At 29.1% G+C, this 144179-nt stretch overlaps 1 protein-coding gene and 1 long non-coding RNA gene across 2 annotated transcripts; both read left to right on the top strand.

Moving 5' to 3' along the window:
* Positions 1 to 20641: 20641 nt before the first annotated feature.
* On the top strand, positions 20642 to 50123 carry LOC136977533 (uncharacterized). The gene is made up of 3 exons (XR_010881104.1): positions 20642 to 20701; positions 33291 to 33339; positions 49866 to 50123. It is a non-coding gene; the product is annotated as an uncharacterized lncRNA (long non-coding RNA).
* A 20878-nt stretch (positions 50124 to 71001) lies between these two features.
* Positions 71002 to 121232, top strand: LOC136977528 (GATA-binding factor 2-like). Its single transcript, XM_067273023.1, is given in 8 exon segments — positions 71002 to 71478; positions 71727 to 72194; positions 82387 to 82853; positions 82856 to 83057; positions 87216 to 87362; positions 88544 to 88689; positions 103252 to 103377; positions 119599 to 121232. Coding segments are annotated over 7 exon segments (1722 nt in total). The 5' UTR covers positions 71002 to 71478; positions 71727 to 71950; the 3' UTR covers positions 119989 to 121232.
* Positions 121233 to 144179: the final 22947 nt, after the last annotated feature.

Here is a 144179-nt window from a genome sequence, read left to right as displayed (position 1 = left end):
GTTTATGTCTTACCTTCGCTTTCGAATGTTTCTTTTTTTTCCTTTATAAAACACGTTCCCTCGCAATATAGATTAATATCTAACACGAAAATTTACGAAAATAACTGGAAGATATCGACTAACGAAGAATCGAGTTAAATATTAGGCTAAATACGAAAAGGAAGAAGTATTTCGAGTCGGGATCGAACGGTATCATGTCGTGATTTATCCCTCCCAAAATTAGCAAATCAACAAGTAGAGGAGGTCAGCGAACGGGTATACTAGATGTCGATAGCCCAATTGACTAATGTGGTTGCCATTATTACGTAGACACGAACCATCTTTCGTGATGTGTAAGCCACCTCCAAATCTGCACTGCAGGCCCCTTTAGGGGACATACATTGTTGCATATCAATTACTTCCGTGCATGTTTTTGGAGTAGAATATCGGGGTTGTTATATTCATCCATCATACATTTCTTTACCTGCCTTCTACAACGTCGACCTCATCTTTCACAGGCTATCAATTTAATAATATTCTCCTGTTATTATGATCTATTTACTGACTCGTTGCATCCGACAATTATTCAATAGGAGATGCCCGTTTCTTTCTCTTTTTTTTTTTTCTTATAAATTAGCAAGAACCGAGATGTTGCTCTTCTCGTTGTTAATGACAGAATTTACAACTGAATTAACGTTTAAAAAAATGGTTTTTAGCTTTAACAAAATAGCTAGCAATCATAATTATACGACTTACCGGACTACGCCTATAGGATTAAAGTACTAGACCTTAGTAAAAGTCTAGGAGGCTTAGATAAAGTTAGAGATTTATAAGTTGATTAGCCATTAAATCTTTAGGTGCCATTAAATTCCATCGTAGCCCGAAGGGATAGTTCGTTTTCGAAATACCATTCGACGCGTAGGTCCATATATTAATTAAGACGAGAAAAATTTTTGTAAGAACGTATCAATCTCGTCGAGTTAGAGTTGTCAAAGTACAAAAATTTATATAAAATAATTGCAAATAATAGGTTTTTCCCCGAAAGGATCACGACTCGTTTGACTTCAACATTTATTTAAATTAACCGGAACGACCTACACTATGTACCGTATAATAATGGTATAATAATACAATATACATATATATAAAATGTACATAACGCCTATAAATACATTCCTTTTTTTAATTTAACAAATGGTATTTGTTCCAATTTTGTGCTTCAATCGTGCGAAGTGTGAAGAATTCATAAATATTATGTTTGTAATCATGTAGAAAATCGTGCCTATAATAAAACAAGTCGAATCTCGTGTACTGTAAATCGACTCTGCAATGACACAAATCGTAGTTTATTCAAATGTGTCACGAAATGTTTAGTGAGAATTTCGTGATCACCCCAAGCATCCGAGTTAATCTCTTCGAAAAACTCTCGTTTTTTACTTTAGACTATTTGAATTTGAATTTAAAAAAAAAAATTCGTGCCATACTTTTACACGAATAAAGATATATTTTATACACGTGTGTTTATATTGTCTGTGTCTATACACACACACACACACATATTCAACAAATAATAAATATCGATTACATTTATATTTTTTAAAAAAATGCGACAAATTCCAGAGAGTGTCGAAAGCGTAAATAAGCTATCATTACTCTTAACCGGTGCAAGTATACAGGGGGATGGATGACCACGTTTATTAGGCACATCACGTGTGTTGGCATGGATACCAGCTTCGTTGCTTCTGCATATGTCCGTTCGGTGTCGCTACTGAAAGTATTCGGTTGACATTTCTCGATAGTAAACTATGGATACTTAAACCAACAATATTAGGTAGGTGTCGATAGTTCATTTTAATTATTTTACGTCACCTTCATTAGTCCCAATCAAATCTTACCTATTCGTAGAATTAGCCAATTAAAATTGTCAGCATCTCGACTATTCAAAGATAAACAAAGAAATTTTTCATTTCGAATTAATCGATTATTTATACTCTCTTCTATATATATAAACTATGAGAAATGATGTTTCTAAAGCATTTTTTGTATACTTTTAAACATTTTTACTCAATTTATACATTCTTAATAATTTCTAATGAAATTACAGAACGATTTTATAAGCTAGATAAATTGTATGAAACGTTTACTATAATTTATTACAATCATTCGAATTGTTAAATTACATTAGAAATCTATATTATTAATACATTTAGGCCTACCCGAAATTTATACAAATTGTTGTTAATACAGAGAAGAGCAAATATTTAACGATATTGTTTTCGATTTACCTGATAAAGTACATAAAAAAAAAATAAGTAAATTATTATTAATTACACAAGTATAGTATGTTTTTAATTACAGTTTGCTATTAGTCTTAGAAATTCACATTAAAAACTGATTAAAAACTAAGAAAATAACCTGTCATCAAAGAAAAATACAAAGAAAATGTTTATTTTGGGAATTTCTGCTTGACAAAATCTACCTATAAATTTGTTTTTACATTGAAATTATGTTACTATCTTCATTCTAATCCCATAGTTCTTCATATGTTAAATTAATTAGCCTATAATTTATTCGTTGAATCTTTGTGATCTTATAATTAATTCATTTTCAAAATTGCTGCTTAAAGAAAGAACATTTTTTTTTATTCTAGTCTTGAACTTATTCGTATAAGTTCAAATAAAAAGCGTCAAATAATGTTTAAAATGTAGCCAGTTGCGGAATTATGTATTCGTTATCTTATCTCGTCGTTTGTCTCATGCATACTTAATTCAAAAACGTATTAGGCTTTTATGATTGAAGCCGTAGAAATAACTATGGCTGTTATCGTAAAAAAAAAAAACAAAAAAACAAGCAACCATATTGTTCTACGGCATTAGTTCTTATTACATAAACAGTAAATCTGTGTTTAAAATATTTAAATCTGAGATTGATGTATTAGTATAAAAACAGATAAAATACGAAACGACTCCTAATTTTTAGACAGAAAACGTCAATGATATATCATTTTTATTTTAATTTTAGAAATTCGTACTGAAAAATATTACATTTCTAATATAATTTACAGCTGTATAAATGCCCATTAGTATAGTATAATCACAAAATAATGTTTCGAATTCATAAGACAAAGAAGAGAATAAAGACTTTTATCATCTAAAACTGGCTTTCGAGCTAGTCAAATCTTTAAAAGAAAAGGATTTTACACCTCATATTTTTTTTCTTTAGTTATATATATATATTTTATTTACTTTTTTCTGCAACTTTTAAATGTTTTTTAAGCTATTTTATCAAATAATATTTCACTAAAGTGGGTTATAAAGATAAACTGATCAACTGAAACTTACAAAGCCGAAAAGGCCTATGACTAAATTCGGGCGTAAAAAATATCATCGGATATATTTAAATATAGATCACGTGTACAAATTGTATATAGATGTTCTTGGAGTTATAATATATCGATTTCAATATTGTTTAAATAGTCAATTTGAATTTCTTAGAAGACATTTTCTGAGAATTTATCATCATGGAAATGTTCGGATTTTGCCAAAAAATTTTACAAGTTTTTAATAGAAGATATTAATAAATATTTAATGAACTTTTCAATAGGAAATTTCCCTTTGTTTATGAAAAAAAAATGACTCGGTAAATAGTCAGATATTCAATAGACTTAGGCTAGACTTTAAAAAACTATTCATGTATATAAAATAAAATAAAATAATCTGCTTTTATGAATATACAAATCTTAATTTCAGTCTTTATTATAGGAAATTTTAAATTGCCTACAGTATTTTACACGTATTTATTAAATAAAGCATTGACTTCATAAATTTACATTTTTTTATAATGAAAATAATTAAAATTTTATTATTAACTTTATATATTAATTTATAAAACAAAAAGTTTTAAATCAACATTTAATGTTTACACAAGAAATTATTCGGAATAAATATTAATTTAATTAGCAAATTGTGTGTATAAAACATTTCTATGCTTAATTACTTGAACCACGTACTCAATATAGACGAGTTAGTGGAAATATTTTAATAGTTTCAATAAAATGAGTCGTAGAATTTATAAATTTTTATTATTTATATTCATTTTTTTTAATATAAAGAAGAATTTATAACGAATTTATCTACACTTTAAGGAAGGAAAAGTATATAAAAATTACACGTGATGTAGCTTAATATGTTTTCAAATTGTTTAAAATTCAATATTTTTCAGAAAATTTTTAACAGATTCTAAAGATTTATAAAAGTATTTTTTAAAATTTAATCTTTTGATTATCTCAGGGAAAAAAAGGAAAGAGAGAAAACTCACTGAATAGGTTAAAATTTGATGTATAGCCTTTGCTAATACTCATACAATGTTGTTTGTATTGTATTTTATTGTCGAAGATATTAAATTATGGAGTTTGATTTTTATTTATTTATTAAATTTTGACTGAATGATTTCTTATTTTCCACTTTCTTTTGTTAAATTCTTAGAAATTTTCGCTTAAATGAATAATAAAAGGATTTCAGATTAAAATATGAATAAATTTAGAAAATACACAAAATGAAACACGAGTGAATAAATGGATGCTGATAAAAATAATAAAATTAATGTTATAATGGATGCGTAAAATTCATAATATAATATTTTTAATATTATAAAATCTGGGTCTAAGTTTATTTCATTACGTAGAATTCTCATTCTCCGTAATGAAACTAATTCTAGAAGCATAAAAGTGCATTTAAAATCATTATTTGAGACGTTCTTATAGGCCTACCTAGATTCGGTTTCTTTATATAAATTCATTCTTCCTTGTCAGCCTAATTGAACATATTTTATTGGCTCGAGGATTAAAGTTCTTTATTATTTAAGATGTTTTTAATAAGAAAATAACCGAAAAGCAGGGTAATTGTTAAAGTTTACAGCATTATACAGCCATAAAATATTGATATTATAAAAAGGTTTCAATCTTCTTACATTTTACAGTTTAAGAAATAAATATGAAATATAATTTTTCATTTAAAAGCGAAGTGAGAAAGATAATAAAAAAGTTATAGAATCGCTCAATAATACAGTTTTATTGAGAGATTAAGGAGAGAGCGAAGATTCGAAGTAATGACATCTCCATTGAAGTCGATTTAGAAAGTTTCTTAATGAAAGATGGACATTAGAATACCTAAGTTTGTACGCTTATCGATTTTCACATCTACAATTTGGGATAAACCAATTGAAGTTTCTGTCTAAATTACATTAGAAAGTGTTAGGGCCAAGCATTGGAAAGATGACAACTCAATCGTTGTGGTTACCTGCAAGCTTTATCTCTTCCTATTGTTAATGATGGTGGAATGAGAATCTCAAAACACTACGTGACAGCATAATTGCCGCCGTTATTAATATAAGCAGACAACATAATAGAGCGCCCATATGATGTTTCTATTATAGTGCAAGTTAGGGAAAGCTCCGTCGTTTATGCGGAACCCAGGACCAATTAAGTAGTACCAATGGTGCATATATATCTTCACTATAACAGGCTTATTAGATGACCCTGTCTCAGCCCTAATTTCGTGTGTATTTTGTAGCACGGTCAAAACCCCGTTTGCCATTATAGAGGTCCCAACCTTCAGTAAAATGGTGGAATTAGACGGGAAATCACACCCTGTCTCGTTTGACCTCATCACTACTCGTCAGCTAGCCGTGTATGCTCGTAAGTGGATCTAAATGCAATCATTAAGGTCTGCGCTGTTGGTTCTGAAGCCGGATATATGAGCAAAATAATTACATTAGATCAGTAGACCTATCTAAGAGCCTTAGATAATTACTCTTTCCTTTATTGCAATTTCGGTTATTAATCGAAGTTAAAATAACTCTATTTAAACTTGCTGAAATTTTCTCGAAATTACCATCTTGTACAAGATGGAAAATTTATAATATAAACACTGTTGACTTCATTTTCTTCTTTACCAGTGATGGATTGCCTTAAAATACGAGCTTATACAGTTTTCGTGTAATTAAATAAGCCGAATCATTTAGCTTAGTACAGTCTTTAATAAGAATTAAGAATAATCGTATACAAAGAGTAGAAATTAAGCGTCAAAAAAGTCCTTGATCTCACTCATTCCAACTACGTCAATTGAATATTACATGAGGCTATTAAGCTTTTAATGTCTATCACACGAATAGGCCTGCCCGGAATTCACTTTAAAACTCGAAAACGTTTAGAAATCTTGTTAACTTAACAGATTACACCCTCCTTACTTCTCTTCGACATTAAAATTAGATAGTTCGCGAGGAATTCCATTATTTAACTTAAAGGAAGCAATAAAGATCGTTAAGTTACGAAATTAAACGTTTCAATTGTAATCCACTATTAAACAAGATACAATTCGATTTAATTATTCCAGTCTTGGCTTAATAACGATTAAGGCAAAGCTTAAGATTACGATAAAATCCCGTTAGAAAGCATCTCTTCTTCTTTTTTATTTGCTTCCTACAGAATGCAAGCAAGACTCAAAGTAGATATAGGGCTTGGTGGTTGGTTTCGTCGATTTAGAATTCGAGGATCATTTCGGTGTTCGCCAATAACCGTAGCTGCACAATGCAAGTTGTTTCCTTTCACGTGATATTTTCGCCCGCGGCTATTGGTTATCATCCTTTTGTTAACTTCGATCTGGGAGATTACTGGAAACGAATTATTGATCGTTTCTGAAAAATGTCGACAGACCAATAACAGACACGCCCTCTATTGCTCGTTTTTGACGTCGACCATTTTTTTTTTATTTTCTCCGCCGTCCCAAAATGCAAGCTTATTCGTATTCATTCTTGTAAAAATATTCATATTTTAATTTTTAAAACGTAGTATTTTCGAAATTTCATATTAATAAACGAATAAAAGCGAGAAAATAATCGTTTCTACTAAAATAAAACTCATTTAAAAAGAACGATTCGTTAGACTTTTATGTATAAAAACCGTGTAAAGTTTACAAAACCTCCAAATTATGGTGTGGCTCCCTCATCAAGGGGCGGTGCGAGGTATCAAGAGGGCCTCAACTTCCCTCTATAAGCCTACTCTTAGAAGAGGTGAGATCAGAGGCCATCTAGGGGTATTATAGGTGATGGTTTTGGATAATTTATAGTGTCCACTGCCGGGACCCGGCTCCGGCAGCATTTTTATCCAGCTGCAAATAGCTGCGAACTAATATCGTACTAATCTTTATTCTAACTAAATAAAGAAATTTTACGGCTTTTATTTTGTTGGTTTTATATTAAACCTAAATAATATTTTACTACAGTAATAAAGAATTATATATAAAAATCGTTTTTTTAAAAAAAAAAATATAAAAACTATCAAGAAGAAAATGTATTGTGAAATTTCGGTTCACATTAAGTTTAATAAATCATATTTTAAAAGTTTTATAAACTTTCCATAATACACATATAAAATGCGAATAAACTATTAAATTTTAATAGATTCATTTATTTAATATAAAATCAGAAATATAATAATACAGTTTATAAAATTAATATTCATTTTCATTTCTCTTTTCTGTTCGTAGATGGCGCCACCGATCAAGGATTTTGGGCTTTGTCTCCATTTTCTTAATATATATATATTTTTTTCTTTTTTCTTTTTCGGAAAGATTTTTTTAGAAAAAATCTCACGAAAAAGTAACAATCGATTACTTATAACGGTAATTAAAAGAATCTAATTACATTTCGGATCAATTAATAAATGATAAAATTTATGCGCTATCTTATCGCCGCTTGATCTTTCTAAAGAGTTAATTCTCTTACAGTTTAACAATATGTAATAAATATTATTATTATATTTTTTACGAAGTGGTTTATAGATATTTTATTGTAGTTTTTACAGCTTTATGCCGTCATATTTTACTTATTTTCCTCCGACAACAATCGACTTAAACGAAAGATGACGTTATATCGGTTGAAAAATAATTGATAAACACCATTCTACAAGAAGTTTTTATATAAATAAGGAATTTCTACATTTTTTGAATTAAAACTCGGCTAATCATGTAATTTATTTTGTTTTTTTCGTATATAAAAGGCGCGCTATATTCTAGGAAACTTCGTTAGCCTATGTTAAACTATAGAAGTTATTTGTTATTGTAGTTTTCTAGATGCATCAATTAGCAAAGCGATTATAAAATGGTCCGAAGAGACGAATGGTCCGGAACCTTAATTTTCATTTGTTATATAAGAATATCTGTCTCGGATCTAAGATCGCGGTCTTATGATAATGTTTTACCAAGCGTATTAAATGTCGTGCTATATGTCCACTGCCAGAGATATACATCCGATGTCCGTTAAACAATAGACTAAGCTTTCGGAGTGTTTAAAACTGTTAATTGAGCTAGAATATACTTCCCGGATGTGATATTCAAATAAAGTAATGGTTACGTGAAATAAAAGTCGACGGGAAGTGGTCATCTGCGGCTCTATTTCGTCCGGCAATTGATTCCTAAAGTCTGATTTCGTGACACGGACATCTGCATTTTGCTTTAAATGTTTGTCCTGAGGATGTGAACAATCGTTTCCTGTTAGTTACTACTTTGTCTCTAGATCTTTTTGTTTACATTAGAACAGTTCGAACACGAAATCTTTGGTTCCATCTGAGCGGAAGTTACTATAGTAGAGACATTATTTACGGTTCGTGCGAGTAAAGCGTTAATAGAATATCTAAACTGTTTCGTTTAAATAGGATTTTCGACTTTTTCTCTCTCGTTTCTTACTATTTTAAAATGGATAGATTAAGATTCTAATATAACCATCTTGGAATATTTTGCTATTTGTTGCTATGGTAACAAATTCGATGGGCGTGTATGACAAAGGGGTTAGTCTGCGACACATGGACGCGAAACACTCGATATCAGATAAATTGACGGTTCCTTTTTCGATTTTTCACGGACGCTATTTCACTCTCTCACGATAGAAACCAGTTTGAATCTGGGTAGAATTTAAATAAAATTCTCTAGAAATATCGTGTGATAAACAGGCGGATGGAGGAAAGAGTACAGTGCGGTACAGTACAGCACGTACTACCAGTAAATTGCTGTAACTGAACAATAAAGGAAATTTCTGATAGTTTTAAAATGTGTTTAAATCTTATCAAAAACATTTCAAGTGTAATTAAAGACATCCTTCTATGGTCCTTTCCATCCTAAAATGCGCGACTGAGGGAAATGAATCTAGACACGAAGTCGCCTTACTGGCGACGTTGTCCAACTGAGTACATGTGTTTCTAATTTTCTGTCAACTTTGTACAGAGACTGAAAGACTGTCACCCGATATGGAAGCTCCTATTTATTACAAATTTGTCTGCCGACTAATTGTTTTAATTTCGTTCTTTGATGATTTCTCAAAATCCTCTCTTCGGGCATTATATTTTATTGGAAATTTAGGCTACCGAGTTGTTACTGCAAAATTTAATGAAATTGCAATTAATTTTCATTTTATCTCGTCTACTTATCATTATGATAGGCTTAATAGGATGTTAAATTCGTATTATTTCTTCAGTTTTAATCTACTGCAATAATTTAATCCTGACAAGTACAATAAACCAAATGACAATTTTATCTTGTTCGGGATAATTTTATCTTCGTAAGGGCAAGTATGATCTAAAAATTCCTTTCATATAAGCTTTTTATGACTAGCATCTGATCTGAATTTTAAAGATTTTTAATATATCACAAAGCAGATTAGTGTTATTTATTCGCTACGCTTACTGTTATTTTTGCGCCTATTTTTTGGATTATAATATAATAAACCAATGAAAATCTAACCTCTCATTTTAAATAATAAATTTAATAAATAAAAAATAAATCGAATTCATTTTTTTTTTTTTTTGCTAAAATATTACTGTATTGTTGCTAGATTTGTACCAAACACACGTTGCTGTTGATATTAAAAAAAGAAAAAATAGTGAATTTAAAAAAATATAAATATATTAAAATAGAACGAGAATATTTTTATTAGATTTTATTTTAAAAATCCTATTAATAATAATATATTTTATTCGGTTTAAACGGGAAATGTACAGGTGATAATTGTAAGTTAGGCTTTGCTAATGAAAATTTTTTTTTCTGTAGGAAAAACACGACATTTTTATCATTTCATTATGTTATCGATTTAGTTTATAATTTATAAAATATTAAGCATTATGATAACCAGTAATATTTAAATATATAACTCGATGTTAACGTGTCGAGTAGACTTAATACGAAGTTAACTGATGATACGAATGGGAAAGAATTATTCATAGGGAGGAAAATCTGAATAACTATTCAAATCTACGAATGAAATTGCATGTAAAATCTTATTCCAAGTTCTAAAAAAAAGTTCTAAATTCTTATTCTAAGATGTAAATTCTTTGATTTCCGTTTCTGTATAACGTGACCGATAAAGAATATTTTATTCTATGTAAATTTTAAAAATCTTAAAATCAAATTTTCTGATTTTGAAATGAAGTAAATGATATTATGAGAGTTTAATTTCAATTAATTTGCATATTTTAAGTGTTATTAAATTTTAAAATATGAAAAATTATTTACTGTTTTATTCATTATTTTTTTTTTTCAGTTTTGCATTCAATAATAATTCCGAACAAAATGAGGAAGTTTTAGTCATTTCGTATAAAAAGGTAAATATAAATTTTGAGAAATTTGTAAAGATTTAATGTCTCATAAAAGTTAAAGTATAAGAAATGCCGAAGAAGATAGGATATAATAAACGTATGGGCTAATAAAAATACTAAATATAACCTGCATTATGAATACAGTCGGCATTTATATTTAGAATAAGTACAGTACAATCTATTCAAATTGCAATCGATTATTTTACACTTAATTCCCATTTTTGAAACAAATTTAATTCTTTGAATAATAAATATCTAGCTAAAACAAACATATAAAATGTCCTATAAATGCATAAACTATTTTACGCTCGAATGACTTTTAAAAATAGTCCTACAAAGCATAGGCCTAAGCTTCAATTACAACAATAGATTTGTAATTTTCTTCATTACAGGAATGTATTTTTTTTAAACGTGATTTGCTTAGAATTAAAGAGGAAAAATAACTCTGAAATGCAGAAGACATTACTCTGCATTAAAATGATTTACCGTAAGTAATACGTGTTTCTGAATATTTTATATAAATATGCAGAAATATGAGTTAATCTAGGATACATGTTCTAACAAATAGTCATGTGAAGCATGAAAAGTGGAGTTATCGACTGTTCATCCTACGACTTTTCTTAAACTCTTTTTATAGTCTAATTATAGTGCAAAGACTATAGAACAGTTCAAGCATTTTTACGACGATTATATGCTTTATTAAATATGCATAAAGGTTAAGAAATAGACCTTATTATCGGTTCATAGCCTTTACGTTAAATAAGGTTATGAACTGATAGGAAATTAAGCAGTTAGAATTTACATATTGTATAACTAGTTTCTTTTTTTAAATGCAATTTGTAGCTTATTAAAACATTAATGTTAAATGTAGAATATTATGAGCTGCTGGAATTTCTACCAAAAAATTTGATTCTGTGAGGGGTAACATCTGCTTTCCTATCTAAATAATTCAGTTCTAAATAATTAATGAAAAGTGGTCGAGAGAAGCTAAGTTAACGATGAATTTACATATTTCAGAGTGATAGATTGTCATTATTATTTTATGAGAAAATTAAAGAATAATTTAAATATTTATTTTTCGTAATTTGTAAGACAATCCACTAGATTTTTTTTAAAAGATTAAAGCATATTTGATGTTATGGAAAGTATTTGGCGAATTTCTAAGACGTACTGTACAAATAGGCTATGTTAGATCAATACGTACGAATTTTAATAAAACTTCGAGAACATAATTAAAAATTTAGTTTGCTAAATATTAATTTATAAAAGATTGTGACTGAAGTAAATTTTATAGAAAATGAACTGTGAAATTTGTTAAAAACAAAGTAATAAATTTACGCCAGGCCAACGTAGAAGATGCGAAGACGGAGGATAATTTGAAGTTGTGTTGTCGATTGCCGATAATGAATCTCATTAAAATTCCTATTTGGCATTAGACTAATTATCTGGAGATATCAAAATAACATTTTAGAACAAATTTTCGAAAATTTTTACTCTGGCAGAATTTGACTTTTTTCTCGACGTTCAGTGTTTCTTAGGCCAATTAGTCAAAGTTATCGCGGAAACCGATCTAAGCGGTGAATACAGGGGACAACCCCTTTCACCATCCGATCACGTTTTTGGCGGGTGGGTCCGTCTGCGTATTTAGGCGAATGCAGCCTTATCGTGGTGAAGGAACGTGATAACTGCAACGTCAACAATGATTCATTAGTTGTCGACTATGAACGAGCCTGATTCAGATACCATCTCAGGCTGCGATTGACGGCAAGCAGGCCAGTCGATAACCACTAGGCCTACGTCAAATCACGACATCTCCGTTGAGATAAATGCCGACTGGATATCTCTGTGTTATCCTACTGGTAATAGTTCATCTTAAAGCACATTTAAGAGTCTTTGCTCTTTGGAAAGAGCCTATCCTGTTCAATTTAAAATACAAACATTTGATGTGGCCTCTCGACTGTTTGTTATTGCCTTGGGTAATTGCTGATAGGCTAATCTCTTTCGATATTTTTCATCGAGAAGAGATTCCGACGCTAATACAAATGAAAGACGAAAACTAAAAGCGTCGTTTTCTGAAAGTCAAAACTATCTCCGGATCGGGCGCCATCAAAATTTAACTTCGATTTATAGTTATTTCTCTCCTAAACTAATTAAACCTGTCAGAAAATTGCTCTCTCCGACAATTCCAGTCAATATGTAAGACTGTAAGCCTTAGTTTCAGGAAACCATTGGATAATTCAGTCGGGGATTAATAAGCGGCGGAATGTCACAATTTCCCGCTTAGTCTTTCCTCTAATTAACCGAATTAATTAATTTTATAGATTCGAATTCGTCGGCGTAATTACTTCTGTACGAAAAGGTAGGATAATAAAATTGCCGTTTTTCTCCGAAATTACATTTTTCGAACAAAAATGTATGGAGCTACGGGTGTAATTGTCATTTTTAGCTTTCCTTAAATTTTTTTTAAACACTTCACGCATTATTGATGAAGCCGCGTATTTTCCTGCCACTGTTTTCCAGAAATGGGGCTTTCTTCTTCGGTAGAAAACAGCCGTGAAATCTTAAAATCATCGGTAAGTAAATATATTACGAATGGTTACTAAATCTCATCCAATCTCGGATTCTCTAGCTGATTAATTTCAGTCTCTTTGCTCCAAAATCTATCAAGCTTTACATTTAAGGAATTATACAGAGTTTCAATGGCATTGATAAAATAACCTTAAAAGAATACGCATGGTTTACGATTTATGAAAAATATGGAATTGCTTTTAGAAAAATTTGAAAATTAAAATAAATTTATACGTTTATTTTTGCATGAAATGCATTTATAGATTAAAATTCCTTCAGATGGTCAAGATGTCCTAAAAAGGTTTAATATTGATCATTTTATAGTGTTAAAAGTATAACGTTATGATAGTTCATAAGGATTTTAAAGTCTTTTAACTCATTTCTTTCTTTAAAAAATATTTAAAAAATTCATATTTAGAAATTCCTGCAGGATTTTTTGTTTGATAAATATCTAAACTACACGTTGTTTATACAAGTTGTACTGTTGGAACAATTTGATTAAAAGGATGTGGTCGGAGAGGTGTCTTACTGGTTAATCCCCTATCTGGATTTATAAATAAAACATTTTTAATGTGGGGCCGTTTCTTCAAATGGAGACATCACTATCTTAAGAGCTGGCGTAATGTGTTTCGCATAAAGCGTCCCACGGACAGCTCCATCTATTAAATGGCAACTGGAGACAAGGGGTTGAGAATGCGGAGGAGAACTAAGAACCCCCGCAGTTTAACTGATGGAAGAGGCGGGGAAGACGGAACCAGAGCTGGTCTGGACTGCACAAAGAGCCACACTGTCCTAGGCCTAACAGCCAGTCCCTGTTTGACTGCCGGAGGTTGACGGGATACTGGCCGGCGACCAGTTAATGGGGTCGCAGGTCGTGTCGGCTTACTGTTGGTCGGGGGTGTGATGGGTGCCACAGGGTGACATGAGGTGGGTGCAGGACAGATAATGTCCTCCTTCCAAAGAGAAGCAGATGGGGAGATCGACCCCCGATAACGCTACCTAGCATGGAGTAAGCAAACGATGTGGCGGACAAAAGACCCCCAAAAGGGGCCAACAATAGACATGTCGCCAGTCCGGGCGACTCTGCCCCCTTCCATCACCGCTGGATGTCTGTCTCATGACTTGTTATAGGCTTAACTTACTGCTGTCGTTATAGTGGGTCTTGAATAGAAGACAGTCACGAGGACCTGCTGGTACTTCTCAGTAGGTATTATCCTACTTTGCAGTGTAGATACACAGCCCGAAGGTTTAGACCTCTCGTCTCCTTTTCCCGACGTCATCGGGCACGAGTGCTCACTCGAATTCAGTCGGCTTTGACCAAATGATCTCATTTGTACCTTTTTACCCCCTCCCCCTGTCTGGATAGACGGACAATTCGTCCGTCTATATTTTCATTTTTGGAAACAATTTCGTGCCAACTATTTTCTCATATTGTTTACTCTTAAAAATTATTCTAATCGTTTTCTAGGAAGAAATTCAGTTTTACAAATATTAGAATTTCTATTGACATATCTTTTACTATGAAGATTCCAGCCTTCTATCGATCTCATGGGTGCGGTTGAAGGGATGTCAATGCTTCTTCGCCATCGATTTGCCTTCAACCACAGTTGGAGAATTTCCTTTCGTTTCGAGTGTTGGTTTCCTTTAATGCTCGTTCCAAGAATGATAAAGGAAATCAACATACAGATTCGACTGTTGCTAATTTTGCTTTCAAACTTTAAAATTAAATATCAAAAGAAAATATAATAATAAAATAAGTTAATTATTAAACTAATCTTCCTCGAAAGATTAATCTATACTAAACTTTGAATTTAATAGTATAGGCCTGTAGTTCGAAGCAATATATTAAATAATGTTAATTTTAATTCGGTTTTAATAAAAATAATGATAATAAGATTACATTTAGATTTTTAAAAGTGTTTTTTTAAATCTAAATATAATTTTAATTCGAAAATTAAGTAAATTTGTAGATAGAATTTTAACAATACTTCGATTGACGAAAACACGAAGAAGCGAGTTTCGACCGTTTCGTGAACGTGCTAATTAATGTTATGAACAATTATTCTGTGAATGTGGTTAATTTAGCCGATGACTATAATCAGTAGCTGTGGTCAGTTTAGAACGAGCTGTTAAGTCTAACTAGTCTATCAATATTCAACTAGAAGTAAAGAAGCATTAAGTACTTGAATCGTGACGCAAGTACAAATCGTGAGAGACTGGGCGATATTTGGGCGGTTTATATTATAACAATCCCGATTCCGTACTTAAACTCACTTTCCACCGACTTCCTATAATGGACGTGGCTTCGGCCTTAGTCACGTCAGGCTGACACGTCTTATTGGTCATCCCGCTCGCTCGTTGTCAAATGGCAGCTGCGATAAAGCCGTGGTTAATAAATAAAACATAAGTTTGCCCATCCCTTTTTTGTTGGTTGCAATTTGATGTTTCAAGGTGTTTTAGATTGGCGGGCGTTTTAATGATGTCGAGTTGAAATTGCCATCCAAACATACAGTCAGGAATTTTCACTCCATCTAGTAAGATTCTTTTTCCTTTTAGTTTTATAATATATTTAATGAAGCGGAACTAATTTGCTTAGAATTAACAATAGGTTAATTTTAAAAAAAATAGTTATAACATATTAAATTTTTATAGTTTGGAGCTAAAATTATAACTTTTGTATTAATATAGGCCTATATAGCTTACAAAATATAATTCCGATTAACAATCCAACGATTACGATTTATATCAGGAATCTTATCTCTAATCAGATAGGATGTTAATAAGTATTGAATTTCCTTGTTCGTTTTAGCATTTTAAATGTTTTCTGTCAGTTAAACTAATAATATACTAAGAGGACATATCTATTGCAGATTATCTTATATTTCAGCTAGAGATATGTCTGCAATGAGTTTTATGTTGTTGATCAGTGTATTGTCACTTATAAATGTAATAAGAAGTAATCTGTTTTGCAGATAATTTTATTAATTTTTCAAAAATGATAAATGGATTGCGATAATAACAACATAATTAAAATAATTTTGTAAATTTATAAAGCCACGAACAGCTCGAAAAGTATAAATATCTACAAATTGCGTATCAAAATTAAAAATATCTTAATTATATTTAAAGCTAATCCAAATATTGACGTATTATTATATTCTGTGATATTGAAAAGAATTTTTTTTTTTTTTAAATTCAAATAAAATATTTTATTTTTATTCTTCTTATCACTTGTTTACAAATTTTGCGATATTGTATCACAGTTTTGTAAAGGGGAGTCTATCTGTTGCTTGCAATTTCCTGTAGTTCTAACACATGTGTGTAAAATTAGGCCTGAAGTAAATTGAATTCGTCTCGATAGGCTAATTTATCGAAATTTTAAAATAACTTTACAAGTTGTTTTAAATCTAAATGTCGCAATTAATTATAGTCTGTTCTATGTTCGATTATATAATTTAATTTATTCAAAATTTAAAGTTTGAATTGAAAAAGCTTGCATAAAATAATCTGTAAATTCATTATATTTATATTTAATGCATTAGTTAAAATGTTCATATATCGTGATATAAAATTAATCTAAAATTTTGATTTATTACAGAAAATAAAATGAAAGTTCAGTGCGCCCGATTAAAATAATTTTGAGATGTAACGATAAAATTTCAACAAAAATCAATTGAAAATATTAGGTCTTATTTACTGATTTCTCTGGAGAAAACCCTTTTTAGTATTGTTATATAGGGTTGATATCCAAGTTCATTATCAGCTTCTTAATTTTAAAAAAAAGTTCATATTATTTACAATGATATAAAGGGATAAAGGGACATGGGGTTATGAGAAGCCTGTCACATTATCTATTCTCAAGCCATTTTGCTAACTATCTTCTAGTTTAATAAAAACATTTAACTAATGATTTCCGTCGCAGAGCTTATCACAGCTCATTTGTATTTCGGACAAGTATTGATAGGCGAGATCTTAATCGACAACTCAGTTAAACTTGATTTATTACGATATTTTCAAGAGTTAATTCCCATATACACTGAAGCATATAGGCCTATTATATCTTAGAATGAAAATTTAAATATATTATTGTATTTGGAAATTTTAAAATAGAAAAACAGAATCTATTCCGTTTGCAGAAATGCGGCTTAGTTATTTTATAGTTTATTAACGTATTCTGTTATAATAAAAGTAAAACTAATGCAATAACTTCTATAAGGGTAGACAACATACAGAGAGCAATATACTATCAATAATAGAGCTTAAAAATTCATAGAAACCTGCAAAATATACTGCATTAAATTATTTTATTTAAGTCCGATAGACTTAAAATATATAAATTTTTAAAATATAACTTAGGATAAGTCAACAAATGAGAGAAGCTATAATTCAAATGATACTGGATAGACTAATTATACATGTGGTTAGTTTCATGTAGGTCTATAATTTGCATGAAAATGTTGCTTCTTAGTAGAACTTAGTATAAATAACTAAGTAAAATGAATGAATACATCATTTAACAAGTAAATATAAATTTAGTAACTTATATATATAATGCATAGTAATTCACAAAATTATATCGTAATTTTTAACAGTTACATTAATCAACAGTTTCAACCGGGGCTTTCCCTTAGTCATTTTAATTCGAATTATCGTTTTAAGAAAATTTTACGATATTTTCTATGACTTATTTATTATATAATTTTATTTGAGAAAATGGGTAAAGCTAAAATGCTAATTTTACCTTTATGCATTTTGCATGAATGCAAAGGAAAATGTTAATTTAACTAACCAAAATTGTTTATAGCCTATATTAATCAACGTAAACAAGATTTGGAAACATTAAACTTGAGTTGGGCTGCTTTAATGCATTTGATTATTTTTATTTAATGGATAATGAAATGTGATGTAAGGATGGAGTAAAGCAAATTTACATAGTTTAGCCTTTTTTTTCATTTCAAGTTAAGAAGACTTCATTAAATGAATATTATTAAAAAATTTACTTTGATCAGTTTACAGAATATGTTTTAATTCTCGAAGAATATTAATTACATCGTAAAAATATCTACTTAATTTTACTTCGAACATTAAAATTTTGATTAGAAATTTTAATTCCTATACATTAAAGCATAAATTAAAGGAAAAGTCGATCAATTTTCTAAAATTCGATTGAAATTTTCATATATCTTCAAAATCAATGTTGCTGGTTTAAGGCTCTTAAAAGGGTAACAGATCTTGACCTTAAAAATAGGCTAAATAATAATAAAAATTCAAAATGAATTTATTTAATATAAATAACGTTAATTGAAATGGCAAATTAATAGCAATGTATATATTAGGCCTGCAATTTAATCGAGCTTAATTTAATTAAGTTTGTTAATTATTCTAGAACATTTTCATTGATGTGTTGCATATACTGTATATTATGCATATACTGTATCCTAGCTATTAAGAAATTTATATTAAAAATAATAAATTGCATAATGGAAAAGCTATACGCAAGAGAGCGATATGTTACGTAGTTAAGCTAAAAAGTATCATCACATCATAAAATCATTTTAAATACAAGTAAAAAATAAAAAAGTCAACTTTTCATCCAGACCATTTATTGTTGACTAGTCAAGTGATGTGGAAACAAAGACTTAGTAAATTATAGCAATGCCTTTAAAAAATAAAGCATTCTTTCGTCGGTCACCCCCTTTCTACCCAAAAGGTACCCACTGACTATAAAAATCCAACATCGAGTCCATAAAAATCTCTTTCACGACTTCCAACCCTCCTTTGGTCGGGCGATCTTATCTTATCTGTACACTACCGTTAGATGAAGTCGGGATTCCAAATCTGACCAATCCCCGAACTTCTCGGATTCTTAGTTTTATCTTTATCATTCAACCTTGTGACCGCAAACCGCAAGTTTCGATATGCAGGAACTCAAATGGCAATGAAAACTCCTAACAATTACTCTGACATTGATGACCAAGAGCATTTAAAATGTTAATTTTATTGGTTATGAGCTATTTACTGGTTTGCATAGATTGAGTTTTTTTATTTTCTATTATTTTTTCATGTTCCAATTTAGTTGATTTGAATATTATCTGATGAACGTTGTCTTATATAAGACTAATTATTATTATCATCATCTAGTTTTTCAAATAAAATGTTTAAGTATTATTATTTTTAATTGATAAACTAGATATTGCAGAAATGTATACATATATTAAATTCAAAAAGTTTCTAAATAAGAGATTCTTATATAATCTAAAACTGTACTATTTTATTTTTAGAAACTTAGAAATTCTTTTATCCTATGTTTCTTTTGTTATACTTTTTATGTGTTAATTTTAGGGAAGTATTAAAAATTAACCTACTAGATATATAGGCCTAAATTTTGTTTATTCTTATCAAAAAGATGTTAGATCTTCATCTCGAAATATTAACTAATAAAACATTTAAACCTAACACGTGTTCAATTTGATAGCGCACTTATAATATAAAACACTACAAAACGAGAGCCAGTCCATACATAAGCCTTATAAATCTTGTCTAATTTGAAGTTTTCAGAGTTTAACATTATTTATATATTTTATAATTCTATTCGAATTACTAGTTTGTTTATTAATATGAATGCATTAAGTAGATGGAAGCATTAAGATTGTATAAAACTTGGAATTTATCATTCATCCAATGAAAAGTTAAACTATTTTATTCTACATTTCTCTCGTCAAATATTTTTATTTACAATTAATAGTTATATTCGTTTCAAACTTTTCGTTCAGATTATTTTATGTACGACATAACCTACAGGCCTTATATAACTTAAAGATGGTGCTATCGAATTTTAATGACCACTCGCAACAAAACATTTGAAAGATCTAAGCTCAACTGTAATTTATATAAAAAACCGGACTTGTTCATAGTAAATTATAATAATATAATAATAATATGATTAATAAAGCATAATAATACGGTTTTTTAAAGTTAGAATAAAAAAAAATTTAATATAATTTTCTTTCTTTTTTAATTTGATCTAAATGCATATTTATAAAATTAAGTATAAGTTTACTCTTATACTTAATTTTATACTTAAATTGCTGTTAAATAAACGGTGAAAAGATCATTTTAAGTCCCTTTTTTTTGGCTTATTCGAATATTTTCATTATTAGATTAAATTATGCCATTGATATTAATCATTGGAATAGTCGTTCGCAGTAAATGTGGCAATTAAATAATAAAATAGTTGTAGTTAATTATATCCTATTTTCTTACTAATTACGATCTTGAAAGATTTAATATCTGAAATTTAATTTATTTCATTAAAATTTTTGATAGGAAACTAATTATAGGTTTATCAAATAATGGAAATAATCGTTAATAAAAAAAATGTATATTTAAAAAATTATCTTTCAAATTACTCCAGGTTATTTGCTTTTATTAATTTAAAATTTTCTTATTTTTAGGTGACTCCCTCTAACGGAATTTCTCGGAATCTCCGTGGTGTTCGACTACCATTGACAGGTAGTGTGTAGTTTTGATTGATTAGAGTAGATGAGTGTGAAGCAACAGTATTAAAAAAAAAAATCTGATATTTTGCTCCCGGTTGAAGGGAAAAAACAGTATATATTATGAGCTTAATTGGCATTCGTTTGATGAACTGAAAATAGATCTATATCTAAACATTGCCTTTCGCGAATCTAGTATCTTCCGTTGTTAAAAAGTCACTGTGGGCGTAGATAATATATTCAGATAAGCAAGGGATCGATAATTTAAAATAAAATTGTATTGATAAATTGAATAACATTCAATTTAACACAATATAATCTGCATAACATTTGTGTTGTAAAATGTTTAGGCTTATTTGCTATATGTAAAGTTTTAATATTTAATCGTAATAAAGACGATAGATGATTTAACTTTGTATCTATCTTCGATTTTCTTTTCAAAATTAATAATTAATTTTTTTAAAATTTTTGAAAATAAATTGAAAATAACCTATCAAAAATTACAAAAAAGAGCTTTCTTTGTTCATCATGTTTAATTTTTTCCGTCAAGCATTTATCTTGGAGGCAACGTTTCCTTCAACTAATAAATTCTTTTCATTATGTATAAAGGAATACTTATTAAAAAGAAAAAAAATCATATTTTTATGTTTTTAATAATGATATGAATTTTGCACCAAGTTTATTTAGAAAGAAAAAAAAAGAGATATTTAACCTATTTAACAGAAAGTAAAGTCAATAGCCGGAGAAAGAATCAACTAAAATAATATTAAGCAATTAATACATCTAATTATAGTTATGCTATCTATTGTTTTAAGCACCTGGTGACAGGTCAATGTTTCGGTTTTTTCGTTCTTCTGTCTCTCCCTCTCTGTCTCCTGTCTTCTTTGACTGTCAGATAAATATTATCTAGTAAGTAGCTGCAGACTATCCCGCATTTAATAGCCTCGGGCCCTTTCACTTCGCACGGCAGGTGTCAGTAATTGTTTTGGCATTTAACAGATTCTAAAACAACTTTGTCTTTTCTGTATCCTTTCTAAATTTTAACGATAACATACTTTTATAATTTAAATTTTATGTAATTTGATTTTAAGAGGATATAGAACATCCTTATTCAACTTATTTGCTTTAATAAACGTAATTTCGGCTTATTGTTAATTAATTACACTAAATTCGTGTGTAATTATATTTATTACTTAATTTCTTAATCATGACTTTGTTTATCTTTAATCGAAACTTTTTCCTCTTAAATATATAGATATATGTCAGTATTAGTATCAGTACGTCTTCGGATTAATAATGATTTTCTTTTTCTTTTTTTTAAGTTTGTCCTGTCAAACAACTTAACATATATATTTCCTGTCCTTGGAAATTCCTTATTTGAAATATGCATATCGCTTTCAACTCATTCATACTGATATGTCATTCTCTAATCAGATTTTTATCTGGAATATAACAAAATAACATCAGTTGGACATCTCAATCTACATTATTCATAATAGAATATACTAAATAGAAAACTCAGCTGGTTACAACTAGTTTCTTTTAAGAGAACGTACAGTACAACGTAATTATTACATCAATTAACTTACCATGATGCCAATTAGAGTCCTCGACAAAATAAAAATAAATATTTAATTAAAATAAATCTTTTCGAGACATATAAATATAGATATTAATGAATTGAATTGAAAATTTAAAACGATTTTCTTAAATTCGATCGTCGGTAAGCATTTATGAATAGATCTAATTTTCAGTTAATAAACATCTAGATTCTAAAATATGAGTAGTAATTAATACTAGATATGCTTCGATACTCATCAATAATGGAAATTATTATTATCATCTGTTTATAATTAAGTATGGTTAACAATTCCAATCTATCTCGTTTACTTCTCCATAGTCAGTTTAACCTATTTTTTATATTTATTTTTTTAAACGATCGATTTATAAGTGCCGCCAAAGATGAAGATACGATTCAATATCCTAAAATAGATCACGGACTAGAATGATTCTGCATAACTAATAAATATACTCTGTAAATATTAAGTGAGATTATTTAGATATAAATTAGTTAACCAAATATTATCATGCGATAATAATAATTACATATGTTCAACTAATAAAAGAAAAGTTCGTGCTCATAAATTAATATTAATTAACATTAAAGCTTTTAAACCAGTTTCTGATAAGTTAATTAGCTTAGGAATCAATTTTTTCCTCTTATAAACTATTATTTTAGTTTACAAAAATATAAAACTTAAAATTCAGTGTTGAAGTTATCAGATTTATAATTTTATCTTACTTGTTGAGAATCATAAAAATTAATTTTTACAAACATTTAAACTAGTCCAACAGAATTTAATTAATTCACATTGAAAATTTATTTAAACTAATTTTAAAATTAGTTCAAATAAATCAATTTAAAATAGCCGGAATGATGAATATCCCAAATTTATTTTATCATAAATTGCTATTAAAACTATTTTTAATTAGTTTAATAGCATTTATAAATATGATAGTGTAGACCTATATTTTGGGTATACTAATTACTTACATTTCTTAATATATCGCAAATTATAGAAGCCATCGTTGCAACAATTTTACTCGATATAAAAGGTCATTGAACACATTTTGTCCCCGCTGTTTACATTAAACAAATTACCTCTTGTTAACCTATACTAGAATTTATTTTTAAGCATATTTCTTATCTAAGAAGACTTATCAAGAATATTTCAAATACATTAATTGTGGTTGACTGTGTATTCGCAAAATATCTATTCTGAAGGGATCAATTTATCACAGCAGCTAAAAGAATCCGCATTCCTTGGTTCTTGAGGAAAAAAAGAGATGAAAAAGATATGATAGCAATGACTGTTTTAAACGATTGAAATATCAAAGAAACTTACTGTGCAAATGCGGCTTGATATCATGAATACTTTTAAATACAGTTTGTTCAAAGATCATTTCAAATTTTAAATATAATTCTTATTCCTGAATCTTTAATATATCTGATAAAGATAGATTATGACCCTAAACTGTAAGTTTTCTTTGACTTTCTCTCGATAAACCGTAATTAGTGTTTTTCTGAAAAGTAATATGATGTAAAAGAATCTTACGTATCTATTTACCTCTAAATTTACATATTATGGTTACTTTTGGTTAATTTATAAGCCTTGGAAATCTATCTTCAGATTAAAACTAGTATGTGTTTACCTATATTTTTATTGATGTAGATTGAATATTTATTAGATCGTTGTTTATTTTATCCAATGAATTAGAGAAAAAACTGATTTATAATACGAAGGATGTTTTTAATAAGTTTAAATTCTGAATGATTATATTAAACTTATAAATTTTAAAAGTTAAAATATTAAATAGGCTATTTCCGAACAGAAATTTTCAAAATATTATTGGAAATATTTAATTATCACTGAATAAATGTACGGAAAATTCAATTTTATTACGGAATTATGGAAGTAAAATATTTTTTCTAAGATGTAACATTCTAAATTTTATAAAATTCGGATTGAAATATTCAAGCGATATTATTCATACGAGAATAAAATTTTCTTGATGGCCATTGAATGAATTGAATTAAATTATATTATTATTATCATTATTACAGTCAATCAAATTTTACTTTAATTTATCACAATTTACAAAAAAGCCAAATTAAAATATTGAATATAAGTAATAAAGAATTAAAACTTTGTATCAATTTATCATTTGAGATTTATATTCATAAAGTTGGCCATTTCTTTTATTAAATAATAAAATAATAAATGGTCGAACTGTGACATCTTTGATGTAACATTTCAAAGAAACTTTGAATAAAGTAATTCGCCATAAATTAATATAGACAGATGATTTATGAAAGCTCATCGCGCCAGCTCATTGAAAAGTCTTCAAATACGCAGCAAAGTGAAGAGAAATGTTAAAATATGTCTTTGAACGTGTCATTTTCTTTATTTCCATTTGTCTATTTTAAGACTTTCAATAAAGAAATTGAGCATGTTTAACATATTTAAGTCATTAGTAATAGGACCTGAATATTAATAGTTACATAATGGTGTCAAATTAGGTTAAAAACATCGAAGATTATAAAAATAAAAAATAAAACAAAATAATAGATAATAGACAAATGTAAGAGGGCGTAAATGTATTTAAAAAAATAGAGAAAAAAAGAACGAATCTCTTGGTATAACAGGGTCTTCGAACTCTAACATGCGATTGCCAAGCAATCGGGACAATAAAAACTTGTTTTCTGGAAGGTGCGTTGTATATAAATGTATAGGTGTCGACATTATCGGTAAGATGTAACACGCAATGTTTTTTTGGAAGAATAGAAATTGGGACGATGCTGGGCTAACTACTATAAAAATTTGACTCTCAAAATGAGGGTAATATGTCACTGATGTTTCGGCCCTTTTGTTTCTCTCAATTACTTGTCGACTTTTTTTGTTTCTAGGTAGAACGATTGATATAAGATTAATTTTAGTCCTACGATTGATAACTTATAGAGATTGATACAAAATACTGTTATTGATGTGAAGATGCTCTATAATAATGCATAAATAGCGGGACACATATAATTATGTTAAAAGACCTGCAGAAAAAGTTTCTTCATTCTTTTTGTTAGGCTAATACATACTCTACAGTATCATTCAAATTATTTGTAAAGTACAATTAATTTAGGATGCAGAGATTTGTATTTTTCAACCGAAAATATTCTTTACATTAATGTACTGTACAGTACTGTGTAATCATTACATTGTATTGCAAAACCTATTGAAGATAATTTATTGTACAGTACAGTACATACAGTACTTATTAAATGCTTTATGATATTTGTATTTGTTGAAAACTTCTTAGTCTATTTACGTCGATATCAACTAATAATTTATCAATCGATTCATAATAAAGGGATTTTAATAACAAGATACGTTATTTCAAACATGATAAATTCAAAATTATTTGTTAATATTTGACGTTGACAAGTTTAGAATATTAAAAATTTCTTATTTCGATAAATAAATAGACATGCTATGTTACGATTAGCAATATATTTATATTCATTACTTATTTTCTCTATTATAAAATCTAAGCATTTATTATTAATAATTCACATTGAATCCTGAAATAAGACCATATATTATCATATAATTTATTTACAAACAATACTATTTATATACGAACAATAGTTCGTGCAGATTATACTATATGTTATTGACAAGTGAAATTATCATAGGCAGGTATGTTTTGTGTTTAGTGTCATTTAAATGTTCAAAACATAAAATCTTGCATAGTGATTTGCTTAAAACTGAATAATACTTTTTATAATTCAAACAACAAAATAAGTACGAATTCATATTTTGTTTTGCTTACCCAGATTTAATTTAAAATTTAACATTTTTCTGTAAAGGAGGAAATATGTTTATTTATCTATTCTAACCAATTAGTTTTTTTAAGTTCTTATTTTCTAGTTTTTTAAGTTTATTTATTGGAAAGAAAACCTATGAAATATAATGTCTACTTCATAAATTTCTTTTTTTTTCTGTAGAAATACGATAATAAAACATAACGATTAACTTATATCGGTAATAATTTCATACATACATGTATAAAAAATTTTTAGAACTCGCTTGAATTGAAATAAAAAAAAAATAACGTGGATGTAGATAAAGGATTTTTATATCAGTCAATCGGTATTTAAAAATAAAATTTTATATTGTAGATTTAAATATATTCAACGTTTATAAAATATATAATTTATAATATTTCGTTTCGTGACGGAATCCATTAACAAAACTAAAAAAATAGAAAAGAGTATACCATCAAAATGAAATCTCGTGACTCTTTTATCTAAGAAAAATATACTTAGGCCTAACCAACAAACGTGACTTCAATACTGAATATTCTAGTAAGGTAATACGTAAAATGTTTTTGTAAATGATTTATCTAAACAGTGTCTTATACATGTTTAGAAGGTTTATTTTAATTTGAAAATTCAAAAATCTTTATTATACTGAAAGACTGTTGTGTAGAAACGGGCACGCATTTCAAAAACTGCAAACAGTTATTATTTGAAAGACTTTAAACAAGATTAACTTTATACAATAGAAAATTTTATTTAAAAATAAAATTATAATAGACTAATAGAATCCTTTATTCATAAAAATGTAGGCTTAATTTTAAAAATTACTTATATTTTTAAAGCGATTTACATCCTCCACTAAGGAAAACTAAGTAAAATTTTCTTTTATCTGTTCTATAAACAGAATATTTAATGTATAAATATAAAAAATATATATATTTTAAAATGTTTAATGTAAATAAAATCTTACTTTTTATAATTATATTAAACAAAAAAATCTGCCTAAGTAAAATTATAAAATATTGGGAAGAAATGGAATTATATTTTATTATTTCGTAAATTTGAAATCTTCATTTGATTTTTTCTTACCCAGACTTGACTTAAAATCCGAAAGTTGATAGAATGCATATATGAAGATTGTTAAATCGATCTAAATTGAGCCTACGTAGCGATAAAACCGGCATTAACAAGTGAAGTCATAAGAACATTGTTGATCTAACATTCGAGCTCAATTTGACATTGAGTAACATTTTATACTCCACTGAGTTGAATTATCAAGTGAGTTAAATGAACTGAACTTTCTTCGAAAGAATGAGCCGAAAACATCTAAGAAATGAACGTAATAAATTGAAAGAACTAAGACAATTTGATGACAGTTATTTGAAAATAAGTATAAAAAATAAAAAAACAGATAAAATATAAACAATGCATAAAATAAAGAATATAAAAATAATGAATTGATTATATTAAAATTCCTGCTTTCAGAAGAAATGAAAACAATATTGTTTATTTTTAGAAAGGGTGTGGTAAACAACAAACTCATCAGATAGAGTAAATTAACATAATCAATCGTGAATAAGCGTTTAATTAAAATTTTTTTTAAATAGTTACAAATTTAATCCACGAAACTCTTAAATTTTAAACTAAATTTAGTATATTTAATTTAAATTTAAAGATATGAAAATATTATTTCGGTATTTTTAACTATAGATTCGTTTCATCTTCAATAACGTCCAGGGTTGTGAAATTTTAACATAGATCCAATACTTTTTTATTATTATTATTTTAGAAAAAGAAACCCTAAACTTTATATTTATAGAGTTGATATTCTTCAAACTTTTGACTAGACAGACCATAAAAAGTAGTTTATAATTTATAACCATACCACGTCTTCCAAAAATTAGTTTCCGGTAAGTTTAAATCCAAAACAGGCATCATTACGAGCTATTTTAGCAGAAAAGGTTGTTCTAAGTTTTAGTTTCTACTTTCCTGTTATTAAACGCATCGATATAAGTAATAAATAAGCGGTAAAAATTAAATTCAAGAGAAAACCTTGAAACTGTAAAGATTGTCTCACGATGACATTGTTTCCAAAGCGATAATAGCAAAATAAAAAAAAGGTTGAAATGGTTAAATCATTGGTAGAAGGATAAATAAAATGTTTTCGAAGAATAAATTAAAACTATATAATTACTTAGATTTTAAAAAATTGATTCTGTGTGTTTAAGTTAGATTTCTAACAATAGTTAAAGTGACTTATAGACATATAGGCCTATCAATAAACGATTAACTTTGAAATAACGGTTAATTTAAAACAAACAATGGCGTAATTTGTCATTTACAGTACGTACAGTAAGTAGCCTATTTTAGGCTATATAGGAACAAAGAAGAATTACTTAAATGTATTAAATAAAAGTATTCTGTAATTTAATTACATAAATCTATATAAAGTTTATTTCAAATTTTATTTTTAATAATGGGTTACTATTTAAATAAAGTAGCAATCAAGTTATTCATTGTTTTTGGTCAAATCTATTGCAAATAGCGCAATTATTTAAATAAAATATAAAATAAATAAATATATATATATGTATAGGCCTACATAATAAAATAGTAAAGTTATATAAACGTTATAATATAAAATTTTACTTAAAAATAAAGAATTGTTAACTCAAAAATAAATATAATTTTAGTCCGTTGTAAAATAATTATTAGTATTTTTGCAGTTGTCAATGAAATTTTATTTAACGTAAACGTAAAAAATATAAATGAATAATAAAACAAACAATCTTTAATAAAATTTCATTTAGATTATAACGTGATTACCTGAATTGCTAATTGTTATTGATAAAAACAATTACGTTAACACGGGATTTAGCCAAGAAATAAAAAATAAACAAAAAGATAATCCCACAGGCTAAAATATTATTGTCGAAAAAAAAAATATTATGTAGAATCAAATATGTTCTTGTCAGATTAAACTTAGAAGCTTCCTCTAGGCCTATTGCGTATAATTTTTTTTATTAATCTATTTAATTAGTAGTTTTTACATTCATTCTTTGGTGTATAAACTTAAATGCACAGATACATTCTTTTTAGTTATTTCTTTGAAATATGCAAGTATTAATTTCGCATCAAATACAAAATCTTACTTATTTACACAGTTAAGCTTTATTGTTTGAAAATATACGTTTGAATGTCACAGAAACTGTTTTTAAGCCGATCTCTCCATCAGATTAAACCGAAAGATTTTTGATCAATCTGGACGATAAAAAACTTTATTAGCAATTATAAAAAATGTGTTAAATGTTAACACTGACCGTTATTGTCCATATACGTTCGATGATTATCTCGGAAGCCATTTGAGAAGATTTATTTTAATTTAATTTTGCTCAACGTCTATATATATATTTTTAGTGGTATAATAATACCTTGTATAACTAATTACATTAAAATACAATAAAACAAGCCCATTTTCACGTTATTTAAAAGCCTATTCTGTTCATGAAGTATACAAAATTTTATAGTTAGGCCCAGATTCTTACAGAAAACCCTGAAAAAAATCTAATTTTATTCCGTAAATTTTAATTATTGTAATTCTAAACAATTTTTATACATTAATAATAATAATTTAACTTGATTTTTCATTTGTTTTTTTCATATTGGGCGATATTGAAATTGTTTTCGGGCAATTAACAACTTTATAATGGCACTATAGTGTGAATGCTGACACGTCTCACCACAATCTCAAGACAAAGATTTATTTAGTTTTTCCTGAAAATTATAACAAAAAAGACACATTTAAATTAGCTTTAATTTATCTATCTCCAACCAATAAGTTACTTTTCAAATGAATTGTATTGGTTAGTTTGACTTTAATTAAAATAAACTCAAAAATTTCAGTGCGTAAATATTATAAGAAAATGTATATAAAAGGAAAGATTTAACCAGGCCTATAGTAAATATAATATAGTCGAAAAGGTATATATAATTTATGATCAGGATAGAACAAATAGGTAAAATGAGAACGCGCTTTGTCTTTTATTATAAGGACATTGAACGTGTTACAACTAAAAATGCAGTATTGAGACAAATCTACGTAAAATATTCTTTCGTATTACTGAACAAATAAAATTCATGGATATCAAATCTAATATTAGAAAACATTTACTTGCAATATTGGTCAATTGATAGAAATAGCTTATTCGACTAGATGCGAATAGATGTTTCATCTTGCATCTGACTGTTAAAATACGATGAGACAATTTAAGTTAATATTATTTTTTAAAGTTTTATTTGTTTTATATTCTGTTAAAAGATCATTGGTTTCGTTTATAGCAGTTAGCATTTTAGATTTTGAACTCGTTTACATTAATTTCTTCAAAGACTGATCAGAATAAAAATTAATGTTTCGTGTTGCTTGTATTTTGTAACATGATCTCATCTTATCTATTTTCTGGGTGTGTCTTTTACCTCCCGGTATATTTTTAATTGCATTAAATTATATTTTTTTTTAAATAAAAATTTCTTAAATTCGTGTTAATCTATCACCACACGTAGAAATATAAAATTTTTGTTTATCCAATAAAATGTGTACTAAATTATAATCAGTTTATTATTAGTATTTCGTCTTTAAAGATATGAAATTTGAACGTTAGGAATTGTTAATTATAAGTCCTATAAGGAATTTAATAGTCAACGTTATCGAATTCATTAAAATTCCAGGAAAATGCATATTTTTCCTGAATTATTTAGATATGAAATTATAAGATTTGCTTTTAAGGAAAATATAAGTTATATAAGTCTCATATGCTTTAGAGTTTCTGTAGATCTATCTGAACTGCTGATAGGTCTAAATATTTTTTAAATAACTATAAATCTGCATAAGATATAAATTAAACTCGTAACTTTAAATGCATTTAAAAAGACGAATTGCAATAAAATCGTTATAAATTTAAATTCTCATTACGTATTTTAATACTATATTTTGTAAGCCTAGATCTAAATATTCGTTACTTAAAAAAGTCGCTAATGATCTCATTATTTTATTATTGTTTAACATAGAAAATTTGATAATTGTAATAATTATAATAATAATTATTATTATTATTGATCAATTAAATATAAAAATTTACTTTTGTGGTTTAAATAGCCTATATATTGCGACTGATTAAATATTAATGTAAGATATCCTTCTAAATAATAGATAAAATGAATTTACATATGTTTAAAAGGAATAAAGTGGCAATAAAAAAATTTCAGTTTATTTTAAAATATTTAAATTAGATAAGTTTTTGGAGCTATTTTGATGGAATAGATATAATGAAAATGTCCTTAGAAGTTCAGCACCCCAGTTTTCAAATGTAAACACGATAACAACGTACTGTACAGTTTTTTTTTCTTATTAAAAACAGTATTATTACAGCTCAATTAAAAGTATAACCACAGTAATTACTTATTATAATCAAAGTAAAGCGGCATATTTATTTCTAAAATTAGTTTATGTTAAATTTATTAACGTAATTTAATATATTCAAAAATATATATATCTAAATAGAAATAAACTGTTCATATTAAACTTATGGTGTTAATTTTATACAGTTTATTTTTTTTAAATTATCGATAATTAGGCATGAAAATATAAATAGATTTTAATAATTCTGAAAACTTACTCATAGACTGATCGAATCAGATAAATATTTTAATTTCAATTGTTTCTTTTAAGAAATAATCTCTTAAATGTTTCTCAGTAATACATTTTCCTCGAAAAATAATTTTCCTCGAGAAGTTATTATGTAAATCGCAGTTTATTAATCACCGATCCACAAAGTAATTTAACGGTCTGCGAAAATTTTCAATCTGAAGAAATTTCTTGAGGAAATCGTAAGAAAATTTTAACAAAAATTAATGTTTTAGGATAAATAATTATTTTTTTTAGAATAAAATCTGTTAGCCTCTAGTCCCGCTCTACCTCTTGTAGCCACTTCTTCATTACTTCAATTATTTATTTGTTTTACAGTATATACATTTGTTTGTTTTGATATTAAATGACAATTTTTTAACTTTATTTTCTTAATTAAATAATTATATACAAAAGAGTATATATAATTTTATCGGTTCTGGTATAAAATGTGATAAGCCAATTCGGACTGCACCGCTGATATAATAATCGTTTTTTAATTATAAAAATCGCAATAATTGAAATAAATTTCACAAATATCTTATAATAATGCTTATAAATTGTTATATTTTTAAAATGCACTTAATGTTTAATAAAAAGAATTCATTCAATTCGTTAGTTATTTATAGCTTTTTAAAATACTAAAATACTCAAAACTTTAACGGTTTATGATTGAATATGTAATGAATTTTATTTATAAAACTCTATTAAGGCAAATACTTTCGTATATTTAAAATTTAATATTCAATCTTGTATAAAATAGTGTTTTGGTCTTCAGTAAGGTCTCTTAATGTACGAAACACCCAGCATCGACTATAAATGTTATATATTTAATAAATCTATTTATATATTCTTAATAATTTTTTTCGTGTCGTATTTTAATAGCCTACAGGAAAATTTTAAACAATAAATATTCATCAACAATAATTAATTATTGTTTTTGCAATGTTTCCTCTTTAAAATATAATATAAGTCTATTCAAAATCATAAAATTAATTAGAATACGTCGCAAAGATTACTTCAGAACAGAAAATTGTTCTTCAGCAAAGTGAATTGTCGCATCCCCTCTCGAATGCTAGTTGCAAAGAAGCATTGTCTGCTCACATCAGCACATCGCCAATCAGACATCAACAACTTCGGAACGTGCGAGCAACAATAGAGGGCACAACCAAAGAGGCAGGACTGTCACCATGACAACAATGGTTGCTATGCAACGCATCCACTCAAAAGCGAACTGGAAGGATAGAGAGACGGGATGGGGGAGAAAATTTAGAATGCTTACTGAGCACCTTCTTCGATTTTAACAGAACATTGTTTGATTCTGATGTCATAAGTCGGGATAATCACGTAAAATTAGAATAAAAAATCTATGTATATCTTCAATTCTATCAATTCATCAAACAAACATTATAAATCAAAACTTATCTGATTTATAAATTATGATACATCTGATAACTTTTAAACATTTATTTATTATATTTTTTAAAGAAAATTATTCAGATCATTTCATTTATTAAAGCTAATTTTCTGTTTATTTTGTACGTTTTTCAGACGACATTTAAGTTTGATTGAGTATTTGAAAATAAGAAATCGGTTTAAGGTAAGTTTATTTACAATAAATTGTTTAAAATAAATAAATAAATAAATAAAGTTTTCATATAATATAATTAATAGGCATCTTTCAAATTAATAAAGTATTCAAAAATAAAAGTCTTATAATATTAAGTTTTATAAATTTATTAAATCGGTTTTTATTCACATTCTGAGCATTTATAGTTAAAAATTTAATAATTATGCACATCAATTTTAATAAAAATGAATGACGATCAATCAAAGAAGTGATCGATCATTCGCGAAAAATCTGTAAAGATCAAGACGATATAATTCACATAACTATAATTCCTTCGACCAATTCAGTTTCTTCTTTTTTTTTCTTAAATTATACTTCAAAATAATTAAAGGAATTGTTTAATACTGTATTGACGTGTTTAACGGATTGATATTTTTCTTTTTTGAAATATCGAATTAAACAAAGAAAAAGCTTTTAAACTTATTTAAACAAATATTAAGATTACATTTGATTATTTAAAATGTAACATATTGCTTCCGGCTATAGTTCTTGATGTATAAGAGGCGTTGCCGCATTCTACAAATCTGACTTTTTTCTTTTCTGTGTGAGACGATTCTTTGCTTTTTCTTGACAACCTAGTCCATTAGCAATATTGCCCGCAGCAAGGCTGTAGACGAGAAGGTCATTGTGTACGGATCATCCCTAGGAAATCTATAGCATTCCCTTTCTTCGCACGTAATTTTTTGCTAAACGACACTTTAATATAATTTAGTGTTGAGATCCCGTTAAAATATGTACACTTCACTTTTGTACTTCTTGTGAAGAAATTTCTCCGTGCTCTAATGGGGAATTTTAAAAATTTTGACAAGGTTAGTTCTTACCGTCGGCCTTTTTTTCCGATAATGTAACTAAATTTTCTTATAATTAACTACGAATATTGCTTAAGTTTATAATGTATGTCCTTGCTAAGTAATAAATTAAAATAAATATAAAAAAGTAATCTGTGAAGGAATTTAAATCATTTTCAATTGTCTACTTAATGTTTAAAAAAAAAAGAAATGGTTATCTTATACATTATACAAATGAGCTTAAAATTAAATTTTTCATTTAAAAAAAAAATCCAGTTTTCGAGATTTACAATGTAAATTAAATAGTCGATTATATTATTTAATTATCAATGATAATAAAACATTTACATTTTAAATTGTTAATATTAAAAAATATATATCAAAATATTTTATTTTAATTGTAAAATTCATTAAATATATTTATAATAACACATAAACAATTAGAAGTTTATTTATTAACTTATAAGCATTTATCGAGTGTTATAATCTTAATCGTAACTTTTAGTAAGCGTGCAAAGTTTTAAAAAAAAGTAAAAATTTAGGAGTATGCGAGTGCCATGCGAAGTTGTTTTTGAAAGAAGATTAATGTAAAGAAAGCTATTCTCGAAGGGGGAACCGAACAAAAAAAAAAAAAAAAAAAAAAGTCTTCGTTTAATTAGCCTAGATAAGTTATTGTTGTGTTTATCCATTATAGGCTTCTTAGCTTGTTTAATTTGGCCCAAGTACCGATGAAAAATTCAAACCAATTAACTTACTTTATATGGAAAGTAGAAAGAATGGGTAAAAGAAAATGGAAGATAATTGCATCGAAAGCAGAAAATATTTCGATAGAAGTAAACCTTCTTTAATTAACCAAAGATTTCGAATTTAATTTTTATTTATTATTATTTTTTTTAATTTAATATAAATTTTAATTTAAAAAGCTTATCAGCTATCATTATTTCTTTATAAACTTTAAATAGATGACTACAATGAGTCAATACATCTTATAATTCAATTTTATTTTCTGTGGTTTGAAATAATGATGAAAAAAAATATTTTTATCGTAATAAATATAAATTTTAAACATTACATTTATAACCTGCTGTAATTAATTTTTTTTTTTAATTTTTGGAACATTTTTTACTTTTAAAAGAAAAACGAAATTTACAATATTTTATCTCAAAAAATAAATTTACCCAATATCTAAAAAATCTTTTAACGAACAATGATTCCGTATTGTGATTAAATCTAATCTTATTGGGTAATCTTTTCTTAAAGAAATATATCATTATAACGATATTAACATAATAAACAACGCGTAGATTTCATACAACAATTAAATATACAGTATAAATATTTTCGTTTTATGGTCATAAAACTTAATTTCAATGGAATACTAAACGATGAAAATTTTTCATATTAGTTAAGATAAATTGTAATATACCTATTTTAAATTTAATGTAATGTACTATTAAAAATAATTCTAAAATGATCGAATAAATAAATAAATTTTACACAATGTTAGTGTTTTAAAAGCCATTTCTAAACTTTGAGAAATAATCTATTTAGTAATGATTAATGATTAAACCAGTTTCAACCATCGATGATTTATGTTAGTGTTTCAATCACAAGATGGAGACACTAGTTCTTTTACAAACATTCCTATTATTTTCTTTTTAACAAAACTAATATATAAACTTTTATATTTTTTTAATACGTTTCGTCGTTTTACGCAAAAACATCATTCTACGGAGATTAATAAAGAATAAAAAAAAATATCATCCTTGCCTGTAGGAGAAAGTTCAATCTGTGCAAAACAAAAAACACCAATAATAAAACCTATTTTAAGGGAAAGAGTTATTGTTTCATCCAAAATTTTTAGATTTTTGACAAAAATTTCACCGATAATTAGTATAGAAATCAAATTAAACACGATTGGAATGATAATTAGAATCTTTATAACACCTTTATAATTACAAAAGTCACTTGAGTAGTGTTCTTGGGTGTGTCTCAGATACAATATAAAGACTTTCCATTCTTCATCCAGTTTCAGTCTATTCAACATATTATTTGTTATATTTTCCAAGGTTAATACATTTGTTCCTTTTGTCGCGTATACCCTACGTTCATTTCAACTGTTTGTTGGTTTATAATCCTGGTGAAACACTTCTACTGAGGTGAGTAAATAAATAATTATATGATTAAAAAAGCCCATCAGGAATCTCTTCTAAGAATAATTATTTTTTATAAAAAATTTTTTACAATTAATTTAATGTTTATCTAATCAACAAATATATTTTCTGTTGTTTTTTCTTGGTTATAATTTTTAAATTTATTTTTCCTTTTCTTTAATTATAAGTTTTTATAAAGAAACGAATCCGGAAAATTTTAGTGAAGGCAAAACTTCTTTTCGAGTAATCAGAGAAATATGTACTGTACGCCTAATTAGCATTTAATATAATTGCTATATATCGAAGGGGAAAATATTCAGTTATTTGCAATGTCTTCGAACTTCATCGGATTACTGCCCAGTATAAATCAATATAAAGTGTAAGTTTATATAAAAAATAAATGGAATAGTCTATATCGGGTATACGATAGAAAAAAGTGTGCAAACGACGACCTCTTTCTTGATGAAATGTGATGCATTTAAACGCAATTTCCAATCACGTGTGGTAAAAATTAAAGAGGTAAAACAAGAGATCCACATGCATCACGTCATAGTCCATTGGACCCTGTTGGCCGCTGTATACCTGAAACAGCACGCAAAGCTTATCCGGCTGCTGTACTCCACTGAATTAAATAGAATTTTTTGTCGGCTTATTCGGCATATCAGTTATTTTTTTTATATTTTTATTGGCTCATAAGAAAAACAGTTCTCGCTAATTAAACGCAGCAAAACGTCAAGCATCTGAGAAGCATTTTGAATTCGCATCACACACCGATCTTGTTTTGATCATTTTTAACTTAAATTTCTGAACTTCGAAACTAGAATTTTAATAATTTATTCATTCGGCTTCTAACAATCGTAAATTTAACTTGAAATTTTCTTTTCGTTTAAAAATAATTGTCATTTGTATAATTATATATAGGCTTTAACTCGTATTGAATAATATAAATGTGAATAACATAATTCACAGTGGCTATTAAATAAAATTAATATTTGGGATTAAAATTTCGGATTAAAAATTTAGCTCGGAACGAAAAAAATCTCATATTTAATTGCAGTTTCCGAAGAAAATTTATCTATTGTTATCTCTTAGACCCCTTTCAAGAGCTATAATTATGTGAATATAATTACCAATTGTTAATGATAATTCATCACGCAAAATACTTTTTTACCTGTAGATTTGAAAGAACGAGAGGTAAATTTTCCTTGTTGTATATGGTAAATACGTGCAATTCTGGTGTTATAATCTTAAAATTACGATTAGATTACAAGATATTTTTAAACGAGGCCGTTAAAACCAAAATTTATAAGAAATTTTGAAAACGTTCGTCGAAAAAGAAATTTATTGAAATTATGAGAATTTATGTCAAATAAAAATTTAATACATTTTCATAATATGATATCACTTGATTACGGTCGCATATAATAAATCAACGTAGGATTGATAAAGCAATTAATTTGCATTTCTATCAATGGAAACGTCTTTACTAAATATGCCACCTGTTTGATAGCCGATAGATATTCTTACATAGAAAATAAGGAAGATATACAAGCGAAGAAATTATAGGGTGTAAAAGAGTTTTGACAGAAAATTACAACGCTCCAATGTAACATCTGTTCGGATAATGTGACGTCATAATCTCTTTAGGACATTTGGCACTCGTTTCATTTTTATATTGACCTTTCGCAGGCAAGTAAATCAAACGACTCGTTTGACTAGTTTCTATAAAAAACGGTACTTAGTATATCGCCGATCTTATTTAAAAATATCAAGTTATTAAATTAATAATCAGGAAGGCTAATGTTTCATGATTAATGACGAAAAATCATGCTCGGTTTCAAAATATTTTTTATACTAATTTTCATTCGTAACAAATTTTTGGAAAGAAATTATAGGCAGATGTTTGTTCTTATAATCTCTCAATGTAATAGTCAAATATTTAACGCAAGATATTATGTCTTAATTTGTATATATTTCACCTAATTCAAACTTTGACATTTCCGTAATACGAAAATTTTATATCATTACGTAAATTAGCATTATTGAAAAAAATAATAATAACATAGAGGTAATGTATGGGGAAGAAGAGGAAATTGGTCATCACACTATCGAGTTAGGTTAAGGAACGCCTATACTGTCATTCTGTTACCTATCTCGGGTACAAAATATACGCGTTGAAAGGAAGTTTCTCGTATTTTACCTTCGAGTTAATTACCTCCTTGCGGCACGAAGGAAACACTCCGCCAATTACGTGTGAGAGACAGAGCCGAGGAATGGGTAGGGCCGGTGTGAACCGTCAATATAGCGTGTTGGTGGGATACCAAGGTCAGGTGTTGTATATACGCAGCATCCTAGCTGCTGCTGTTGCTTGTACAACTTTAATTAGAGTTGGTTGTATTTAAGTATTCTCATCACGTATCTTACACGACACAACGGATACCAGTGACATTAGCCTTGAAGCAGACTATGATAGAGGAATAGGCTTTTTTTTTTACCCCGTATATCTTGCTTCCATGCAATTTGGACAGTCGCCATTCGACGTCGGATTCCCACACCAGAAGAAAAAAATAAATAAACTAGAGAAAAGATACATAAAGTAGCATTATACAACTGTAGGATGGAATAATAAATATAAGTATGTATAGCTTAATCGGACCGATGCGAAATACTAAAGAAGATTTATATTACTTAATATGGAATACAATGCAGTAACCGTATAGCATTTAATGGATCATTAACTCTTTCGGCATACCTTGAATTATAACGAGGAATCCTTGTTTAAATGTTCTAATTTTTAATCTTTAATTCTTTTGGTGTTTTAAGATCGAAGAGATCAAACATTCGAAATGTAATTGATCTAGACGATTTTAAAATGGCCTACATTGTACTTGTCAATTTTTATAATTGTTGTGGAGAAAAGAGAAGAGGTTATCTTTAAAGTATATCGTTGATGTATGAACTATTTTATTTTATAATCATGATATAAATATCAATAAGTCATTAATAAAGATATCCGGATGAAAATGTTTTTCGTTAATATTATGCAGTCCGCATCCGAATACTTTTAAACATAGACTACTTTTTTAAATATTAGTTTAGTAAATAATGACCGGAGTTTGCTACAGGCTATTATGTTTATACGAGTTGATGAAATCTTAATTAGTTATACTAGTCTGCCACAGATCTTACTGCTAACAATTCCTGATAACCGTTAGTTCCTAATAATCTGTCAACAAGATCAAGTCAAGTACAAATACATAAGTTACTTTAATTCCCCTCTACTTTTTTCTATACCGTAACTTGAATCGAATGCAGGTTTGTTATTAAGTTAACTTGATATAAAGTATTATGAAATTACCATAAATTAAATTACATAATAAAATTTTAATGCTATTTAATGAAGTTTATGTTTTTCTCATTTCTTATTTATTTAAAAATAGGTTATTAGAATGAAATTACTAAATATGAGATTACGATGATTCACAATTTATTAAAGAAACACGTCTTTATACATGTTTTATTCAATATAATTATTTTTCACATAAAAATAGAATTAAAATCTATCCAGGTGTTACTATAGTTTTCTAACATCTGCCCATAAAAAGGTTGTGATTTATCATCATCTGCCAATCGTCTAGTATTGACCTCAAATAGTCCAAGAAGGCCGATTAAGCCCTCCAGTCTTGAAACGTAATTAACTGGAAGATACGAACAAGTGTTTGGTTAAGTTAAAAGTTGTTTAAATCGATGACAGCTCTAAAATTGATCGGACTCTACAACTATAGTTTATGTATGAATTTTCAAAATTATATAGACCTTTAAAGTTACACAAATCTAAGATAAAAGATAATCTTTTGTTTAGAAAAAATTAGAGTTTAGACTATACGATATATACAATAAATTCACTTAAAATTATATAATTAACTTAATAATTTTATAGACTATTAACTCTAGTTAACACACTAGTTAAAACAGTATGATAGTACGAATTGTATACATTGTTGTATAGTTGTAAAACTATAAGCTATAAAATGATTAATTACACTAATTACTTTTTAAAGGATTAAATTTATGTTTCAAATATGACTTCTGATTTAAAAAAAAAAAATTAAGCGTGTTCTAAAAGTTTTTATACAAATGACTAATTATATTCTATTGACTTAAGGAAACATCAAACTTTCTATAAAGTTTCCTTAATTCAGATATGCTTAATACTTTCTTCCTCTTTTTCTACGTGAAGTTTATTTTAAATTAGTATAATGAATATTTAGATTATAATATCATTGAATTGATGAATGCTTCATATATAAACTATTTTCTAGTTAGAAAAGTGAAAAGAAGATTTATATAATAGTTGTAAAATCACAGTAAGTACAATAAAAGCTTTAGTTTTTAGATTTGATACGTGGCGCAATGCCAAACGTTATTGAGAAATAAAAGACTTATGTAAATGTGATCACGAATATTCTATAATATTGTATTATTGGTTCTTTTCCTCTATGATATAGGCTATATACGTGGTATATAGGCCTATAAGTTATACGTAGCTCTACTATTAATTTCAGAATATAAATTTCAAACAGTTCAAACAGATTCAAAAATTATTTTTATAAGTCTTAATTTCATTATTTAAAGGACAATAAGGCAACAAGAAAACTAAAATTAGGCGTATGGTCATTAGCATTAATGAAATACGTTCTTCAAATTTATGGCTTCGGCTGATTGCTCAACAATTCAATATGAGATAGAACAAATAAAATGTTTATTGATATTGTTTATATTGTTGGAAGATATTTTTTTGAAAAACTTCTTAAATTAATGATATTGAAGTAGGCCTAATTATATAATAGTTATTCGATATCGATTCTCAGTATTCAATAATTAGAAATTGTCCTTCTTTGATGCGAGAAGCTGTCGTACTATACTTATAATAATAGACTCTATTTTATTTATATTTTTACTAAACAAATATGTCTCTCTCGGTATTGGATCTTTGAAATTGCTGCTAAAAGCAATACAAATAGTCTACTCAATACCTGAACTTTTGTCAATGAAATTTTACGCACGATCTGAAGATTTTCGTGATCAATGTAGAATAAAATAAAATTTATTCAGTTACTTAAATTTATAAAATTTTAAAATATAGATTTATAATTTAGGTCTAGGACCTAATTTAGGAACTAAATAGGCCTAATGCTTGGAAATATTTTCGTAATTAATAATCTTATCAATAATTAAAATAATAGCTCATAATAAAGATAAGATTTTGAATTTCAAATTTAAAAAAATGTATAAATAAACTCTAATTAAGTGTAAAAATAATGAATTCAAATTTAGGTCTAAACTGTTTATGAATTTTATTTACCAGTATTTGATATGTGCCGATTATATTTTTATATTTCTTTAATATTTACAGTTCGACAGCCTAGAAATATATCTTCAGGTTAGTTTGATTGCTCTTTTAATCATTCACGAAACAGTTATCAAATAATAAACCTAATTTTAAACTAGAAAAAATCTCTCTCTCTATCTTAACTATATTAATAACTATTTTCTTATTGGATTATGTTAATAAATTGGTAATATTTAAAATTAAAAAGTTTACAGATTAGTTTTATCATATATATAGGCTATATATAGGTCAAAGATTTAGATGCAATCTTATCTTAATAATCTTTGTTAAATTATGTCAAGTTTTAAATTTTATAAAAGCCAGAAAGCTAATAAAAGACTATTTTTCATTACATTAAAAAATTAAAATATCTTTTGTATTAAATGAGTGTTATTTAATTAATTCTATCACGAATTGTATAAGTTGAAAATCGAAATAAATCTCTATAAATTAGACGATAGTTAACAAATTTATTGAAATATGTTAACTATTTAATTTAAATAGTTTTTTTTAACAGTTTTGTAACAGGAAAGATTTTTTTAATCGAAAAATAATAATATCCATAATTGCTCGATGACTTAATGTTAATAAGATAAGAAGCAGAAGAAAAATGCTTAGAATCTATTATGCAATTAAGTTAGATAAAATTTATTCAATAGACTGTCTAATATCTGTTAAATAACCAACATAATATCATTATTTACTGTTATAGAATGAATTAAATATGCTTGAAATGTTTAACAAATGTAAAAACTAGAAAAATACTTAGGCTATCTATAACACCTCTAGTGTTTGTAGAATGATTACAAAATACCTAACAATACTAATCTTCTAGACGACAATAGCTTGTTTTTCAAGTTAGTTATGATAATTATTTATAAATATTATATACAAAAACAAAGATAAGGGCACATATTGATGGATTTGTTTGTACAACTATAAATACTCTGTATTTTATGTTATACAAAATTAATCTTAAAAGCTTCCCACGACTCTTCTATTAAGAATCGTGGAAATGCCTCTAAGATACTAAAGAAATTTAAAATCGTGTTTAATTATTTACGGGTTAAAAGCATTTTAAAATAAATAAGTTTAGTTATACCAATCGTTATTCCGCAGCAGTAAACCTATCTTAACAACTATAACCCGCAGCGATAAGTTGACAAATAGGTCCACTTTATAAAGTTGTTGATCTATGACGTTATATTAGCTTCCAGTTTAAAGAAAATATTAGAACGTATTTCTAATATTAGAGTATTGAAAAAAATCGAAGGCTGTTACAAATACAATGTAAATGAGATTTATTCTGTAGACCTACTTTCGACGCCAACTATAGTCCGATAGCGCAAGGTTAATTTCTATCCAACGTGACATTGCAGTTCTATTGGTATGCTGGTAGAATAACTGTGCAGTTTTTTGGTCTATTACTTCCGGTTAAATTAACATTTCCGGTAGAAGTCCGCGCTTCCGCTTTTCAAAAATATCACCAATTAGAAAAAAATAATAATCTTAACGCTTTAAATATCGGATTCGAAACTTATTTTTTTGAATTGAAAGTCGAGATTTATTGTACCGTATTGTACTGTACATTTATAATAATTAATTTTTCTGGTCGTTTTAACTAATTCGTTTTTATTAAGTTTTTAAATCTTTTATTTATTTGCCGTAAAATCTGCATTATAAATAAGTATTGTACGATCCAAGATAGAAGCGGAAACTGTTACGGATGCACATCAGCTAATAATAAGATTCAAAATACTTTGCACATACATCTTGGGATAGGTATCTGAGCTTATCTATAACCAATAAATGAGCTGAATATGATAAATAATCAATTTTATGTCATGTTAAAATGAAAAATAGAAGAAGAAAAAAAAAACAAGTTTTATGGGTTTTTTCCGATAAGAATACGAATGTTAAAACGTCTTGAGGCTGTCTAAATAACAAGGAATAGGACCTATCAAACAAAGTTTCTTCTACTCACTCAAACTATAAGCTTTTATGTGGTTTCTGTTTTCTAAACACGTGCGTCTGACCTCTCTCGTTCCTGATTGGTCTGACCCGATATATATGGATGTGTTTAGCGCGGAATTTTAATTAGTTTTAAATATCGATCAAGAATAAATTGACCAGTTGCCTTATATGAAATACTAGATTGCATGTCATTAATAGCGAGGAAGAGATACGGGATTAGATTTTCAGCTTCCAACATACGCAGCATGTTACCAGAATTAAACAATGTAAGTGAAAATAACTCAATTATTCATTTTTCCTAAATCGAACAAAATTCCATATTCTTTAAAATGTCTTTATGGAAACTAAATGTATTTTTTAAAAATATTTTTCTCCCCCTCTCTTATTTTATTTTTCTCTTTTTATAAAATTCCTAGAAATGGGTGGCTTTTATTTTAGCTTCAATAGAATAATTTATGGATCGAGGAATAACACGTTACTTACTTATATTTTTCGAGGAAATTGCATGAATATTTAAATTCGTTATAAAGAAATGTCTAAATTTTTCTTGTAAAGAAAATTGATCGAAAGTTTTAACTATAATTTATTAACGTTTTATAGACTCGTTATAAATCTTTATAGGTAAAACTCTTATTCGTTTAACAGATTATAATTTGCGCATGTTCATTTTTACTTCTCTTTATCATTTTTCTGCTATTAAAATGGGATTTGTTTAACAAGAATATAGATTATCACTTTGCCATAATACCTAAATATAATAAAACCAATTGCAGAATCAAGAACGATCAGGAACTCAAACATAGACTAAAAGGTGAGCGGATGTAATTTTTTTTATTATGATTTCTAATTCTGTTGGCCTACAATATATACTGGTATCTTGTAAAAAAAAAGTGGAAAATCTTATTATTTTAATCCCACTCGGGTACATTTATTATAGGCGTAACGTCTTGATTAATTAATGGATCGATAACAAAACTTTAAAATCGTATGTACTGTATTAAAAAATAGAATGTTGGAAAATTATCTAGTGATATAAATTAAACTTGAAATAGAAAAATAACATTTGGAACATTTCGCGAAGAAAACAAATAGTTTACCACTATAATAAGATGTCTATTAGTGGGCAGTAAAACTTTTAAAGTTGCATACTAAGCGAATACTTAGGCTAAGTACCCATGCACTTAAATCTCATTAACTTACTAATAGAAAATTGTCTGCTAATTTTTTTTTCTAATTAACGAAAAAATAAAAAATTAAAATTAAAAATATTTATCAAGGTAAAATAAGAATAATAAGCGGATCTTAAATAATTTACTTTTTAAAGAGAGAAATTGATTAAGATAATATTATGAGAGTACATTATCGTGATAATTAAATTTTACAAACCTTAATTACACTGGGGCTACCAAAAATTTCTCTTTTGTTCGAGAATTTTTCGCGTAACTTTCTAAAGAGATAATCGTTAAATTACTGATTGAAATCTATTTTGAATTTATTATCCGGAACAAAAAACAAATTGATTAAAAAAGTTATTTGATTTTTGTTAAACCAACGTTATATAAATCATTTCTTGATGATAAAAATAACGTTATAATTAATATAATATATTTAATCTCCGAATATGATACAATATTTAAACTTTAATTAAATGAAGGTTAATGTGTTGAGCATTGAGAAAGATGAAAATCTAGTTTACGAGATCGAAAACCAAAATATTGATTAAGCTTATCGCTATTGGATCATCGTATATTCTATAACCTCGACTACCTTTGATGATCGAATATTAATCAATACACCATCCTACAAGTATATAAAATAAAATTTATTAAGTGATAATATAAGGGGTTTGTTTATCTACGAAATAATTAAATTAAAATAAAGATTTCGAAATTTTTAATTTATTATCATCACCTAATATTAGTAATTATTATAATAAACATTTTAATTCAATTGTGTGTTTTAAAAGAGTTTCGAAATGTTTAAATAAGTTAAAGACTAACAAGAAAAACTAATTAGTCACTATGTGAAAATCTATTTATTATATAGTATTTAGAGAAGGCAAAGATGTAAAATATATATATATATATATATATAAAGTTAATTGTTTCTTCTATGGCTATTAATAATTTTTACTAATTCGCAATCAAACTAAGTTATAGCAGGATTGGAATAAAATGACAAATTGGTATCGCTAAAGGAAATAGAAATGTTTAAGATAAGATCGCTTATTGTTAAAACAAGTTAAGGCGAATTAAATATGATGGATTCGGATCCATCTCGACACAAGAGACTCGGATGATTGAATGAAAACATTGGCTTCAAATGATGTCATAATTGTATTGGCTTAGCTATAATTTTATTTCATATGATGTAATGAAATTCGATGGAATTTCATCAATAAATTGAGACTTTAATCAATTTTTCTAAATAGCTTGATAAAAATAAATAAAATGTTTTACTTTATTAATTTTTAAGTAAAAATACGAGAGTAAAATGTTTATATAAATTATTTTATTGAGAGTTTTATAATATACATTTTTTTTTATTAAAATAAATTATAAATGTAATGAATTTATAAGATTTTTATAATAAACTCTGCGTATTATTTTTATTATTATTATTTTTTAAATTGCAAAATAATTAATACTATATTAGTTTAATGCCACTTGATATATCAGTTCTGATTGCAATCTAACCATTTAAATATATACATGTAAGTGTTATTATACAATAATATTTACTAAAATATACTACGATCTACTTATTAATTTCTATTAAATCAGAGGTTATTTTTTAAAAAAATTCTTAATGATAAACATTAAGCTGAATTAATGAAAATATACAGAACATATAACGACTTTATCGGTTAATTTTATCATCAAAACAGAAAAAGTTGGACCTAAATAAGAATCGTGTTATTTAAATCAAACTTTTTTTCGTTTTATTCGTTATTTTGCTTTAGTTAATAGTTTAAATTTAACCTTATCATTCGTAAATAACTATAATAGGTCTTCTATATTACTTTATTTTTTTTTATTAACATAAAAATAAATATATCATAGCCTATATATGCGATTAATATCTCATATAAACTATACAAACAATATAAGTAGGATATAACTTATAGTATACCTATAGGGCTATACTTTATTAAGTTGATTATGTTTTATTTTTGTTTTCAATTGGCACTTCAACTGATTGAAGTAGATTACATATAAAATACTGTAAATATTATCATGTATTCCTCATATAGTTATATTTTCGATGAAATATTACCAAAATGCCATGCTATTTATTTAATAATTTTAATATAACTAAGTTATTTTAATAACTTTAGCTTAACGTAAGATATTAAAGATCAAGTGTAGGGCCTATACTTTTGATAATTTAAGTTAATTTAACAGTTTATTCCAAATCGTTAACGTATGAACAAGCATTAAAAGAAATATTTATTATAATTTAAATTATTAAAAGCGTTGCTTCTTTAGTCAATTCGAAGATTTGCAATTTAATTATTAATCAGTTTTCGAATTAGAGAAATTACATTTCGCATCGTTTATTGACAAGCGTATACATACTTATATATATTTTCTTAAATAAAATTAGATTATAGGCCTATTATTTATTAATTTTAACTATTATAGATAATGTTGCTTAATGTTGCTTTAATATTATATTTTCTTGTTTAAGAATAAATTGTTTCTTGAAAAATTTGATTATTTTAAATATTTTTAATGATACAATGTAGAGAATTTCTCCTTATAAAAGGTAATATATAGGCTATATATATATATATATTCTACATTTAATTAATAAATTTCGGCTTTATTAGAATTCTTTAAATCATTCGGAAAATGATAATTTTCATGTATATAAAAATATATTAAAAAATATTAAATTACTGAATGAATTTTTAACTCGATATTTATCTCTTAAAAATCATTGATAATTTATATTTTTAAAAGAATTTTTTTTTCGTTTATTTTTATTTTTTCTTTGCTAAGAAACGACTATGCAAAGTTGTTTTTGTTTGTGCATCAATTATTCATTTATTTCTTATTCGGTTAGCGAAATAACTTTTTTACATTGATTGAAATCGCTACTTCATTCAGAATTGATGGGAATCTTTCAACAATTATTTATCTTGTATACAGGTCCAGTCTACTGCTTTTATTATTAAAAATTTAGGCCTAATCTAAAAAGTATTTTCCTCAATTTAACCTTTCTTTTTCACAATTTTAATTATTTTCTGATGCAAATGTTATATAGGCCTATTTTTAAATTAGCTTAGAAGAATTTTTATTTTTTATTTTATAATAATTTATTTAATATAAATAAAGATTATAATAGATAACTACGTTTTTATATATTCGAAAATATTTTAAATCATGTTTTAAATTGGTGTAAGAAAATTAATGCTCTAGTTTTCATTTACATTATTCTACCTGGCTTAGGGCCTAATATATATGGACATTTAGAGTAAATTTATTTTATATTTATAGTGGGATTACATTCCAATGAACTTATTTATTTATTAGTAAAACGCAAGAGTCGACGGCCCACGTGTAATTCTGGTAGTTTTTATCCATTTTTAGTAAAAGCATAAGACTGAAGTAAATATAGGATCGAAAGTTAGGAATAGAAGAACTTATATAAATATGTCCCTGAAGGATTGCGTGCACGTCATCCACAACAAAATTTATTTGTCAAGTTTTTGTGACAATTTCTCAAATAACGATGTTTAACATGACACTCGCCAGCGAAGTATTTAAAAGTCGATGGTGTAAATCGGAGAGTAACCCTACGATGGATGCATGTTAATTCCTTACTGACTATTGCCTTGTTGCTAATTATTCTACATGCAGGTATCAAGGACGTTGATCGGGACAACGCCCTGAGTAAGCCTGCAGAAAGAGACGCAGGAACGAGTGGGGGTCGGAGAAGGAAGAAGGGGCTAAATCACAGCAAAGCGAATAACCTGTTCCTGAACCAAACAAATCGAACAAAAGAAGTATATATTGGATATTCGACCGGGGAGGGTCGTCCTTGGTGCCCGTTAGCCCCCACCCCTCGGTACGATAGTTTTTACACGCGTTCATTAGTGCGTTTCGAACCTTTGTCAGTCCATCCCACCTCCTTCTTTTCAATGTCTAGCTAGGAAGTTACCTTCTAAGCTACAGGGCTGACATCTCTATTGTCCCAACTAGTCGTTGCGGTCTCGTGATTTGTTCTAACTCTTGTGGAAACCAGTGCTTTTAATTAAGTCCAAGTTTTTATTCTTTTTTTCTCTTCTCTGTTGGGCCAATTAATATCTGGTAACCTTCTTTCTCAAAAGAGTGTCTAGTTCTTGCTCGCTCGAAGAATAATACTTCCCGTACTTTCGAGTTTTTTCATTACTAGGAAGACATAGTTCTAGTGAATTTGTTGATTTATTTTATCCGTTAGACTAAATGATTTTAATTTTATTAGAAAGTTTTTAATTCCGTATTTCATGCAAATATTAATTTAATAAATTTTACTTTTGACTGTATATATTCACTAATTTCGATTATATTTTAAAAGAAAAGTTAAAATAGTTCTCGAAATTAAAAATATCCTTAAAAAAATGGGAATTTCCCTCCAGGTTTCACATTATATTAATGTCAAATGTTGTTAAATAGAAAACTTAATACTTGTTGATGTGACATTTCCTTTTTTTAATGATATTTTCATTCAAGTAAACCATTCAAACAGTGTTAAACTTGATCAACTTGGCGAGAATTTACGTATTTGATTGACTATCACCCGAGGGTCTTATTGACCTTATGATAACTTATCACTGACAAAGCTATAGAAAAGTTAAATGATTGTTTGAATAATATTTAATTTTATATCCTTTAAACGAATTTAATTATAATAAAAACCATACATTATAGTTATGTAATACAAAATAAAAATTATTTTAATACAATACTTTAAATTATTGAATAAATAACAAAATTACGTGGCTTAAAACTATAGGCTTTATCCGAGTATGCAATTGTGATAAAGTAAAAATAATTTTTATAATTATTATTCATTCGAATATTAAAATTACGTTTCAAATATAAGCGTATAATAAAGTATATTTTATATTAAAATTTATGTGTCTATTTTTATATTCAAAGCAAGTATAAACTGTCAATCACATCAATCGTCTTTTCATTTTAGAAGGCAAACTATTAAATCGTTGAGCAGCGTTAAGAATTATAATTGACTTTCTGAAGAGTCTGTCACATTCTATTAACTGAAGATATAATTTAAGACGAGAAGAAAAACCTTCTTCCATTTGTCAACAAGACTACATACATCAAGCAAAACTGTCGTTGGGTGCACTTGGGTCACTTCCTATGTTCAACCTCCCCACGATGCAACATTTGTCACATTCTGTATTTTGTACCCATAAATCAACCTTGTACTTTTCAACTACTCTATTTTTTATTTATTCCTTCGTTTCGTTTTAGTTTTTTTTTTCAGTTATTTTACAATTTTTATTTATTTATTTTTTGTTTGTGAGCATAAATTTTAGTTTACACATACATAAGTATACCTTGTATATATATTTATTTACAATAAATATACATATATATTTTACCAAATAAATAACTCACATTTCATAACTTTTCAGCTACTATTAAACTAAATTTAGTTTCTGTTTGCTTTAAAAATATTTTAAGGGCATTATCTGTCGATTCAAATAAGTGATTGGTGACAAGTTTCGTGCAAACGTGACTCTTTGATTTAGTCTACATGCTTCATTAGAGAACATTTAATTAAGATGTATTTAACTTGATAAATGATATTCCGAAATAATGAGTTAATTTCTTTGATATTGATATATTTTATGTTAAAACTTTCTTATTCGATGTTAAGTAAATTCATTTAGAGTTTTGTTATATAAAAATATTTATAGAATTTTTTTTTAGATACAGCACGACTTTTAAGCAAAAATTATAGAGTCTATTGGCTCAAATTAAAAGATAATTTTCTTTTAAATAATCTATTGTTTTGAATACTATTTAAAAAATTATTATAACAAAAAATAATTAGGCCTACGTTTTTCAACTGTTTGTTAGTGCTTATTAAATATCATTCAAACTTAATTAAAATAATGAAAAGATCTTAATGAAGTGAAATCTATATAAGCCTATTATATAAATTTTTAAATGTTTTAATTAATTTTAGCAATAGACTTAGTTCTGATTTTATTAAATACGAAATTATGAATATTACATGTAATATATTTTGCTTAATAGAAAAACATACTGTACGTAATATCAAATATAAACCTATTCCTATCTAAATTTATTTATAAAATTATCAATAATTATAAAATTTGTTTGTGACTAAATTTTGATTAATTTTCACTAAATGAAAGTAAAAATCGGAAGAAACGTAACAAAGGTTGTGAACTTAATAAATTTAAATCTGTTATAACATTTGAGGGCATAGTTACTTCCTGTAGGTCTATATATATTATGCGTAAATACGCGTATTATATCTATTATAACTCAAACTATTTTAAATTTATAACTTTATTTTCTGAATCAATTTAAAAAGTTTATTATTGGATACAAATTTAATTTATTTTGTTATTATTATTATTATTATTTAGTATTATAAATATATGTTTTTTTTTAATAATGAAAAGTTATATAAGCATTCGAATACCCCTAATATAGACATATAGATCATATTCTATTTATATAACTTATGTAGGTTGCAGTATTGTATATGTTACATGTTAGAAATGTCTCATAAAAATTAATAAACATCAGAGAAACATTAGAAATATACAAAAATATTTTAAAAATTTTAAAGTAATGTAGAATATACTTTTTATTTAAATATCTTTACGGATTCATCATTAAAATCATTACTTGGTTATTAATATAATGTTAATAGCGTTTTTATAATGAATTTAATTATATTCATTTCATAAACTTGTACGAAATTATTTTTTGAATTAACTACTAAATTTGTTTAATAATTATTTTTAATAATTTCCATTTATATTTTAGGAAAAAAATGTTAAAAAGTTTTTTTTTAATAAGAAATAGTATTTTCAATATAGACTATCTAATTCCTGTGTATTGTATCATTAAAATAATAATAACCATGTACCCTGAGTTCTTTATTGTTGTAATCGCGTTTAGATCTGATAAAAACTCATTGAACTTCATAAGAATGCAAAAAAACCCAACCTCTTGCAGAAACAATGGTGGATCGCATTGTGCAGTGTTAAGGACAACACGACACCTAACAATAGAATTTTTTTTTTAATCGCCTGCACATAATGGTGACTTGATTATAAAATTGTATTGTACAGATAATTGGTGTATTTATTTATTTACATATCGCCACTACTAGGCCTATGCTCTTATCTTTTGAATTGATTGGATAAACATTAAGTTGATTGATATAATCCATAACTTAAACCTGCCACTTGGTTTCTTTGCATTGCAATCAACCGATAGCTATGAAAATAAATACTATCACCGAATAATTCTTAATGAGTTATTTAATTTGGTGCAAATTTCCCATTTTTTCGGGATTACTTAGACGGTGATTATAAAATTGAATAATTTAACCGATTAAATAATGCTGGTAGACATAGTAAGCCTTTTGACAATTATTACCTTAATTCTCTTAGACAAGCCCCTTTATTCTATTGAATGCGATACAGCAGTAGGTCTATTGTTGAAACTAAAATCCCAATCAATCATCTCCCTACTTCCTTTACCGAGGCCACCCATTTTCTAAGCCGGTATTTTTATTCCGAGATGACGGAAGTAAAGTTCCAGTACCCAATGGTGGCTAATTTTACTTCACTCGCACTATTTACCTGATTTTCTGTGACCTGATCTAGCAGGTGTTTTTACCTATCACTTCGTAAGGACCTACCCGACCAATGAAAGCGATACTCTATCCTGTCAGCTTTCATCCAAATTATTGTTTATCTACATCTTCTCTCAACTTCATCGTGCAACTAGTTTAAATTATATTTTTAAACAATAAAAGGAAAACGATGATACGTAATCTTGACCTTAAACTTAGCTATTATATTATGATAATAATTTAAATGCGTATAAGACATCGATATTTTAACATTGAATTAATATTTTAGTATGAACCTCCTTAACGTTTCTTAAATGATGAATTTGTTAAACAAATTTATGCACGATGAATAAATTTCAAATAGACCTACATCGATAATATCAAAAAATTTCGTAGGGAAAAAATGTGAACTGGATAATTAAATCAAACTTTTTTAAAAGTGCTCTCGAATAAAAACTATAAATAATTTTGATTGAAAATGGCATAAAACCAAAATACGGTTTAAACAGGGTTAAAGTTTTTAAATGTTTCGGCTAGTTTATCAGTTTGATCTCTTAATTGTCATTAAGTAGAGTTTATAATTTTGAAGTTAGAAACAATCAATCGTTCATCAGAACAAGTCTTCTCAACCAGTTATTGCCAGTGTCGACTAAACCAGTTAGCGAGAGCTCTAAAAGAGGAGGCACGCCAAAACTGTTGAAGATTTCAATTTTCTCTTGCGCTCCACCCAGTTTGCACTCGGTCATTTCTTATGGTCATGTCCGAACCTAGACAGGAAGAATATGAGACGGGGCACGAATCAGGATCCGGGTACTTTCTATATATTTTTCATACTTCCGCTATCGCTCTAAATTTTCTATTAGATAATGTCACTGACCTATCGGTGGAAGTTGCAGGCCTACATTAGTATTAACGTTAAGTATGAAATAAGGCGGCAATTTTTATACGTGAAACGAATAGACTAATATTCTACGGGGATACTTCGAACGTTAGATAAAACACGTTGTTTTAATCGCCTTAAAGCGTTACTTTCATCAGTGTCATCTTTTAAAACATACTTGTCGTTTAATAATTATTATGATCCGAATTGTTAAATGAAGTAGCTATTTAACTCTACCGTAGAGATATATATACAGAAATTATTTTCTAAGAATCGTTCACACGTGCATGCGACCCAATCAAGCCCGCAGGACACTCTTGCCAGAATCAACCTCAGAACAGGCTTTGAAAAAAACAAGCCACCAACCAACTGGGTTCTCAACTACGAAAGAGTGTCAGTTTTTCCATCTGCGCTTTCGTACTTCCTTCTGTCAATTCGTTGACGACAGTTCTAACGTTGCTAGCAAATGTACGTTGGGTAAAATGGGGGAGGCAGTAAAAGTGATCTGTTTGATACTCAAGGACATTCGAGATCGGAGTACATATCTACACGACTTTCGTTTCGTTTCAGGTAAGACGAATTCAATCATTATGAATATCGAAGGAGAATTTAAACATTAACAGTTGAAAACGTTGTATTTTATTTTATACCGTCACTAAGTTTAAATTATTTTAAAAGAGAAAACTAGTTATTACGTTATAAAACATCACCTACGCTACTAACTTTATTTCCATAGAAAGTATTTTAGATTTATCTCTTTCTGTTCTTCTAGATTTAACGAAAACGAACGACAATTCATATATGGCTTAAAATTTAAATAGTTTTTGAATTAAGTTTAAAATCGCGTTATTCGAACAAAATTAGCAGTTAGAAAATAGATCTTAGTCATATAGTTCAGTAATTTCCTTATTTAATTCAATGTTGTCATTATTTATACTTAAACAACGTTAACTTTTATACATTTAATTGAAAAAGCTACAAAACTAGTGAACAGACTAATAATTCCAAATTTTAAAGCATAATTTTTTTAATGATGATAACTTAGAACTTGTATTCTTATGACTAAATATTGATAACTTCATTCTTATCAAGATATAGAGTCGGATAGTACGTGAACGGGTTTATAAAGTACAAATGCTTGGAGGAATCTCCTTTCCGATATGTAATAATCTAATAAATTCTCTTACATTTTTTCCAGCACCCGAATGAAGCTTAGTCTAATTTCGAATAATAGATTGTAACTTCATTCATTTTTTTCATTCCTAAAAAAACTTAAGGAAAAACTATTTGTTTTGAACAAAAGAAAAGCTTTGATCGTAAGAATAGACTATCTGTTTCTTCTCAATTAAAAAAAACAACAACAAAATAGCACGCGCGTTAACCGGAACCGTCTCATTAATATTTCTACTTCCCGTTAGGTGCCCGCGATTGTTCTTCAATATCTTACTCATAAATTAGCAAAAGTCCATAGAAGAAGAATAAGAAACTTTGTTGTAGTTTTGTATTAACTATAGGGCAGAAAATTAGCGCATCACTGAAAATTCGGCAAGGGACGATGATAGAATGCCCGATGAAGTATTCCGATAAAAATGCCTTATTGATTGAAAGTAATAGAGGAAGTGCTCTACGGGAGAGAAATTATCTAATACGGTGACGTCGATTCTGCTACGGCAGGTGATTTTTACTGAAGAATTCATTTTTTTATCTTTATTTCGCGTTGTTATCTGATATCATTTGATAAGAATCGTTTTTTTTTTTTTTTACCTATCCTCGGAACTAGAAGGAAATACGATGTTTAGTAACATATTTATTTAAATGTAACTGTTAGAAGCGCTTTATTGATTTATTGTCTACTTCCTTGGATCTAAATCTTACTTTGTCGGGGAAAATGGTTTATTTTTAAAGATTTAAAACAATTAGGAATAAAATTAATTTTATATCTTACTAGGCCATTATTTTCTTAATGCATTATTAGTCTATACTTCAAAAATAAACCCCGATTCTATATTTTAATATATTTTAATGTAAAATTTTTCATATAGCATCGTCTTGTAAATGAAATAAGTAATTTAATTGATAATTGTAAGTATAGTCTACGTCTGTTAGAGATGGTTATTATTATTATTAATTTTTAAAATAACAATAATTACTTTTTTTAAAAAGGTATATCATCGATAATTTATATTTAATTGACCTCTAATCAATGTATTAGTATTGTTTGTAGTCGGTTTTGATGTCAGTTATATTTTTATTTGATTTCTTGCAATCATAATTAGTCTCCTGTATCTCCTGTGTGTCTTCTTCACAATAAGAGTTTCGTTATTGTGTGTCTACAATTTATGCAAAGTAGTTTAAAAATGTCCATTTGATAGCTGTTAATTTTCTTTTTCGTCTGTAAAATTATTAATATTTCTATGTAATAAATTTCTTTCTCTATTTAGATAAATTAGAATTGGAAAACGTTATAACTTACAAGCTATAGGCTATTTACGTGTATATTACCTGACATTTTTTTTTATTTATTTAATATTTCAAGTTGTTTTTATAAATATAACTTAAGTATTCAGTAAATGTTCTTAGAGAATCAGATATGAAATAATAGTAGCTATGCTTTTAGAATATAAATGAATTTCGTAGGGTCTTGATACAAAACAGTAGTCCTTCCGTAAAAAAATCCATGTTACAAACATGCAATGATTAAAACGATATAAAGTCAAAAATAATAATCAACAACCAACTTTTCTAGTTTTTTTCTTTAGCAGATGGCTTACGGATAATAAGATATTGGCAGTGGTAATAATAATTAGGCCTTGTACGTCTTCTTATTAAAGAGGTTAAGAGGACAGTGTTTGGCATCAATGTGGTTCCTGGTCTAAAACATTAATTTTTAATTATTTAATTTTTTATATTAATTTCGTTCATCGTACGATGTTTATGTTTCAAAATTCCTTTAAACATTAGAATTATTTACGTATTAAAATTGCGGATTATTTTTATAAAGAAAGAAATGGTAAAGGTACCGTAATGTAATGTAATTTTAATCATTTTCAAGCAGAAAATGCTTAAAATTTATTCAAAAATATCTACATAAGCCCACATATATTAAATCCATAGCTATATAAGGTGTATATGATATTTTTTTTATATAGTTATAAATAAAACTAGGTTAAATATATTTATCGTTGGCTTTATATGTTATTTATTTTAAGTGAAATGATTTTAATATAGTTAGCTTAATAAGCAATATTTATACAAAGTTTTATATATTTTACGACTATTAATTCTGCAATAAAATTTTTAAAAATTTAAATATTGTATTCCTGTTAAAGAAAATCGGAAATAATTAGGCAAAAGTAAATATTTTAACCATAATTATGCAGCCTATATGTAACACAGTTTCCTATTAGTGTTTTTAAATCACAATTTTTAAAGTTTTTAAAAAGTTTACAAGCTTTATTCCATATTCTAATATGTGATACAATATAGATAAATAAAAAATGCATATGCAAATTAACATTATTCTATATTTTTAAAATAATTATTTTAAATTTAAATATTTTATTATATATTTATTCAGTAAGATATAAACCTTATTTCTTAATAGATTTAAGATTTTATCTCCGTTTATAGACCTATTTTCAGATTTATTATTATTATTTTTTTTCTACTGTTGTATATTAATTCATGTTAATGGCCAATTTGTAATCTTTAGAAAATATTATATATCATATAAAAAAATAACCTTAAATATACTCTTTTGCATTCTAATTACGTCATTATTATTTTAAGAGATTTTTGATTATCTTGAGTGTAATGTTTAAATAAAGTATTATATTTTTTTAATTAGTTCCTTTAACTACAATATAAAATACTGCATAGACTTCTCTAGATTTTACTGTATGTAGATTAGACCTACAGGCTCTTATATTAAAAGCCTGTAGGTCTAATCTAGATATAGTTTCTCAGTTTTAATTTTTCATTTAGAATTGATTTATTTTTCTATTGTTATTTTCAATATTTGTTTCATTTTTCCTTAATTTTAATTAATCGAAATCTTCACTTTAGAAAAAGAAAAAGAAAAAAAAAATAGACCTATATAATTGGTTATAGACCTAAAGAAATGGGAATTTCCTTTAATGTTTACATTCTTTAATTATTGTTTAATTTATAGGCCTATAGATTATATTCTAAAATTAAAACTTATGTAATTAAAATTGAAAGGCTACGGTCCAAATATTAATTTGTTTCCGGTTTTTATGTAAATTCCTCATACAAGGAAGACAGATTAAAATCAATGGAAATATAAAGATATGTTTAACATCATTTTTCCTATTTAAAGAAATGATAAGTAGTCAGTCAAAAAGAATAAAAACTTAGTAATTACGATATTTAAATATTTTATGTTTGCTTATAAAATAATATTAAATATAGTAAAATTTATAAAATAAATAAGTAAATAAATATGTTCGTTTAATTTAATATGGATTAAATTTAGGTCTAATTTAATTACTCGTAAAATTTCTAGATTTATTTCTAAAGATTCTAGTGCAAGATAATCTTTTTAAACAACCGAAAACGAATGAAGCGTTGAGATAGTTTATAGGTTTTTTTAGATTTTGTTGAAGATTAATAATTGATTTTTAAATAGAACTTACAATATTATTAGGCTAAATACTAATTTATTATTAAATAACTAATATTTGTAAAAATAACTTCGATTTTTTACCAGTTACAATGTTATTTTAAACATAGTTTTTATTAAAAGAATTAACTCTATACATTTTTATAAGCTTTGTTAAAGTAATGAATTTAATGTGGTCGAAAATAAATCAGTTAAATTCGTTTAAAGATGGCGGATCATCTTACGATTTTTTTCTAATAAGAAAAACCAGTTTTCGTTGTTAAAATACCCCAGGTAGAATAGAAGACACGTTTGGAAGTTAATCGTTCTTAAATACACGACAATATTTCCTCTAGGCTAAGAGCCTTCTCTCACCTGGTCACACCCGAGATGTGATAATTTTTCTCCATTTTTAATATCTCAGAATTTCCGTTTCTCGAATTTATTTTAACAGATTTTATAACAAATCCATAATTTATTTTAGGTCGAATTATTTATATAAATTCGAAAATTAATTTCGTTTTTCTGTTTCTTATAAGGAAAATATCATTTAACTCTTTTTCAGTTTATTTTTCCGATGTAATAAACCCTATCAATACTTTTCCATCAATTTTGATTCTCTTGATTCCTTTTCTAATCTATTTACTTCGACATTTTTAAAAATTACTTTTAACTGAATTCAATTTTAGATTTATATAAGGTTAATTTAATTAAACAATATAACTATTGTAAAAATTTTCATTGCTTTTAGCCATTTTAAAAACAAGGTTATTAATAAACAAAACGGACTATAAAAATTCTCATTACATTTACCGAATGAATATTAATAAGATTTTAAATTGCAGTTTAATGATAATTAATTCTAATGAGAAAATTAATATTAAATTAGCGATTTTAAACTGTTTTTTGAGTTAAAATTTGAAGGTTTTTTGATTATATATTGATGGTTCCTTCATAAAATTACGAATTGAAGTAGCCTAAATAACTATCTTCTGTACTTTTTTTCCAATCCAAGGTCTGTTTTAAAAGCTTTTAATAACTTTGTTTATCGTTGTATAGAAGGCCAAGGTCTAATTGATGTATCTTCAGGTTAAAAAATCAGAATAAATCTTCTTTTATCTTTATTATATCTATTTCGAAATGAAAATATTATAAAATCGTTTCATCAGAAATATATTGTCGCATAGTTAAGCGCATAACTCGATGTAAATAATCCCGTGCGGATAGGATAGGATATTCCATAAAAATACTTCCTGGACAGAGGCGGTTAAACTAGGCCATTTAGCTCGTATTACTCAAATATATAATCAAATAGAAAATTGCATTAATTACAAGTATTTTGGAATTGTGGAGAATCTGCCGGTTACAACTGAAATACAATTCTTTTCAATAAACTCGACACGGTCACTGGCATAGTTACTAACCTCATTAAATACGTTGAATTTGTAGCTGAAGGGTTGGGAGGGGTTCACTCGAAAACATTAAGGACGTGTAAAAACTTCAATTTTTTATATCCTATATTTAAATGGTTTAGGTTATATGATATATTCAATATCAGTTTTAAATTTTTGGGATAATGCCCTTGTTTGTGATATACTAATGAGACTCTATAGGAGGAATCCTCATTAGATATAACTTTAATTGACCTTCACCAATAATCCATCTACACATTCCTTCCGTACACTTTCAAATTCATATTATTCGTAAATATTATATCTTATTTTAGTAAAATATTTCTTCTAAGATAATTTTCAAAATTATTCAAAATTGTTATAGTTCTAAATAAATAGATACTTTCCATTCAAAATGAATTATAATTTAGTATGTTTGGTATTCATTTAAGTTTTAAAGTAATTATTTATAATTAATATTTGAAGCTTTTACTATTTTTTTAACATAAAATATTTAAACTTTGTAAATAATAGAAAGCTTAATTGACTAATTAAGTCTTTATGAAACATTTCGAATCAGTCTCATAAGAAGATTTTAATTCTTATATGAGCTATGATTTGTTAGTTTATGTGTCAGTATTTAATGAAGTAAGTTACGATTGGACTATATATATAACTTATAACTTATATTAAATTAAGAATTTTTCTTTCTTGTATGAAAAAATTATGAAGTTTTTCATAACACTCGAGACTTGCATAAATATTTTATTCGAGATTTGAATATAAAGTAGTGATTTGTGATAAGTTTAATTGCGTAACATAAATTTATTTCGTTTGTTTTATTTTATTATTTAACATTTTATTAAAAAAAAATAATAATGTATAATTAAATGTGTGAAGATTTAGATTTTATACATAGATTAAATATTGTGTATAGGTTTTTGCATTTATTTGTGTTTTGAGCAAAATATTACAATGTTGTGATTTAATTCCGTAACATTAACCTATATTAAAATTTTAATAAAAAGCAACTACAGTTTAATAGAATCTAATGGGAATATGTTGACCAGATAGAATATAGGTAAGATAAATTAGAAAAGGAAAAGGGAAGAGCGAATGCTTCATAAATTTTAACGGCGAATTATTAAGCCTAAACAAGTAACAAACAGAAACAATATTACCAATCGAGAAATATTTATTAACAACGAAAGAAAACGTTGGACGCAATGCATCCTGGGTGGCAAAAATTCCGACCCACGTTATTAAGATGGACTCTCTAATCTCGCATGACCACAACTTCCCAGAGAAGTCTTTATAATCCCGGAGGCCAGAAGAGGTACCACAATATTTACAGCATCGTAAACTGCCTTAGCCCTGTTTCTCCGAGAGATTTATAGTGGAATCGTTTTTGGTCCCGTACAGCAACTGTTAGACTAATGATGATAAACGTAAGGGTTTCATCGGTAGACGATGTGATAATCTAAAGAAGATCGTTTCCAAGCTCTTCTAAGATAACATCTGGTGTAAGAAAAAGTTTTCCATCGCAGTGTTTTACTTAAGACCCAATATAATTGCTTATTTTTTTGAAAATTGGCAATTATATTAACCAAGTAAATTAAAGTAATTATACAATTTAACCTTATCAAAATTTATTGTATGTTAATTAAGACTAATTTACTTTTTATTGATTTAAAATAGCTAATGTCTGTGGCGCCATCTGTCGATATCGTTATAAGTTAAGAGAACAAAGATTCTGTCTGATACGTACTGCACAGTGTATATATATATATATATAGACAAACAGACGTTACACATAAAAAATGTACGGAAATGTATATTCATAAATTCAACTAGCCGTATTAAAAAAAGAAGACAGGCCTAAAATAAAACGAAAATTGTTAATGCTTGTTAAATAGTAAACAGTGCTCTCATTCATTAAGTATAGTCAATTCATATCTCTTTATTTGCTTAGAAGAAGCGGCAAAATTAATTATGCCCAAAGGTGAAGAGGTCTTCGATGCTCTATATCATCGTACGAACAGGTTAGATCTATTATCAATTGTTCAAGAAATAGAAATGTCAAACTCGAAGGTTAACTGTATCGCTTACTCAATAACTTCACGCTCGTTTTTTAATTATTTTGTTTCTTCCTTTTCATAAGAATTTTTCTTTGAGATTTCGACACTCTTTCTTGGATAAAAATATAACCTTCGTTACAAAACATACTTTGTACTTAGCTAGAGATCGTGTGCGGATCAACATATCCTTTCAGATGAATAGTCTACAGTTTTAAGCAAATGCAATTCACTTAGTGCTCAATGAGCGGAAAAACTTTTAAACAAACAAACCGGGCCTATTTACATAGAAAATATTTTACAAGGTTTTTTTTTTAATTCCTTACAAAAGTAAACGATACTGTATGTAGACATTCATAAGTATAATAAATTACCAAATAAATGTTTATAAAATTTTGAACCTAAACTTTTATTCGATTGTCCTTTCCTTACTCGATTAAAACACAGAATAATATGACTGAATTTACTCAATTTGTATATTTGTAGAGGAACTAAATTTCTTAATAAACGTATAACTATTTTTATCTTATGGTAACGTTTTAGATTTGTGGAATGTATTGTTTGTAAAATGATCTGAACGCATGCGCCTATAATGCTCACACGAACGAGTTTTGCTAGTCCAACTGATAAGGAAGAACGAGGAAATGTAGGATTATGATTAAAGAAACGAAAAGAAAAAAAAGGGATACGATTAATGGAAAGAGAAGGAAAAGGAGAGGCACGCGCGGAAAATATTTACGAAGCGCGCGCGCTGAAACGAAAACGAGGTCACATAACACGGCACACGTTCTGGTCATGTGGTACGAGCGCGAGTGCTTCTGGGAAGCAGTCACCATGATAAAAATCTAAGAATTACTAACGAGGAATCTGTTGCCATCGAAGATCGCGACATTTCTCGGAGGTCAAAGTTTGACTCGCGAGTACTACATATGACGTAATAGATCTATATCGTTAAATTGTAAATGTTAAAAAAGTCTCCCTCATTACGTCGTATCCGGTCTCCCAATGATAGTAGTATTATCTGATGTTAATGCATTTTTTGTAATGGACACTCATTCATGTTTTCATATAACACGCACTCCATAAGATATTTAATTCGTTAACGCATTAGTTTCTTGAATTTGTAATTTATAAATCAATAGGAATCAATTTTTAGATTTTTCTTATTACAAGAATTTTTGGAGTATTTTTATAAATATATGTCAAGGAATTTTCTTTGATCTTTAATATCTGAGAGAATCGATTTTTTTGCTGGTTTTTTTACAGGTTTTGAATGTATTGTCATGACTTTTTTAAGCGTAATTAACTTGCTGGAATCTGATTAGAAGGATAAAAAGCTTAAAGAGTGTGCGTGAAATTGTTCGAGAAGGGATTTTAACAGGTATTTTGCCGATCAGAACTGTAATGATGGAGTGTGATTTTTAAATTTAGATAGGATTTAAAAGGGGAAAAAGAGAGTGACATTCAAGCAACGACATTGTAAGTCCGAGGAACGTGATTTGATTGTTCAATTATATATTTTTCAACAATCTGACTATTAGATTGCACGCGAAGGTTAATTGTGGCACCTACAGCCCATCTGGTTTATTCCAGCTTGCCAAGGTCAGCTAAGAGGTTCTCTACACTTTCTAACTCTAAATCAATACATAAATAGAGCCAAAGTACTTTGCAATGATACAATGATCCTATAGATTTATTTTCATCTGTAAGTATCTTTTGAATTCAGATATATGTAGTAGTTTATAATATTTGAGTTTTAATACTGTAGTATAATATATTCGTACAATTCCCGCTAACAGACTATTGAATAGTCATACATATGAAGAATAATCGATTAAACCTGACGTTAAAACACAGGCTCACTAATAAATTATTGAAAACTATCTGTAATTCTTGTAAGTATAACTTAATTTATGATAAAGTAGCTTCTGCTGCTGCCAATTTCTTCGTGTAGTATACAGTAATTGCAATATTTATGTCTGTTTGTAAATGGTAGTCTCATAATTTTAAATCAAAGAGAAAAATATGGATATAACTAATTTTATTTAATCTATAACGTTTTTATTGTAAAGTGTTTTTGATTATCAATTAAATATAAATGTTTAAAGTTGAATAACTCAATAGGGAATGAGATAAATTCGGAAACTCCGGAAGAATCTGATGAACTCGGAAACGTAGAAAATACCCTTTAATGGTTATTTTGGCTTTTCTATAAAAAGACTTTTTCAGAATATCGAAGTAAAGATTAAATGTTTTTTTAACAAAAAATGTCGATCGAATCTGCGAGTTTAATTCGGTTGATCTGATACTGTTTATTAAATACATCTAAAAACGTTCAGGAAAAAGCGAAGGGAAATTATTTGATTGAAAAGTAGGACGACAGATAGGCTGCTGTGATGTCGCTAAAGTCCAACCAAGCGAAAAAATTTTGGACGCAAAAATTTCCCTTTTCGCTTTTCTTCCGTGCGTGTCCACGGAGATAGACGCCCTAAAATAGGCCTAGACTACTGACTTCCTTTTTAGAACACTTTCATTCAAAATATGTTTCCACGGAAAGCATCAGTCATTAGTAACGGTGGAAATACAGTATAACGGGAAATCTCGGGCAAAAATAATAATGTTTACGGATGTTTAAAACAAAAATTAGTAAACTGGAAATGTCTCTTAGATCTTTTAAGAAGATTACTACTTTTACAATAAGTCAATCAGAATTTATAGATTTAGACACGAAAAAGTAAAACTCTTCCTTTCTAAAATATTTAATAATTTCCTTTCCAAAAATATTTACGACATTACACTTAATAAATGCTTTTGTAAGATGTTTGCATTATAAAAATAAAAGCACCGTAGAAAATATTTTATATGAGATTATAATTTACTCTTATAAAGGAGGATAAAAGTTTCATTATTAAAAAACAAAATATTCGAATTTAAATATTAAATTTTAATAGTTGTAAATTTGTTTAATCAGTAAAATTATTCCATATTATTATTATTAATAGAATTTATTAAAATATTAATTAGCTCAATTTGAATATACATTTTTAACAAAAAAAAACAATGCTAATGCAAAATTTAGCTTTTTCTATAACTTAAAAAAATATATAAAGGTTTTATATTAAATATTTTTATTTTAAAAACTGTTTTATTTTAAAAACTGTAGATTTAACTTTTAACCCCTAATGAGAAAATCTTACTTTATTAATTCATATTAATGGACTAAAGCTTTTATTAGTAAACTATATTAACAGGCAGATTCAAATATATCTTCTAGAAACTCTTTTATATTGCTTGATGATATGATAATATAATTCTTAAATTTAATTTTACTTCCCAAAGTCTTATATTTAATCCTTAGCCAACATTGACTACATAGCAAGGATATTCTATATACTACATCGACTAATAGATTAATATTTTAATGAATGGTGTTGTTCAAAAATATAATAAAATTTCCTAAGATGTTTCATATTATATTTTAGTATTTAAAATTGAAAAAAATTCAATATTTAACTGGAATTATTCCATACAAATTACGATACAGGTACTAAACAAATTGAATAAAGTGCAGTTTTAAAACAGGCCTGAACATATCCTGGACCATACAACTTTCTTATATTGTCGACAATTCCATCGTCGGCTGGTTGTTGGCAGGAAAAATCTGCAACGTTACGCATCACGTTGTCATATTGACATGCATGGTAACGTTCATTCAACCAGGAGGTTTACTACCACAAAAGCATCACTAAATCATTTCCCATTCACATGTTGTTTTAAAATACTGTCAAAAATAAACAATTTGAAAGTTTAAATGACAATTGTAATTTATTCTTTTCTTCTTATTCATAAATTATGATTGCTTCTCGATTTAGTAGTTTACAAATGATTTTTCTTGTTAAAACAATGGCTATTTCAAGGTTTCAAATGTAGATATGTAAAACGTAAACGATTAATATTTCTTTGGAGGAATCCGAACAATTTTATTAGTGTGATTAGTTTTTTCTTAAGTACTAATATTTTTAAATTTTAGCAAAATATTAATCCGAAAAATGCAACAAAATTCAGTCTCAAAATTAATACAAGTGAAACCAGCAATAACTTAAATTTATAAATAATATCATAAATTAGATGCCATTTTATTCTTTCGATTCTTCAAATATTGAAATTTTAAATTTCATGCGATTATAAGACCTGTTAACTGTTATTTCGTCTATCATTGATGTGTTTAACAGAAGGTTGCTATTTAAGTAATAGTTCTCTCAGTTTCTCCACTTGTAATTATATAAATATACGAGTCATTAAGCAAATTTACAGAAATGTCTCCACCGAAATTATAATGAATAAAAACTTTGTGTTTTCGAATGTTATAACACGCATATTTATTGCTTAAACAGCGTTTATTAAATGTATCAAAAAATATAGGTATATTTCAATTAAAAGTAATTAAAGTACTTTTATGAGTAACAACTGTAAAGGATTTGTTTGATAAAGTAACTTCTCCTGAGAGTATTATAAATTATTTTGAAGAGAAAAGCGATTTGTATTATTGGCATGAACAGGCAAAATAGCCCCAGTTATATATAAAAATATTGAATAGATAGCCTAGTGGTTCCAATCGCACACAAATCCGCATCTATTTTATGATTATTCAATCATGCAGGAAGAAATAGAGCTAGGAGACACTTCCTGTTCTGCAAATAGATCCCGTTTAACAGGCTTATCTAAACAAATCGCTATGTTTAATTGATCGTAAGGGGCTGCCGTTACGGCCTCTATGCAATATTACATCTCTAACTTCTTTCCCGTCTTTCCATTGCTTCTCTAATTGCCATCCTACTCTGTATGCAAAACAAGATATACATTAAGTAGACTGACGACTTCGCTACGTGTAATGACGTCGATCGGTAGCCCTCTGCCGGACGTCGATCGAGTTACGTCAACGTGATTCGAGTTTCAAATATATTAGATTGCATTGGGACAAAAACAAATGCATGCAAATTAAACGATGTTACGAAATTTTTCCTATCCACACTTGTTAACTACGTTGCCAAAATATTGATTGAGATGTTACTTATTCTTAATGTCATCTAACGACGTTTGTTTTAACTGTTTTAAGCATTGTTTGCCCACTTTTGTTTGGCGAATGTGATATGAAAGCAATCAAAAGAGCTTCTAAGCATTTTTATCCCATTAAATATTTTATGTATTAAAATTAAATTTAAATTAAAATATTTCAAAAATTCAATATTTATATTTGAATCAACGACGTAGAGTGCTGTAAATGTTACCACAGATATTTAACGAAACGAAAATTTTACTCTTGATATTTAATCGAAATTCTTATTTGAGTGCTGAATTGTGTTTAGTATAAACATAAACCGAAGATTTATGTCTTCGTTGAGAATCATCCACTCAAAATTTAACAATCATTACCTTAGACTGCTTTTATTTTATGACAATGACATGACTATAAATTCTAACCGGTTTTTGATATTTACTGAAGAACATAGACCTATAATTTGCGAAAACAAACAAAAGAAAAAATAAAAAGAAACTTAAAATATAAAGTAGAACTAGAAAATTTTTCATGTAAGCTTTTTATTTCTATTTATTAGGCCTATAGGTCAAAATAGAAAAATAATTAAAATTATTAATAAAAATTAAAACACAAAATAATTTGATTTATATAAAATAAGATTCATATAGTTTAACAGTGAATAGCGTATTGATAATTATTTAAAACTCTTAGAAATTATTCATAATGAAAATGATCTCTCCTCTAAGAATTGATGATAAACTGTACTGTACTTTTGTTTTATGCACTAAAATTAATTTGTTTAGTATTTTTTGAATTATTAAAAAATAAATTGATTTGCTTTTAATAATTCAATTATAGAAAATAAAATTAAATTAAATATTTAGGAGTTATTTTTATAAAAATAGCAATCTTATAATCACAATACATTTTAGATCAATTTTCAATCTATTCGATTATCTTTGAATTTACTATAAATAGATTAAATAGTAATAATAATAAATTATAAAGTGAGCTTAAATTATAGGATTTAAACAATTTGTATATTGAAATTAGCAATGAGTAGGCCTACTTTAATTTATTTTTATGTTTTTTTTTTTTGTAAATTTACAACAGGTAATGTAATTCTGTAATGTGACACATTCTGAAGCGATTTTGATGAGAACAAATTCTATTATAGATCATATTAATTAATATAAAAGTCTACTTATTTTATTCTTTCCATTAATTATATATCGGCTACTAATGATTAAAATATTTTTATTATCAAATAATAACGAAATTTATTTGGAAATGATTGTATTATAGGCCTCCGAGCTTCAAGTTGTCTAGTAATTTGAATGGGTTACAGTTTTGCACGTTTTTGTTAATAAAAATTAATATTATCAGATGAATAATATATAAAATTGCATTTCTGTAAATAAAAATGAATTAATTTTGATTAATTTATTTATATTTTTGTATCATATAAATTACCGCATTAAATAATCTGAATTAAAATTAATTAGTATTAGGTATACAAAAATGTCTTTCAACGAAGTAAGATTTTACGTCTATTTCTGTAGAATAAACTGATAGATTAATTAGTTCAATAATTTCATTTACTAAAACTACAATCTAGACAAATGCCACACAGATTCAGAATCATCTGCGAATAGTTGAAGCAGCCATCAGTTTTACCCGGCGGGAAGATTTCATTCGTTTAAGAGGGCAAACCACAATGACTTAAGGCTACAAGCACCTCTCTACTGTTCTCTCTTAAAATAAGATTTGTGACCGGAGCTGTGACATTCCAGATAACCAAGACACAAATCTTCTTTATTGTGTTGGACGCCATCTTGGCACCGCAGACACGTGACATTCGGCCATGTTTTTATTGATGTCATTGATTATGTTGATCATTACGTGTATTAACGACGAAATATCTAATGCATTGTAACATAAGATATAACATGCCGAATAACCGCTTCCTTGCTTCTCGCATCTCCGTACGCCATACCATCGACTAACATTTTCCTAGGTGAAGTTGAAGGGCGTTCAGTAAACTTTACTTTTATGGAGCCTATAAATTTGTGGCTACAAATATGACCAAAAAATTGAATGACAAGGGTATATATTATATAGGGAGAAGCGTCGATAAGATTTTATAAAATTTTTAAATTCATCAGTTCTTTGCAATGCGATAAAATATTAAGTTTGTTAAAAATGGAACATTTTTGTTGACGTGCTGTTTTACAGAAAGTATCACAAATATTGTTGGGTCAATACACTTGAGTACGAAACACTGTGACGTTACCATGACAACCCGATGCACCTTCATTTTCCTGAATTGTCGAAGAGTGAATCTCCAATGAATTGGTTAACCTTCAACACCGAAGACCGCATTCGTCCCAGTCTTCTGGCTATTGCATAATATTCTTACACTCATTTATTCTGATTTTTAATTATCTATATTGATTTTTACCCCGGGCCAATCTTGTCTGTTCGAGAATAAAAACGAATCTCATTCAGTTTTATATCCGTTTTTATTTAAGAAAATAAATTATATAGAGTTACTAATATAAATAAATAATTATTTAAAGAGCATATCATTGTTTTAATTTCGATGCAACATCATGCTAATAATTTATTAAGAGTGTAAAAGTTAAAGTTGGCATGACAAAACGTATGCTAAAGATGAATCTTAGAGATTACCTAAGCACGATAAAACTTTTACGATTGAAACTATTTTAAACTGTTAAAAGAGATATGGCCGAAAGATTAAAAATTTGATTTAATTATTAAAGAATTATTAGTTCAATATTTAAAAAATTTATACAATTTAAATGGTAACTGAATTTTAAATGATCAAAAATAACGCTTTCTAACTTTAGTCAAAATTGAATTTTCTTCAAACAATATGCTAAATTAAATATTTTAATTAGTTAAATTGAACTTAATTTTACTTAATATTAAATAATTTTTAACTGTAGAGAGATTTTTAGGATTTAAATATTTTTAAACATTTATCCGTATTAAAATTATCGAAATAATTTAATTTAATAATCGTTAAGATAACAAATGACTAACGAGAACATTCTGAAAAGACAAACTAAAACAGAGCGAGTCGAGACACAAATCAGTAACATTCCCAGTCAAACAAGGAGGGATAAAGAAATGGCCTGAAGGCTTACCAATTAAGCAGAGGCGTCGTTTGCGAGGCAATGTGGCGTTGTGGAAGTGAAGTAGACAAGTTAGACAGTTTGTCAAAGTTAAATACGTAAACGGTACAGTTTGAAGCCAGGTTTTCGAGAAAGCGAAAACAAATTATGAAGTTGGATGAATGTCTTTTAGGTTATAAAATTTATAAGTTATTAAAGATCGTGGGAATCATTTGATATTCTAAGACTGATAATGTCTTTATCATGGATTGATAAACACTATAACAATACTAAAGTATTTCTTTGTGGTGAGAGAGGAAATGAATAAATTCTAAAATATAAAATTTTGTTGTGATATAGGCTAATTCATCTTTAATATCAATGTTTGTTCAGAAATGTATGAATCTAAAATACTACATAAATTACATATTATTTCATAAAACAATTTGTTTTATTTTATAGCAAAGTTGGTAAAAGAAAACACTTTTAATTGATTCGTTTAAAACAAAATAGGCTCACTTTTTCAAATAATAATAATAATTCAAGAATATGCAATAGATATAATAAGACTATAACTAATTCTATTAATGCTAGTGTTTATTTTGAGAAAAAATAAATTTTGACAAGGCTAATCCCTTACGTGATACGGTATGTTAATTAAACTCAGCTAACATAAACAAAAACTGATTGGCAGCAGAAATCAATAGACTCGAATATTGTTATTATTTATTAGACTATTGCATTTATGCAAGTACTGAAAAGAAAGTCAAAGTTGACAGTGAAGCATGACAAAGCGTATTGTCAGCAAACAAAAGTGTTGCCAGCAGATAGATGGTTTTAATGCATCGTTGATTCAGATCAAAATTTTTGCTTGGAAAACTCGAGGGAGGAGGAGAATATTTTATTCTTCATCGAATTCTGCCCTAGATATTTAGACTATAAATAACAATAGAGGAAATTAAATTTCGGTTAATTATTTTAAAAAGTATAGATTTTGATTCGAATTTCAATCTCGACAATTAAAAAAACCTTGGAAAAAATTTAAAATTTTATGTAATTAATTTATAAAGATATTTGTATATTAATGAGAAAATTTAAAATGAAAAGAAGAATAAGAAATAAAGTTTAATCCATTCGGGCTTAGCGTTCGTTGTGTATACGTGGCTGCGTGTTTACTAAAGTCCGATCGCATCTTAAGCATCCAGCTGCTACTCTCGCCTCTGTTAGTTTTAACTGACAAAAGAAGACAGCTAGAAAGAACTGATGAATTAGGGGCGGAGATCTTCTGGTGTCGGTCACGGCAGCAAACTCCGCCTCTAGATCCAGTCCGCAGATGGAAGCGATAAAGCACTGTGACTGGGAACACCGACCCCGGCATGTCTAGTACAGACTCTGCCGTTGCATCGACTGCAACCGTCATCGAAACGAGCAGTGCGTCGAATCGAACACAACGTGGCTAGACCAATAGCGCCATACTAGCGTGACGTCACGCGGAAAGGACGTTTTCTATTGGAGATTGGTCGGGAGGGCTGGTACGGCAGTCTTTGTTCTGATGGACAGCGGAACGTGGTGAGCAGTTAAGGTGTAGGAACTGCTGGGATGAATATCTATCCCATTGGGGTCTGTCTATTTCGGACTGTCGTGTTATTTTTCAGTCTAGACCTCTAGAAGTGTCGTGACTTCACTTTATTAACTTTGTTTTGGAAGTATCTCGTTGAGATGAGGGAACTCAATCCGCCGGGGGCATGTGCACAATATATGATTTCGAAGCGAATGATCGATCGCTAGCATTCGATAAACAACGGTAAGATATGCATTTGGTTAATTTTTAATGCAAATGAATTTCTCGCTTTAAGATTAAATGCTAATGAAGATGAGGTTTAAAGATTTCTATTGTTTTGTTGCGTTGCCACTAGAGTTCGGTAGAATCTCGAATTAAATTTCTATTATTTTTTAATTTCTATTATTCTTTGGTTGGTGTATTGCTTTATTATTTTTATGTGGTGTAAATTGATTAATTCATTTTAAAGTTGTTGAAACTTTTCTTTCTAGTGCAAGACTGAGCAAACGATTGACTCCTAGACCGGAAAAATTGGACGATAGCCGGAGAGCCGACGTTGAAACTCGGCACAAGTTTTAGTCCTCTCCTTCAGCCGTCTTTGCCCGGCAGGATATCGTAGTCTCTCCACAGTCGATACTTTACCGATTGTGCATGTGGTTAGTGAACTGAGTTACGTCCAAGAGTGAGTGTATCGAGGAACTGGTAGACAGGGACTATGGATGTACACGTAACCACATCGGATCAAGGTCAGGGATCAGGTGGACATCCCGCTCATCGCTGGCCTTACGATGCTCCCCGAATGGGTTCTGGACTAGAAAGTTCTGGTAATCTTCTAGCACCGGACGATGTCGACGTATTTTTCCATTCTTTGGATAGTAATGGAAATCCAGTCAATCCAGCTACTTACTATGCCAGCCCAGCTGCAGCGAGAGCAATGCATAACTACAGAACTCCTCACGGTAAGTTCTTTTTAGTAGTTTTCGGTTTAGGTTTGCGTTTAGGATTGAAAATAGCCAAACACGCAAAATCGACAATAAACTTAAGTGTTTCTAGGCTTCAATCTCGGACAAATCTTTTTCCTTACACATTTTGACAGCCGAAACAATAACTTTAAAAGGCAATCTATACTTGCTGTGACATTTGCTGTTATACCGCGATTGAACAAGGAAAACAATAACAATATAGATTAAATTATTGAAAGAAGAGGATTGACACGCATCAAATTTTCTTTAATATATATGTTCTAGAACTTATAAACCCGAAAAGTCGGGAAAATTCGCCAGAAAATTTAATATCGCAAAATGTCGCGCTTCTTTAGCACTGACTTCCTATTTAGAAACATGGGCTAATAATCTTTATCGTCAAATATGTCAAAAATCTTTTGTTTCCGTCCACCAATAAAATAATATTGAACCTGAGTATAATATTTCCCGCAAGACTTTAAAAGTGATAGTTGACCCTGATACAGCGGTGAATGTTTAACGAAGTTCGTCAGGGTCGAAGAGGACGGATACAGGATTTCTTTTCACTACTATAATCACTTTGATTTTTCACTAAATTATTCCAGTTTTAAAAATATTATCTCATAATAAAAGATTGATTTTCTTTTTTATTTTAAATTATTCCTTTACGCAATAATTGCTTTAAAAGCCTACGTAAATATAAAGCTCGAATAAGTTACAAAAAATTATGTTTAATGGTCTAATAGTCATTGTTGTTTGTAAACAACATTAAAAAATTAAAATTTACATATTAGGCCTGTAAGCAAAATGGAATAAACTAATTTAATGATTACATTAATGCATATATAAATTTAACACGTCGCTTATCATTAATAGATCTGTAAACCTTATTTAAATTAAGTTCCTTAAAATCAAAGCCTAGCATTTCAATGCCGTTAGATCTTTCTATTATTCTGAAATATTTTTTACAAATAAACTACTTTTGAAAGGCCTATGTATCAAAATTGGGCCGATAAAGAATGAATGTTTTGAACAAAGCTGAAGTGTATCGCGATTAGTGAACGAGATACAATTGAAAGTGAAACGAACGAAAACACAGTCCGATAGACAGCAATTTTATAGATTTATCATCAATAATACTATGATGTGATTTCGACAATCGGAATCAAATATAAGCTATGGAGAGTTACAAAGCACATTGCACGAATTGCGTGTATAACACCCGTTTAGATGCCAAATTATGAGTACATAAACGCGAAAAAAGCATAAAACGCGTGACAATTATTATATTTGAATGAATAATTTAACAGCTAAAAAGTCAGCGACCAACAATGACAAATGCATCTTTTAATAGCAGATGATTAATCAAATGATAATCGAGAAGACCATTTCAGAAATGCTAATTTTACAACCGACGAAAGATTAATGTCAACCTCGTTTGGGTTTTCGTATTAAAGCCCAACTTCATCCGAGTTCATTAAATTAGAAGAAAAAATGAAAATTCTCTTTTAAATTAAAGATCCCCTTTAAATGCAACCCGTAGGAGGAAAAATGGACCCAAGGGATCAGCAGAACATTAAGTTAAACGATATGAGCCTATCGTGCCTCTCTACCGGATTTTGGCTCCGAGTATATTAAACAGATTATAGTGCATTGTATCTAGTTAAATAAGAAGCATATTTCGAAGAATAATAAAGCCTGGTATTATATTTTATAAAAATTGCAGTGTGGAAACAAAACGTATCGTCACGATTGAGACATTGCGTTGGGAAACTAAATCAAAATAAAAATATATTATTAAAACGGAAAAGAAACAACAATACTCACAGAAATCTTCGTTTTCTCGGTGAAGATTACTCTCAAAATAAAAGGATTGCATATTACAATCGAGACTTAAAACGTTTTTAATTTAGTGTTTATATCAGTGATTGAACACTTCTAACGCTCTTAAACACTTAACTATAGGCTTTTTTATATATAGAGGAAGTGATAGGCCCCCGAGCTGTAGTAAAAACTAAACTTAATCTATAGTTAAACACAATAAAAATGCGCAGTTTGGAGTGATAGGTGATTAAGAGTAAACTAGGTGTAAGTCCTCGGACGGTAGATAAGTAACATAAAAAAGCAGTGATAAAACAGACCTTGTAAATTGTATTTGATTTCCGATATCAGTTCTTCAGCGTCCATAGCCGTCTGATGAAACAAACCAGTATTAATTACGTAACACTTCGATGGCAACTGGTTTATTTCCGAACTGCCATTTCTCGTTAGGATAAAGGAAAAATGTTGTAAAACAGTTCCATTGTCTTTACTGAACACAGAAAAAACTGTTCGGGGAGTTCTCGTACGTTCAGTTAATAAGGAGACAAATCTTTTCAGAATGTCACGTTGACTACTGGCTTGCGATTTTAAATAACACGACTTTTTCCTAGACGAAAAATATATTTATTTGTAATCTCTTTCATTAAAACGTTATTAAAATTTAAAAGCGAAATTATGGAAATTCGTTCGAAACTATGCGCAATATTAATCCTCTTTCTTTCAACTGAATCCGGTTTGATAGTGCCACGTTTTGTAAACGTTGTCACGGATCATAGAGAAGCATTTGGATGTCAAAAGTGTCAAAACTATCAAAATGAGAGAGGTTTGCCCATAAAGACGTTTTGGAGTTTGCGCGTTACGCATGGTAAGTTTAACATCCGTAAGAGAACGAAGAGAATAATTGTCGACTTTATGACAATTTACGACTTTTAACTTTTTTTATATATCTTTTGCCTTCGGTTTTTAAATTGTTTATTAAACGAGTCGACGATCGCTCTCAATATTAAACATCGAAATCATTTTTGCAAATCAAAATATAAAAATTCTTTCTTTGTAACGATTATTTAATTCTAAATAAAGAATAAAACTGTTTTCGATTTTTATTATTTTGAAATGGAAGTGACTAAGTTAAAATGATATGACAAAGCAACATTCCTAATGTTGTTCTGAATAAGCTAGTCGCTTTGTGCAGCCATAACACTAAAATCTGTATTTTGTCCAAGTTAGTTAACTTTTAATAAGCAATTAACATAAGTGATTAACGGGAAGATTTTTTATCATGAGGAAATTTTTAAGTTTGACAATGGATTGTGAGTATATGTAGTTAAGCTAGCTATAAAAATAGACAACATTGTTGATCATGCTTAAAGATCTTTTGTTTGGCTTTTGGAGTAGTTCTAAAGATTTTTCTGAATAGGAAGCGAGTAGTAAAATGATTTATAAGACTTATGCTAATTTTTTTTGGCTAATGCTTTTAAACTATCTACTTCAGTCAGTATTAGTTAATTAATATATACATTTTTACGTATTAAACAGGATCATTTGACAGATTTCATTTAAGTTTTATAATTTTAACTCGTTTTAATCGTTAGACATATAAACACGTGCGTAATAAAACTATCCTATAAAGAGAAAGAATTAAAAAATATGATTTTAATTCAAAAAATGATAAGACAGATGCTTTAAAAATTTCGTATAAAAATAGATTATCGAATGGTATTAAAAATCCGATCAATTGCGGTCATTATTTAAACATTAAAAATGTGAAATTCGCGGAGAAGAAACCTGCCAGATTTCATCGCGAACATCTTTCCAAGCAGACTAGCCTCACAAATTTTAAAAATAAATGATAGGAATTAAGGTCGGCTACAAACTTGTGGGGACGTTTATGTAAGGGAATCCAATGTGAAGAGCACGGAATTGAAAGACGATGAAAAATGATAAAACCGTCCACCGAAGAAGAAGAAGAAGATGATTAATGCTGGAACGTCTGGACATCTTACAAATCAAAATAAGGTTACGCTCTCGAAAACACATCATCTCTCATTATAGCACTGCTTGGCCATTCACACGTCCGTGATGTTGCTAACAAAGCAAAGAGAGATGAGCTATGCTAAGCGCACGGACAATGTGTTATTAACGTGATTGTATTTGATCGTGCATTTATCATGAGAACGCCTATTGCTTAGGAGAGGCGGGCTGCTACGGAAAAAAATTGTAGATCGACAACCTATAATGAGTAAAAGTAAACATTCTCGGACACCTGCAGAGCGAAGAAACTCCAAACAAAAAGTGCCCCGTGAGCGTGATGGACTCGTGACTTCGTGACGTCTGGCTATTCTAAGTTGAATGAGTCGATTACGGTCCGTCTAATTGTCGACGCGTTCACCTTTCTCTTGCGTAATAACTGTCAACGCCGACGTTAATAATCGGTAAAGTTAATTTCTTTCACTACTATATTATTATTATAACTAGGCCGAACCATTAAATTATTTTCATCGATAATAGTGATAAATTATTTTAAAGCGATGTAAAAATGTTGTGAACGCAGAAGCTGGGATAAAATGCAAGGATTTTTGAATTTCTGTTTTCAAAAAAGCATTCGAGGTTTTTGCCATTACAATAATGTAGACGTAATCTTGATGACAAAAGAGAGAAAATACACTTAAGTAATTCTATTTTCGACAAAAGACATTTATTTCCCAGTTTAACAAACTCTAAAGAAAATTGGCTTGACTAATTCTGTTTTCTCATTTAAAGAACTATAATTTCGCGACCGAAAATAAACAGGCCTACTTTAAATTTATCCAACACTTTCTTTATCTTGCTTATAAAGTCAATCACGATATAAATAAGCCTATAAGCAATGCCCTCTGCCCCTCGGAATGTGCACTTATATGATTCATAAATTATAAATGTGAAACGTGTTTTTATATTAAATTCTATTTAAAATTATTTCAAGTATGCTAAAAATGTCTGTCTAAAATTTAGCTTACAAAATTTTTTAGTTTTTTCAATACGATACCATAGAAAGTCGTCAAAAAATATTTTCAATATACCTATAACTTAATTGGCTTAAAAAGATGGCGAGCAAAACGGTTAAGTATTTTGAACTAAAATGAATTAAAATAATGGTTAAGGATATTAAAAACAAGTATATTAAATTATCAAAATGTATCTAAAGTTTTTAATGGTAAAGAAAATATTATTTCATTCAAGCTCAGGCCTATTCAAAACTTAATTTTACAGCAAAACAAGTCTGCTTATCGTCTTAAATATATCAATTTTACTATAATATGTAGCTTATCTACTTAAAATAGAATTGAAAATCTTTTAAATTTATATTAATAAGGCCATCAGTTTAATATACTTAGTAATCTTTGCGTAGTATTTATATATCTAAAGTCTACCTACTTAGCTTATATTATGAAATGTACTTATGCTATTGATATTCCTAAATATAATTTTATTGTTATATATTATATAAATCAATTATCTAGACGTATAATCAAAGGAAAACTAGTGTTGTATTTATCAATAATTTATCGATTGAACTTTTAGGCCTTATCACGTAAAAAGCTTTGAATAAAAGGCTCCATATTGATTTATAAATGATTAAAATTCAGAATTACTTTTATAAGGTAATCAATGTATCCGTAAAAAGATACATTGATTACCTTGAAACTATAGATATTTAGCATTAAAGTTGATTATAGAGTCAACGTTTTTGTAAAAAATATTAATAAAATTAAAATCGTTACTCGTTCAGAACTAATGCACAGTAATCATATCCCTTAGAAGCTTGAATTATTCTAAGTCTAATGATAGCATATACAAATGTAGTGTCTGCAAAATTAATTACTGTTGTTACATTCTTGTTTACTTCACAGTTAATCAATTAGTCACAAGTCTCAAAAGTTTTATTTTTGAAATCTCAAATTATTTTTCTATAATTACATTGTTATAGCTTTTAGGAGGCCTAATATTTACTAACGTTATTTCTTCTAATAAATGCTTATTTCCTGCTTAAATCATTAGTTAAATATTATTTTCAATGATGTAACCTACATACTTTTATCAAGCCATTATACGATCTCTTCAGCTCAGTTTATTTTAAAAAATGCTTCCTCCGCAATAAAAGCAGCCTAGCCTAAATTTAAATAGGAACTAATTTGCAAATTACATAAATTAGATCTGGATGTCGAATTAAATTTAATTGGAAATAAATCAAAATTTAATGGTTAATAGGTCTACGTCAATAGGCTTTGATTCTATTAAATCGTATTTTTATCCGTCGAATTTACATATAAAAGTATACAATACCAAAATAACAGGATATGTTTTAGTAAATAAACTGTATTATTAATCAAAAATGTAGTTGACTTCTCTAAAATTGCAGAAATTTCTTGCTCGAACTAATATTTATGGTATAAAAGCCCTATTTAGCCTGCTTGATCTGAATTTATCGAAACCTTACATTAAATGAAGGTAAAATACTTAATAAAAACTTTTATTAAAATAAACAATGTATTTAAATTGTGTAAACAAATAATTTTTACTTAAAAATTAAGAATTATTCGCCAAGAAAAAAATATTTTGCGACGATACCGCAATAAAACATTATGCGCATTTAATTTATATATCTGGATGGTTTTTTGCTCAAAATTGATCACCCTAACAAGATACTTGATGTATTATCCGTTAAACGAGCAAATAATATTAAAATTTGCTAATTGCAGATATAGTCGTTCATCATATGCGTCGGATATAGTGAGCTACTGGCGCTGAACAGATGGTTACCGGCCGCCCGCTGTGTGCGCTAGAGGTGGCTGCATACAACTCAATAGTTACGCTCAGGGAGAGTCACAGAACATGCAAGATCGATGACAACACTTGCTGTAACAAAATCACACGCTTAATATCGTAACACTTAATATTTACCTATCATTGCAATAGGCCAAAAGTAATTTAATGGTGTTTTATGGAAGACGGTTTTTCGTCTTGTGGTATTTAGGCCTTGATATCTACTAGGTGTTGTCGTTTTAAGCGTTAACCGCTGGACTAACTTACCACTTTTATTTTATAGACTGTTAAGAGGAAAATGTTATCTGCACCAACCTATTACTCAATACGTATAACTTAACGGTTTATGATAACAGTAGTAGGAGTTTTGGAAGGAAGATTATTTTCAGATTCGAGTTAAGATTTCCAACACGTTATTTTTGAGTTCGAAATATTGCAAAACTTTAATATCGAAAATATAATTATGTTTTGAACTTTCTTCTAACGATGTTCTTTCCTATATAAAAAAATTACTCCGACAAATCCAAAGATGAAAAATTTCGAAAGTGCATAACTTTTAACGACTCTGAATCTGTGCTTTGTAAGTTTCAATTATTTTTATTTAGAACTATATTAATAAATATAACTTTGTGATTTAATTATTTAAGTTACTTGCTAATTTTAATCAATAAAACAATTTATATTGGGGAATTGGAGTAGGCGCTAGTTAAATTATGTTTATAGATCTCTAATACTTTACTATCAAGATCTAATGCAGGTTTGTCTGTATTTAATCTCGTATATATCGAGAAATCATTCATGTATTTAATCTACTTACTGTTTAAATAAACTAGGCGTATTAAATCATTACACTTGACGCTAAATAATTAATTATAAGCTTCATTTGAAGTAGAAGCAATAACTGTAGATATTTTGGTCATCATAATCATATGGGAACTGCTAAAGAATAACTTATAACGAAATTTAATTGTAAATTTATTTAGCGTTTATAGCTAGAATATTTCTAATTATAAAACCATTACTAAAATCTATTTTCTCTCGCACTGTAGGCCTAATGATTTAATAGGTTCTACGGAAATGAGGCAGACTTTAATTTGTCCATGTGTAACCTTTAAGTCTTTCAGACTAGTACACTAGACATTTTACAATATTTAACCGATAAATCAATATTAATATTTTATTATTAATGTTCTTTTCCATATATTTTTTAGTCTTTTCATTACAATATGATAGCTACTATATTTCTCTTCGAATTTTTGGTTTTGATATAGAAAAATGCCTTTTATACCTATTTTAAGTGCATTATTCTCTAAATTATTTATTATATAAAATGATTAATATTTTATTCATTTCGTTTGACATTTTAAATAATTTACTAAATAAAGATTCTATTAAAATATCATTCCAAAGTTTAGTAATTTTTAATACTTTATGCAGTCTTACGTAGGCTGTGTTTATATACCGCATATGCCTATACTTGTAATAAATCATGTGGCATATTTCGACAACTGGCATAACCTATTTTATATTTTTTTCAGGCATCACTTCATACTAATAATAGTAATTTTTAGGAAATATGAATCCCGAAATATTCAAAAATTTTACCGATATAGATTCCTCTCAAGATCCATTAATATAAAAAATCGAGAAGACAATTCCGTGCGAAAAAAATGAAATTAAATCGGGTCAAAATCTTCTTCACGTTTTCTTCTTTTCTCTTCCTTTTTTGCAGTCATGTGTTAAATTTGTTCTAATATCAAAGACCCAGTTTATATCATTATACTGGTCTTTAATATCTTCCTCTATTTAGATTCACAACTTGAAGAGATTTATTTTTCCTACATAATGTTATTGTTACACATATTTTAAAAAATTCATTAGTTTCTTACCGTTACGAGTCTTAATTTTCGACAAACGAGCTATTATATTCTTATTAAATAATATTAACGATTAAAGTGTGCATTATAATAATCGGTTATAATGCAAATTATTAGCTAATTTAAATTGGTAGGATTGAATAATAACAAAAACAACTTTTTGATAACAATTGATATATAGGCTTACGATATTGTTTTGATACAATAATGGTCTATTTTTTGTAATTTTGTACTTAATCTTGACATAGTTCCAAGTCAATACAGTCGTAATGATAATGTTTTGCCCTAAAGGCTCGATTTTAATTATTTAAGATATTTATCTTTATAGTTTTTTTTTTAAGTATTTAAATTAGCATCTGTTATATAAATAGTCTAAGCTTATTCTATTAAAATAAAGATAAATTTTGATTTTGAACTTTTTAGACAATATTAAACGGGTCAAAGTCATTCTACAAAGTCTATTATTGATCAATAGCTTATTAATAGTAGCTTTGCATTTTCTGTTCTTTCGCACCTTTACGTCTTAGACTATACGCTTAATATTCAAAATAAGCTCTTAAATGATATTTGAACGACAATTTTGAATACTCAAATTTAGTAATGAACAATTAAAACGTTTAGCATTGCACTACGCGAAGAAAAAATATTTGAATGTATATACTTCATAAGCGATGGGTGGAAAATGGCTCTCAGACGGTTGAACGGAAACTTTTTATATTGTGTTTCGGATTGTTTCCTGCGACTCGAAAAAAAAGAGATAATCTTCATCTTGTCACAGGAGAGGAACATTAAGAATGACATTGCTGGAATTGGCAGGTTTAGTGGTATTGGGTTTGTTGGTGACAGTTAAAGTCCATTGCTGTCAGGGACTTCGTGCTGACTATGCAGAACTAGCACGATAAATTATAGACATGTTGTCGGAAATGTTGCCATTCCACCTGAAGTTGGAATGCGATTTCTCTTGTATTTTAAGAATATTTATCGAGATAGTCACTGGATGCAGAGTTAGTATTATCAGAAATCTGTAATGCAATTGAACTTTTGCATATGGATTAGAATTTTTTCTTATAGTTTCGAATTCTTCGTTTAGAAAATATTTTTGCATTCACTGAAATTAAAAGACAATAAACGTGAAATATTTCACTTCTCGGATGATTAAATTTGTCTGTAAAAGTAAATATTCTCTTCTGGTGAATAAATTACGGTTATTTATATTTAACAAACAAGTCTAACACATCCAATTTATCCAACAAAAAATCCAACAGATTTTGTATATGTTTATTAACAATATTAAAGTTAGCATATGAGCTCTATTTATACCAATATTTTAACAGCGACGTAAAGATTGGTTTTCTGCAAAGATGGCAATAATTTTTCATACAACTATAAATTAGCCAATTTTTAGGTAACCATTGAACTTGTGTAAATTCAAATAAATATTCTCACTAATTGAAGGAAATATGTAGCTTATACTTTGAGTATTTTTAAAATAGCTATAAGATATATTAGGCCTAGGCCTGTGTAGTCCAAAAACTGCATTTACGATTATCAAATTACTATAATTAAGGATACATTAATATTGTTTGCTTTATTGGAGTTTTCCATTATTTGTTATTAACCTTTATGTATTCAATGTAGATATTTAATTATATTTACAAATTAAGAGTTAAACCATTTTCTTTTTTTAGCACGAATGTCTACGAGTCAAATGTGCAGACCTCATTTCCACTCTCCGCTTCATCCATGGATCTCGGACGCGAAACCAATGGTTCCTCATCCCGCACATGGAACTCCCTGGTGTTCACCTTTCACTAGTAAACCTCCACATCATCCGAGTCCTACAGGTGGTCACTTGGGTGTCCATCCAGCTCCACCACAAGTTCCCAGCTCTATCGCCAGTTCACTGCCTTCTCATTCCAGTCCTCATCTGTTCAGTTTTCCTCCCACACCACCTAAAGACGCCACGCCCGATAATGTTACCAACGGTGGAAGTTCAGCCGATTACGGTCCCAGTTCGGGGTCTCTGGTGTCCGTCGGAGACGACAAAGGTCCAACAGCCAGCATGATAACAACTCTCGGATCGGCCCTTACTAACTGCTCCAGTAACAAACCTCGTGAAGGTAGTAATGCCTTTGCATCTTCCCTTAGCCCTGTGCACATCAGACAGCCCATCCCATGCCACCCTATCATCCCCCTTACGTAACGGGCCCTCCTGCAGGTGGACCACCAAGCTCGGCCGATCTTTCAGCATCACCCTACTCTTTCCATTCGGCATCGTCTCTTCTAAGTGCAAAGAATTCTCTACAGTGTTCGTCGACATCACCAGGGAAGCAGAGAACCAAAGGGAGGTCCAGCGCCGGTAAGAAAGAAGAATGGAACGGAAAATTCATCGAAAAGTCTAACACTACTAATCCAGACCAAGCCAATTTATATCTTTCATCTGCTGAATTGTTCCCATCTTCTTCATTTAATTCTTCTCACGAAACAGTTGGTAATATTTAACATCGGCATAGGGCCCATTACCCCAAACCTAAGTCCCTTTCTTCTCCTCTCTCTTCCTAATTTTTCCCTTCATTTATTAATCATTAAATTATCTAATTCAAATATCAAGCAGATATTTAGTTGTTATAAAGTGATAAAACAAGAATTTTAAAAGTTTTTATACATTTACGATTGTTTAATGTAATCAATTATTGCATAATCTAAACTCCTACAGATATTATGTAGGCTAAGCGTATTAAATAATAAAAATATCTGCCTGATATGAATATTAATCATGTTTATCAAATAATTTATAATAAATAAACAGTTTTTAACTTTTTTATGAATAATATTACTAATAATAGTAACATTTTAATACATTATTTGAAAAATTGTATTGATTTTTTTTTAATTTAAAAATTATTTTAAGACATTTATTTTAAAGTAGAGATGCGAATGATAATTTAATAATAATTTTTGTAAGTCCTATTTTTCTAAGAGAAAAAAATTCATGTTAAAACCTCATTCATCCGAAATTTACACTTCAGTTATCGACATTTGAATAAGTAAATTAATGAAAACGTATAACGTTTCTAATGAAGTGTATACATATTATCTGAGCTTATTTATTATCGAATTATTAAGTGTAGTTCGATATCTGTAACTTATCATTATCGTACAGCTTTTTTTTAGAGTTACCTTTTTCTTCTTCGTCTGAAAATAATCGAGTTAAGGAGTAAAGTGTTTTCGGGAATATTAATTAAAGATTACTTATAGATACGCAAAAATATTTCGGGGGGAAAAAATTGTTATAAATAGGCCTACTCTTGATACGAAACCCAGACAAAGTAATTTGGATGTAAAGTAATTAGAAAAAAAAATCGAAAAACGTATAATATAAAATTTTGTTTAATCGAATTAAATAAATTTAATTATTATTTTTCTTTGGGTTTTTAACGATTATTCGACTCTTTCCTATCGAAATTTTCGAATTAATGAGGTTTTTACTATATTAATTTTTTACTTTATAGTCTGCTATGCGTATTTTACTGCATACAAATCCAACTTAAAAACACTCAAACTATATTATTTTGCGAATGATACTCTAAACTTTGCTATAAATTTTTGTTTTATGCTTTATCTTTAGATTTCTTTCTCCTCTAAAACTTCAGTTAATAATCGACTCGGGTAATACTGGTACACTGCAAGTTCTTTTTTTCTAACACTAGTCCTTTTCTTTTTGTTTTGATAAATTTGAATCCGATAAATCATTGTTATGATATGCGTATTTTTAACTGGCATACATACATTTCTTAATAGGTCTTTAAAATTTACTGCATTTCTCAGTCGAGAATTAGATCCAAAAAAATGGCAGAGGCAGGAAATAATCACTAAGGGCCTACATACCAGACTCGATTATCCACACTTCAGAATTTCTTCTTTTCCGTGGGAGAGTTCCGTCTTGTTGGCTAAGAAAAAGGCTAAAGATTGGTTAAATTCAAAACTACCGTCCAGCTGACGATGTCATTATATATCCAAGATGCGTATAGATGAATGTCAGGAATGAAATTTTTTTTCGTTTGAGTTTGACGCTTGTCTAATTACTCCGTAAACGTTCTCTTGACATTGATTTTTAACTAATCAAAAACCAGTTTCTTATAATCCATTTATTCGAAAGTTAACAGATAGGCCTGCGTTTTACGTATTAATAAAGAATTAAGAGGAAAGACAAATGAGCGGTAAATATATCGTGATTCCATTATCATTTTTAAACTGTAAGAGCCAAAGAACTTCAGTGTGTTGTATGTCTGCCAAAAGCTTATTAGCTTGTATTCTTCGGAAGAATATTTAACTTTGTAACAATATTTGTTATCTCGAATAAGACTATTTTACATTTAGCACATTAATCACGGTTAAAACATTAATCATTTTTGGTTAAACAATGAGTTAAATCACCTCGACTAAACCTGAACCGAGTCATGATATGACTAGATTTTTTTTTATTGCAATTTGTGTAATTAACACCATGCCCCGTAAATAATTTTTCTATATCCGTTTATGCTGAATTAATTTAAAATACTATGGACAGGTTGCGCCCAAAGTATCACTTCAGAGAAATTAAATATTTTTACATTTTCAATATACGAGATTTATAACATAAATGCAGCAAAAGAACTAGATCCAACAATTGTGGACTGATGAGAATGCATTATTAAACCGAATTATTTCTTAACAAAGCCTAAGTTAATACAGGATATTGCTATATTCTATTTTAATAAGCCTATTAATTTAGTTTGAGAGTCGCTATGTAAACTCGGTGTCTAATTATTAGTTTTAAAAAAGGGGTTGAGCGTAAATTCAACAATTTCTCGACTATCTCGAAATGTAAAATAATAGTACTAAGGGTTACATTTGAGAAATTGAGAATTTGCTACTATAGTGGTTTTAAAGAGGTGGGTGGGTAATCTAAACTGTGCTCAACAAAACATCAGGTGATCTATCATTAGATTTTTGTTCCACAACAAGCTACAGACGAGTCGGACGTGAGGCTGTCAGCGTCTTCTTGTATGCTAATAGCGATAACCACACCGATTAGAGCATACAGGAGGGTACAAGTGGGTGAGATGAGATATGATTGGACCAAACTGAAGAGAAGGTAATTGCTGGGTACCACAACTAAAGGACGCTACGTAATATTGATAGCTTTTCCCAACTACTTAAGATAACAATATCAGGAATTCCCATTAAAAACGTAGACTGTAAAACAACAAAGCCAGTCACGGCCGGAGAAGGTGTCCGCGATACCGGGTCACGGAGGTCAAGTGGGTCCGGACCACGTGATAGCGATCCCTGCTTTTATTCCTATTAGGAATCAACGCTTCGTCTCATGCCAATAATATCATTCCGTTCGATTTTTAATGCCAAAATTTATGAAGTCGATCGAGCTTATATTCTCTCTCACAAGTCGGTTAAAGGGTGTCGTACTTTCAAAAATCTCACTTCTCTCCGAATAATTCTACGCCGTTTGGGTGTATAATTACACTCGAAGCAGAGATAAATAGGGAGGGAGCTAAATACTTACTAGATGTCAAACACACCTCATTAATAGACCTTATCCATATTAAGTGTTTAATTCTGAATAAATTTAAATGTAATTATATCGCACGCTGTTTAAGACACGATAAATCGAATGAATTAAACGGTTTGCAATAAATTATTATTCAACGACTTAATAGAGGCTTATAATTTTTCAAACGTTAGCGAGGAGACGAAGCGAACAAAAAACTAATAGCAATCCATAATCAATTAAAATCAAAACATGCAACTATTTGCAGATGTTCACAAAAAATTTATCTCGTCCTATTTACAACTAGGACAATTCAAATATATTTATATAAACAATTTCTGTTCATTAATATACGAAAATTATTTGCAGATCATTCGAAGAAAATACCTCAAGATGCTTCATTGATTTTGGAATGCCTATGCAAATTTCGAATATTTATTTTACTTTCCATTACTTAAATAGCATCTGAAAACAAATATTTTAATATACAACAATTAAATAGAAATATGCTTACTTACGTTAAGGTCACACATAATTGAGGAAAGTTTCGTCTTTATTTTCGTAATGAAACTCGCAAAATCAACGTTAAGCAAATTAGATTCCGATTACATTAATGTGTTCGGCTAGTTTAAAGACTTAGCTCATTAGCCTACTACAATACATCTCTATTATGCGGTTAGTTTTTGAGTTCGTTCATCGTTTTGAGAAAGGAATTTTTCAAATATTTAATTTCGTAACGAAATTTTAAAAAATCCAATACTAGATGACGGCTTTAAGTTGCATATTCATTATAGAAAATAAATTTAATTATCACGAGAAGGCGCAGGAACTAAGAAAGCGACATGGACTTTTGCATAAACGTGTGCACAAGCTACACAATTTGAGAACCTTTATTGTTATAGCATAGTTATACTTATTAATAATTGATGATTTATTATGATATTCTGATGGGTTTGTTGTACGTTTAAGCCTGCCTCTCGGAACGGATGACCGACTCTATCCCGGCAAGATGGTGGTGCGGTTCTGGGGAGAAGCAAGGCTCAGCAACTAGCGGACTGTGGTGGGACATTGCCGGTGACAGAAGTGGGGAACACCGGCCGTCGCCCGTTTGTGCCGGTGAGGGGTTTTGTAATTTATATAATCATTGAGAAGGGGACGGGCATAGAGGCAGGCGCCCTTTAAAATATAAAAGCATGATACTAGTCATTTATCTCTGCATGAATGTTTTTATTGTATGATCTGCTGCATGCTCTAAGTTTACCTTAAGTTGGCTTAGTAAGACTTAAACTATATAGGATGCCATTTAGGCTAGTTTCTTCTTAATAGCAGAAATGTTATAAATAAAACTGGTTTTCGGTAAAGGTATGCCAACTCTACTATTTATCTGCCTGTAAAAGTTTGACCTCTCCGAATTTACGATTCATTGTGCGCAAACTCAGTCGTTTTGGTTGAAAGTTTTCCCAATGAAATTAGTCATTTTCGATTTGGTCGAGAATTCGCCAAGAAAACTCGATCTTCTAAATTTTTCAAAAGACTCATCGCAATTTTCTTAATGTTTCCATTAAAGTATATAAAATATTCGATCGTTTTCCACATTTAAATGTTATAAAAAGCTGAAATATGTGTTCGTTAATTTACACTTTATTCAAATTTTGATAGAAACTCATTATATTAGTCAGTTCTTTAATATTCTCCAAGCGTTTATCTTTTCGAAAATGAGCATCTGGTTTAGAAAAACCAGCTGTTTAAAACTTTCGCATCGGTTCATGCAAGACAATTTTCTCATTTTAGTTATAAAGCCTACAAAAACCGTTGAAAATGCTATTGTAAGCATGTCAGGTAGGCCCTATTTATAACAAAATTACATCATCGATTTTTTTTTGGTCAACTAGAAGTCATTTCCAACATTGATAAAAAAAAATTATTTTTCAAGAATTTTATAAGCATGTATAAACTTATATATTCACAATATAAATTGCGTAAGACTGCAAAATTCAATTAGCATTTAGCTTGATTTTGTTCACATTTATTTGCATTTACTTCAGAATTAGAGTTTGATAGAATAAGATTTAAAAAAATAGAATTTAAAAAAAATTTTTACAAATAGACAAAACATTATGAATAACTCTTTCACATTATTTCCGATATAATTTATTATTTTAGAGATTAATTTAATTTATAAAGAGTGAATGTAGTTTAGAATTTATAATATTTAGATTTTATTTTTTTTATTTGTTGATGTTTATAGCTATTAGTCAAGGAGGGTGACTAAACTGTTTATATTTGTACCTTTGCAGAGGGGCGTGAATGTGTGAACTGTGGTGCGACGTCGACCCCCCTGTGGCGAAGGGACGGTACTGGTCATTATTTGTGCAATGCTTGCGGACTTTACCACAAAATGAACGGTCAAAACAGACCACTCATCAAACCCAAGAGAAGATTGGTGAGTCTATTGATATTGTGTACGATACTTTTTTAGAATAAACTAGTGTATAATTGTTATATTAAAAAAAAGGACACCTTCATTTCATAAACGTAATAGAATTTAACCCTATCTAGAGTTTTTATATAGTCGAAATATAGGTTTGTAGACGTGTTCCGTGCTCGAGAGAACGACACTAAACTAATCGGAGATAAGGAATAAAAGTAACGTCGAGGAAATTGCCAGTAAACAAAAATTTGTTTTATTGTGCAATTTAACAAAATGACAATGGAGAGATGGTGTTCGGAGTCCAGACTAGATGACGACCAAAAACTGACCCCCTCTGAATTCCAGACGCCAATGACAGTTCGGGAGATTTGGGAGTAAACACGTCTGGTATTTGGCGATTCTGCGATGTACAGTCTATTTCGTTTTCCCCTCCCGAATGTCCTAAGGGAAATGGACCGATCTCTTCCACTCTCCCAGTGCGACACTTTCTAAGAAGGTGTGGCGTCACGGTGTCGCGAGCATCGCCACGAAACAATTATAAATTAATATAAATGATTTGGCTCTTGTAATGGATCCAGATAAATACAATTTCGCCAAAGTTTGGCACCGATAAAATGACGTTAAACCGGGTTTAATGAAGTTTGGAAAGTTTTCCAATTGGAGACTGTAATTTTTTCCTTTATGGAATCTCCTAACATCATTCGAAAAATACGGAATTACAAGAAATGTCGAGTTTTTCTAACCATCTCGTGTTTCAATATCTATCTTCTGATTTATGTTGGTAACGAGTGAACAGACGTGGCTATAACGATAGGAGGATACATTAATCTACTAACATAGAGTAAACTGTTGTTAACGGAAAAGCTATAGATTAGAGTGTTTTCGATTCGAACGTGATAGACTCGCATATGTGAGATTACAAAATTGAACGAGATTAGTCATCGCGCTTTCAAAATTGACGTTTCTCGATTACTTCAGCTTAAGTGCAGCTTCAATGCGCGCCTGAAATAAACAAACTTAAAATCGATAATAAACTCTATAGGATCTCTTAGTTGTAAATGGATGGATGTTCTTAGGTAGTCTTGTATCGGTGAAGTAAACCATATACACCTACAGGACGTATTGGCCCCAAATCCTCTAAGCTTTCCTAAGGCTATTATTTCTTTCTTGACACCACAAATGTGGGTTCGGTGCAAAATGTCTTGATTTTCTAACACTTTTTAAAATGAACCCATAGTTTTCGTGTTGGGGCGAACGAAAGACGAACACCAAAATACATTGATATTTTATAACTATAATTAGAGATTTTAAATAATTTATTACGTATATATATATTTTTAATTAACAAATACGAAAATAAATAAGATATATGATTGAAATTATCTTTGAATTATTTATTTCCCTCTTGTATTTTCCCTTTTATAATAAAGGGATTTCGATTATTATGGGATAAGCCACTGCAAATATTTTTTAATAGCCTTTATCTAAGGGTCTATGGCAACAAATCTTTCCGCTAAGGTGGCAGTCATCATAATCTACCTTAAAATGCCCCCGAAAGCCTCCCACTTCATCCTGCCATTAATATCTGTACCACAATTTCTTAGCCAAGCTACCATAGACGTGACGCAAAATACACACGTCACGCACAGCATACGTGACTACATGTGTACAGGAAACCATGGAAGAGAGACTGAGTGAGAAAAACAAAAACTAGCTTCTGGACAGGAAGTTTGGGGGGACTCTTCATCCCTGCGTGTATCGGCGACGAGTTGGACAGTAGCCTCCCAGGTGGGCATGGACTGAGCTATCACGCAAAGTGTACCGTGGGATCCGTTCGCATCACGTGCTTCGTGTCATTTGTCACGTTGCGTCACATCCGCCGCGTGACCTTTATTTTAACAGCGACCTCTAGTTTGATAATGGCGTGCGACCTCCCTTCCTACCGCATCAACTTGAGCGCACTCAATAACTTCTATAGTTGATTATTTTGTTTTTTGCTTCGTCTTTTTTTAAGAAAGACGTTGTAGTTTGCAATTAATTGAGATGATAAAGTGATTAGATTGTAGTATAGAAATCGTTAAGAAAAACTGAATAATTCCCGAACTTTAAGTCTTAGATGAATAAACATATAATTATAAGCTTGAGTTTCGCATTAATTAATTGTGTTGAGCATAGTTTGAAGGACTTTCCTCGTAGCCCGCGTGTTGATAGCTCACCGGAAGCACTTCCGCCTCGACTGCGCACTCTCGTTGCACATTTCCGTTAAATAAATATCCGAGAATTAAATGCTACATTAATATTTAATTTAATTATTGTTAAAACTTTTAAAATATCACATTTTTCTCTTATAATAGGGTGGTTGCATTCGTGCGAGTGCGAACGATTCGTTATTTCACACTTGGCTAAGTTTGAACACACAAAAAAGAACTTTTATAGACCACAATGGATATGCTATAAAACGACAATACCATACACGATTAAAAGGTGTGCCTTTTTTTCCGAAAACTTGGTCGATAAGAGTAAAAATTCTCTAAGAAATGATAACTGCAAAGGGTCTATATACTCTTGCAGTGTATACACCTATTTGTATGCCCCATATAAAAGCTGTTTATGATCAATATTTTTTAAAAGTTTATATATTGCATTTGTTATTTTCAACTTTTACAGCGTTTTTATTTTTAAAAAAATTTATTTTTTTATGGCCTATTCTTTTGCATAATTCATTGCACACGTTACAAATTATGTTTAATAGTTTAATTATATAGTTATATAAATACCTCTTCACGCATTGTTTATGAAACTAAATATATAAAAATCACATCTTGATAACTAAGGTGTAAGAATGAAATCTTGATAAATTACTAAATAGTAAAGTTTTGAATCTCTTGAGATCTAGATACTTGAAGCATACTTGTTTAAGACTGTTCTAAAGAAGTGCTTTGCTTTCTAGCTACAAGATAACAATTGCTTCGACAGATAATAGTACTAGAATGTAATATCGAGACTTGTGATTACAATTTATGTGTTTAAACATCCATGACTGATACCGAGAAAGTTATAACAAGTTCTCATCCCTAGCAAACATTATTCATTAGATACATCTTAAGATAGTAATCGTTCATTGTTCTTGTAAAATTCTTTGAAGTTACCTTGTAAATTTCGTAGAATATAAGTTAATTTTGCTTAAAGGTACTTTACCAAGTCATACAGCATAATGTTTACAAATTTTGAGCTAACTAATGAGCCGAGCTTTCTCTACGAATAGGCCTAAGTTAGAAAGAAATATTTATTTCGAGCAGATATTCTTTTTTGGTTTCTATGAAAATAGTGGAACGATATACGAAGGAACGAAACAAGACGTCGATCGGTATCTAGCAGGAAATCTCACCAGAGGGAGGCCGTTTCCTGTTCACAGACGCGTGAGGTGACAAAGGCTTCTAATTAAACACATCATTAAGTCGATTTAATGAACCTTGTTTGTCTGATAGAAAGGCAACACCCGAAACCGAGTTAACTGAAATAGAGGGAAATTGTGGCCAGAAGCCTTATTATCACGTGACCAAAAAAATAAACGATCCGGATATGTGAAAATGGATCCTGTTTTATGTGGGTACAATTTGTCTATCCCTCTTGGCATGATTTCGACTTTTTTTTGTGTGTTTCCATTCCTTTTATATTTCAGGAGAGGTGAGAAAATTTTCACATCTCCATTGCAAATAATAGATAAAACGATGTTAGGTGAAGAAATGGCTCGGTTAGCCATTAGACTGGTCGTCCAACCCATGATTATAGAGCATCGGAGCTTGTTGTCCAACTGCTTGTTTGTCATTAGGCTGGTCTTCTGAGCACGAAAATCATTTTCAAATGATGTTGACGCGAGAGTGTCGATTCCTGGAATGACCCGCACTCTTTCTCTAGAGTAGTCGTCTTTCCATTATCGCAATTCGTCCCCCTAAATTTTTATGTTAACCTCTGATCTCTTCGGACAAAATAATTTACAAGTCCATCAAAGGAGTCACTAAATTTGATTTACAAGAGTATATTAGGCTCGGATCGTGAGTTTTAAGTGATTTTTACAATGCAAATCATCGCTTTATTTACACTTTCGTTTTTCCCTAACTTTTTCTTTTACATTCAATAACTGTTTAGAATTTTCAAAAGAAAAGATGATAATATCTTTCACGTCTGACAGAGCTCAAAATTCTTCTATAGAGGAACGACTGAGAAAAATACAATACTTAAACTATTTTAACTCAAAGAACTCAATTCTGCGCTGACAAAGAATGTAAAAAATTCCCCCAAATTATCCTATTCTTTTTCTTATATTTAAGAAAAATTTTCTCTCTTATTTAAATTAAAAATTTTCAATATTTTAAGCCAGAATCATAGTTGCATAAATAAATTTTAAATAACTTTGACTTTAATGTAGACCTATATACATATGAAAAAAAAAACACTAAAAAATGTTCGTGGGTTGTAGTCTTATGCTTGACAAATTTAATATATGTTACATATAACATATTTTTTTCCTTTTTCAACTGACAAAAAAGTATTGACGAAGATTAATTTTAACTCTTGCCAATTAGGTGATCCGGCTCGGTAATTGAAAGATTGGTAAGTCGATAGGCCCACGTCTATTTCTTTTGGTCTCCCTGCAGGTACAATAGCCTTTAAATATAAACATGGAAAACAAAATTAGAATTGGATCCGTGATTGCTGTTTCCACTACGACCGCACGCAGCGCCAACAGTGGAAAAAAGTGGAACAATCGTCGGCCTTTTTCTCTTCCTAAATAAATCGGCATTTTTAAATATATAGTTTTTTATTTTCCTTAATTTAAAACTTCACTTATTAAAATTTATATTGTTAAATGTATTCTAGATTATTTTGTATTTTTTTAAAAACTAAATATATAAGCTTATTTACATCGAAATTGGCAGTCTACCAATTAAATACTTTTTAATACGATGTTGATAATAACGCAATTATGTTTTTAGATAAATAGATATTCGAATAATTTGATGACGTTATAATTAGTCATTTTAATAATATTAAACGTGTATTAAAAAAAAAAAATACGAAAATGGCCTATCGAATCTTAATTAAGATATAATCAGTAGGGATGGGCGAATATCACTATACGCCAATTCGAATGTCGTATTCGAACACTCGAATACTTAGTGAACTTAATTGCCTTAAATAACTTATTTAGTTAGTAATTTTATTTAAATATTTATTATTTAATTTGTTTTATTTATTTCTTTACATTAATAAAGTAAAAGTAATAGCTTTACATTACAGTACCTTCACTTTAGTACAGTATCTTAACTACACTAGATTAATCAATAATAGTTCTCGTTTTCGTCTACCGCAGATTTTAATTTTACGAAAAGGAGCACTAGAATACTTTCAGGATCTAGTTTTTAGTTATTTCTAGTTGCTATAGTTAGTTTCAGGATGTTCTTTTCTTGTCGCAAATTAAACCAGAGGTATTGAAGATACATATGGCAAGATATTAGAGGTATTTGTAGTAGCCTATATTCAACATTATATTCGAAATCTCCACTACTCGAATATTCTTTTAGTATTCGAGTATTCGTCTCTAATATTTCATTGCAAGTTAAATTTTCTATATTTAGCTTTTTTATGTGTTTCTGAATTATATTTCATGTAATAAATGTTAATATTAGGCCTAAAAAACTTAAACCAGAATTCATTTTATTTTATTTTTAAAATCTATATTTAAACGTTAATTTATAACTGCGTTAAATTAAATTTCTGAATAAATTTTCACCAGTAAATGTTGCCTTCTAGCATTAATATAGGCCTATATATATTTTTAAATTTTATGTAGACCTAAAAATAACTTATTTTAATATATTTTGACTATAATGTGATTTAAAAGACATAGATTTAATAGACATTGACAAATATTTAGTACATAAATGCTGTAATTAATTATATATGAATTAAATTTTTTTAATATATATAATTAATGATATATTTTCGATTTTAACTATTAAATAAATAAATTGTATGATGATATTTAAAAATTATAATTAATTATCTTGAAAATGGCAAATGATAAGAAATTTATTATTCAATCAGCTTACGAAGGAATCAATAAATTATAGTAAAATATTAATTTGTAATATGAATTGTAATTATTTTAATTGTTAATATAATGAATAATTACCGTAATTTTTGACTTTTAATTTTACTGTTCAAGATTTATTGGAATGTGACATTTTATTATTAATATTTTTTATTTAATTAATTTTTAATGTTTCTGGTATCGAAACTTTTAAAAGAAATTTGATTAATTTATTTATAAAAATAACGATCAATAAATATTAAATAAATTGAAATTAAACTCTTTCTCTTTAAAATATATTTTTTTTAAATTATTATTTCGTATTAATTAAATAAAAACTATAATTATTTTAGTTAATCCTAATAATTATGCTAATTAATTTATGCAGAAATGCAACTAATAAAGATTATTTTTTATTTAGTACGTATGATTAGGCCTGCGATTGTTTCCTTCAAAATAGATATTTTTGGAAAATAATTATAATGATTTTTGCTTTTTTTTTAAAACCCTATTATTATCTATAGGAACTGAATGACAATCAAGAGTTTTAATATAACTCTGAGCAATTAGCAGTTTGCAACGATATGCATTTAGAAAGGAAGTTCGTGTAAAAATATATAAATTATTTATTTTCTGTACACGAACGAAAGCTTTCAAGCATAACTTCTTTATTTTCCTTTCAAACTTATTACTGTTCAAGGTGTTTAGTAAAACAAAGATTGATAACTGAGGAAATTTCCACTCTTTCAAACGCCATTAGAAGCGGTTAAATTTTAACTGTTTGACTACAAATATTTCCACCCTGACCTTATATAATTATTGTCACTTACAACCTACATTAAATATCATTTCCTTACTAATCTTTTTTTTCATCGCTAAGGAATCTTCCCTTAGAAATTTTACACATTTTCCTTTAAATATCTTTGTTTTGGCGATCTTCAAAAGATTTACAATAGCCTATTTACGGATTAAATAGAACTTAATGATTAAAATAAAATAAAAATCTTATAGAATATTTTATATAGTAATATGAAATCAGAATTTATTGTTAATGGATTTGTTGTTTTAGGAGTTTAATTAAACAGAAGCGAAGTAGGCTAAGTAAGTCTAATCTACAGAGGCCTCTTTACTATATTCTAAACACCTGCCTAAGCTCAGGGACTTTCTAAAGTTAGAAACCAAATTATTTCGATGAACTGAGTCTGTTTCTGTCTATTTCAGTATTTATTTATCAATAATAAGCACACTAACGCTTGTTTCTAAACAAATTATATTTATTTTTCTTCGTATTTAAATGCATTAGTACGGAGTGTATACAACTCTCAATCAAGTTTTCAAATGTTTTTGTTATCGAATGTTAAGCCGAATCTGGTATTAGTTTGTTTCACTAAATAACATTTTAATTTTAATTATTTTAACATTTTTTATTCTTGTTTTAAAAAAAGGAAATTATTATTCGCTTAACTGCTATAAATTTGTTAAAAGAGATAATATTTTGATGTAATGTTCGACATTTTATACTATCTTATACTATATATTTTCAAATAAAAACACATATTTTTGGAATATTTTAAGTGCAAATAATGGGAAAACGTTGGAAAAGAATAATACATTGTATAAGTAGTGAGAATACAAATCGCGACTAAATGACAAAAATATGGAAATAGGATTTGAAATATATTTTAAGATTTCGAAACAGAGAGAAACAATTCGATTTATTCACAAAAGAATAAATAAATCAGGTTATAAGAATCTAAAGCGTCGTATGTATTCATGAGTATTCCATCTCCTTCGATTACCTTACAGTTATTGTATATTCATTGCTTTTCCGGATAGAATTTTATTAAACCTAATTTTAGTTTTTGGCTTTACTGCAGTCTATCGAGGCTTATTAATGTTATCAAATGAAGATTCGAACAACAGTAAATTTCTTAATCAAAAAGTTTATTAAAAAGTATTTTATTTTTTATAATCATAAAATATTGAAATGAAAATGTTAAAAAAATTTTTAATTTATTAAATCCATTTAGAATCAGTGTTTATGCTATATAAATTGCCTGACAGTTCGGTTTTAAGTTTGATAGGTTATCGAAAATTTGAAGATTACTATAGTTGCTTTCTTATGACAAGGAGTCTCTTGTTAAATGTTGTTGAAAACATGTGATTGGTACTGATTAATGGCCAAGAGGCCAGAATCGAAACGGGATGAAAGTTTCTTCCTTAAGTAGAAAATTGCTCTAACATTCTACTATAGCTTTAATAATAATCTTCTATTTCTACGTTTAAATGGTTTAGTAAAACTAAACTATTTAAATTTCCCATAGAACAATTAACAAACACTATCGCATAATGTAGTGTTTAAAATTAAGACATTAAACATTAGTAGATTATGTTTGATTCTAGTCTCAAGTCTACATGTAAATTTCCTTCTTTAAATGTACACTGGTACTTTTGTTTTATTAAATTATTATTTTTAAAATAATGAAACATTTTGTTTTTCTCAACACTAAGATTATGTTGTAATTATATGCCTGCTGAGATACTTTTATGACAATAAAACTCTTTCCTTAGCTTTTTGTAATTGAAGTTGTCTCAACCCTTTCTACTGAAACTACCAGAACTGTAACAGACGATGCACTCACTCTATAAATATTTGCACTAAACAATCAGCATTTTAGACAGGGAACGTGTGACAATTTGTCTAAGGGACTAAGAATAACGACCCTTCGAAACCCCACGAAGGGCAGGGGATTAGAACGAGAGCCAGTATTCGGCTGAACGGGCAATGTCAGGGTTGACTCCATTGTCCTGTCAGTTAGCTGCTTGACTGAGTGGAATCTTGCTATTTTGCGACATTACTTGACTGTTTGGCTTAGTGGACGGTGAAGGAGAAAGAGGGACACGACAAATCCCCCATACTTGACCCTAGTCTCCCGGATTACGGCAGCCCCAAACATAAATTTCGTTCCCTAGGGTCACGAATACCTATTGAAATTCGGAGGCCCCCATTTTCGGTCGCACGATGCGACATCTATGTCACATGTCACGCATTTTGAAGAGGTTTCGTTATTGTCATGGTTCGCGGATTTTGCTAGGATCTTTAAAATGAGATTTGTCAGTCTTTGATCACGTTTTTGTATTCCCAAAGGACTTAAAAGTCTGTTCATTTTAAACAAAATCCATTGCTAGAATGAAAGCCGTGTTCTACCTTATTGTTTAATCTATTAATTACTTACAATAGAAAATAAAATTTTTATAATTTCATTTCTCACTTTTATAGTGTATAGCCCTTCATAAATATCGATAGTAAAAGATGCGCTGTAATTTGCAGCTTGCGTGTTAACAAGTAAATTTAAGCCTACTGCAGATAATAGTCTCGTTTAAGTAGTAGACAACATGCAAGAATAACATAAAAGAATGGACCATTACAATACAAAGAAAGTCTTTCTTAAAAGTGTAAATGGATTTACGATAATCGGACATTAGTTTGAATAACGATCTTCAGCAGACTAAAAACTTTCGAAACAATTCTTAATCAATTCTTCCACTTTTATAGCTATAAAAAGTGAAACTGTTGAAAATTGAAACTATGCATATTAATTTTTATTTATTTATTGCAGTAATTTATAAATATTTATATATTGCAGCTGCTAAATTATCTAATTAGAACTTCGCTTAATTAGCATAATAATTATAGAAGCAAATCTTTTTCTTATAGGAATAAACCGAAAATTGAATTATTTATTTTATAATTAAGGTTAATTTTAGTTAAAGCAATAAACTGGATTAGTTAACTAATTGCAGAAAACTGATTGCGATTTTGTGAAGAAAAGTATTAGATTTTTTTATGTTAATTAATAGTTTTATTTATTCTTGGCGTAATGTAAGATTTGAAACTGGATAGTAAAATTTCAAAGTTGATTAGAGTCTAATAACACTTAACTGTTAAGTAATATGCTTGAATTATAATGATTTCATTCTGATGCTTTTTATTATAATTGAATATCAATTCTCAACACAGCCTAACTAGATGGAAGGGAAGCTTGATGATAATAGTTTTTAAAATAGCTATTTTAGGTTTGTTATTTGTAGCAAATGTATTTTTTTAGTTGTAATGGATCTAGTGTCAATTACATCTTTGATATTTTTGTTAACTTAAACACATTCGACGAGTCTCTAGCATATAAATTTGATCGATATAAAGCGGAAAGAAAATTTCAGTTTTGTGGCGTTCGAATAAACAGTATATATATTTTTCGCATTATTTTTAGAATAAATGTCAAGCTTTCGTCCGAACAATACGGAGAGTATTGATAATGGTTCAATATATCCCAGTATAACAGCAAAGCGCACACGCCAATGCTCCTTAACAATAATTCTTTGACTTTCCCCAACAGGGACCAACAAGAGGCGTACAACTGACTTTCCGGATGATCGCATTTGTTCGACAAATCCTACCCCACTCCAGTCTCGCCTCCAATTCACCTTAGCAGTGGTTCGAGGTAGTGCATTTGGGCGCGAGCCCCCGAGTCGGTGTCTCCCGCGGGTATTTTAATCTATCGTCCGCCCTACAATTTACAGAATGTCTCGACATAGCACACCTTTACTAGTCGTTTTCCATCCTCCTAGTCGGTCCGTTGACCACCGACAGCCTGTTTTTATTGGCTTGAGCGATCAATCATACAGTTGGACTGACTCGGAGTTGGACTTCACGCTGAGTCAATGTCTATCTTCCCTCCCTTCCTGCAGTGCGTCTTTGCTTCCGGTAGCAATTCTCTGAAGTCGTTTAAGGAGATGGAAGCTTGATAGAAATTTCTTATTCACGGAAGTGTATTACCTTCTCGACTATCCGCATATTTTTCTTTAATTTTCGTTTGGGCCATTCTAATTCAATCGCTCGAAAATACGATATTGGGGTTGGGTTTTAAGAGGCGTTTTGTAACGATAAGGAATAGACCTTCCTTTGTACAATTGTAAATGATTTGTGGCAGAGTTATTAGTCAAACAGAAGTTTAAACAATAACGGTTCCGTTTACTTCCGATATTTTGTCCTAGTTTTAAATTATTCACACATACATAGCAGAATTCAATGCGATTCCCTCGGAAGCACCAACTCAATTAACAAACTGAAAGAAATATATATATAGTGCTGTCTTTATCACGATCACGACAATATTTTATTGTCACTCGGACACTTTTACTATTTTCAAACACGCAGCGAAGTTGTCAAAAAATTATTATTATTATTGTAAAATGATTAGGTGTTTTTGTATAATGGTATTACATAGGGCCATTGACACGTAATCTATATAACCGATAAAATAACAAGGTGCGGTTTATTAAATATTTCAAATATAATAAACTTTTATAGGAAAAAAAAAAAAGAAAATGTTTACACTGAGAGTCGATTGGGAGAATCGTGACAATAATTTTTTAAAAGGATGAAAATAATAGAGATGTAAAAAGTCGGTATCGTCGGCCTTTTTAGTTACATTCTTTTATATTGCATCAGACATTTTTAAAATCTAATTATTTTTTTTTCAGTAAATTTATTCACTAGGCCTAAATTTCATAAAATCACTTTAAACAATTCTATCTAAACAATATTAAAAGTCGAAACTTCCCTCAGGATTATAATTATGATAATGCAAAAGTTGATCACTATCAGACTTGTATTGGGTGTGAACTTCGGATGTGGTGACACGGGGTGTTTGAGCTGTCTTGTTTCTATAAAGAGGGCGAGGTGTTGACATGTGTCATAACTATGATCAGTAATGTTCTGCCAGGAGAATTAATGAAGGGTTGTGTTCGTATTAAGCCGATCTAAATACTAGAGATAAAAATGTTTAACAAGTTCTAGTCTTTTAAGATTGATCTTAAGTGGCTACGTGATAACTATTGGTAAATAAAAATAATGCTTTTATACGAAGAGATAGTACAATAAAATTTATATAAGATTATTGATATATATTTAAAATTTTAGAAATTAGTTTAAAAAATTCATTTATTTCTAGTAAGACTTTACAATACTGATAGATCTAGCTGCAAGGTTAGGTCTTGCTTTTAAGTGTTATTAGAACAAAAAAACTTTGATTTGTAATGGTTCGACCATTATAATCAAGATTTGAGATAGTAAAGTATGTTACTCTATAGATGAAAAGGGGTACATAAACAAAATAGATTTAGTTTCAAAAATCTTTATTTAATATATTTGTTTTCTATGGCGACATTAAATTTTATTAATTAACTTTTAATTAATTAGTTTAGCAGCCAATTTTCCTCGTAAACCAATATTTTTAGTGATAAACTAATAAAATGAATAGCGTACTTTATAGCATATAAGTTACAGTATTTCTAATAATAATAATAATTGTATTAACTTAATCATTTTTATTTCTTATGTAAAGAATAGATTTTAGATTGCAAATCAGCATTAGCGACCCCAAATTTAATTATTTAATGTAATTTTTTTTTTTCCTCTTCGGAAATAGACTTAGTCTATTCATGAAAATAATAAGAATATTTATGACAAAATATCTTAAGTAGAGCTTGATAAAGTATAGAATATTTTTTTTTTTAAATTTAAGCTTACAGAAATAAATTAATAAGAATCAGTGTCTTAATAAATTAGATATTTTAACGTATTAAATAAAATCGTTTATCGTATTTTACAGGCTCTAATTTTGTTTAAAAATTGATATATTAGGATTATAATTGAATCTACGATATTCATTTTTCGCACTCATTTCTACTGTAACGACTCGAGCTCTAACTAAATTAACTGAATATAAAGTCTTTTTTAAAATTAAATTTTTAGCAATTTAAATTTACATATAAATTGATTATCTAAACCAGTTTATTTACCTATTTTTGGAAAATATTTGTAGCGAAATAGTTTATAAAATAATATATTAAAAAATTTGTGTACAATTTTTATTGATTTTTTGACAGTAAATAATAAATTTAATGATTAATTATTCTTGTGTTATCGATTAATTACTTTTGTATCCGTAAACAAACTTTTATTATTCGCGAAGAAATAATTGACTTTACATTAATTTCTATTTCATCCAAAATGTAAAATGATATTTGACATTTAAGGCAGTTTATTACATTGTAAGAATTTTACAATTTCATAATTTTGATTATTTATGTTCAAATTAGAAATAAATCAGAAAAACAAAATATAGGCCAATCTCTCTTTAATTCAACAATAACGACTATCTCGTAAGTTATAATTATTAACTCATTAAGACCGTAAAATTGACTATAATCTTATTCTTTTCATTATTTGGTAATATTTTGAAATATAAAACAAAAATTGTTTATTGGTTTTATGAAGCTGGTATTAAGTTTAAAAGATTTATGTTTTATGCTTTTAATTCACAGCTTTTATTTATGTATTAAAATGAAAACAAGAAGAAACTAAACATTGGTGAAATTCCTCATCGCTTCGATTTTGCTCCAATGGGATTTGTATTGGGGCGTTTAGAGATTCAGCATCATTAGGGCAGAGAGCCTGTTTATTTGTCGCCATCCTTCTTTCGGTTGGATGGAGGCGATGCATTATTAAATATGATTAAAAGTATTTGGTGTTTCCGGTGGCTTAAGTAATAATACGTTGGAGACATTTCTTCTCTTTAATTACAACTTGTAGGCAAAGGTGTTGTTAACGTTCTTAATCATTTCGAAAAAAAAACATAATTCTTTCGATAGGGGTTTATTTTTTTATATTTCGTATTATACTTGTAAATCAGATAATATTATTGATTAAGATTTTAATTGTACAAATTAAAATCTTGTTAGATAAATAATTTTTCTTTTATAGACACTGCATTATCATTATATTACAATTCTCTGCAGAAAGACAAATGGCAATTATATTGCTATTTTCTTTGTCGAAATGAAGGTGACAATCATAAATTTTATTGTTTAACCAGTTCGGATTCTGTTGTTAAAAAGATCGAATGTAAAATTTTGATCGAACACATGCTTTTGTTTACATATATTCAACTAATATTAGTTGGTTACATTTACTAAACGTAAACTTTACCATTAATCTTTGGTGTATAAGTGTTGAGTTACATCGTGTTTGTTGGTGTTATGTTATGCCATTAATAATGTGTATGTGTATATACAGTATATATAGGTGTGTGTTGATTCTATATTATTTAGTTAGATTATATATAAATATTATATTTCTTCGCGTTAATCAATTGTGTTGTTTATTGAGGACGTTGTAGCATAACAAACTATAAAATAATCATAACTGTGAAATGAAGTCTGTTCAATAAATATAAAATGTTTTAATATGGAAATAATTTGTAAAATATATTCATAATTTGTTACTTTGAGGAATTGAAAGTTTTGTTTACGATGAACTATAAATATAACAATTATACGGTTTGTAGATATATTATATTTTGCGGTTTTATTGCCGAGTTTTATTAACACATGCCTATTTTATGATGTATTGACAGTCTGCTGCCAGAAGAGCCGGGACAAGTTGCGCCAATTGCAAAACCACCACCACCACTCTGTGGCGTAGGAATCAGAACGGAGAACCTGTATGCAACGCCTGCGGTCTCTATTTTAAACTTCATAACGTAAGTCATTCTCATTTAATCTTGACAAGGTGGGATAAAAAATCCCGAACAGGAAAGACGATGTAAATAAAACTTTTACAAACCATTCAGTACTTGGGAGCACGTGTGATTTAACGTTTGGCGCAGTTTGGTGCCGTCGCGTATCTCTCAGTCGATATTTGCATTTTTGACAAGCGGGAATATCATCCAAACAAATTGAATGAGGCCCGCCGGACCTTCACCCAGTTTCAAGGACTCGCGGCCCGGGCGGTGCCGGCCACCACTGCCGGAAGGCGCCAGTCATCCCCACTTGAAGAGGGAACCTTTTACAGGTCATTAGCAAGACAAACTGTGGCACTTCTCAGGTTGCCTGCCTGTCCCACTGTGTGATTTAAGAAGTGACGCTGCCATAGTCACACTCCGATGATGGAAAACATAGTTTGAGGGACAAGTAATATTTATGTCCCTCCCTTTTTTGAGACGTCAGCTACCATTCCGGTGACGTCACACGGATACTTCGTACATATTTTTATACGTTTGTTCCGTTTTAAATTTCGACCAACGTACTAATTAGCCTATAAATCATAAGAAAAATCTTTTAAAGAATTAAAAATTTTCTAGAAAGCCTATCGTTTTTAATTTGGTTTTTGCATTAAATTATCCGAGTTAAAAAACGAGCTTGCCAGTGTCAATGAGAAGAACAATTACTTTAAGCTAAGTAAAGCGAAAGAATTTGTGCAAAATTAGCAAACTAATCTAGGTTATTTATTACGGGCAAACAACTTGCAAACTCAATTTATACGGACCGACTTCATTTTTCAACAGTTTGCTGCCGAGACGCGAATTTGCTCGCAGCGCTGATGGTGAGTGCGAGTTCGTTTTTTCCCCTCTCCTTTAGCGTTAAGGTAACTGCGTTCTCTTCCACGGTCGGACCGATTACCGGTAATTATTTAGCGCGGAACTCATAAATCATCCTCGATAATACCGGTCCAGCTGGACTGTTCTAAACACGCAATGTCTAGGTCCGCATCTCAACAAACCTGGACGAACCTTGAGTTTTGCGGCGTGGTACACGTCAACACAATCACCTCCCCTCTCGCCCGCACCATCCCCCTTCTTCTCCGGTAGACAGATTGCTCTTGCTTTATGCGGTCAGGCCTAAAGGTGATCTTAAGCTAAACGTCTGCCTTGACACTTAACACTGGTAGGCGCCTCGCTCCGAGGAGGCTCCCATCCGATAGACTATTACTTTAGATAGGAAATAATCTTCTAACTTACCCCTTCTTTTATATAATGTTTGTGTAATCATTTCCTTTAAAATTTCACTCTTAAAACTTCTCGTAAAGTATCCATTGACTTATTTGGAGAGCTTACAGAGTTACACAAACAAACAAAACGGTTAGTTTTTTAATTATCTACTTTATAAAGTACTAACATAAAAAAACTGCGAATTGCCAACTACCACAGATGCTCGGTAGAAAACAGTGCAACAATTGTTCGAAAGAATGTCGTTACTCGTTCCTTTATTAAAGTCATAACTACCATATACGTAAAGAAGTAACATTATATCTCCCTGTAAACGTTACTAACACAGACAGAATTTAAAAAGCATTTTTATTTTCCTAACAGTTTTCTGAAGTAAGACCGACTGCTATAAACATATATGCTTCAGTTCGGATTACTACATTTTACAACTCCTACTGATTTATATGCACGGCTGTTACTCGAGTCAATATTCTCAGATTCGGTTTTCCATTCATCCGAGCCTCCAATATCGGATTCTCCATTTTCCTTTTATAATTTTTCTCTTCCAAATTTCCATAATTCGAAACCAGTAACAAAATTATAGTTGAATTTTAACCGATGACCTACTTGTCTCCTATCGTGTGTATAAACATTTTGGTCACGTAACTCCACTAATTAGATACCTAAAGAGTAAAAATTGGGGCTATTTTATAAACAGACCTTGTATATCAAGGTGAACAGTACGATGAACACTACTAAAATTTTAATACTTTCGGCTTTGTTTAAAATACATTTGTTTACATTTACGATGTAAAGGAATTAAAGATTTACGTTTTTTTTTCTTTTTCTTCGCTGTTTTTTCTCTTCGAACGACGAGTGAAAAAGAATTTGAAACAAAACCTTTTCTATTTTGTTAGAGACGTGTCTCTGCTAGTGCTGCCTCCTTGTGGCAGCTGGAAACTCCAGACACCCATCAACTTGCGGAGGTATTCTGTATCATATTTTATGACTGGCAGACTAGTTTTTCTTCCCCCATTTTGTGTTATGCTTCCGCCGGAAGTACGGATTTAAGCGAATTCTTTGATCAAATTACGCAAATTTCTCGATCCATTTAATTCAAATAGAGAGATTTATGTTAGAAGACGATCCGTATTAAGTTAATTGTAAAGAACGATAACAACGACATCATGGGAACGAATTGATAACATTACCGAGGAGAGTCGAAGAGCCTCTAGGGTCCGAGCCATAAACCATTCTTCCCTTATCCGTAATAGAACTAGGAGACAACACCCCCGAGATGCCGGTTGTCATCGGCTTATAACTCTTCGTTTCCTCGTGCTTATAGCAGCGTCTTGAAGAGTGGCACTTTTGGCAGAGTTCTTGAACCGAGACCTGTCTGGCGCCCGAAGTTTGTAACCTAAGACATTGGGCGATGTGTTCGGCCCGTCATACTGTCTCCTGATTCCCCTCCCACCCGCAGCGCCATGCGGGACTTAGAAGGCATCTTCGTACTCATCACTTTTTTCGGTCGATCTAAAGGAATATTTCGGATTCTCGTTCATTCGAAAATATGAAGTAGGTACGGCTTTACCTGATAACTTTCTCTAATTCTGCTACTTTACTTTCTCTCTCTCTTTCAGAGATCAATTTTCCTTTCTAATTTTGAAAGGTATTTTTTAACCCGATATTCATTATTTTTAGAGAAAATTTAATTGTGAATTTGATGAATATAATAAAACTTTTACAGTTTTGCTATTTTAAATAGGTTTTTTTTTCCATATAATTAACATAACTGTGAATGTCTACAATGACATTCATAAACGAAATTTACTTTATGATTAACTTTCAATAATTAAAATAAAAATTATTTATTGTAATTTTTCAAAATGTCAATATTATGGATTCATACTTGATTAGTTATAACATATGTTCTGATAAAATTATCATGTTAGCCCACACAGAAACTATATGCCGTTTATTAATAGCCTAATTCAGCTTACTGTCAAGATAAATGTAATATTATATCTTAATTTCGTATATTCGTCAAATCTCTAGAAAAGATCTTTCTGGCTGAATTATGTCAACGAAGACTTCATTACCTTAAATTCTCGCAACCCGAAACATCGGTGATGACCGAAGAGAGACAAGAATCGCTGATCCATGACTCGAGATCGAGTTACTCTTCTTTGTCGACAGTTACTCAATTAAAACTATGGCTCTAGTTTTTACTTTATATTATATAAATACGAAAATGGCAACAATATAAAAAATATGCCGAGTTTCGTAATGCTTATTTCGTTTCTAAACTGGCAAATTATGTATCATTATCCACTTATAAACTCCATATAAGAGTTTAACCGATGACATTACAGTAAACGTCGTTATAATAATTTATGTATAAGCAAATAAATTCGCTTCTAAAATAGGAAATCTCGTGCTAAACATATTTACAGGAACTAAAGCTTCCTGTTTCTATTACAATATATTTTGTTTTCGGTTATATAAGTTTAAACGAGGCCTAAATACATTTAAACTATTGTCGTTATTTGCTTTTCATTATTTCAGAAAACTTATTAATTGGTATTATCTAAATTAAACGGGATGACTTATTTTTATGTAGCAAAAGAAAGGAAGCTACTTGAATTCATGTTTATTAATTAACCACGAAATGGATAAAGTGCAATTTCTTAAAAGTTTGATTTAAAAGGAAATATTTTTCATATTTATTTAAGTAATAGTACAATTTTGAAGTTAAACAAGTTGTCCGGAGCAGCCGCGTAATAAAAATAATCATATTTAATTTAATCGAATCTCTCGGCTCGGTCTTCCATTGCCAACACTGGAGTATTTCGTCACATAATGATCACGCTTTGTCATGATCTTTGCAGTCAATACTCGAGTTAAAATGCGTGAACTGTGTCTGAAAACAGGTTAAAGAACATCTACTAAATGATGGACGCGTGACGCCTGCTCTACACGAAAGAACGTGACTCCCACCCTCCGGGAAAGATAACTTGGGTCTAAGGTCAGTTGGACCTATATTTCACTGAAGTCTGGTCATAATTCCATTCCAGCTGAAGACATATCAGCCAATCTATTCTTCATCTTAGACCTAAATTTGTTTCAGAAATCTTACATCGTAAATTATAACAACGTACTGTACAATGACATAAGGAACGGCTTTCGATTTATAGAAGATCAGAAAATTTCCAATGTCGTGAAAATAAGACTCGTTCCGAAAAATTCAGTTAGGATCTTAAAATTGTATTTATTCTGATATTTATTTTTTAAAATGTTTAAATAAAATTTCATATCCAGAACAAGCTAGGCTGCTACGCCCTTTTTAAGAGTAGTCAGTACGAAGTACTGGCTTTCCCCTCTTCCCCGTAGCGAGGTGTTTAGCGTATTTGTTTTGTAACGTCGAGTTGAGAAATGATGGAACAGGTACGGCTGGCTTGTAATTGTGGTGTCATCCCCTGTTTCCCCTCGAACTCCAGGTGCCCTCTCGTCTTAACCATTACTCCGTGCCAACTTGTACTTATGGACCTTCTCCTGGCATGGTGTTAACTCCTTGGGCTGGATTTGGGCGGATATTTGCGTGCACGACTGCCAACTGACACCCAGTTCCGCCACTACAGGTGATGTATTATTGAAAACCACAAGTTACACTGTCTAATAGATGCTTGAACAAACAGTGTGATGGGATAATACGAGTGCCTCTAAGTTGAGATCTCTCTCGGAATTGGCCTGGGCTCAAGGAGTGTCCTTTGGTATGCCATCACGTGACAGGAAAATTAGTGGATCCGAGCGTCGAAACTATAGTTAGTGTCATTCCTTTACGGACGTATCACAGCATTGGACTGCAATGCCCAGTGGTATTTCGCCAGTGACGTCAGCAAAAGTTTTTTCTACTAGAATTGAATGATGGCACTTGTTAAGTTAGCATTGATAATATCAATGTGTATGTGTGGAGGAGAATAGAAGAAAATAAGATCACTTTTACGACATTTTAACGATCGTAAGTTATATTTATGATGACATGGAGCAACATGTGTCAGGTTACGACACTCTCACTGTAGATGCTTTTAGAGTTTAAGAGAGTTTGGCACAAGAGCCAATCTGGAAATTAAACGAATGGTAATTTTTATTTAGTTATCGATTTTTCAATAAATTCCTACTCTCTTCGACCAAAAATTCTCCAAGTTATTCCAATCTTCTCTTCATATTTTGTATCTGCAGAGAAAAGTAAAACGTAATAATCACCCTCAAACTGAAGCTTTACGCAACGGTTCCCCAGACTGTATCAATCGACCTAGACTGTGTACATAGTTGTTTTATAAGTCCGTGCCTTGTTATTAAGGTGTCCAGCTGCAGGTACCAACGTTAATTATACGGCAGGCTGAGTGACGAGGAAGTGGCCTCTGGGCCCTTTTGATCTCCCTTGTGCTATAAACCCTCCCCAATTAAATCGAGAGATGGTTTGAGTCACCTGCGCCCCTTACCCCGTACACATCCGGTTCGTACAAATTTGTGATTTATTTCTACAATCCTGTAATTTCCATAGTAATATCAAGTGAGTCGATAAGTTAGCGTTAAGACTCTCCCCTAGTTTGTTTATAGTGTATACAAGTGGCCTCAAATACCCCTTAGCATCGAATGAAGACGTGTTGGAGATGCTTAAGATACTCCCTAAAACGTTATACTTTTTTATCCAAAGAAATTTTAGACGATGTTGAAAAGCAAGAAGCTTTGAGAAAATCAACATTAATCATGTAAACTTCATCAGATTTTTAAGAGAGGCGCGCTTTTGGAAATTAGTAAATTATGGGAACTCACATTCGTTTCCAAGCAACAATGAAAAAAGTAGATAAGAATCTGATGTTTAGCGATAATATTTGCACTTACACCTATAATTAACATTAGGCCCTCGGGTTCAAAATTATCGAAGACTCGGAGGCTTAAACTAAGTTCTGGTCTTCATTTAAATAAAACTTTCTTTCCAGTAAGTCGACATTGAATTTTCTAAAATACGTATAAAGAATCACAAAAATATTTTATCTTCCTCTTCCTGCTAACCCTTTATACTTTATAGATCTATCGCACGGATTCCATTTGTGTTCGGTATTCATAAATTATCTAAACCTAAAAATTGTGGAAAAAAAAAAAGAAAAAACTGTACTTTGGACGAATCGATTTAAAGGAGTAAAAAGAATCTAAATAGAAATTTTCAGGATAATCATTCATCGCTTAGTTAAGTTTTCTTGAAAAGCGAAGATAATTCCTGTCGATTAGCAAAGCAATAAGAGAAAACCTTAATGGATTGCAAAGGAGAATCGTTCGTTCGAGTGACTTCCCTCCAGCAGATTTTAGTTATTTCACCCCTCGGATTCTCATTTCTCCCCCTTTACTCAAAGGTTTATCATCAAAGATAGGTGCTTCTTTAACATTTTCTTTCTTCTCGTAAACCATCAACCCTTGCCGATCACCTAGGCACATTATAAAACCGTAGAAGTTTTTTTTTACCTCGGGGTTAGACCACTTTTCTGACCAACACGCAATCCTCTTTCAAATGTTTGTTGATGAATCAATGACCGCTTGCAATGTTTCTTTTTTTTAAATATATTTTTACTTAAACTTCTCTTTGCTTATTGTATAGATTTATTTTTCAATTTACTTTAAAACTAATTACATAAATTATTGTAATTTAGAAATTGATATTACATAGTTTAACTTGGATGAAAAATTTTTTTATGGTTAGGTAATTTTAAATTAAATTTACTTTTTATATTTTAAAAATAAACCTGTAGTTAAACGTAATTTTATAATTTAGTAGGGAGTAGGTTTTGTTTCTTTTTCCCTCATAGTATAATTTAAGATAATCTATAATATCAGGAATAAAATAAGTTTGATTCTAAATCTATTTTAAAAGAAAAAATATGATGTTTAATGGCCTAGATTTAAAACTATAAAGAAATTCCCTTTTTAGTTTTATTTAAAAGAAAGAAAAAGACTGTACTATCACATATGTATAGGCTATAGGCTCTATATACAGTACAAATAAAAAATCTGATATATAAATGCTGTTTATTCCAGAATTATTTCTCGCTATTTTTAATAATAGACTATGTATTACATAAGATAAATTTCTTATATTTTTTAAGATCTAAATACTTTTATTAATATCTAAATAAAGATACAATAAGCGTTGAAATAACTCTCGCCCGTCTTCGTTGTGAAAACATAATAAAGTTTAATAACATTTAATAAATATGGGCTTTGACATTTTGAAGAAAATATTCAATTGTAATATATTCAAAATTTAATTTGACTGAGAAATACCTGGTTTCTTTTCATAGTTTTTATATAACAGATACCTATTAAAGTTTCTAAAGCTGCGCACAGTCTTTTTACAGTTTTATACAATTATTTTACATTAATAATATTAAGTTACTCTAATTAAACACTAAAAATTAGCTTATTTAAATTGATTTATATTGCATTATTTCTTTTGTGATCTCATATGTTAAGTTTATTCGAAAGGTAATAGAATTTTCCCTCTTTGTTCTCTTTACACAGAAATCTATTGAATTAATCGTTGGAGAACATTGTTTCGGAAATGTCATATGTTGAACGATAATACCTTACCACGAATCAAATACAGTATAATATACTCCATCCACGTATGTTATATACAGTAGGCCTATAAACTGACTTAAAGAAGAAAGTACGAATGGGATAAGATAAAGTTATTTACTATTAGACCTCTTCTTATACGGCTTAAAACCATTACAAATCATTTTTTATTGAAATTCAGTCGCACTTCATTTGCTTTTAATTTATATCCTTCAAAACAGTATGAATTTAAATTCAAACCAATATAAATTTCATAAATCGGAAATTAGTGTTTTAGTTTTTCAATAATCTAATCGCTAGCATATCTATAATAAATAAATTACGGTGAAAATTCAATTAAGAAGCCGTTATCCGCTGGTGATGGCGAAGAGGATAAAGGAAATTAAGAAAGGAATTAAGTTTATATTATTTTGTTTCGAGATCAAGGAAAAATAACTAAAATTAAGACATCTGTAGGCCTAAAGGGATGTAGTTTTCTCAATTCATTAATGGTATAAAGAGTAATAAAAGTTTTTTTAAAAAAATGCATAATTCTAACAAAACAAGAATTGTATCCTATGCATAAGAATCTCATAAATTGTTTTATTATTTTTTTTCTTTTAATATTTTTTATAACTATTGTGTAAGTTCATTCATTATTAGAGGACAATAAAAATTTTTTTTTCGTTCGACTTATAATCGTTAATGATAATGTTTAGTGTATTATTGTTTTGATCTTTTATCTTGGTCTACCTCATTCTATAGATTTTTCTGTTGGCCTAATAATAATTGGATACGATTGCTTTTAGGAAGTTATTCGTAATTAAATTAATTTGTAATGTTTTTTGTTGTAAAAGACCAATTCAATTCTTGTTACAGTTAAAGCAAATTCTTCAGAATTAAATTAGATTTTTTAAATTACGAATCGCTATTAATAATACCAGAAAAGGAAAGATCTGCCGCAGACGTTGTTTTGTTTCGGATAGTATTTTTCACCAAGATATTTCAGTTTTTGGTTACGGATATGGACGTCGCCATATACCAACAAGAGGAGACAATGTCCTCCTCTGCAAAAATCTGAGTTTTTAATATTTTAATATGGAAATTAATCGATGCGAAGTAAAAGAAAAAAAAGTAATTTCTGTAAACCACTTATTGGCTACTGTTCTCTATAAAAAAATCGTACCGATTCCAGGTTATAGAAGTAACAAAATTAACATCTTTACTTGATAAATTTAAAATTGTAAGAAATGTAGTTTTATTATTTCTTTTATTTAACCTTAATTTTTATCGAATAAATATATGTAAAGAAGCAGCAGTCGTTCGATTATGAGCTTGATTTGGCCCATGGCAACATTTTAATGAGGACGTAGCTATAAATTCAGCAGGCCTATAAACAATAACACGCATACTTATTTAAAATTTTTGATGTTTTTCTTTCAGTCTGTATTTCGGCTATTTTCCTGTATAAAATATCATTTTTCTAGGCAAAATGAATAAATACCTAAACCATTGTTCAAAATAAAAAGAATTGATAATTATAACACTGAAAAACTGTATTTACTCTTCAATCTTAATCGTTTTCTCAATTTATAAAAGTGCAATTTGATACAAGCTGAATTCCGGATGCAATAATTTTATCAGAAAAAAGTTGATAAATGTTCTTTAAGCTACTCTTGCTTCAGGCCATTAAATTCAGTGTCAATAACTAAGCATATTAAAGGTTATAGCAAATGACGTGACAGGAAACGAGTTCCAACCCTCCCAAAACGGAAACTGAGGGACACAAAACAATCGCTTCTCGTGGATAAAAGCAGGGTATAAGTTTAGTTCTGGAAGATCTATTCGTTTTATTAGAGCTGTAAAATAATGAAAAGCGCTCTCGGTAACTGCACCCCTTATTTAAGCATGTGTTTATTGAATTTTAAGATGTTCTACAGCTTAATTTACTAATAAAGATTAACATCTCGATTACAATTCATACCGAGGGGGAAAAAAAGTATACATATAGACCTATATGATCGATGGGTTAATTATAAATTTGAGTATTAAAAAACGAAAACAGTAATATTTTTTTGCGTTATTTTACTATAAAAATTTAAAACATTTATATAAACTACACGAATGTTCTGTAAACACATTCGAGTGAAATAAACACGCAGCCTGATAGAGTAAAGGACGAGCGTGCTTCCAAGCCAATTTTGTATAGTTTATTTACACAAGAAGGTTAAAAAGATAACACAGATAATAATAATAAAAAAAACTGTGAAATATGATCATGACTTCGAGTATCTATAATATTTTTTCACCAATTTAAAATAAATAAAATTTGAATTGAATCATATCTCAGCAATGTTCTATTTCTCATTCTTTTTTTCATTATTTAATACGCACAGAAGACATATTTTTTCGTAGATAAATATTACTAAAGATATCCAATTGTGTAACTAGTAATATCTTGAAAATTTGCTAGAGATATATCAAACAGTTATCAGAAACAAAATAAAAAAAGGCATTAGGAACAAATACAGTAATGTGATTGTATGGCTCAGTACCATCCATCAGAGTCGGAGTCAATGGAGCTTTGGGAGTGTTCAGTCACATCATGTTATCCGCAACAAGACGAGCGATTGGCTTGCAAATAGAAGCTGCGTCCAATAGATTTTGATGGAAGACAGAACAGGACATGGTGTTTTAAGGAATTGAAGTTCTCACGAAAATCATAGTAATATTTGCACGTAATCCATCGCCATTTCTTTAAATGAGATGTAAACGTTCTGTTTTAAAGTTATTACCAAAGACATTTTTATCCGGCTCTTTTATTTTCCATTTACATTCTAAATGAGAAAATGCTATAGTTGGAGAGTTTGAAATGATCGAATTACTGTATTCATCATACAAAAAACAATACAAATCCATGTGGCCAGTGGCTCACATGTTTTGTCATCTCTTTCAATAGAACCCCAAGAGAGATACGAATCTTCTAACGAACCGTTGGATCCAGACCACTGGTTGTGGCTTATCATAGTATTGATGGATAAAACCAAGGAACAATAGCAGCCAGGCGAGTCGTATGTCAATTGAAAGATATAAATCACCTTCTGCATTTTATCAATGTATCTGCTTGATGATGTCACAAAAGGAAGAAAGTCCGTTTTATTCTTCTATTTTGTAAATTTGCGCGAGTTGGTTTGTTTTCTCTATTTCTGTTTGCAAACAATTTATGCAGGAAAATAAATCATCGTGAGATTTAGCAATCGCAGATTTTTCTCTCGATGTATTAAATAAGAAAATTGATCATATTTTGATTTTGGACAGGGTTTAAAACAGTTTTCTCTGAAATTGCCTCCTAAGTGACCCTTTAATCAATATATTTTCTAATTGCCTTAGCAAAGTTTAAAAGAATAACGTACTTTATATTTATTATTATACATTCACGATACTTAAAATTATATAAGTCTTATTTATTTACTTATTACTATTGTCTGATAGTTACAGTGTATTCCTGACTTATGTGATTTCCAATACTTTTTTTTTTTTTGCACTTAAAACTAATTTTCTCTTTCTGGGACGATAAGAAACACCGGTTTAAAGTAACTTTAAAGTACATATCTAAAATTTATACTCGAAATTAACTTTTAAATAATAAAGAACTTGTATTGTATCGTCATTTAAAATATAAAATGATAGTGTATCTAACTTAAAAATTTGTCATTTAATATTAAAATAGCATTTATTAAACGTAAATAAAGTATGATTTTGGAAATATTCTCTCGTATCTTGCGTATATATTACATTAATGCATCGTATCAGTGAGAAAGAGGCATGGATTTCCTAAATCTTTTCGCAGATTGCCATCGTTTACATCCGAAAAATATTAATTATTTTTAATAAACTTTTTAAATACTGTAGTATCCTAACAATAAAATTTGCAATAATTTCAATTTATTATATTCAAATATAATCAACTAAATCACAGAATTTTTATTTTAAATGATTTTGAATTATAGTATATAATACGCCTGTTTCTATTACAATTTACTGGTAATGTATTACGTATGTTTCTTGAAAAGAAAAGAAATTGTGTTATCCACAAGTAAAGGTATTTTGACGATTGCATGATACTTATTAGAACTTTAGATGATATTATTGTTCTGTTGCTATATGACCTTGATGGGGAATATTCATTTTTATAATGAAGTCTGAAGCAACGGTCTCAAGAAACCATAGGGTCGATTAAGGTGCAGGAGTCCCATTGCTAACGGGTTTTAATTGTCACTCTCACCAAATGGTGGGCCTTCAACCATGAAGCCTCCAGGCATTCGCCTATTGGACCATTCACTTTCGAACGTTTTGCGTGAGAACTTTGCTAGATTTAACTTTTTCTCTACGTGACTTCTACCGTCTGGTCACTGTCCTTCCATTCGACATGCGAATTTTAAATACTTAATTATCGAAATTAATAATTATTATAACTTTTTATACAAATATTTTCAATTCGAGTTGAAAATATGCTGAAACAACTTTTTAAACGTGAAAAATTTATATTAGAATTTAAATTATCACAGTTTTTTTTTCATCTTCTATCTTTTTACTGTTACTTGTTTAAGGTTAAATGATGCGAGCTTATTTGTTATATATATATATATAAAAGTCATTTTAATTAATATTTTATGTATTTTACATACTCGTAACTTGTATACATTATAGCCTATACGGCTCATTATCCATTTCTGCTTTCGTTACAAGATAATAATACACTATAAACAAGTAGATACTATTACGAATTTAGTTATTTCTTCCGTTATTAAAAACTTTACGGATTTTTTTCTTTGAATAGAGTCGGTAATAATTTAGCAGGTTGTCTATTAATGAAGGATGTCACGCCCAGTTGCTTCCGGTCAGATTAATTGCTGTTGTCCAAGTTCGTTGAAAGTAGATTTATGTTAATTATGGGGTGGAGTTGTCCGTGGGAAAGGATTCGCAAACAGGAAAGTCTCAGAAAATTTCGTGGAGGATCAACTTCTTAGAATAAAAAAAACTTGGATTCAGAGATTCCCTTATCCCCCAAATACTTAGACCCAACTACATCCTATTCAAAAGCATTGTAAAAATCTTTATTTACAGACGGCTCTTTAAAATCGACCAAAACTAATTTATTGATTGTTGTTAAGGGCAGGTCGAGTTCTACACGAACGGTTATTACTTTTTAATAAAGTGCATAGAATCAGTCTACCGGTTTCGGTTGAATGATGCAACGCCAGTTAAAACTGTTAATTAGGAAGCCTAGATCCCTTCGTTATGCCTTGTTTGCTGTTAGATGCCCTTTAGGAGTGATTCTTGCACATCACCTGCAGAACTCAATTTTCCTAAGTTTTTTCGTGTACTAAATACTGCAATTTTTTATTGGGTTTCAATTAATGCATTATTTATTATCTAAGAAGCATTTAAGAGGGGTTTTTTTTCCTTATTTTGATTCAAATAACACCACTAGAACTATTTAAATCTCATGTTTGAATTTTTATTTATGTGATTTGTATATTTACATCATTAATGTCTACACAGTTTTTTTTTTAAATTTGACAATAGGAATAGGGTATGTCAACCGAAAATCAAAATAAAGTCACGCAATCTTTCTGAATATTCTATCGATATTTCTTTTTTTCGTAACTATAATCAGAATACAGATTAAAAACTTGCTCTTCCCATGATGATTTCCATTTGAAAATATTTTTATATATAAGAATTCAAGACCTTTCAGTCCTCCCTATTATTACGATACTGATGTTTTAAAAATCATTAAAGTTTCGGAAAATTAAACTTAATTTCTCCAATTATTATATTTTATAAACTTATTATCAAATGAAAATGTAAGATAATATTTAAAAAAAATAGGTAATTTTTTTGGTTTTTGATTCTTGATAAAGAAAAAGAGAATTATTTATAAAGATATTCAGAAGAACACGAAACAAGTGGGCAAGAATTCAAAACTTTTCTACAGTATTTATTTTGAATCACGTTATCGTCAAAACTTTCTTTCCTAATGCTTAAGTTATTTTATTCATTTTTTTTTTTTTTTAAATTCTAAATGATCTATTTGCATTCAGTATTTTTAAAAATTATTTATAGATTAACAGTAGGCTATATATATTTTTTCGTTTAAATATATGCATAAATGTTTAATCGTTTAACGTATTGTAAATTTACATTTTTTTTTTATTTGATTCGTTTGTATTTTCAATTATGTTTTTGTAATTAAAGTTCAAGCTGTCTGTACGTTCGAATTCAAATGAATTGTGCGGCATTTTGTACAATTCATAGTATCTAATGCCGTATCGTATTTCGTTGGGATAATTTGAACATCGCTTTTCGGAAAGAATGGACCATGTGCATGCATGTGCGGAGTTCATTCTGCCATGAACACCTCATGGCTCACTGAGACAAAGGTATATACTTCTCCTGACCCACTACAAGCGTGTCAGGAGGGTTAATATCTATTCTTCCCCTTGACTGTCACGAAATCGTTGTGGTTTCAATGGTGAGGCAGGAAGCAACGTATGTCTCTGGAATACGGAATGACGTTTCGATAGCTATTTGTTCACCTGACCTTCGCTATCTCCCCGATTGTGAGTGGTATTAAGACAGTTGTCGCCGGTTGCTGTTGCCGAAGGCTATCTGGTCGTTTTATGCACTCCTATTAATAACGACAATTCTTATCGTGACAGAGACGGTTGCAAATGAGATACAATGCGTTACTAGCTTATTTCTACTTAAGGGTGTAACTAAGTGCAGTGGCTCGATGTTAAATACCATTTAAAAGTCTTTTTTGTTAAAGCGTTTCGGTTAATTAGATGTGTTCATCTTTCTACCATAAGAATGGTGGTTTAATAATCAATACAATCGATTCATTTAGTAGCATTGTTGGACGCCCATTCACGAAAAACGAGATTTTCGTGGATCATAAACAATTTCCTTATTGGATTCTTTAATAAAGAAACAGATTTATGAGTTATATAGTCCTATAGCAAACATCGTTAAATATATGATACTAGTTGTGAGCAGGAAAGGGTGAAGAACAATTTATCTTTTTTTCCCTCCTCCTCCGAAAATGCCAGAGTTGAGAGGAGGTGGATTCAACGAACTAACGTATTTATGACCCGTTTTGTATGGCGATTAAATGTATCTTATAATACTGCAACGAGATATGTTCGTACAATTAAGCCGTTATCTTCAACTTTTTAGGGCGGGGATTAAAGAAATATAGAGAGTTCACTTCATCTTTAGTGGGGTATGTAATATTAGTGTCAAATGATGTCTTTGTTTTTTATTACATCCATTCATTTAATCTCAAAAATTACTTCAGAAAAAGAATTTAGTAATTATAAGTTAAATAACGCGTTTATAACGCTAGCTTATAAAGATGTTACTTTTTTTCCTGTTATTCATTTAGATGTTCACTTCGTTTAAGTCAAAAATTTGATAGATGTCCTGTTATGAGAAAAATACGGCCCACTTAACCCGTGCGATGCGGATGAAAAGCAGATTTCCAAACAATGCTTGAAGTCATTAAGACATATTACCTGTGGAGTCAATAGTAATCGACTTTGCCGTATTCCATCATATTGAAGGTAGTTGCTGTCAATAGCAGCACGCTAGCTATCAGATTTTCTATGTTAGAATGCAAAGAGAGTTGTTTTATATTCATTTTTTTTCTAACAAAGACTTTGTGACCTTCCTAACAAATACGCGATCGTTTACGTTATAAGTTATCTTAAATTATTCTTTTAACGAAATTATAGAATGCTTTATCACCATAAAAGATAGAAATAGTGTCTAAAATGTTTGTTTTTACGAATGTAAATGCGATAATGAACCTGTAAATCAGTTTTATTACTTGTAAAAATGAGTATAGTTAGAAATATATCATCTATTTAAAATGAGTGTAATGAAAATTTTTTCCTTGTTACAAGTCGCTATTATATATGTTAAGAATCTCTTTAATGGCTATTCTTATATTTTCCAAAAAGGGTAAGTTCCTTTACAAATGTGAAACGCGGAAACTTCCAATGAATGGCTTGGAGTTAACAACAGAGTCGAAATTTCCGTCTAACTGGTAAGGCGACAACTAAGTAATATTTGTGGCGTCATTGTCGTATTCAGCCAGGCATGTCCTGAATAAGTGGGTTATTAATTAAACTAGTTATCTCCAGCACGACACCGTGTCCTTCATTTGTCATTAGACACGTGAAAAGGCGTGGTTTACGACTATTTCTTACGACGCCAATTCATTTAATTTTCGAAACATACTTAAAAGAATTCATTAATAAATTTTCGTATAAGGTGCTTAATAGTGTTATGAATTCATCAAATGATTTTCTTTTTCAGGTAAATCGTCCATTGACAATGAAAAAGGAAGGAATTCAAACTCGCAATCGTAAACTATCTTCGAAGAGCAAGAAAAAGAAGGGATGCGGGATCGCTATCCCAGAGTGTATAAAACCGCTCGATAAACCGTTTTCCAGCTTCACGCCTACCGGACAATTAGCATCATCAATGTCCTCGATGTCGTCGATGTCTGTTACCGTTAATCATTACATGCATCAAGGCAACATGCCCATATCCATGGCAGGTTCGTTTGTAACATCGCCACCAATGCACATGAATACCGCACCCGGATTATCCACATTACCACTTCCATCCGGAGGACCTTTGCAACTAGGTACCGGTGGTCTCGGACTCGCCACTTCCAACAGTATGGTAGGTGCCATGGCCTGACTGATGCCGGAAAGATTGCATCACTTAACATGATGCGATTGTGATTAATAAAGCTAACGACTTGTAAGTGGTGGTAAAATAAACTTGTGAATGAATGTAACGGACTCCTGCAAAACTGAACAATGCGGGTCTCTTTCTTCCTACCACCGGCAACATATACTGACGATGCCATTTGTACATCCTCCTCCGTATTAATTTCTTCTAATCGAAGACATTTCGTGTTGTATGTGCATCAAATCTTCGTAGGTCTGGAAACTGACGACAATAGCAAATTTAGCATCGTCTTCCTCACACTTCAAACTTTTTGATTTTTTTTTTTTTTTTTTGTTTTTGTGAATATGACCGTTTATGGAAAAGGGGATTCTTTCGCTCTATAATTCATGCTTTAACTGAATTTTTCAAAAAAGTGAACTCGCATCTCTCAGTGCCAAAATCAAAGAGGGACTTTTTCATTTTAGTCTATCGATTGACATTACAACGAGACGGGCTGGACTCGCCCAAAAAAAACTTAACCTTTACGTCGACGGGTGCCGGTCAGAACCTCATACAAAATATTCATTCATTCTTACTATTTTTCCTTCTCGAAATGGAAGTGACAAAAAAGAAAAAAATAACAAAAATATAACAAAAAATCATCCGTAACGATGTAAGCGAAGACGATGGAGACGGAATAGCGTGTACATAACTATTACTACTGGTGTCGTAGAACTATTGTAAAAACTGTCCTCAGTCGTCCACGTTTCTATGTAGGCCTATAAATGCATGTCTTTAGTGTTCGATCGCTAATAACTGATTTTTCCCATTTCCCCATCTACGTGTCGGGCTGATGGTTTTCTTTTTTTGTTTTGTTATCTGGTCGCCCGCCAAGTGGACAGAGGAAAGCGGGATACAGGGACAGATCTCTCTACTTCGGAGACAGGGAAGGTGATTTTTCAAGATAAAAATACATCTAGAGGAACGCTCGCTTGGAATAGAGCTTTTGGATGCATGTTCTGCTTTTGTTTTCATGATTTTTCCATACTGTTCGTATGTGCGTTTGAATAATATATAGTGAGAAAACGAGATTTCATTCAAGGCACGGGTGTAAATAATGTTCACAGCACGGAAATAAAATCATGTAGAAGGATTGTCTCCCAGTTTTTGCAGAATTGTTTGATTCTACTCTTTAAAAGAAAAACCCTCAGTTCAACTTTTTAATTGCTTAAATTATTTCATTTCAAAATTAAACAAATTTCCAAAAATTATTTTATTTGAAGTTTGTTTTATTTACAAGATATTAAAAAAAAAGTATTCAAAAATGTAACTTAATTAACCAACCAATGAATAAATATGTATATTTTTCCCTTGGTAATATTTCTCACAAGTAAATGTTATTTTTTTTAAATTTATCGTTTAATTAAAAAAATTCCGAGTATAAATTAATAATAAATTTAAGATTCAACTCATATAGTCTACTATTACTGATACTCACAAGAAATTATTTATTGCTTTATAAAAATTTTAAAAATAAGAGATTAATTATAATAATAAATTTTATAAACGTTTTAAGAATTTAAATGATATTTAATTCTTTTTTTTAATAAAAAATTATTTTATAACCAAAACGAAGGTCGCAATTAAAATTTACATCGACAAACCACGCCTGCTTCGATCAAAACAAGCTAATCACAAGCCAACACATAGATGGGCTATTAAAGGAAATTTTCGTGCGAATTGGAATTAAATCAAAGAAAGTGAGACACGAACAACGATTGTGGCTCAATGTCGCATTGGTGTGACGTGTTGGTTGAAGGACAGAACGTGATCTGTCCTTTTGTGCATGATCAATTCACAATTTCACCCAACTTTCCTCTGCTTGAAAAACTGCAATTATAATAAATAACAATACGTTATTTACTTTTTCTTTAATAAACATTTAACAATTACAAACGGGGATTTAATTATTCAATTATTACGCTTCAAAAAAATAAAATAAAAAAAAATACTCTTTCTTTTATTTGTGGTAAAAGTTATAGGCCTATAATAAAAAAATATATAAGAAATACACTATACAAATTGTTTATATAATGACGTGTAGGCAATAATTATGATATTCTATGATATAAATTATTTTTAAAACGTAGTTCATATTCATAAATGCAAGTACACAGTTGACATTTATCAAAATTTTAATAATTACAGTTAATTTATTAGTAGAATTTTGCATTAATAAGTTAACTATATTCTCATTAAGAAATTCCATAAATTTTTATTAAATTAAATTATACAAACTGTAATTTATTTTTTTATTAACAATATATCAACAGATAACTTTATAAATAATTTATCACAATAAAACTTCTTTAACAAAAATTAATATTTATTGTCGTTGATATAATTAGATGCAACAATATAATAATAAGTAATTTTGGCTTCGTGCCTCGGTTATATATAGAAATTTCTTACAGTTTATAACCGATATTAAGACAAAATTATCTACAAAACAACGTTTAAACAATATATTAAACAATAATAAATGAAATTTCTCGACGGTATTAATGAGTTGATACTTGAAATTCCTCAAAAATGGGCTCAGTTCGTATTAATATTTTAATAAGTTGATGCGATTAAACAACAATCTACTGGTTAATATAAGAAAATTCAAGAAATCGTTGATTTATTAGAAGTTTTGAAGCCCTGAGGTAATTGGAGGAAAGCCAAACGTTGATAGTCTATTCAATTGTCATTGCTAATTAATGAATTATTTCGTTGTTGGAGATAGACTACACCTGTATAAAAAAGACAATAATTTATACGATTTTATTTTTTCTAAAGCTTTTTTCCCGTTCAACCCCCCTTCCTTTTTTTTGCCTTCCAACGTAATTTATTAAAGTTACGTACGGTCAAGAAGAGACAGAGACTATATATACTACGTTTACTTCTTATAAAAATTCTATAAATTAATTAAAAGCAATCAGTAGAGAACTAACAATACATTCGATGAGAAATAGTTCATTGAACTAAGATATAAGTACTTTAAGTGGTAAATCTATCAACTGCTTAACAAATGAGAAAAAATAACACGTGGTTTTTTTTTTTACATTTAAGTATCGCGTTTCTTTCTTTATTAATGTTTATAAACATTTCTCTAATAAAGAATGGAGTGAAGTAGTCGACCTATTAAAATAAATATACAATACTTTCAATACGGAAATTAAAATAAATTTTTATATAAGTGACATCCGATACTTAGCTTTTTCTCATTCTATTCTGATGTATGTTTATCTCTGAGAAAATGTGGATAAGATTTGAACAGTTTTACGATAGTAATTCATATCATAATTATATATCGTGAGAATTAACAATATGACTCTGACCACACGTGATACGACATTAACACATGACAGCCCTCTTGCATGCGAATCTTTGCAGAGTAACGATTAAAAGTCTCCAGATGCAAAAACTATGACATTTAAATGCCAACCGGTAATATTAATCATTAAGATGGAGGGTAAAAAGGATTATATACAGGAAAAAAAAAAAAAACATTTTACTGTTTGTAAATTATAGGATTGGTTTTTTTGAAAGGCTTTTAAAACACGGGGTATCTTTTTTTTTCGATTTAAGAAGTTTTGTAGCATTAAAATACATTACAAAACGATAAAAAAATTAATTGAAAAATGATCGAAATAAAATGTTTATGTTTTTGAATTTAAATTATCGACTAGAAAAAAAAACGAGTACATAAGAAAGGTTGTTATTTTAGTCCGTATACGCTAAGGTAAAAGAGGTTATGAAGTGATAATTGCAGATCTTTTTAATGCAAATAAAACTAGTGAGGGAAAAAAAACTCACTCCGCTTCTATTACTAGATCTATAAAGGTAATAAATGACGATGCATTTCTCGTTTCTTTCATATCCTTTTCTGTAATTGCAGTTTGAAACAATGATTTTATATTACGCATGAAAAAGTTAATTAGTCAAATGTGATAATGCATGCTAATTGTTTTAATGAAGTCGAAAAGAAAAGTCTATACTTAACAATGATTTACCGAATTAACATATATAAATATAATTTACTTTTTTTTCATTTGGTATTTGCAAACAAAGAGAAAATTGATCTCGTACGTTTCTGCTAACAGAGTCCATCAGCTATTATTTAAATTGTATAAAAACCGATTTGAAGATTACTTCAGAATTAAAACGTAGATTTATAACACGATATTCTGAAAATATTTTAAATGTTGTTTTTCATGATATAAAGTTATACGGGCCATTTCAAATATGGGGATATTGGGAAAGGAAACCCGTGGGGAATAGAAAAGCCTGAGGCAAAATTGGCGATAGAACTCCAGTTCTTTCTACCACGCTCCCTTTAACCTCTAGCAAGTGCTAAAAGCCTACTTAGGCCCATAGGAGGAAAGGTATACTGACGATCCAGGAATAATTTTTCCGAAGGGAACCTCACCATTTTTATTAATTATAAATTAAGCATTACATTTATTAGAAAGTTTTCAATTGTCAAAATAATATTTTATTTGTCGGTATTTTAAAACTATAAAATCTGCTGTTAAAAAAAAATGTAACAATTTATTTTTATATCTTTGTTTTTAAATTTAGAATATTAATTAATTAATATTAAAAATGTAATTTATTGATATTTAAAATGTTACTTTTTGTAACCATACTTTTTCCCTCTTCCTTCAACAATAACTCAGTTTGATCAATAAAGCAATAAAGTAGATCTAAAAAAAAAATAAAGTTTGGCATAGATTTCCTTAAATGAAAGGAAAAAATGTTTCGGATTCACCGTTCTAAATATATTTTAAAGCATGAAATAAGTGTTGTAACACAACAAAATATTCTGAAAACATTACAACAGAGCTGAAAATACTTTTATAATTAACTGTCTCGTAGTTGATTTTTTGATTTTATATATGATTTTAGTACTTATTTATTACAGAAAAAAATAAACATTTTATTCGATGTTTATCCTTTTACGTATATCGAAGTCCTTTAAAGATAATTATAGCCTGGAAAGCATGAAAATAAAGAAGAATGATGTTCCGCTAGCATTTATAATCTATAGTAATCCTTTTAATATTTTCAATTTACTTACTCCTCTAGTCTAGATCAACACTTTTATTTATTGAATACAAGATGTAGACGTACTACTGTACCTTACATACATTTAGTTAAATATTCTGAAAAAGGAAATTACCCAGTAGGTCCTACCTAATTTCCTATGAACTATTAAGTTGTTTGGCAAGTCTTTTAAATTGTTCGAAATGTTCTAAGATCCTGTTATTCAAGTTAAGATGAGAATTCATACGAGTGATAAACGTTTCATTAAAAAAACTTTTATTAAAAGACATTTTCACACATCATTTCAGCTACTGTTAATGATCATCAGATTTTGATTATTTCGTCTTTATATGAAAAATAACAATAATATAACTTGTTATTTAGCTCACAACTAAAAACAAAAAGGAGAAAATTTCCCGTAAAATTTGTTTTAAATTTATTTACCTTAGAATTACAGAACTAAAACTGTTTTAACTTAAAGTAATGAATGAAGTCTGGTAGGAATATACTCCGATGCTTATTTTCATTCGCTAACTTAGCACTTAACGCATATAAATGAGAATTTTGAGAGAAAAGTTGGGATGAAATGTTTATTTCCGTAGAGTTTTCGGAAGATTATTGAGAATATTACGTGACTAATTCTAACTATGCTGTTAACAGAATGGTATTTATGCGAATCATTGGATGCCAGTTATTTAAACAAATACAACGTGGGAGGGACACTCATGTGCCCTTCTGAACAGGCATGGCCTTGGAAACAAGACACGCAACATGCTTTGAGGAGAAACGTTATCAATAGTTCGTGAAGGGTCGAGTAACTGTGCGTTCGCCCATTTTTTTTGATATTGTATTCAAATAATACCAAGCATTTATATATGTGATCCACATCTTTCTAACGATATTTCAAAATGAAGTTTTCGAATGAGTAGGCATAAGTCTTAATTATAAATTAGTTTCCGTGAGCGTAGACAATAATTCAATACGGCTTACTGTAAAATAAATTTTCGCATTTAGAAAATAACCATATTGAAATGATTCACACGTTTTTCTATTATATTAAAGTCTATATGTGTCCTTAATTTCCTTATAAACAACTTTTAGAAACTTACTAGAAACATTATAATTATTCTACAAATAAGATAAATCTAACAATTATACGTTTATGTTATTTATATAAACTTATCTGATGTGAAAATGTTAAACTAAAAATATATGTAATAAAATTTTCAATGAATATTAATAACAATAATTTAAAAGCTGCATGTGTTCCTAATAGGATATAGGCCTACTAACTTAATAGTAGATGCTTAGTTTATAGTAATCTTATAGTTTCTACGTTTAAAGGGGAAATAATTAAACATGGCTAGGACAGGTGTTTGAAGAGAATTTTATCTTACGTAATCTTAACGACATTCTTTAAAACAGTAGTAACCAACGTTGTTTGTTAAAGTCGATAACGAAACTTTGATTTACTACTGTTCATCCCCCTTAATGTCCGAGAAGCAACAATATTTTTTTCTTCTTTTTCTTATTTATTTTTTCTTCGAACCCGATTATCTACGTATAAATCTCAAGTATTTAACTCGGTAGTCGTTATTTATTTATTATTAGAATTTAAATTACATTGTTACGTTAACATTTACACAATGTTGGTTTTTCTAATTTATTTTAAACATTACATTAAATAAGATGAATTATAAACATTTTTATTTAATAAATTCGAGCGAACTTAATTCCATTTAGTTGAAAAACTGCCCCAAACATATTTTTCGATATTAATCGGTCTAGAAGAAGCGATCGAATCGTGTTTTAACTGCCTTAATCTAATCAACATACGTTGGTTCCGTTTAGTTCTACGACTGAATGTCAATAAAGCTAAGTACTCGGTTGGTCCAAACAGATTGGTGTACGTCCCTTTCTCTACACGCCATACAGGTATTACGGCACGCACATTGGCCACGTGTAAATCGACGATTCCGTTCTGGAGAAGCTGCAAAATTTCGTTCGCCTATTCCAACCGCCATTCATTTACTTCAGCTTACATCTTACAGACAACGATTACTTCTATATATCAGATTAGTATTCGATTATGAGTTCAAGTACTCGAAAGAAAACATGGATGGCTCACTTACTATCTCCTACATCGGGATCGAATACTAATTTGCCCATTAAGTCCGGTTTGTCAGAAACAACGGCAAATGTTATGTAGAGTCGCGAGCCACACCTCGGTGTAATTCGTTTTTTCCCTGTTTCTATTGACGAAAAACGAGTTCGTAAATTAAGATCAAGATTGTTTTTTCTTCCATTCATTTTCGAGGAAGTTGGAAAAATCAGATTTACACTTTCATTTGCATATTTATTTAATAAAGAGAATTTTAAAGAAAGATAACGTAAATCGAATTGAGATAGGCTGTAGAATAAATCTGAATTAAAACATTGACTTTATATCCGAGCATAACTTGAAACCATTTATTTCATCGTGTCTAATAATAAACAGTGGTTCGATATAAGAGTTTCGTCTGTTAGAAACCGATATAATTGATGGTTATTATTCATTATTGCCAATTAAATTTAATCAATTTAAAGTTTATATTGATTAAATCTACATTGCAACCTCTAAGCTTACTAACTTTTTAAATTTATGTATAAGTTCTAATCTGATTGCAGTTTCATGTACAATAAACCCGTTTCCAATTGGTTTTGCATTGATAAACATCTCGATTGTGTAATTAGCTATCAAAACCACTCCATCGCTTAATTAAAGCCTTACCGTGTTCATCACTAATGGCAAACCATTGACATTGATGTTGAACCTCGCTCCACATACCTATAAGAAGTTATTGGAGCCATTTAAATTAACTAGTAAAATTGTTTTAAATACATTTGAATTTATTACTATAGATTTTACTATTTTATATTAACGTAGATAATTAATCATGTTATATTTTATGTAAAAATAGTTCAATAGATCTATTAAAATACTCTCGGGTCAAATGTAAAATTACCAATCTAGTAACTGTTTAAGAATATTAACGCTTAAGATAATTATTCTGCGAGTCGATATATACTTTTTTATTATTATTATTCTCTTATTGAAAACCATAAATAGACTCAAAGGTCGCATAAAATTAATATAGCCTAAAAGAGGTTTATTTATTCTGCAATATTTAGAATGAAATCTTATAGAACCGAATTAAACTTAATTTTTACAGCAAGCCATAAACATGTCAAAATAAATCGCTTCGAATTTCAAATAGAACCACGAATTTACCATCGACATCAGTGAACGAGGAAAATTTATATATCTGTATACGAGAAAGACAAGATGCGTGCACATGTAGATGACAACGCACTGTTGGCGGGGTTTAGTGCGTGTAGATGAGCACGTGCATTTCAAGTGGGGGACACGCGATCACGAAACTTATCGAATCGACTCAATGCAGGTGACTGCACGAAAGAATACGTGATAGATCTGACATGATTCGTATGACAAATACGGAGAATACAACATGTTTATAATTTCCAGGTATCCTATTTGTTATTTTACCGTAATGAATAGAATCAAAACAATGTTATTTTGAAATAAAATTTGTATAATTTTCCTAAATATCAAGGTTACTTTAAAAGAACATACACAATGGACTGTTGATCTAACTCTTAGTTAAGATAAAGAATATTACAATGCTAAGTTTTAACAGAAAGCTTATTTGACTTCAGCTTAGGTCGAAGATAAGTTCCAAATAAATAGGCGAACGGCATTCTGCTTCGGGTATGTTTTATGTTAATTTTCTGTATTCAGGGTCATCGTGGGCTTGAATGGGGTCGGGTTAGAGCGGGCTTTTTTTTATCATTTATACGTAAAAGTTTTCTTTGTTAGAAAGAAGTAGTTTTAAACAATTTATTACTTGATAAAAATAACATTAATTCATATAGGGACGAGCTCTTGAGAAAATTTTCCAACTCTCCCTCTCGATGGCCCGTCTGTATTAATTTTCATATATGTATATTTTACTACTTTTTAAATGTTGATTTACACATCGATTAATTTTAAAATCTCACACAAGCGTAAGCTACAAAAAGCAACGAATGGATAAAGAGCAACAATGAGGATAGTGATAAGAAAATATTAATGATTGATTGGATTCGATTCACACAGAATGTATCTAATGATCTAAATCATTGCTTAACAAAAGACATAAGAAGTAATCACACAATAGGCATGAATAAAAACAGAACAAGCTATAGGAAAAAAAAAGAAACGAATCGGTCTTCCATTTGCACAAACTAGATGCTAATTACAGCTAAAGATAATAATGAGTTATTATTTGTCGTCTTGATAAATAAATAAAGATAGAGGACAATTCAAAAATAGTTTATTATAAATGAGGTCAAGATAACTTAAGTTTAAGTTATATAAATGAGAATAAATTAAAGATTATCCAATAAAATGAAATTAATTGCTTTTTATTCAAACTATACATAAATGATAAAGGAAATATATTTTTCTAATTTTAAATAATATTCGATATTAGGAAATAAAATGGCTTTAAGATTTATGGTGGTTTTTTTTTCATTTATTCTGAAGTAATTTCTTTTTATAGATTCAGTGTTGTAAATAGCAATGATAGTTAATTAATTACAAATTATCTAATATTAGAAAAATTTAAAACATGTGTGCATTGTATATTTAGTTTTATATCGTAAATAGTTTCAGTAATTTTTTTGTCATATCATTTATTATCAAAACGAATTTTCTTAGATTTAGATCTGCACAACACACCTTTAGTGGTTTGAATCTACACAAACACACCTTGTTTAAAAAGATTCCAGCACGAAAAATGGCCTTATGTACTGTACGTACCATATAGCATGAAGTCATACACTAGTGCTTTCAAATGTTTCGGACGCCCATCTTGTATGATATACCCATACTTTTATAACCTTTGTTTGTTATCGTCGCAAATTTACAGTAATTTTAAATTTCTCCCGGAGATTTATAAAACAGATAGCAGAAAACTTTCTAACGTGCGATTTAGGCTAAATTGAAAAATCAATTTGCGAATATGATAAATTCTCTTTCCTCTGTACAGAATTGAAGCCCTTTATACTACAGAAAAAGCTTATATTGCTATAAATAAACATTTCGACCATTTAGAAAAAAGTTTATAATTTTATAAAAATCAAATTAATTATATTATAATAAAAGAAAATAATTGAATAAATACGTGATTAATTTGTTCTAAAGTTAATTCTGCGAATTTTTATTTAATTTTTATTCGTTTACAACTAAAACGCAATTTTATAGAAAATTTTTCTTGAAAATCTGATAAAAATCTTAATGGAAAACTACAATAAAGATACGAGATCAATCTAGATGAATGACATATATATAAAATATATGCTTAATATATTAGACTAATTATAAATTATATACACGTTTTTTTTTAAATTTTTCCTTAAAAATGTGCCTAATTTTAAGGACAGCCAATTTACTCGTGTCTAGTTTTTGCACACGTAAGTACTCGAGTATCTGCAAGAAATGTTGAACTATCCAGATGATTTTCCTTGAGAAAAATTCAAGTTTTGTCACATACAAATTTATTCTAATTTCAAAAATAAACTTTTAAACAATGCACTAAAGAAAACCGATAATCACTTAATATCGTAATTTATAACTTGCTCCAAGGAAAAGAAACACTTAGCAACCCACATCAATAAATAAAGTATACGTTAATTGTAAATATATAAACTTAAAATTATCTTGAGATTATTTTTGGGGGGGAATTATTCTTTCATTATCAACAAATTCAAAGCTTATTTATTAATTAATTTAATTGGAATCTTTGTACAGAAAATAAAAATACATTAATTGGTAAGATAAACGTGTAAAATGTTAGAAAAATTAATCATATATGTGTACACTATTTAATAATTAAACGATTAATTTGCGCAAATTAATCGTTTAATTATTAATTTAGTGTTAAATTTATATTTAAAAAAAAAAGAAAAGCTATTTTCATTTCGTATTTTTCTATGCATTTCGCTTTAAAATACAGATTTTTGCATGTAAATTTACGTGTTATATTCTTACTATAAATAACTAAAAATATTTTCTAAGCGAATTCGATTGTTTAAATCGCAAATATGTACTACGTACAAGCAATGAAGATGGATCGCATTTTCCTGGAAAGCACTAATATTTTATTTTACTAATTTTTTTTTTATGTCTGATTTAAAATGTTTTCAGAATTTTCAGTATATTAATGCTAGAATGTATGCCAAATTTAGTTCCGGGGTTTTTAACGAGAATTTTGATGACGAAAAATCAACTAAATCTTTTTTTTTTGTTTCTTCTAGTGTAACTCGATACTATATTGACCTAAATACATGATTTAGTGATTATTATTGATAATTATAGATACGAATTAAAGTAACTTAGCCTATATATTAGGTTTTTAAATTTATTTATATATTTTTATGTAGAAAGATTAAAGAAAATTTTGTTTGGGAAATTGTTTCTGGTAGTTTTATTACGTCTTCTTCTTTGTAATTTTTATATTTAATTTAAACAGAGCGAAAATCTCGTGTATAATTAGCGTTTAGGTATATTGTTGATGTATTAAGTAAATGTGATTTTTTCGAAAAGGCGTCAGTTACTTTGTGGATTGAAGAAACAAGTTGTTAAATGCATCCCGCAGGGGGATTTATACCTTATCGTTAGCGCCATCTGGTGTTCAAATTCATTTTTCTTTCTGTGTTGGATTTTGTATTCGGTTACGTACTTATAAATCCGTAAACATGACTCAATTTAGACAACGTATTTAATTTTAAAGCTAAGTTATAGTGGTTGCGCCTGTTTTTCTAAAGTAAAGAAATTATTTTCATTTCTATTTTTGCCTCCCTCTTCACCTATTCTTTTCAAACGTAGACCTACCGCTGGCCGGATCTATTATAAATCTTATTTTTATCTCTTTGCCAATTATTTTTGAGTTATAGATTACATGGAAACCTATATTGTGACGCGCGACTTTTTACTTGTTTATCTTTTTACAGAATTCTTTTAGAATGTAAGGTCGATTCGGCTCCATTAAAGATCGACTTATTGAAGATTAGAGTAAGATATTAGGGTGTATATTGAGTTAAGTGTTATTTATTTTCATTATCCGAGTTGTAATGTTTGAGAGAGGCTCATAATTTGGCTTTCTACCCTCTCATTTCAATCGCCTTTGCAGAAATGCTCGGAATATTGATAAGCGTGGAGATGTGGGAGAACAGGTGCACGGATGCCAATCTGATGTTAAATTGAAAATTTTCTACTGAAAATTACAGATAAACTGACAACGGAGGTTACTGTATATTGGCGCCATAGGGTATCTAATGTTAAAATCGTTTGATGTTGGACGGAGAGATCCGTATCTCTGATCGCACATCATGATAGCCTTGCATATGCTAGGGTTATTTGATACGTCCTCAAGGCGAAGAAAACTGTTGAAAGTACTGTCAGGTATTTATTATTAAGATTTTTTAAAACAAAAAAACACTCCTACCTTTTACATCATTTTATACAAAAAAATGAAGTTATAAAAATCTCAAAGTTTGATTGAAGGATAATCATTTCATTTTAAAATAATTTACTATTCAAAATTGTCTTCTTATCTAACGTTATATCATAAATTTGAATTATGATTAGAAAATGCAATATAATAATAATAATAATAATAAAAACTTGATTTTCATTCATATTATTCTACTACTATATCAGCTTTTATTTTAATTTAAAGAAAATCATTTATATGTGTAAAGAATCTTTAATTAAATATTCGAGAAAATAAAACTTATAATTTTTTATACGATGTAATAAATGTCATCGAAAAAGTCACATAAAAGATACATTTTAAACATTTTAGTAGCCTTAGGTTATTAAGAAAAGTAGTAATATATTTACTTGCTTGCGGATTAACAAACTCTGCAAAAAGAAGAAATTTAAAAAAGAATCCTTAAAATGTTTTGATGCATTAATCATATAAAATGAACTGTTTTGTTGTACTGAGACCTACTTAGGCCTATATCATAATTTTAACAATGTCTATTTTTGACGAGGCATGCCATACCCTGTAATAACATATTTCAACAAGGAAAAGAATAGGTTCTACAGTTTTCCCGAATAACTCGCTTCAACAGCGTAAAAGCCTAAAGATCGCGTGGAATGAAAAATTTGACAACGTAAATTATTTTATCTTATTTTTTTTTTAAATTTAGATTCTAACTGATAGGATATGAAAGCATAAAAATGATCCAAATTTTTTACTGCCTTCATTAACAATGAATACCCGTTTTATATTAGAATTAAAATATATAATTATTTGCGATGAAAATAATATAATTTTCTTTCTTTCAATAAATATAGTTATGCCTACATATTTTAAAAATTGAAGAAAGATAAATAAATTTAAGAAAAACGAAAGCTGAAAAATTATATTTTTGATATGTCCGAGCCTTAAAAATCTATAAATAAAAGTTAAATTATTCTACTATTTTCTTACGTCAGAATAATTCATTCGCTTATAAATTATCTCTAATAATAAAATATATATATATATAAATTGTAATTCGTTTAACAATAATAAATTACAGGCCTAATAAATCTTATTCTGCGAATCTTACAGAATATATACCTTTATATTATTGTTAACGATAATGTAGAAGTATATATTCTGTAGTCTATTAACAGCTTTATAATTATTCTTTATGAAAGAGAGATTGAGAGAGACCTATTAAGCTTTAAATTCACGTTTTCGAAAGATATTTAATTTGGAACAGTTTTTAATATTACAAAACAATTATATTTACAAATGCCACGAACATTTTTGCAGTAGTTCATAAAAAATTCATGTTTTGAAACAGATATAAATTACATTTATAAATTACTGTACTGTACAGTACATATTTTTAATTATTTTTTTTTTTCATTTATAATAATGTAAATAATACAAGTTAATAGACGAAAGAAACAATAAAATATACAATGTACTAAAATGTTTTTATTCCAGAACGAAACGATCCTTTGTGCAAAATCATCAAATATTTTTGGTTAAATTTAAATGACGTCTTAAAAGCTATTTACTAGATACTTGAAGGTAATTGACTTCAACAGAAACTATAGTCTTTTGAATATATTCAACTTCTGCGTGGCAGTACTCGTAACGTCCATCACCGGAGGGTAGTTGACCATTTGATGGACACACTACCACCAGGAGACAGCTGTCCCCTAAAAGTTATGAACGATGCTGCAAAGACAATGCCTACCTAAGGCCACACACTGGACAATAGCTGGACATTGACAGTGACAGATTTTCTCCCATTACCGTTGGCGTCAGTCTTGTTTATAATTGTCCGTAATTGGTGGGGACAGACGGCAGGAGGTAGGAGGCTGAAGCATCTGCAGAATTTATTGTTTTTCTAATGCTTGTGGTATGGAGAAAGATGGAGAGCTGACGACTTCATCCTGCAAAGAAGTTATTTTAAAATTTTATCTCTGATCAAACATCGATGAAAAAACTTATATATTTAGTTGAATGAGATATCCCCGGTAATTCTAGAAGAGGTGGAGGATAAAAAAAAAGAAAAAAAAAATCGGTATTTTTCTTTCACCCATTGATAAGAATCTAATAATATTTCCAACAAAGAGTAAATTTTTTGCATTCGAACTTTTATCAAATTATCTAGAGTAGATAAATGGGATTATAGGCCTTTATAAAATATTGTTTTAATTCCTACCGAGCATTTTAATGGTACCGAGTTAACTTTAACGTTCTTATCAGAGTTTTTAATAAAAACTCGGGGGTTTCTTGCCAGCCGGCGAATGGTCGTCTTAGTAATTTGATGATACCTCGGCCAAAAATCGACCCAAAATTAGCAAAAGCACTAATGATATTTTTGAACGGTAGCAAAACCCTTTCGCGTATCCCAAGCAAGAGATGAAAGTGGCTAATTTGACTTGAGAAATTTCATTTGCTGTTAGATGCGATGCCTGCCGCCCGCGGTCTTGAGACACCCTGCATTAAGATAATGAGCAAACACTAAAGTGGAAGCTTAATACGAAAAAAGGGAGGATGGGAGAAAGCAGAAGACAGCATCCAGGACATTATTAAGGTTAGGGGCTACTTTAAGCTAATGATGTCTTAAGCGTACAAGGCGTCTCTTTTCCATCCCACCCTCTTTCTCACTCGATGGTCTGTCTCTCATTAGATCTTTCCCGAACTGAATGTTGTAAAAAAAGACTTTAATGGTCGTATTTAAACAAATTAACGATCCTTTTTAAAAGTTCTTCCTGTCTCTGACGACGCTCTAGTAGTAAATTTTCACTGTTGTCATGGTTACAGACGCTTATGTTTTTCATGTGGCTGTTGGAGAGTGTTTTGCTGAACCTGGACGAAGCCGAGTGGTTGATGATTAGCTGATTTAACATTCAATAGACTCTATACTCACACACTCGAAGCATCAGCCGAACACAATCTTTTAAGTTCCGATAGTTTAACGACGTCGGCCAACAAAATTAAACACGGAGCGCAAACCAAGTCGATAGTTCCCATCACCCAACACTTAGATTCGTTAAAAGATTCATTTAGCAGGCATTCAAATTAAAATGATACCGAAATCCTTTCTATTTCATTTATTCTCCTTATTGAAATTTCTCTCTTAAATGCACAATGTAAAATTAGACCTATTATAATTACAATTTAACTTATTATCAATCTAAAATTAAATGAACTTATTTCATTTAATATCTTATCATCTGTAATATTTTAACTTTACAATTAATTAGAGACAATTTAGTAAATATCATTATTTAATTTAATTTCATTCAACGTTTAATATTAGTTGTAGTTTTATTTTGATTAAATTAACCGTAATATTTGTGATTCTCGATAACATATGGCCTAAACAAGAAGCCTTTATGTCTAATTAACATAGAAATAAAAAATAATAATTAATGTCCAAGTCTGATTTTGTTATTGAATCTTCATTACTTAAATCTATCGATTTTCAATAACGGAATAGAAATAAAAATAAATTGAATATCTTCAATTACATTTAGACTTTGATATTTTTATAAATTTTTCTATTTGTATAATTTTTGCCTCTTATTTTGTACGATAAATACAAAGGATGACGTAGTCTGTACGATAAATCTGTTCAGTTTAAGTGACTAATGTGATCTTAAACACGATCTAAAGATGACATTATCTCTGATAAACTCTATGATTTATCAATTTTGGTTTCGTTTTGATTTCGGTCTGTCTATTTATTAAAATCTGCAATATTTTATTCACATATAGACTAGATATATCTCAAAATAACAATTTTTATATAGATCTAACATAAATTCTATTTCTAAATCGTATCCTTTCAAAATAACAATAAAAACCGATGAATTGCAGATTATATGTTTTAAAATTTAATTAATTTATTATTTAATAAATGAATATAATTCAAATCTTTTACGAGTAAGGAAATAAATTAAAAAACATTTTTTTTTTAATTTTAAATAAATCTCATAAAACGTCACACGATATAATTTCATCAAAGAAATTGCTTGTTAATTAGAAAAAAAATTGGTTACAAATTTAATAATCTTTAGATTTTGATCACGCTGGTCGCAATTAACGAATTTATTTTGTTATCAAGTTAGTAGGTAAAAGTATTCCCTATAGAGAAAGTATATAAAGTGGGAGATGGCTTGTTCACATAGCTTCGCAGCCAGTCCAAAAGAAGCAATAAATTGGTAATGGTAGCCTGCTGTTACGAGCTGTTAAATTATAGGTTTGGAGATATAGTCATGTTGTGACAGATCTGGAAACAGGATTTTGCGGACAGATCGGAATTCCCTTCTCTTAAGTGTAGCCTGTTCAAAACCGATGTCACCAAGACCACACTAAGAGCGATTAAAACGATTGGGCGTTTCATTTACTTTCAAATGTTATTCAACGACAGATATTTTAGAAATGTTAAACGCCAATAATGAGAATCGATGACAGCAGAAACGGTCCTTGGCACGATGAATCGGAGCAATTGCCATTCAATTTCTGTCACCGGGTAATTACGAGAGAGTCGGGAGATGCTCTGTTCAGCCCATAAATACTAAAAACAAACAGAGAAGATTGTATTTAATCCCAACAGATAAATGTAGAAAATTACACTCCTTAAATCCCCTTTATTATTAATACGATGCAATAATAATAATGACAAATGCTAGCTTTTTATATCTTTCTTTCTCTCGAAAATAGCATTTTCCGATTGAGATTTCGCATTAAAAAAAAAAAAAAAAAAACCGAATAATTCAATGTCTACAATATTATACCTTAGGAAAATCTTGTGCATAACAATTTTATCGTTAAAGTAACCTAAATTATATGTTTTATTTTTATATTAGATGAAACGACGATGAGAACTATAAAATTTGGACGTTTAGAATATAAAATGAGTCTACAAATCTTATTATTGTTTCTATATTTATAATTGATTTCGTATAGTTTATATATGGTTTCATACCGAATAAGTAAGGAGGAAAAAAAATGCTAGAAAATAAAGAAATAAAATTATAATTCGAATTAATAAATTTAATTACAAGCATATAAATTAAATTATTTATAAAAGTCGATTTTCATTTTTTAAATAAAATGTACACAAATGAAAAGAAAATAAGACTTTAATTGTATTAACACGGAATTAAATTATAATTTAAAAAATTCGTAAAATAAAGATTTTGGAGAAAATGAGCAATATAAAGGCATTTTTAGTCTTTGCATTAAAAAAGTTGGAAGCATTTGAAAAGCAGCCAAGAATATTGAATAATGATTAAAATCAATTAATGTTTTCGGGAGCCTGGAGCTACTAATAGCCTAGCAGGACCAAAATTTGAATATTTTTGCAGTTTTTTCGAACTTAACTTTTTATTACTCAATATTAGATGAATAAAGAAGTTCTTTCTTATCACCAATTGGAACTGAACTGGTAAGGGGGACAGTAGTAATTCTTCTTCGCCCCTAAGTAATTAGAGAGCGATTAGAGACCAGCTCTTCCCTAGGGAAAGCCTACTTTTAGGGGAAAGCTTTTTCTTTCGTCAACCGGAGACGTAAACCAACAATAGCGAGGATATAAATCACACAGAAACAAAGTGAAAAGGGGACAAAAACGGGGAATAATCTATAGATAGAAAAGCCTCATGGTCAAAAAAGCGGGTAAAAAACAAGGAAGTTTGACACAGAAGAAGCGAAAGTTTGGAAAGGAGTATAAAACAAATGACATTCATCATTTAAGGGGGTAAGTCGCGCAGTTACAATAGAACGGGAGGCAAAAAATAAGGAAGGAGAAGAAAGCGTTTCTCACTCGTCTTATCCAAACATTGACATTAGAAGGTGCTGATTACGACGGGCGTCGACCAATCATGTCTTTAGATTTGTTGGCTATAGTACTTTTACTAACTTGAATGGATGTTGGAGGGTAGACCGAAATATAAAAACACCACCGATGATGTAAGGTCTCATTATGGTCACATCAATCACCTGCACATTTCGCAAATTACAATCGTTTTCGAGATGAGATAAGGCTGCTGGAAGGGAGGTGAATGGGGCGAGGGAACATCGAAATCCAGACAACATCGAGGACCGTGCTGCAAGGACTTAATCACATTCAATGCTCACCCCCCAACACACGCCAAGTGACAGAAACGTTTAAAACGTATCTGCTTATTATCTGGTGTGTTTGTGTTGGGATGTGGGAGCTATGCCTCCCATTATCACAGATGGATGGAAGCAATTACCGTGCTTCTTTGCCGGTTTTTTCTTCCTTCGAAGGTGGAGACAGTACAATGCCACCGACACTTTAATCACATTGTGGCCAATTTGCTACCCACAGTTTGCCAAATCAAATCGTTATTATAACGACATATAAGACTCGTAGTTAACATAGGCAGCTCCGTTCTAATTGGAAAATGATAAATTGTTGGGATTTCCCTTTTAGCGAATAAAAACTGTAGCTCGTAAATTTATTATAGGCGTGTTAGCTTATTTATAAAATATAGATAATGTCTAGACCTATTATTAATTGATCTTAAACATACGCTCTGACATTGATCCTTTAGCTTTTCGGATTGAAAAATTCGGTAAATCCAATTTTGGTAGCCTATGTTTATGATCAATGATAGCTTGGGGTTAATGGTTTAAGATCTATAACTGATATGATAATTATAAAAAAAGAGATATAACATATGTGAATGTAAAACATTTTCTCTCTTTTTTTCTTACTAACCACGTTAGAAACTGGTGAGACTCGGTTAAGCGCCTGCAGGATTTAAAAGTAGTTTGATCGGTAGAGAAATTCAGCCTTGCTCTAAACAAACAACTTCGAATTTTCTGCCCTTTTCTAAAAATGATAAGCAAGTTTTTCATTTTAATCAATGGCTAAACTTTGCGTGTGGATTACAAACTCCAATAAGGTTTCCTCGTTACATTTGATTTATTGTGTCTAAATAAGATAATATTATAGGCCTATATTACAGGTTTATTTTTAAACACGTTTTTCACGTATCAATACATTTCTTTTCTTTTTTCGTAACTATATTTATTTGTTAACATTGTTCTCACGACATTTTTTTTCAAAGTTTCTTTGTTTTTTCTCAATTTCCCCGTGTTTATTTTTATACGTCATTCGTAACATTCCCCCCTTTATAGAATAAGTTTTTATTTTATTTTTGAATTATAAATGCTGAATGGTTTAATAATAAAATACAAAAAGTAGTACACAGATTTTAAACGAAGTTTTAATAATGTACAGTAAAAAAAAAATGATTAAAAAAAGTAATAATCATAAACCATAATAACAGATTTATTTTTATAATATAAAAGTTTAGGCCTACAAATTATTAAGCTACATGTTTATTTGAAGCTAGTTTAATACTTCACACGTATCTTATTTTAGAATTCAACGGAAGGCCTTATAACTAAAAAATTAGGTCATTTAAATAACCATATTTACTATGTAGGCCTTATTGTGTTTTTTACATAATATTTTAATGTTCTGTCTGTAATAATTATTCTATTTATAAAAATAGCGTAGGATTATATTAATTTTTTTTTTTTTGGAAATAAAATATGAGTTACAAGAATTCAATTCTTTATAAAAATTTAAGACACGGTAAATATAAATTCAGGCGATATGTAACTATTAGATCTATGAAAATATCAGAATCGAATTTAAACTGCGCTATCAATCACGTAATTGAAAAAGAAAAACACTTAGTTATTGTTACGTTGATAAATAGCCTATTTTAAATTGGTCTAAGGTTTGGAATTTAATTATCTAGTATAATATTGAATTCACTTATACTCTTAGGAACTTCATAGAAAACAATTAATCTGGGCCTACATCCTATCCTATAAGACAAACTAAATTAATAACTAACCCGTAAACCTACCGAAGAATTGGATTCAAGCCGGACAAGTTTCAAGCTATCAAGATCCGGATAAGATTCAACCACCGGAGGGTCTATTGACTACGTAGGTGGAGGTAAGTTAAGGTGACGACAACTTCTCCATCAGGGCATAAATTACACTCGCGGATACGACGATAAATCAAGATGGCTGCCACGAGAAACGGCATATAGCATGATCCTTTAAATGCTCGTAGCCGAGTCAAAGTGTGGGAGCGGCCACAAAAACCGTGAATTAGTCGTCCATTGTCTCCCATCTTCAAGCTGTCAGCGTCCGGTAATTGAAAACCGCTCCTTGCTAGTTATGTAGAATTTTCGAAACAGATTGAGTCGGGCACACCTGGAAGTCTACTTTCGGAGGTGCCGGATTGTCACGAAGAAACCATAATTCACGTGCCAGATAGAATCCCCCATGAGAGCAGAAAAGAATTCTTTGATTTTTTTTTCTTCTATTCATGACATCCACTAAGGTGCGAGCGTTCATATTTTCAAACAATAACAATTCCAGAATTCATTTAAATCTGAATACAATTCGAATTTATCTAATTTTTTTTAAATATTGATGTTGTATTGTGCGCTTAATATTTAATTTATACAGAGTAACCTTAAAGATTCAAGATTAAATTAATTTTTTAAAAATTAGACCCGCAGCTACTACCGTTAAATAAACGGAACTGTTCCCGTTATAATATTAATTTTTAATTATTAAAATTTATGAAAAAATAAATTTATTATTGCGATATAAACATAATGTTATAATCTTTTTTACAGATTTAATTAATAATATTTACAAATATATCATTAACATTAAATATACTTATCTCATACGGCATTCCGTACATTAAAACTTTCCAAACTGATGTTTAGTTTGCCTTGAGCTTTTAAACTAAGTATTGGTTTTGTAAAGTTCTGTACACTGAATAGAGTCATATTTAAAAAAAGAGAAAATGTACAATCGAAAGTAACCACCCGCTTCACAATAATAACAAAAAAAAGGGCCGAATTCAGCAGCAAGGAACGTTCAAAACATTCATTATGAACAGAACAATGATGACAACCGTTTGTTTACTTTGAACACATCGCTGTGCATGTTAATGAGATGCGGTTAATTAATTGGTAAAGTGTTGGTAGCAGAACAATGAAATACGTCATCTAATTGAGACAGCTGCGCTTATGTATCGTCGGTTGAACAAATAATTGAAACCTAGACCAAGAAATTTTATGTAATTGGCTTTGATGTTATATTCGCTTTTTATTATCGAACCCATTATCAACAAATTATCTTAATTACACAACCATAACTTAATAATAAAGATTTGAAATTTTTAGCAGACTTTGTATCGAAAATAAAGCTTTGATTTAAAATTTTCTAAAATTTCTACTCGTCAAAAATTCGACTAAGTCAACGCCCTTAATGATAATTAATTGTTTATAAAATTGATTTACGACTCATTATTTAAAAGACAATATCTTTATTATCCATTAAATTGCAATACAGTCTATTATAAAACTATTTTAATTTCTATATCGGTAAATAAATCATATAAGCCGTTGCATAATATTACATATACATATTATTAGCCTCTAAGGCCCATTAATGAGAACAAAAATATGAATTATAACTTTAAACAATAGATTTTTTTCAATGTTTTTCATACAAATTAGTCCAAAGTTCCGACGAAATTTTATTTCGCGTATCTCGCAACAAGAGATTATGATGCAAGATTCATTTTTAGAAAAAAAAAAGGCGCACATTCTTATTAATATATTGAAAAATAAATTTTTACGAAACTTTGTAGAGAATTTTTGTTCTCCATACTAACCATCATCAACTGGATACTAACCAGATGAAGAAGACGGAACAGCTAACATTTGTCACCGGATTTTTCCGCAGAGCGTGCATTATCTTTTAGTCATATCTAGAGGCTTGGTGCTGTGCAATCGATATTTCTTATATTCCAGCAGCCAACTCACTTAGGTTTAATTAGCAGAAAATACGGTTAAAAAAAATGGAAAAAAGAAAAGCGAGTCCTAATAGAAGTCTTCTCATTATCACGAGTGACTACCGTTCATTTAATGATTCTTCAAGTTTTTCATTTTCTGCCTTTTTCTTACAAGATAGCCTTATTCTTTTACACGTCTGTCCGTTCTTACAATAAATACACAGGCTTAAATCGTTGTATTTTTCCAAGATTTTTTAAATTTTAATTTAAATTGAAGCATTTAATATGTTATTTCACTTTAAAATATTTGTCATAAGCTTTCAATTCTTCCACATCTCGACCTACATATAACCTATCGATTTTTTTATACATAGCCACTTGTATGAATTAAATTAAATTATCTTTCTAATAATTTACATAAAAATTTAAAAATTAATTAAACAAATTTGTCTGAATTTCTCGATAATAAAATCAAGTTTATAAAAAGCTAAACGTTTTAAAATTTAAATAGGCCTAATTCTTTTCTTCGTGTTTATAAGCTAAATTGTATTTAATCTCTTAATTTTATAATTTTTTTCGAAAATGATTTTCGATTTGAAAACCTAGTTTTATGCGATAACATTGAAAGTATCGAAAGCAATTTAAGGGCTTAGTATTTTAGGTGGGCCTAATCAAGATCTTTGCTCGCTGGATGACCCTTTTGGATCCTCTTATCGATATTCGGTGACAGAGTAGATGCCATGGGGTATTAGCCATGTAACACGCAAACTAGGAAGCCATCTTTCACGTAAATCGTCAGACAACATTTGTCAACGACTTTAGCTGGCATAATTACCAGTGTCCTGCAAATCTGTCTCCACCCCAGAACAGCATCTCTTTTTATCCGAACCATCGAATACGCCTACTGTCGTTGATTGCGCTATTAGGATTAGATGGATAGATAGGCCCAACCGTGTCAAACATTTTATACAAATGAATATTGCCCCGGGAACGAATATTATTTAGATAAGATGCTTCAGCTACAAACATATGGAAAAATGAATGTATTTACATCATTTGCAACTACACATTTGAAAATCTATTCTCAATTCAATTTTCTTCCTTTTAAATAACTACTGGAGTTTTTGATTTAAATTTAATATAAATTAAGTATAATTATATTCCATTTTAGAACGTTTACTTTAAAATTTTATCAAAATTAAATAATAAAATAAAATATAGGCCTTGTATTTTTTTTTTTGTTATGAATTTCATTTTATAAAATTATTCTACTCTTCTATAAAAGATTATAGAGGAAGATCACTACTGTTGACATTTAAAAATAAAATATATGGCTATGGAAAATGGAAATGAGGATAATGATATTAAAAAAGCATTGTTCATAACTTTGACTCGATACCAATAATTGCTACGTATGCCCTGAATGTCAAATAAACAAAGCGAATAAATCACGAAATTACATGATACGTGCAACCGAAAGGCAAAGGCACGGTTCATCATTGAATAGAAAGTGTGATGCATACTTTTGCATCATTAGGCTCGATGTAATGGTTGCAAAATGGTTTGGGTGGGGATGACTGATGTATTTAATAACGTCACGTGATTCACTTCCACTGACATAGAAAGTAACAGGTGGTTAACGATGGGCGCATGAAAAGATGCATCAAAGTTCCCAATTGACTCGAATAACTACA

This window comes from Centruroides vittatus, unplaced genomic scaffold (genome assembly GCF_030686945.1).
Source record: "Centruroides vittatus isolate TY-2023 unplaced genomic scaffold, ASM3068694v2 contig_460, whole genome shotgun sequence".
NCBI classification, from domain to species: Eukaryota; Metazoa; Arthropoda; class Arachnida; order Scorpiones; family Buthidae; genus Centruroides; species Centruroides vittatus.
The sequence above is the reverse complement of the archived record's forward strand: the minus strand, read 5'-3'. Positions and strand labels throughout refer to the sequence as shown.